This window comes from Ranitomeya imitator, chromosome 2, assembly GCF_032444005.1.
Source record: "Ranitomeya imitator isolate aRanImi1 chromosome 2, aRanImi1.pri, whole genome shotgun sequence".
In the NCBI taxonomy this organism is placed as follows: domain Eukaryota; kingdom Metazoa; phylum Chordata; class Amphibia; order Anura; family Dendrobatidae; genus Ranitomeya; species Ranitomeya imitator.
The window spans coordinates 642,604,521-642,748,699 of NC_091283.1; the positions used below are offsets into that span (position 1 = coordinate 642,604,521).

A 144,179-nucleotide genomic window follows, 5' to 3' on the forward strand; every position below is an offset into this window, starting at 1 on the left:
ACCTGCGTTTTCTGCCAAGAGCTGCGGTTTTTAGTCCTGAAAAAAAGGAGGGAAATCAGGAACGTGTGAACATAGCCTTCGACAATTATATAGTAGATATACAGTACAGACCTTGGACGCACCTCATTTAAAGATTTTTCTGTATTTTCATGACTATGAAAATTGTACATTCACACTAAAGGCATCAAAGCTATGAACTAACACGTGGAATTATATACTTACCAAAAAAAAAGTGAAACAACTGAAAATGTCTTGTATTCTAGGTTCTTCAAAGTAGCCACCTTTTGCTTTGATGACTGCTTTGCACACTCATGGCATTCTCTTGATGAGCTTCAAGTGGTAGTCACCGGGAATGGTTTTCACTTCACAGGTGTGCCCTGTCAGGTTTAATAAGTGGGATTTCTTTCTTTATAAATGGGGTTGGGACCATCAGTTGTGTTGTGAAGAAGTCTGGTGGATACACAGCTGATAGTCCTACTGTATAGACTTTTAGAATTTGTATTATGGCAAGAAAAAAAGCAGCTAAGTGAAGAAAAACAAGTGGCCATCATTACTTTAAGACTAGGTTCAGATTGCGTTAGTGCAATCCGTTTAGCGCCTAGCGCTAGCGGATTGCGCTAACGCAATGTTTTGTAAAGGGGTCGCGTTAAACGTCCTCGTTCTCGCAGATCTCTGATCTACAAGAGCAGGGAACGGACCTCGGGCGCGCCTGCAAGCAGCGTCCGCGGCGCGCCACAAAACATCGGCACATCGCTAGCGTGTGCCGAAAATGGCACGCGATACTGATGCGCGTCCCCATTGCTGTGAATGGGCGCGCTAACGGACGCGTTGCACGGCGTTAATTTTGCCGTGCAACGCTGTCCGTTAGCGCGGTCCCATTAACGCAATGGGAACCTAGCCTAAGAAATGAAGGTCAGTCAGTCCTAAAAATTGTGAAATCTTTGAAAGTGTCCACAAGTGCAGTTGCAAAAACCATCAAGCGCTACAACGAAACTGGCTCACATGAGGACCGCCCCAGGAAAGGAATACCAAGAGTCACCTTTGCTTCTGAAGATAAGTTTATCCAAGTCACCAGCCTCAGAAATCGCAGGTTAACAGCAGCTCAGATTAGAGACCAGGTCAATGCCACACAGAGTTTTAGCAGCAGACACATCTCTACAACAACTGTTAGGGCTTGTTTCCACTTGCGAGAAACACGTCCGTGTCTCGCATGTGGAAACGAAGCTCTGGCGCCGGCACTTCGGAGCGGAGCGTGCGGCTCCATGTGTTGCTATGCAGCTGCACGCTCCGCCCTTAAGAGGAGACTTTGTGCAGCAGGCCTTCATGGTAAAATAGCTGCTAGGACAGGCAACAAACAGAAGAGACTTGCTTGGGCAAAAGAACACAAAGAATGGACATTAGACCAGTGGAAATCTGTGCTTTGGTCTGATGAGTCCAAATTTGAGATCTTTGGTTCCAACCACCGTGTCATTGTGCGACGCAGAGAAGGTGAAACGAAGATAGACTCTACATGCATGGTTCCCACCGTGAAGCATGGAGGAGGTGTGATGGTGTGGGGGTTCTTTGTTGGTGACACTGTTGGGGATTTATTAAAAATTGAACCAGCATGGCTACCACAGCATCTTGCAGCGGCATGCTATTTCATCCGGTTTGCGTTTAGTTGGACCATCATTCATTTTTTAACAGGACATTGACCCCAAACACACATCCAGGCTGTGTAAGGGCTATTTTACTAAGAAAGAGAGTGATGGGGTGCTACGCCAGATGACCTGGCCTCCACAGTCACCAGACCTGAACCCAATCGAGATGGTTTGGGGTGAGCTGGACTGCAGAGTGAAGGCAAAAGGGCCAACAAGTACTAAGCATCTCTGGGAACTCCTTCAAGATTGTTGGAAGACCATTTCCGGTGACTACCTCTTGAAGCTCATCAAGAGAATGCCAAGAGTGTGCAAAGCAGTCATCAATGCAAAAGGTGGCTACTTAGAAGAACCTAGAATATAAGACACATTTTCAGTTGTTTCACACTTTTTTGTTAAGTATATAATTTCACATGTGTTAATTCATAGCTTTGATGCCTTCAGTGTGAATGTAAAATTTTCATAGTCCTGAAAATAAAGAAAAATCTGTAAATGAGAGGGTGCGTCCAAACTTTTGGTCTGTACTGTGTGAATATATATATATATATATATATATATATATACACATGTATATATATATATATATATATATATACACACGTGTATATATATATATATATGTCAGTGAAACACATATATATAAGTATATTTCATATAGAGCTAGATAGCAGAAAAGCCGGTAATTCAATTGCCGGCTTTTGCTATCCTTCCCAAACCCGACAGGATATGAGACATGGTTTACATACAGTAAACCATTTCATATCCCTTATTTTTTAACATATTCCTCACTAATAATGTTCCAAGTGTCTGTGTGCAAAATGTGGGGGCTCTAGCTGTTAAAATAAAGGGTTAAATCATGGAAAAAATTGGCGTGGGCTCCCGCACAATTTTCTTCGCCAGAGTGGGAAAGCCAGTGACTAAGGGCAGATATTAATAGCCTGGAGAGGGACCATGGTTATAGGACCCCCCCCTAGCTAAAAACAGCCCCAGCCACCCCAGAAAAGGCACATCTGTAAGATGCGCCTATTCTGGCAAAAATCCAGCGTTGCCTCCACACTCTGCAGCTTTCCAGGTTCAGAGGAGGCAAACCAGCTAGGGCATCACCAAGCCACCACCATACTTCATTGTAATAAGGGTGTTCTTTTAAGCATATGCTTCATTCTTCCCCTTCCTGACATGCTGCTGATCCATATGCCCAAAGAGAGCTCCAGCTTTGTTTCATCGCTCCACAGAACAGAATCCTAAAACGTCAATGGATTATATGGTTTTGAGTATATTGGAGCTCTTGTGGATCTGAGTCTGCAGAGATGTACGTCCTGGACTTCTGGCATTCAGATCTTCAGTGTTTATCATGCGCCTTCCCGTGCAAACTAAAACCTTAGTGCATGGTGCCACCAAATCTTGTTGCATGTCTTTTGTAGTCAATTAATATGTAGTCAATCACTGCTATAGGTGGTGACTGTAGCCACCTCTATGACTGAAAGTCGGCAGCTCTTGTAAGGGATAAAGATAATTTTCTCCCAGGCTGCCACTCAGCGTGGGAACGCTAGTAACCTGCTGTTTAAACCTATATTTGCAGGTTAATAATGTTTTGAGACATGATGGATTCATGTTAATGTTTTGGACCACTCTCTTAACATACCAAGAATATGAATAAAATGGAGGTCATTGTTCATGAGAAATGGGCTGATTCCTCAAGAATGTGGCCAGAAGCTGTTGTCTTACCTTACATCATTTTTGCAACTGGTCATAATGGCTAAAATGGCTCTACTAACTAGTGACCAGTGAGCAAAGGTGAACAGTTTGTATAAGTATATTAATTCATAAGGTTTAGTATATTTGTATTTAAAAATATAGGACTATTGTAGGGGTCAAGCACTAAAGATGGTTCAAGGACCATATAACAAAAAAGTGCAATAAATAAAAAAAACAAACTGAAGGTAAGTATTAAAGATTAATCTTTATTGGATCATATTAAAATGTAAATACATAATTGCACTATTAATTAAAATGGCAACAACCCCAGCCATTGGTAGAGTAAAATGGTATATGAATCCACAAAATGTACAAGATAGAAAGATTATTCCTTAAGCACTTATGTCAGAGAAGAAAATCAATTGTAATAGTACCTGTATAATGGCAGTATAGTGACCAGTTGAACTCCTTCATAACATGAAAGTAAGAATATAGAACTTATAGCAACATGAGCAATAACGGCTGGGATTGTTGCCATTTTATTTCATGGTCTAAATATTTGTATAAGTAGTTGCCAGTAAAATGCAGGAATCGAGGAAAGCGACACTCTACAACAGCCTATCAGTAAAAGGCAATTTATTTCAGATAAAGGATAGCCTACAGAGACATCAATGAAACGAGTACCCGCTGTTTCGCAAGAGTACATGCTTCTTCAGGCTCACACATCACTGGTAACACTTCCCCATTTTTTATACAGGATATCCTATCCAGAATGTTATGCTTTTATTAAGATCAACACCAAACTCTTTACAAAGGGGATATATAAAAACACAGACAAAACATCAAATAAAAACATGAGTCACTAATATACCGGTAATTGTCCGGGATTTGTGAGAAAAATGTACAAAGACTAGTGAATAATGAAAAATTATTACTTATCGTATAAATAACCCATGGTTCTAATGCTGTCACACCGGTAATACCATTAGCCTTTGTTCAGTGGCCTGCAGCAGTAATGATCTGTACAGAAATTATTGATACATTTTAAGCTGTTTAAGATTTTTAAGAAATGGACACAGAGAAGGGAATACTCAAAATGATTGCTTATCCTGTAAATCCCAATGAAAATTTCAGTGCTTCCAGCTCAGTTGTCCTGCTGGTCCTTGTTACAGTGGCCTGCAGATATTAGGTCCCAACAATATCCTTGGGACAGATATAAATAGTCAATGGCCAATGCAGTCATGTACCGTAGTATCATCAGCGGTGCAGCCAGGAATTGACAGTAGCTGTAACCTGTGTAGGGTCAGCTCAAAAGACCTGCAAAACTGTTTCCAACTATGAGCAGGACTATTATATCAGCAGTATGCTAGCGGCAAGGAGTTTTCGGGTAAATACTAGATATTTTGTGAGTTTGACAAATTCCCTGCTTCAAGTTCAGTTTTTAGAAAGTGTTAACAACATCTTTAAAAACAATAGATTTAATATATACTCTTACCAGTATTCAGTGCAAGGCTGGATGAGTTAATTTAGCGAAGTTTACATTAATATGATCTTTCCCAAATTATGAGCAAATGGATTAACCATTTTTGTCTAAGATGGAAAAACATACATCTCTCTTGGTGATGGAAAGGACAGCTATAGGGGTTATGGAGGAGGCTGTTATTTTTTAGATTTTTTTCTAAGTGTACCTAATCTATTTGCTCACAATTTAGGAAATGTAGCTGAGAACTAAAGTTAATACATGCCTTTTTATAAAGCAGTGTAATGGGTGAAAATAAAATAAGAAATGTAGTGAAATGTAATATTCAAGGTATATTCAGTAAACTTTTTTAAGCTTTTAAGTCCGATGTAGGTCTACATGTTCTAATCATGAATATCTAAAGCTGATATGTTAACCATTTTTTTTACTCATATAATATTATTGTGTTATTGAATGTGATATGCCTGACCAATGTTCTGTACATAAGTTATAGTTACATTTTTTAATTCATTGTCCGGGATTTGTGAGAAAAATGTACAAAGACTAGTGAGTAATGAAAAATTATTACTTGTCTCATAAATAACCCATGATTCTAATGCTGCCACACCGGTAATACCATCTGTTAGGGGTCGAGTTCCCGCCTCTGCACAGGGGGAATCTCGGGCCATCTCCGCTGCGGTCTCCCATTCCTCTCCTGCTGCAGTTGTGCCTGCTCAGCGGAGACATCAGTCCAAGCGTCTTGCTCAGTCCCACTCTGTACAAAGAGTTACTGCTGCCTTTCCTGCTTCTGCCATTGAAGTCAGTGCTGGGCAGCGGCGAGCAGACGCTTCTGCGACTACAGTTAGGGCCAGAAATATTTGGACAGTGACACAAGTTTTGTTATTTTAGCTGTTTACAAAAACATGTTCAGAAATACAATTATATATATAATATGGGCTGAAAGTGCACACTCCCAGCTGCAATATGATAGTTTCCACATCCAAATCGGAGAAAGGGTTTAGGAATCATAGCTCTGTAATGCATAGCGTCCTCTTTTTCAAGGGACCAAAAGTAATTGGACAATGGACTCTAAGGGCTGCAATTAACTCTGAAGGCGTCTCCCTCGTTAACCTGTAATCAATGAAGTAGTTAAATGGTCAGGGGTGGATTCCAGGTGTGTGGTTTTGCATTTGGAAGCTGTTGCTGTGAGCAGACAACATGCGGTCAAAGGAACTCTCAATTGAGGTGAAGCAGAACATCCTGAGGCTGAAAAAAAAGAAAAAATCCATCAGAGAGATAGCAGACATGCTTGGAGTAGCAAAATCAACAGTTGGGTACATTCTGAGAAAAAAGGAATTGACTGGTGAGCTTGGGAACTCAAAAAGGCCTGGGCGTCCACGGATGACAACAGTGGTGGATGATCGCCGCATACTTAATTTGGTGAAGAAGAACCCGTTCACAACATCAACTGAAGTCCAGAAGACTCTCAGTGAAGTAGGTGTATCTGTCTCTAAGTCAACAGTAAAGAGAAGACTCCATGACAGTAAATACAAAGGGTTCACATCTAGATGCAAACCATTCATCAATACCAAAAATAGACAGGCCAGAGTTAAATTTGCAGAAAAACACCTCAAGAAGCCAGCTCAGTTCTGGAAAAGTATTCTATGGACAGATGAGACAAAGATCAACCTGTACCAGAATGATGGGAATAAAAAAGTTTGGAGAAGAAAGGGAACGGCACATGATCCAAGGCACACCACATCCTCTGTAAAACATGGTGGAGGCAACGTGATGGCATGGGCATGCATGGCTTTCAATGGCACTGGGTCACTTGTGTTTATTGATGACATAAGAGCAGACAAGAGTAGCCGGATGAATTCTGAAGTGTACCGGGATATACTTTCAGCCCAGATTCAGCCAAATGCTGCAAAGTTGATTGGACGGCGCTTCATAGTACAGATGGACAATGACCCCAAGCATACAGCCAAAGCTATCCAGGAGTTCATGAGTGCCAAAAAGTGGAACATTCTGCAATGGCCAAGTCAATCTCCAGATCTAAACCCAATTGAGCATGCATTTCACTTGCTCAAATCCAGACTTAAGACGGAAAGACCCACAAACAAGCAAGACCTGAAGGCTGCGGCTGTAAAGGCCTGGCAAAGCATTAAGAAGGAGGAAACCCAGCGTTTGGTGATGTCCATGGGTTCCAGACTTAAGGCAGTGATTGCCTCCAAAGGATTTGCAACAAAATATTGAAAATAAAAATATTTTGTTTGGGTTATGTTTATTTGTCCAATTACTTTAGACCTCCTAAAATGTGGAGTGTTTGTAAAGAAATGTGTACAATTCCTACATTTTCTATCAGATATTTTTGTTCAACCCTTCAAATTAAACGTTACAATCTGCACTTGAATTCTATTGTAGAGGTTTCATTTCAAATCCAATGTGGTGGCATGCAGAGCCCAAATCGCGAAAATTGTGTCACTGTCCAAATATTTCTGGCCCTAACTGTAAGTCCTGCTTGTCTCATTCTGAGCATGCCCTGAGTAAGATCTCTCAGTGGAGATCGAGGGTCACATGGTAGGAAGGTCCTATTGCTGCTAGGACTAACTCCTGCTTTTCACACACTGAGCATGCCCAGGGTAAGATCTCTCAGTGGAGATCTAGGGTCACATGCTCAGTTATGGCAGTCTCTCATTGGTCCTTCTAGGAAGGTCTTTTTCTTGCAGCTATATAAGGCTCGCATGGCCGCACAGCCATGCGCTAGTATCAATGCATGACATGAGTTTTGCGCCACTGTGGTCACGCTTGTGTGTATTCAGGGACCCGGCTGAAATAAGCCACTAGAATACCGGCACCTCCGGTGAGGAGATTGTGTGTTTGGTTACAGGGCCCCGGCTGAAATAAGCCACTAGAATACCGGCTTCACCGGTGAGGAGATTGTATGTTTGCCTCCTGGACTGCGTGACCACAAGCTGCTATCTGCTCAGCAGTTACTGTGTAGTTTAACAGGACACAGTCCTTTCCTTATAGCGACTCTGTGAAGCAACAGAGTTCGCTTCTACCGCCATATCGTGCCGCTGTTTGCGAGCAGGAGGTTCTATTCCTGCACGGTGGACCCCGGGCTGCAAACGCACCAAATAAAATCTCTATATTTACTCGGTGCGTTCCGCCAGCCCTAAAGGCCCCTTCACATTAAGCGAAGCTGCAGCGATCCAGACAACGATCCGGATCGCTGCAGCGTCGCTGTTTGGTCGCTGGAGAGCTGTCACACAGACCGCTCTCCAGCGACCAACGATGCCGGTAACCAGGGTAAACATCGGGTAACTAAGCGCAGGGCCGCACTTAGTAACCCGATGTTTACCCTGGTTACCATCCTAAAAGTAAAAAAAAACAAACACTACATACTTACCTACAGCCGTCTGTTCTCCAGCGCTGTGCTCTGCACTCCTCCTGTACTGGCTGTGAGCACAGCGGCCGGAAAGCAGAGCGGTGACGTCACCGCTCTGCTTTCCGGCTGACCGACGCTCACAGCCAGTAGAGGAGGAGAGCAGAGCACAGCGCCGGGGACAGACAGCGGTAGGTAAGTATGTAGTGTTTGTTTTTTTACTTTTAGGATGGTAACCAGGGTAAACATCGGGTTACTAAGCGTGGCCCTGCGCTTAGTTACCCTATGTTTACCCTGGTTACCAGTGAAGACATCGCTGGATCGGTGTCACACACGCCGATCCAGCGATGTCCACGGGAGATCCAGCGACGAAATAAAGTTCTGGACTTTGTTCAGCGACCAACGATGGCACAGCAGGGGCCTGATCGTTGGTCGCTGTCACACATAACGATTTCCTTAACGATATCGTTGCAACGTCACCAAAAGCAACGATATCGTTAACGATATCGTTATGTGTGAAGGTACCTTAACACCATCAGCCTTTGTATAGTGGCCTGCAGCTGTAATGTTCTGTGCAGAAATTATTGATACATTTTAAGTTGTTTAAGATTTTTAAGAATTGGACACAGAGAAGGGAATACTCAAAATGATTACTTATTCTGTAAATCCCAATGAAAATTCCAGTGCTTCCAGCTCAGTTGTCCTGCTGGTCCTTGTTAGAGTGGCCTGCAGATATTAGGTCCCAACAATATCCTTGGGACAGATATAAATAGTCAATGGCCAATGCAGTCATGTAACTGTAGTATCATCAGCGGTGCAGCCAGGAATTGACGGTAGCTGTAACCTGTGCATGGTCAGCTCAAAAGACCAGCAAAACTGTTTCCAACTATGAGCAGGAATATTAGATCAGCAGTATGCTAGCGGCAAGGAGTTTTCAGGTAAATACTAGATATTTTGTGAGTTTGACAAATTCCCTGCTTCAAGTTCAGTTTTTAAAAAGTGTTAACTACATCTTTAAAAACAATAGATTTAATATATACTCTTACCAGTATTCAGTGCAAGGCTGGATGAGTCAATTTAGCAAAGTTTATATTAATTTGATCTTTCCCAAATTATGAGCAAATGGATTAACCATTTTTGTCTAAGATGGCAAAAACACACATCTCTCTTGGTGATAGAAAGGACAGCTAGAGGGGTTATGGAGGAGGCTGTTATTTTTTAGATTTTTTTCTAAGTGTACCTAATCTATTTGCTCACAATTTAGGAAATGTAGCTGAGAACTAAAGTTAATACATGCCTTTTTATAAAGCAGTATAATGGGTGAAAATAAAATAAGAAATGTAGTGAAATGTAATATTCAAGGTATATTCAGTAAACTTTTTTAAGCTTTTAAGTCCGATGTAGGTCTACATGTTTTAATCATGAATGTCTAAAGCTGATATGTTAACCATGTTTTTTACTCATATAATAGTATTGTGTTATTGAATGTGATATGCCTGACCAATGTTCTGTACATAAGTTATAGGTACATTTTTTAAGTAATTGTCCGGGATTTGTGAAAAAAATGTACAAAGACTAGTGAATAATGAAAAATTATTACTTATCTTATGAGTAACCCATGATTCTAATGCTGCCACACCGGTAATACAATCAGCCTTTGTTCAGTGGCATGCAGCAATAATGTTCTGTGCAGAAATTATAGATATATTTTAAGCTTTTTAAGATTTTTAAGAAATGGACACAGAGAAGGGAATACTCAAAATGATTAACTGCTGCCACTTCTTTCTACTTGTATGTACCCCAAAATAGCTAAAGTTTGCATGACATAGGTCCTGATTCATTAAGATTGGTGTTTCGTATTTGACTGGAGTGCTGGAAAACTGGAATGAAAACACATAGTCTAAACAAACCCTTGGCCCATGATGTATGCACTTTGTGGATGTGATTGGCCCATTTTTTTAAACCTCCCCGACCTGACTCTAATGTGATGTGTGGCGGCGCCTTTTGTCAGGAGCGTCTGAATCACAGAGTCAGAGACCAAGTGTCAGCACACATCATCTGCACTCACTGTCCTTTATAAAAGCTCTTTGCTCAATATTAATAACTAGATGGTGGCCCGATTCTAACGCATCGGGTATTCTAGAATATGTATGTAGTTTATTTATGAAGATTTCAGAATAATGAAATGAATACACAGGATTCGGCCGGCCGGACGCGACCAATTAGCGAAGCGTGGTTCAAAATCCTCACCAATTCACAGCCAGACTGCGCCTGTCGCTGATTGTTTGCGGCCGGCTGGGCATGACCAATCAGTGAAGCCAGGGCCTGCTCCAGGTTTTTAAGGACCCCAGGCGAAAGAGTCTCAGTGAGCCCCCCTCTTTAACACATACCACTATTCATGATGCACAAATACAACAGAGAAATATAGCACAGCCCCGTAGCATATAACACAGCTCACGTAGCCTTAGCATAGCCATGTAGCATATAACACTGGCCACATAGTATGTAACACAGCCCACGTAGCATATAGCACAGCCCTTGTGGCATATAGCACAGTCACGTAGCTTATAACACAGCCCACGTACTATATAACACAGCCATATAGGCAGCATCAATAGTAAAAAGTTGGTCACACAGGGATAATAGCAGCGTTAACGGATTGCGTTACACCGCGTTATGCCGCGGTGTAACGCAGTCCATTTAACGGACTACTAAAATGCTATGGGGGTACTGACTGGAGGGGAGTAGGGAGGGGCAACTATGCCCGTCGCTGATTGGTCGCAGCCAGCTGGCCGTGACCAATCAGCAACGCTTGATTTCCGTGACAGACAAACACGAAGAAGGAAAAGAAGGAAATGACCCTTAGACGATTATATAGATAGATGGAAGCTCTGGTTAATGATAATAGAGCTATTCATTCCATATCATACTTATGAATAGGTGATAAACTATACAAGACGTCCATCTTTACTGATAATTTATTACTATATGTTACATCCACTACAATATCCCTTTTGGTTTGCTAGCAGAGTTCCAGCGTTTTTCCTTTTTCTCTAATTTTAAAGTAAACCTATAAAAATCAAAGATACTTAATGTAAATATTCCAGAGCATAGGCTTAACATCTCAGATCTTCATTCCCCTTTAAGTGGAAAAGAGAATATCCCACCAGATACAGCCCAGATATACTTTTTCATAAACTAAAATCCCTATCCTCAAAGTTTATCTGGGGCATCTCAAGACCTAGACTGTCCCATTCAATCCCAACATGGTCCAAATCATATTGGGGGTTCAGGTGTACTTGACGTTTTGATATTTTGTAAATCCTTAGCTGTATTGTAAACATTTTTCAAGACCCTTCTATCAAGATATAGACTGAACTAGAGGAATCCATCAACCCTACTTCTCTTATTATCCACCTCTAATCTTTACATGTGGTACGGTCTAGGGTATGTCTTCCATCTCCTTGTTCCACACCATGCTATCCATCTGGGACTCCTCAATGACTAAATATTGTTTATCTTCAATTCCAGGATCCTGTGTTCCCTTTTTAGTTAAATCCACATGACTCTACAAATTTCAGTTCCTGGGATCCCTAGATGCCTCAGTCTAATAGATCAGACTTGTTAAACAATTACCTCAAGCGTGAGACCTATAGAGAGCCTTATTTCTCTTACATATGGACAAACCTGGATGAGTTTGACCCCCTCTATGAGAGGTTTGGATGAGACCCCTAATTGAATTTCAACGTTTATGTAATGGCCACGAAGTCACCCTATCTAGGTGCTATAAAACCCCTGACCGAATCCATCACGTTTTTGGAAGCATCGGACAAATGTTAGAGGTGTGAGGATACCATGATTCATATTTGGTGGTCTTTTCCTTGAATTACCAAGTTATGGGGTGACAAATTTCATGCTCTATTGTTCTTCTTTCTATCACATGCCTGGAGCATATTTGCTCTCTATATTCCCAAATTCAATTTCATCTATTAAAAAAAGCTTATTTGGAATATTATTAATGGCGACCAGTAAAATCATCCCTAGGAGCTGGAGGTCTCTTACAGCACCCACCAGACTAAAATTTGTTGAATCTACTAATTTCTTAATCTGTATGGAGTAATTGATGGTTTTAGACAGTTGGTTTGTCTCAAAAGTCAGGCAAGATAACCGATAAAGATAAATTATGGCTGCCATTCTTGTTCATGGTGTCTTCAAACCAAGAAAAATAGTCTTTAATGTCGGCCATTTATGTTATACAATAATAAAGAAAATCACAGGACATCAAATTGCAAGAAAATGTATTCTACTTTTATTAGAAGCTATGTAGCAAAAGAGGAGGAAGCACATATGGAATAATTGGGGAAAACTCGGGACTTTTGTGTCCCAAGACTCTGCGACTAATCCAACGCCAAAGCATGGTAAACCATTTTTCAGCACATCTTCAGATGCTTCTGAAGATTACTTAAGTTTTCCAATAGCACAGACAAATGGCAATTCGGTTTCGCAGCTGAGAGAGTACCACTTGCCAGCTGAAAGATAACAAAAAAAATTAGATGAAAGTGATTGTCTCATCTTGTTAAAGGGATTGTCTAGGTTTTTCCATGAAAGTCTGCATTCCCCAAATTAAGAGAAATTAGCCTCTCTGTACATCATCTAACATTGCATTCAATATCTAATGTGGTCAAAGCACAGTGACCGAGCAGAACTTCACGTATTCAAAACAGAAAGGTTTAGAATAACCATGGTGAAATAAATCTAATGATAAAGTATGGTCAAAGTAATTTTTACTGTACTTACAGTTTATATTCATGGCCACACACCATTGTCCGCTGGATTTGCGTTGGTTAGCATCGAAGTTGGTATAACTCAATATGGTTCCATCAATATTCTGGTATGCGTTATACTAGAAACAAAGTGATGTTATTACTTCCAAATGCTTCCAATGTATCTGGGAGTTAGAGGCTCATTCACAATCATCTGGGCCCAGGGGCCGGAAGGGTCAGGGGCTTCTTACCAGATAGAATGCAAGTTTCTTGTTTTATAATCAGTTTTGAAATTAATGGAAGCTGAAGGAATCTACATACATATTACCCATCTCTAAGTGGTGACTGCAGACAGGTAAGACTATAAAACTCTGTGTAAATAAAATGGAACCACAGGCCCCACAGAGAAATATGCTTTGCTTCCACTGTGGGCGCCATAATGATGTAAGCGATGCCATACTGACAAAGCTGCAAGTCTACCTCTAAGCCTTAGAGTCTAAGGGTAGCCTGCTTTTCATGGGCAGGTGCAAAACAGTTGAGTTGCCCACCAGGGCCGTGGGGTACTCTGTATCGGGTCTGGTACTTAAAGGGGATGTCACGGTGGCTGCGACCTGATCCGTTGCCCTGGGCGCCCAAGTAAAGGGAAAGGTCTTTAAAGGGGTTTTGGGAATAAAGTTTGTTCGTGACATCACCTGTGGTATTCGGTCAGTAGGGACCGACGCTTCTTAAAGGGGTCCTCTGGGATGATAGTATGGCAGCTGGATGGTATAACTTCCCACAGGTGAAGTAGGTCCCCAGGGCTCCCGGAATGTAGGAAAAGATGGTGAATGGTGCAATAAGAAACGGAGGACACAGGTGTGCAGTCTCTTTACCTGGTTTACTGTAGCTTCAGGCGACCGCAGTCCAGGGCACCAGATCATGGGTACAGGCAGGGTCAGGCCGGCTTGGAAGCAATTTGGGAGTCTCCTTTACCAGGTGGAGTTAGAAGCCTTCCTCTTAGCACGGTGAGGTTGTAGTCCCTCACTGCCTATGGCTTCTGGTAAGGTCCTCACAGTTCTTCTCTGTCCTCCATGAAGGTTAGGACACAAACCCATGTGACAGGTGGCTCAAACCTTTTTATAGGGTCTCTATCACGACCCAGGCTCTATGCCACTGTGTCTCCTGGGTATTAGGGTGGACAGGTGGTGTATAATCCAACTGTCCTGACGGTTTCTGCTGGGCCTCTTAGAGTCAGACACAGCCACGGTCTTCCGGCCACCGGAATCTTTGCTCAGCCAGGGAGACAGTCCAAATGCTGCTGTGCTCCCCTGGTATCACTCTCCTGTTCTTTGTCCTCCTGCACGCTCATTCAACACTGTTCTTCTTTCTTTATATCTCTATCCAGGAGCTGCAGCATCTCTGGCTGCATGGCCCCTTCAGTCTTCCGGACTGCTCTCTTCTTTCCTCTTTCTTCCAGGAGCTGCAGACCCCCACGTCTGCTCATCTATCCTCCTGTCGTACCAGCTCTGCCTTAGCTGAAGTTCCCCAACTAGCTCCTCTCTGGCTTTCTCCAACTCTATTCTCTGTTCTCTGCCTCAGACTGCTCCAGTCTGCTGTCGGCACCATCTGTCTCCTCTCACCAACTAACTACTTTCTCTCCAAACCAGAATGTATTTATAGGGAAACTCCCATTAACCCGGGTTCAGAGCTCCCTCTTCTGGCCTGGAGTGTGAATGTGTTGTGTGCTTTATGGTTACCTGGTGAAAGATATCCTACCTTGCTTCCAAGCGTGACATCACTCTCCCTGTGAGGAACGCAATGCCACTGTGACGACCAGGATCCTGGGGCATCACACAGTCAGATCTGGGTTCTGCTCTGCCCAATTATATTTTGACATTTGCTGACACATAGTGAGGTGAACTACAAGACTTAGGGTCCATTCCAATTGGGTACATCTTGTCATGGTGGGATGGCTTTTACACTCTTTTGATCAAAATTATGTCAAGTAAGTTTAAGTACCCTAGGTTTATTACATGTACTATGACTATCTGTTTACTTACAGCAGGATTAACAGATGATTAATTCTGCTGCACATCCCAGGGATGTAGCACTGCTCTATGTAGCACAAATGATCAGTAGATCGCAGCTTCTGGTCTCCTAAGGAGACTATTTGGAAGTGCATTGAGCTGTTGGTTGGGTTAGTGCTAAAGGGAAGAAAAAAAAATCTCTTTAAATCTTCTTTCTTAGCGAGTGTGTCTGGAGCGTAAGTGCAAATGGAAGTAAGTGTGTGACTTGTGATTCAGTGACTTTGGATTCAGGGAGTTTGCAAGGGAGGAATCACTGAATTGCTGTTTGCATTTTATTAATACTTTATATTTATATTTACTTATCTTTCTGTCTGGTGCAATCCCCATTAGGAAATGAGCTCCGTATTTGACAATGCCATCCAGTGCACATCTTGCCACATGTATGCAATCCTTGAGCAGACAGTCGAGGGTGCATATTGCTGTGCGAGACGTGAGCACATTGTGCATTTGGAAGCCCAGATTCTGGATCTAAATGTGCAGCTGGCAACACTGAGATCCATAGACAATATGGAAAGGAGTTTGCTGCTCACTGAGCAGATGCTCAATGGGATAGATGAGGGGGGGATGGTAGTATGGAGCAGCAGGAAAGTGAGGCAGCAAGCTGGGGGACAGTAAGAAGGCGGGTACCTCCAAGGTGGTATTTTCCGAAATACTGTCTGTACCATGTGCCACGCCAGAGAGGCAATGGGAGATTAGGGAGGTTAATAAGTTGCTCAGGAATTGGTGTAGGAAGGAGGAGTTTGGGTTCCTGGAGAACTGGGCCGACTTCTAAGTTGGCTACAGGTTATACGCTAGGGACGGGCTGCACCTCAATGGGGAGGGTGCAGCTGTGCTGGAGGAGAAAATGGCTAGAAGGTTGGAGGAGTGTTTAAACTAAGGATGGGGGCAGGTATTCATTTTATAGGAGGGGACGATAGTGCAAATAGTGACCTGGTCACACATAAAGAAATTGGGGGTGGCATGGAAGGTGGGGTTAGAACAGTTAATAATTTAAGAAAGAATTGAGGTACAGTGAGATACATAAAGTGCATGTATACTAATACCAGGAGCCTTGCCAACAAAATGGAGGCATTAAAATTAATTTGGTTGGAAAATAATTATGACATGGAGGGGATATCTGAGACTTGGCTGGACAAGAGCCATTACTGGGCTGTTAATTTACAGGGCTATAGACTATTCAGAAATGACCATATAAATAAGTGAGGGGAGGTGTGTGTTTAAATGTAAAATCATCCTTACAACCCATCCTGCGTGATAATATGGGTGAACCTAATGAAAATGTAGAGTCCTTGTGGGTGGAGATAAGGGGAGGGGAAAAAAAATAATAAATTACTGATAGGGGTTTGTTATAAGTCCCCAAAAATAATGGAAGCAACAGAGAATATCCTCGTAAAGCAAATAGATGAAGCTGCAACTCAAGGAGAAGTCATTATTATGGGGAACGTCAACTATCCTGAGATGCATTGGGGAACAGAAATCTGCAGTTCCAGCAAAGGTAATCGGTTTTTGACAACTATGAAAGACAATTACCTTTCACACCTGGTTCAGTACCCAACAAGAAGGGGGGCACTGCTAGACCTAATATTAACCAACAGGCCAGACCGCATAGCAAATATAAGGGTTGGGGGTCACTTGGGTAATATTAATCACAAAATAATAAGTTTTCTTGTATCCTTTAATAAGATGTGTAGTAGAGGGGTTACAAGGACACTAAACTTCAGGAAGGCAAATTTCCAACGGTTGAGAGATGATCTTAGTGCAATTAACTAGGACGATATCCTGAGACATAAAAATACACAAAGAAAATGGGAGACATTTATTAGCATCCTGGATAGGACCTGTGCACAGTATATTCCCTATGGGAATAAACATGCTAGAAATAGGAGAAAACCAATATGGCTAAATAGAGCTGTAAGGGGTGCAATAAGTGACAAAAAGAAAGCATTTAGAGAACTAAAGCAAGTAGGTAGTGATGAGGCATTAAATAAATACAGAAAATTAAATAAATTCTGTAAAAAGCAAATCAAGGCAGCAAAGATTGAGACACAGAGACTCATTGCCAGAGAGAGTAAAAATAATCCCAAAATATTCTTTAACTACATAAATAGTAAGAAACTAAAAAATGATAGCGTTGGCCCCCTTAAAAATAGTCTGGGTGAAATGGTGGATGAGGATGAGGAAAAAGCCAATATGCTAAATGACTTTTTTTCAACAGTATTTATTTCCACAAGAAAATCCCATGGCTGACAATATGATCAGTGATAACAAAAATTCCCCATTAAATGTCACCAGTTTAACCCAGCAGGAAGTACAGGGGGTTCTAAAAATCACTACAGTTGGGTACCCCACCCAGCTTGCTTCATGGGTGGGGTACTCTGCTGAGTAGCAGAAATTGCTACTAGGCCCAAAAGGATTTCCTGGGCCAAATGCTGATAAAAAATAGTACTTAGGTAAACAGGCAGTGTAGCTTCCTTCATGGGTGGGGTACGCTGCTGAGTAGCACCAAATTCTACTAAGCCCAAAAGGATTTCCTGGGCTAGATGCCGTTACAAAATAGTAGTTAGGTAAACAGGCGGTGTAGCTTGCTTCATGGGTGGGGTATGCTGCTGAGTAGCACCAAATTCTACTAGGCCCAAAAGGATTTCCTGGGCTACATGCCATTACAAAATAGTAGTTAGGTAAACAGGCGGTGTAGCTTGCTTCATGGGTGAAGTACGCTGCTGAGTTGCACCAAATTCTACTAGGCCCAAAAGGATTTCCTGGGCTAGATGCCGTTAAAAAATAGTAGGTAGGTAAACAGGCGGTGTAGCTTGCTTCATGGGTGGGGTACGCTGCTGAGTAGCACTAAATTCTACTAGGCCCAAAAGGATTTCCTGGGCCAGATGCCGTTAAAAATAGTACTTAGATAAACAGCGGTGGGTGGCTGGGCTACTCTGCTGACTAGCAGACACTGAGCTTTGGAGCAGACCTCTGAATCCCAGGCCATAGTATGAGTAAACAACTCTGCAGACGACCCCACCCACCTGGAATTGACGATGGCAACGTCATGTAAAACTCAGCAAGGGGACTAAATAAAGAGTCTCCATTTTTTCCAAAATTTCGGCCACAGACACCACTTAAGTGGCATCAATTTCGCCAGAGTTTTTGTAGCGATGGTCGTAAGAAAGGGATCATATCAGATTGTCCACGAAAAGAAGTAGACATCTTACTTTGGCTGGAAGATGGTCTTTCTTCTGCAGATATTAATGTTGCTTGACCACCTACCCTATGGACACAACCTTTTTTCCCTTTCCAACACGCCTATTCCTCTTTCCACCAGCAGCAGGCCTTTTGCCACTCATTTTAGTGCTTAACTAATTGGTAACTCTGTATCTGTAGTTGTTGGCACAACAACCGATGGATGAAAACCGAGCAGAACTGAGTGGCCAAACTGTGGTACTAGGCCCCAAACTATTAACTGGATTAGATGCAGTGAAAATTGAGATACACAGGCGGTGTAGTTAGTTTCACAGGCGAGCTACTCTGCTGACGTGCAGACACTGCTCCTAGGCCCTAAACTATTAACTGGATTAGATGCAGTGAAAATTGAGATACACAGGCGGTATAGTTTGTTTCACAGGCGGGCTACTCTGCTGACGTGCAGACACTGCTCCTAGGCCCTAAACTAATAACTGGATTAGATGCAGTGAAAATTGAGATACACAGGCGGTATAGTTAGTTTCACAGGCAGGCTACTCTGCTGACGTGCAGACACTGCTCCTAAGCCCTAAACTATTAATTGGATTCGATGCAGTGAAAATTGAGATACACAAGCGGTATAGTTTGTTTCACGGACATCCTACTCTGCTGACGTGCAGAAACTGCTCCTAGGCCCTAAACTATTAACTGGATTAGATGCAGTAAAAATTGAGATACACAGGCGGTGTAGCTAGCTTCACAGGCAGGCTACTCACATGACTATCAGACAATGCTACTAGCCCAAAAGGATTGGCTGAGCTAGATTACACCAAATGCTGTGACAAACACTTGCACAGCACTGTGTTGTGGGTTCCGCTCTTGGGCTCCCTCCGGTGGTTGTAGGTGGCACTTTTGTGAGTTCTGCTCTTGGGCTCCCTCTTGTGGTTTCTAGTGGTATGGCTGCTCCTTGGAGTTAGCTGTCATTAGCTGCCTCCACTTATCGTCTCTTCTGCACCGCTATTTAAGTCTGGCTCTTTCTTCAGTCTGTGCCACTTGTCTATGTTTCCTGGCTGGATTCACATCTCTGCTTGGATTCTCCTGGTTTCCTGACCAGTTCTGCAAAGATAAGTTCTGGCTTTGCTCATTTCAGTCCACATGTTGTGGACTTATTGTTCTGTGCATTCTATATTTGTCCAGCTTGTCAGTATGGATTTTTTCTGTTAGCTGGAAGCTCTGGGAAGCAGATTTACCCTCCACACCTTTAGTCAGGTGTGGAGATTTTGTAAACTCCGTGTGGATTGTTTTGTAGTTTTTATACTGACCGCACAGTATCCTTTCCTGTCCTATCTATCAAGCTAGACTGGCCTCCTATGCTAAAATCTGATTTCATTTCTGCGTATGTTATTTTCCCCTCCTCTCACCGTCAATATTTGTGGGGGGCTATCTTTCCTTTGGGGATTTTCTCTGAGGCAAGATAGGTTTCCTGTTTCCATCTTTAGGGGAAGTTAGATCTTAGGCTGTGCCGAGGGGTCTAGGGAGCGTCAGGTACCCCCCACGGCTATTTTTAGTTGCGCTGCTAGGTTCAGGGTTTGCGGTCAGTACAGATACCACCTCCTTTAGAGCTTGTCTCATGTTGTTCCTAAACCACCAGTTCATAACAGTACTGGCACAGACCTGCCTGGCAAGCAGTGCTATGAACTGCTGAAACCTACCCTGAAAAGGGCTGATATTACAACTAGTCCCGACTCCTTAAACCTATCTCTCTGACAATTCGCTCCAAAAAAACACTCTTAGTCTGTATAGCGCCCACAGCAGCAGCGGTGCCGTCTAACACTAAGCTGCAGCAGTGAGGAAATGGTGGCGACGTGGCAAATGGCTGGTTCTTATAGGGCAAGGACATGTGACATACAGAGCCAATGACACATGCCCTTGCTTGTTTGCATCACATGCACATTGCTGTGTGTGTGTGCACTGCTGATTGGCTGAGAGACTGCACCGCCCCACTGAAAATGCAGGAAAGAAAAAAAAATGGAGATTGGCGTTATTTCAGCACAGATCTATCCCCCGCCCCCCACCCACTATACACTGAAACAGTCTATTAGCAATGATAAACAGTTTTAATGTGCAAATCAAGTGAGGCTTTTGGTGAACGAACAGTTATCGAACAGAAACTCGAACAGCCGAATTTGAAGCAAATTGTTCGGGTTCTTCGAACGACTCGAACACTGCCCAAAACAGCTCGAATTTGAAATTGGCAAACAGTTCGACTCGAACACCGCTCATCTCTAGTTAAGAGCTGGCTCAGGGATAGGAAACAAAGGGTGGTTATTAATGGAGCACACTCGGACTCGGTCGCGGTTAGCAGTGGGGTACCACAGGGGTCAGTATTGGACCCTCTTCTTTTTAACATATTTATGTAGGGGGCATGCAGGGTAGAATTTCAATATTTGCAGATGACACTAAACTCTGCAGGGTAATCAATACAGAGGAGGACAATTTAATATTACATGAGGATTTATGTAAACTAGAAGCTTGGGCTGATAAATGGCAAATGAGCTTTAATGAGGACAAACGTAAGGTCATGCACTTGGGCAGAAGAAATAAGATGTATAATTATGTGCTTAATTGCAAAATACTGGGCAAAACTGTCACTGAAAAAGACCTGGGAGTATGGATGCTCATGAGGAGAACATAATTTTACCTTTATACAGGTCCTTCTCAAAAAATTAGCATATAGTGTTAAATTTCATTATTTACCATAATGTAATGATTACAATTAAACTTTCATATATTATAGATTCATTATCCACCAACTGAAATTTGTCAGGTCTTTTATTGTTTTAATACTGATGATTTTGGCATACACCTCCTGATAACCCAAAAAACCTGTCTCAATAAATTAGCATATTTCACCCATCCAATCAAATAAAAGTGTTTTTTAATAACAAACAAAAAAACCAACAAATAATAATGTTCAGTTATGCACTCAATACTTGGTCGGGAATCCTTTGGCAGAAATGACTGCTTCAATGCGGCGTGGCATGGAGGCAATCAGCCTGTGACACTGCTGAGATGTTATGGAGGCCCAGGATGCTTCAATAGCGGCCTTAAGCTCATCCAGAGTGTTGGGCCTTGCGTCTCTCAACTTTCTCTTCACAATATCCCACAGATTCTCTATGGGGTTCAGGTCAGGAGAGTTGGCAGGCCAATTGAGCACAGTAATACCATGGTCAGTAAACCATTTACCAGTGGTTTTGGCACTGTGAGCAGGTGCCAGGTCGTGCTGAAAAATGAAATCTTCATCTCCATAAAGCATTTCAGCCGATGGAAGCATGAAGTGCTCCAAAATCTCCTGATAGCTAGCTGCATTGACCCTGCCCTTGATGAAACACAGTGGACCAACACCAGCAGCTGACATGGCACCCCACACCATCACTGACTGTGGGTACTTGACACTGGACTTCAGGCATTTTGGCATTTCCTTCTCCCCAGTCTTCCTCCAGACTCTGGCACCTTGATTTCCGAATGACATGCAAAATTTGCTTTCATCAGAAAAAAGTACTTGGGACCACTTAGCAACAGTCCAGTGCTGCTTCTCTGTAGCCCAGGTCAGGCGCCTCTGCCGCTGTTTATGGTTCAAAAGTGGCTTTACCTGGGGAATGCGGCACCTGTAGCCCATTTCCTGCACACGCCTGTGCACGGTGGCTCTGGATGTTTCCACACCAGACTCAGTCCACTGCTTCCTCAGGTTCCCCAAGGTCTGGAATCGGTCCTTCTCCACAATCTTCCTCAGGGTCCGGTCTCCTCTTCTCGTTGTACAGCGTTTTCTGCCACATTGTTTCCTTCCAACAGACTTACCATTGAGGTGCCTTGATACAGCACTCTGGGAACAGCCTATTTGTTGAGAAATTTCTTTCTGGGTCTTACCCTCTTGCTTGAGGGTGTCAATGATGGCCTTCTTGACATCTGTCAGGTCGCTAGTCTTACCCATGATGGGGGTTTTGAGTAATGAACCAGGCAGGGAGTTTATAAAAGCCTCAGGTATCTTTTGCATGTGTTTAGAGTTAATTAGTTGATTCAGAAGATTAGGGTAATAGGTCGTTTAGAGAACCTTTTCTTGATATGCTAATTTATTGAGACAGGTTTTTTGGGTTATCAGGAGTTGTATGCCAAAATCATCAGTATTAAAACAATAAAAGACCTGACAAATTTCAGTTGGTGGATAATGAATCTATAATATATGAAAGTTTAATTGTAATCATTACATTATGGTAAATAATGAAATTTAACACTATATGCTAATTTTTTGAGAAGGACCTGTACAAGTCCCTAGTTCGACCAGACTTAGAATACTGTGTACAGTTCTGGTCTCCAGTGTACAAGAAAGACATAGCTGAACTAGAGCGGGTGCAGAGAAGAGCGGCCAAGGTTATTAGAGGACTGGGGGGTCTGCAATACCAAGATAGGTTATTACACTTGGTGTCATTTACTTTGGAAAAACGAAGTCTAAGGGGTGATCTTATTACAATGTATAAATACATGAGGGGACAGTACAAAGACCTTTCTAATGATTTTTACTTGTAGGCCTGAGACGGGGACAAGGGGGCATCCTCTATGTCTGGAGGAAAGAAGGTTTAAGCATAATCACAGACGTGGATTCTTTACTGTAAGAGCAGTGAGACTATGGAACTCTCTGCCGTATGATGTTGTAATGAGTGATTCCCTACTAAAATTTAAGAAGGGACTGGATGCCTTTCTTGAAAAGTATAATGTTACAGGTTACATATACTTGAGATCTTGATAGGGTGTTGATCCGGGGAACTAGTCTGATTGCCGTATGTGGAAGCAATTAAAAAGTAGAAAAAAATGTTTGAAAAATATTTGAAAAATATAACAGTTCAAATCCCGCCCTTTTGCCCAATTAAAAATAAAACCATAAAAAAGTTCAAAAATACACACATTTGGTATAACTAAGTTCAGAAACACCCACTCTATGAAAATAAAAAAATATTTAATCTAATCGGTAAACGGCATAGCGAGAAAAAAAAAAAGAGAGAATTGCGTTTTTTGGTTGCCACAACATTGCAATAAAATGCAATAATGGGCGATCAAAACATCATTCCTACCCCAAAATGGTATCGATAAAAACGTCAGCTCGACGCACAAAAAATAAGCCATCACCCAGCCCCAGATCACGAAAAATTGAGACACTATACTGAAGCCGGTAAAATTCCTGCGTTCCACCCTGTGGAACGCAACTGGAAGTGGCCGCGTGCATCACTTCCGGTATAGTCATGCCACCATAATGCGTCATAGCAGTGAGACGCAGAGCAAGTCTGGGCCGCGGTTACTCAAGTACCACCAAGGACAACATCTGCAAGGAGTTTGTATGTTCTCTCCGTGTTTGCGTGGGTTTCCTCCCACATTCCAAAAACATACTGATAGCGATTCTAGATTCTGAGCCACATGGGGGACAGCGATGATAATGTGTGCAAAATGTAAAGCGCTGCAGAATATGTTAGAGCTATATAAAAGTAAAGATTATTATTTTTATTATTAACCATAGAGATCATTTGGGCCCCTAAACCCAAGGCCTGATTGAGAATGCAACCCCTGCACCTATTATAGTTTGGCCATTGATGTTCCATATTAAATCTTTCTATGCAACCCAAGGAAATAAACGACTCATTGCCATAAGTGTAGAAATTTGCTGTACTTACTGTTTCTGATTTCCAAACACCAATCCAAACATAGTAGAATTTTTTTACAATTTCTTTGAAGAATGTTTGCAGATATCTATTTACTTTACTGCAATGGATGGAGGTCAGATCACCTCTCCAGTTACGACAGACACGCTAAGAAAGAAAAGTGAATAGAAAAGATTAATCTTGTATTATCATACTGATATATAGGGTGTGCCATTTATATGAATACACCTGGGTGGGCCATTTATAAAGTTGCATTAAAATATGGCCGACTTCAAAATGGCCATCACGGTCACCACCCATCGTGAACAGTTTTCCCCCTCCCATATACTAATGTGCCACAAACAGGAAGTTGATATCACCAACCATTCCCATTTTATTTAGGTGTATCCATATACATGGCCCACCAAGGTGTATCCATATTAATGGCCCACCCTGTAGTTATATTATGGTGTACTTGTGGGGAATAGCATGTCGGAATACAAAATAAAACTAATAAACTTTATTTGAATTACATTAAAAATATGACCAATAAAGTGCAAGTGCAAAGACAAATAGAAATACTGGTGGTACTATACACCAATCTAAATAGCCTCCTAGGAACCCATAGTACACTCGTACTATATATGCAACCATTGCTGACAATGGCAATTTGACTCAGCGACATGGTCGCATATATCACTGGACACTCCCCTGATGAGTGGCGACGAAATGCATCAGGAGAGGGGACACTACAAGAAAATGGGCAGAAATTAAGTCATTTAATTGCTGTAAGATATTATTGATAACTGATCACTGTCCCATGACTCTCGTCTCTATTGTTTTTGGCATGAGCTGCATAATGACCAGGTGGGATTGGCTCCACTCTTTAGCGGACACCATGTCACGTTTGGAGAGCCCCCGTGTGCCTAAAAATTGGAGCTCCCCCACAAGTGACCCCATTTTGGAAACTAGACGCCCCAAAGAACTTATCTAGATGCATAGTGAGCACTTTAAACCCCCAGGTGCTTCACAAATTGATCCGTAAAAATGAAAAAGTACTTTTTTTTCACAAAAAAATCCTTTTAGCCTCAATTTTTTCATTTTCACATGGGCAACAGGATAAAATGGATCCTAAAATGTGTTGGGCAATTTCTCCTGAGTACACGATACCTCACATGTGGGGGTAAACCACTGTTTGGGCACATGGTAAGGCTCGGAAGGGAAGGAGCGCCATTTGACTTTTTGAATGAAAAATTATCTCCATCGTTAGCGGACACCATGTTGCGTTTGGAGAGCCCCTGTGTGCCTAAACATTGGAGCTCCCCCACAAGTGACCCCATTTTGGAAACTAGACCCCCCAAGGAACTTATCTAGATGCATATTGAGCACTTTAAACCCCCAGGTGCTTCACAGAAGTTTATAACGCAGAGCCATGAAAATAAAAAATAATTTTTCTTTCCTCAAAAATGATTTTTTTAGCCTGGAATTTCCTATTTTGCCAAGGGTAATAGGAGAAATTGGACCACAAATGTTGTTGTCCAGTTTGTCCTGAGTACGCGGATACTCCATATGTGGGGGTAAACCACTGTTTGGACGCACGGCAGGGCTCGGAAGGGAAGGCATGCCATTTGGCTTTTTAAATGGAAAATTAGCTCCAATCATTAGCGGACACCATGTCGCGTTTGGAGAGCCCCTGTGTGCCTAAACTTTGGAGATCCCCCACAAATGACCCCATTTTGGAAACTAGACCCCCAAAGGAACTAATCTTGATGTGTGGTGAGCACTTTGAACCCCCAAGTGCTTCACAGAAGTTTATAACGCAGAGCCATGAAAATAAAAAAATGTTTTTCTTTTCTCAAAAATGATTTTTTAGCCCGCAATTTTTTATTTTCCAAGGGTAACAGGAAAAATTTGACCCCAAAAGTTGTTGCCAAGTTTCTCCTGAGTATGCTGATACCCCATATGTGGGGGTAAACTACTGTTTGGGCACATGCCGGGGCTCGGAAGTGAAGTAGTGACGTTTTGAAATGCAGACTTTGATGGAATGCTCTGCAGGCGTCACATTGCGTTTGCAGAGCCCCTGATGTGGCTAAACAGTAGAAACCCCCACAAGTGACCCCATTTTGGAAACTAGACCCCGAAAGGAACTTATCTAGATATGTGGTGAGCACTTTGAACCCCCAAGTGCTTCACAGACGTTTATAACGCAGAGCCGTGAAAATAAAAAATCATTTTTCTTTGCTCAAAAATGATGTTTTAGCAAGCAATTTTTTATTTTCACAAGGGTAACAGGAGAAATTGGACTCCAGTAATTGTTGCGCAGTTTCTCCTGAGTATGCTGGTACCCCATATGTGGGGGTAAACCACTGATTGGGCGCACGTCGGGGCTCGGAAGTGAGGGAGCACCATTTGACTTTTTGAATACAAGATTGGCTGGAATCAATGGTGGCGCCATGTTGCGTTTGGAGACCCCTGATGTGCCTAAACAGTGGAAACCCTTCAATTCTAACTCCAACACACCCCCAACCCTTACCCCAACACCCATAACCCTAATCACAACCCTAACCCCAACACACCCCTAACCACAACCCTAACCCCAACACACCCCTAACCCTAACCACAACCCTAATTCCAACCCTAACCCTAAGGCTTTGTTCCCACGTTGCAGATTCATGTGAGATTTTTCCGCACCATTTTTGAAAAATCCGTGGGTAAAAGGCACTGCGTTTTACCTGCGGATTTACCGCGGATTTCCAGTGTTTTTTGTGCGGATTTCACCTGCGGATTCCTATTGAGGAACAGGTGTAAAACGCTGCGGAATCTGCACAAAGAATTGACATGCTGCGGAAAATACAACGCAGCGTTTCCGCGCGGTATTTTCCGCACCATGGGCACAGCGGATTTGATTTTCCATATGTTTACATGGTACTGTAAAGCTGATGGAAAACTGCTACGAATCCGCAGCTGCCAATCCGCTGCGGATCCGCAGCCAAATCTGCTGCAGATCCACAGCCAAATCTGCACCGTGTGCACATAGCCTAATTCTAAAGGTATGTGCACACGCTGCGGAAAACGCTGCGGATCCGCATCAGTTTCCCATGAGTTTACAGTTCAATGTAAACCTATGGGAAACAAAAATCGCTGTACACATGCTGCAGAAAAACTGCACGGAAACGCAGCGGTTTACATTCCGCAGCATGTCCCTTCTTTCTGCGGATTCCGCAGCGGTTTTACAACTGCTCCAATATAAAATCGCAGTTGTAAAACCGCAGTGAAATGCGCAGAAAAACCGCGGTAAATCCGCGATAAATCCACAGCGGTTTAGCACTGCAGATTTATCAAATCCGCTGCGGAAAAATCCACAGAGGACCAGAATACGTGTGCACATACTGTACCCTAACCCTAACCCTAGTTCTAACCACTAGGGTTGAGCGACTTTTACTTTTTTAGGGTCGAGCCAGGTTTCGCGAAACCCGACTATCTCTAAAGTCGAGTCGAGTGAAATCGGCCGATTATGGCGTTAAGTCGGGGATCGACCGAAACACGAAACCCAATGCAAAGTCAATGGGAATTTTTTTTTCTCTCTCTCTCTCTCTCTCTCTCTCTCTCTCTCAAGATGACGATAAGCGTTCACGCCCCTAAGACCTATGTCATCACTCTGCCCACGCTCCTCCATTGGCTGAAAAAATGGCGCCAAGCGCATCATACGAAACGCGACTTTGGCGCGAAAGTCGCGTACCGCATGGCCGACCCCACACAGGGGTCGGATCGGGTTTCATGAAACCCGACTTTGCCAAAAGTTGGCGACTTTTGAAAATGAACGACCTGTTTCGCTCAACCCTACTAACCACAGTTCTAACCCCAACCTTAGTGAAAAAAAAAAAATTCTTTATTTTATTATTGTCCCTACCTATGGGGGTGACAAAGGGGAGGGTCATTTACTGTTTTTTTTTATTTTGATCACTGTGATAGGTTTTATCACAGTGATCAAAATGCACATTGGAACGAATCTGCCGGCCGGCAGATTCGGTGGGCGCACTGCGCATGCGCCCGCCATTTTGGAAGATGGCGGCACCCATGGAGAAGACGGACGGACCCCGGGAGGCTCGGTAAGTATGATGGGGTGGGGAGCACGGGGGGGGGGGGGTGTGGATCGGAGCTTGGGGGTTGGATCGGAGCGCGGGGGGGTGGATTGGAGCACCGGGGGTGGATCGAAGCATGGGGGGGTGGATTGGAGCATGGGGGGTGGATCGGAGTGCGGGGGGTGGATCGGAGTGCAGGGGGGTTGGATTGGAGCTAGGAGGCTATTTAGATTGGTGTATAGTACCACCAGTATTTCTGTTTGGCTTTGCACTTGCACTTTATTGGTCATATTTTTAATGCAATTCAAATAAAGTTTATTAGTTTTATTTTGTATTCTGCTACTCTAGTCCCTACTTATTTTGACTTGTAGTACGATCTGCTACAAATTTTTAATGGTGTACGTGTGTGTATGACATGGAGTGTAAATATTATTATTTATTTATATGGCACCATTGATTCCATGAAGAAGGGGTTACATCAAAATACAAATATCACTTACAGTAAAACAAATTAACAATGACAGACTGGTACAGAGGGAAGAGAACCCTACCCTTACAGGCTTACATTTTACAGGATTATGGGGAAGGAGACAGTAGGTCGGGGGTTGCAGTAGCTCCGATGGTGTTGAGTTGGCTGTACTGTCATTGCAGGTTGTAAGCTGTTTTGAAGATATGGGTTTTCAGGTTCCGTCTGAAGGATCCAATTGTGGTGGATGACCTCATGTGTTGGGGCACAGAATTCCAGAGGATGGGGGACATTTGGGAGAAATCTTGGAGGCGATTGGGTGAGGAGCGAATAAGCGTGGAGGAGAGAAGGAGGTCTTGGGAGGACCAGAGATTACATAAGGGAAGATATTGGGAGATTAGTTTGGAAATATTCGAAGGAGAAAGGTTATGGTTGGCTTTGTAGGTCAGTGTGAGTAGTTTAAATTGGATACACTGGAACATTGTGAGCCAATGAAGGGATTTGCAAAGAGGAGAAGCAGGAGTGAGGAGCGAGGAGAGAGATTAGTCGGGCAGCAGAGTTAAGGACGGACTGGAGGGGTGTGAGAGTGTTAGAAGGTAGCCACAGAGGAGGATGTTGCAGTAGTCTAGGCGGGAGATGATTAGGGCATGCACAAGCATTTTGGTAGAGTGAGGGTTGAGGAAAGGACGGATCCTGGAAATATTTTTGAGCTGGAGGCGACAGGAGGTGGCGAGAGCTCTTCTGCTACTTGTAGAGACACTTGATGGGAATGTGTCATAAAAAAATAACAGGTTTTGAAGAGTTTTTAACAGTTTAAAGAGTGTCACCTGGGTTTTTGCTTCCCCATCTGAGAGCAGAATAATGTAGAGGCAGAAACCCAGATTCTAAAATTGGGTCTCCTACTAGGCTTCTTACTGTAGTTTTGAGTCCTCGGTAGTTTTGTAGTCCTCGGTAATTATGATCTCCTCCCACCAGTGATTGACAGCTTTCTTCTAATGCACTGTATACTCAGAAAGCTGTTAGTCAATGTCATTGGTGGTGTTAGACAGAGCATTTAACTGAGAAGACTAGCAGACCTGCAGAACAGATTTTATCAACACTACAGCAAGGAGCCAAGTAAGTGCCATACAACTGCAGTTACAGTCTTTCTGCCTAATTTATGTTGACCTTAAGTCGAGAAGTATACATTTGGTCACATACAGTGTTTCAGAGTAAATCGTACCTGGCTGCTATTGCACAACCAGTGACGGATTCATTTTGCCCATGGTTTAGACAGCATGAATCTGATGACGGGTCTTGTTCAAATATATATACTGTAAATATATCTTTTTTATTTTTTAGCTCACTATCACTGTTTTGAAAAACATATTCTAAAATCTTGCAACACTTTTACTGGAGCCATTAAGCTTAATATAAGGTGCTTGTTAAATGCTGCTGTCAGAGAATCCACCTGCAATTGTTAGAGGCAGGTGCTGGCTGTAACAGCTGTTATCTGCTGGGTATGGCGCGGGCTCACCCTGGGAGCCTGCTCCATACAATTGCTTCCGACTTGTGCTGTACATGTACGGCAGATGTTGTGAAGGGGTTAAAGAGGACCCTTCACTTGACATAGACATGTACTTTTTTGTATACATGTCACTGTTCTCATCCTGAACCTGGTGTTGTTTTTCTTTTGTTCCTGTGCCTCTCCAAACCTGAGATATAGTCCATGCATCCTTTTATTGAATTCTATTTATTCAGGTTGGAATCATTCTCATGAAGATGCCCATAAAGAAGAGTTGATGACCATGCCCACTTGAGTATAAATACCAGATTTACATACAGGGGAGAGGTGCCCATATTTTAGTAATAGAGAGGTATGAAAACAAAAGCAAAACAATGCCAGATTAAGGAGAAAAGGAACAGTTACAGTAGGATGAAAAAATAAATTACATATTTATGGCAAGTGACACATCCTCTTTAAAGGGAATTTGTCAGCAGATTATTGCTGCCTTATCTGCAGCATAGTGTAGGAAGATAGACCCCGAATCAAACCCTGTATCACTTAGATTAGTGGGTGTAGCCATTCTGACACAATCAGAGCTTTTAGATTTAGAATGAAGCTGAGCTAAGCATGCTAACCCCGCCCACACCAGGCTCTTTATATACAACTAGATGGTGGCCCGATTCTAAAGCATCGGGTATTCTAGAATCTGTATGCAGTTTATTTATGAAGTTTTCAGAATAATGCAATCTACACACAGGATTCGGCCGGCCGGGCGCAACCAATTAGTGAAGCGTGGTTCAAATTGCCACGTAGTATATTGCCCAGCCACGTAGTATATTGCCCAGCCACGTAGTATATAGCACAGACACATAGTATATAGCACAGATACGTAGTATATTGCCCAGCCACATAATATATAGCACAGCCATGTAGTATATAGCACAGAGATGTAGTATATAACACTGCCCATGCAGTATATAACACAGGCCACATAGTATATAGCACAGCGATGTAGTATATTGCCCAGCCACGTAATATATACCACAGCCACGTAGTATATAGCAAAGACGTAGTATATAACACAGCTCATGCAGTATATAACACAGGCCACGTAGTATATAGCACAGCGATGTAGTATATAGCACAGACATGTAGTATATAGCACAGACACGTAGTATATTGCACAGACACGTAGTATATAGCACAGACACGTAGTATATAGCGCAGACACGTACTATCTTGCCCAGCCACGTAATATATTGCACAGCCACGTAGTATATAGCACAGCCACGTAGTATATAGCACAGAGATGTAGTATATAACACTGCCCATGCAGTATATAAGCCAGGCCACGTATTATAGAGTGCAGCAATGTATTATATTGCCCAGCCACATAATCTATACCACAGCCACGTAGTATATAGCACAGCCACTTAATATATTGCACAGTCACGTAGTATATAGCAGAGACGTAGCATATAACACAGGCCATGTAGTATATAGCACAGCGATGTAGTATATAGCACAGACACGTAGTATATAGCACAGATACATAGTATATTGCTCAGCCACGTAATATATTGCACAACCACTTAGTATATAGCACAGCCACATAGTATATAGCACAGAAACATAGTATATAACACTGCCAATGCAGTATATAACACAGGCCATGTTGTATAGAGCACAGCGATGTAGTATATTGCCCAGCCACGTAATATATATCACAGCCACGTAGTATATAGCACAGCCCACATAGTATATAGCACAGAGATGTAGTATATACCACAGCCCATGAAGTATCTAACACAGCCCACGTAGTATATAGCAATGTGGGCACCATATCCCTGTGTAAAAAAGAATCAAAATAAAAAATAGTTATATACTCACCCTCCGTCGCCCCCCCGGATCCAGCCGAGGCGTTTACCGATGCTCCTCGCGACGTTCCGGTCCCAAGAGTGCATTGCGGTCTCGCGAGATGATGACGTAGCGGTCTCGCAAGATCGCTACGTCATCATCTCGCGAGACCGCAATGCATGGACCGGTCACCAGAGCGTCGTGAGGAGCGGGAAAGGCCTCGGCTGGATGCGTGGGGCCAACGGAGGGTGAGTATATAATGATTTTTTATTTTTTTAATTATTTTTACCATTAGATCTTTTTACTATTGATGCTGCATAGGCAGCATCAATAGTAAAAAGTTGGTCACATAGGGTTAGTAGCAGCATTAACGGAGTGCGTTACACCGCGGCATAATGCGGTCCGTTAACGCTGCCATTAACCTTTTGTGAGCACTGACTGCGGGGAGTAAGGAACGGCCATTTTGCCGCCGGACTGTGGCCGTCGCTGATTGGTCGTGGCCGTTTTGCCGCGACCAATCAGCAACTTGGGATTTCCATGACAGACAGACAGAAAGACAGACAGAAAGATGGAAGTGACCCTTAGACAATTATATAGTAAACTAGATTGTGGCCCGATTCTAACGCATCGGGTATTCTAGAATATGCATGTCCCCGTTGTATATGGACAATGATGATTCCAGAATTCGCGCCAGATTGTGCCCGTCGCTGATTGGTCGAGGCAACCTTTATGACATCATCGTCGCCATGGCAACCATTATGACATCTACGTCGATACTGTGCCCGTTGCTGATTGGTCGAGACCGCCACGCGGGATGTCTACGTCCTTTATGACATCATCGTCGCTGTGCCGGTCGCTGATTGGTCGAGGCCTGGCGGCCTCGACCAATCAGAGAGGCGGGATTTCCAGGACAGACAGAAAGACAGACAGACAGACAGACAGACAGATGGAAAAACCCTTAGACAATTATATATATAGACTAGATTGTGGCCCGATTCTAACGCATCAGGTATTCTAAAATATGCATGTCCCCGTAGTATATGGACAATGATGATTCCAGAATTCGCGGCACACTGTGCCCGTCGCTGATTGGTCGAGGCAACCTTTATGACATCATCGTCGCCATGGCAACCATTATGACATCTATGTCGATACTGTGCCCGTCGCTGAATCAGAAACGTGAGATGTCTACGTCCTTTATGACATCATCGTTGCTGTGCCCGTTGCTGATTGGTCAATCAGTGACGCGGAATTTCTACGTCGATGCTGTGCCGGTCTCTGATTGGTGTCATATATATGTCATAAAGGACGTAGACATTTCACGTTTCTGATTCAGCGACGGGCACAGTATTGACGTAGATGTCATAATGGTTGCCATGGCGACGATGATGTCATAAAGGTTGCCTCGACCAATCAGCGACGGGCACAGTGTGCCGCGAATTCTGGAATCATCATTGTCCATATACTACGGGGACATGCATATTCTAGAATACCCGATGCGTTAGAATCGGGCCACAATCTAGTCTATATATATAATTGTCTAAGGGTTTTTCCGTCTTTCTGTCTGTCTGTCTGTCTGTCTGTCTTTCTGTCTGGCATCGGGTATTCTAGAATATGCATGTCCCCGTAGTATATGGACAATGATGATTACAGAATTCGCGTCAGACTGTGCCCGTCGCTGATTGGTCGAGGCAACCTTTATGACATCATCGTCGCCATGGCAACCATTATGACATCATTGTCGCTGTGCCCGTCTCTGATTGGTCGAGGCCTGGCGGCCTCGACCAATCAGACGCGGGATGTCTACGTCCTTTATGACATCATCGTCGCTGTGCCCGTCGCTGATTGGTCGAGGCCGCCAGGCCTCGACCAATCACAGACGCGGGATTTCTACGTCGATACTGTGCCCGTCTCTGATTGGTCGAGGCCTGGCGGCATCGACCAATCAGGGACGTGGGATTTCCAGGACAGACAGACAGACAGACGGAAAAACCCTTAGACAATTATATATATAGATGTCTATAGACAATGTGCTGCTGATCACAGGAGGGCGCGGAGTCAGACCTGGAGGTACTGTCATATCAATGATAGGCCCCTGATGCAAAAACTTTCATTGCAAGTAAACAAAACCACAGAGATTGATAAAAGATCCATTGCTGAAATCTGTGTTTTATCCCCTCCCACATGCTGTCTTCAGATTACATTTCAAAAACCTGCTGACAGATTCCCTTTAAATGGGTGGTCCAGTACCTATAATGCCCTTTTAGAAATATCTATCTTTAACCCCTAACCACCTTTGTAATTTGCTTCATTATAAGACTCCCTACCATTCTCACTATACAGCTAATCCCTTTTACTTTTCTGCCTGTGAAACTTCATTTGAGTGGAATCTGAAACGGGACATGAGGAGGAAAGCCCTGCAATCACTTTCCCATGGCTTCTATCACTCTGCCTGAAACGGGACGTCATCGGGAACCAACACTGAGATCAATTACAACAGCTTTGTCACTGCTATATCCTGATGATGTCCTGTTTCATTAGCGATGGAGAAGCGACTGCAGCTTCAGTTGAAACCTCCACAATTCACTTGTGCCCACTGACCACATCTTCAGTCCATATATTTTTCTTTCTTCTATTCATTGTCTCATTTAAGAAACCATAATTTATTTTATTAAACATAGATTTATTTTTTTTGGGGGGTGGGTTTGAGGGGTGGCAAGCTGTAGCACCCCCCCAGTTGAAGAAGTAAGCTCGAAACACGTGTCAGGGTCTGAGGTGGGACTTGATAAACAGTGATTTCTCTATCATTTTTTCTTATTTCTCTCATACCCAATATTCCACTAATTTGAATGTATTCTGCCATCTAGTGACTACAATTGGTAAAATACTATATTTAATTGTATGGCACTGTCTGCATCAACCTCCTCCCTTCTGTTTTTTTATACACTTTTTTATCTAATTTTTGTTATATGTCTTTTCTAATTATCATAAATAAATGATTAATAAATTATATATTTCTATTTTTTTGTTTAATTTATTGGAGTAAATTCTATATGAGTAGTGATGAGCGAGTATACTCATTGCTCGGGTTTTCCGATTCCCTAGCAACCAGGCAACCCTCACATGTACTCAGGCGGGCTAATAGCTGTAAATCATTCAGCTGCGGCGATGAAAACTTAATCTCCGAACACTAACAAATACTCGGAGATCACCCGAGCGGGCTCGGGAAAACCCGAGCAACGAGTATACTCGCTCATCACTATATATGAGTTTATTATATCATTTTGTTTACTTCTTTCTCTGATTTGGGTTTAGTTTTTAGCACATAGGCTCAAATAAAAGTACTGGTTGTGTACTGCATGTGACCACAATCTCCAGTATTCTTCATATGTCTGGCCTGTGGGGTAGAGTGACATGTTGAAACACTTTTCTTGCAAAGAAAAACATTCAAGCTTGGCTATGTTTTCCCAAATCATAGTTCAAGTCTACTAAAAGCATGTGGGAAAATGTCTTATGATCTGAAGAGATTGATATTAAACTTGTTGGCCATAATTCCAAAAAGGTAAGTTTGGTGAAAAGTCATCACTGCCCATCACCAAAAGAACGTCGTACCCACAATAAAGGATAGTGGAGGCAGCATTTTACTTTGGAGCTGTTTTTCAGCAGCTGGAACTGAGGCTTTAGTCAAGATGGAGGGAATTATGAACAGTTCCAAATGTCAGTCAATATTGGAACAAAACCGGCAGGCCTCTGCTAAAAAGCTGAAGATGAAGGGGAACTTCACCTTTCAGCACAATGACCCTAAGCATACCTCCAAATTAAAAAAAGGATGGTTTTGTGAGAAGAAGATTAAAGTATTAGAATGAGCTGAGACCTGAATTTAACTGAAAATATTTGGTTAGACCTGAAGAAGGCTCTGTACACAGCAAATGTCCTTGCAATCTAACAGATTTGGAGCTACTGAAAAGAAGAGTGGGCAAAGATTGCTAATTCTAGATTTGCCATGCTGATATACTCCTACCCAAGAAGGTGAATGATTTCTTAAATTCAAAGGGTTCTTCTACAAAGTATTAATTTATGTATATTTTTTCAAACACATTATTTTTGTTTTTTAACCCCTTTTAATAGCAAGCCTATGTCAGAATCTCTCCCTTTCATCTGGGCTCCGGGCCGAGCCCACATCTTTCCCGTTTTGAACAGCTGACAAGTGCCTCTAACAGCCCCGCGTGGAATCGCGATCCACCCATGGCTGTTATCCTGTTAAATGCCGCCGTCAATCTTTGACAGCAGCATTTAACTCACGCTTCCGGGAAGCGTGTCGGAAATCCCTCCCATCGGTGACCCCGTCACAGGATCAAGGGTCACCTATGGCTTGGCATGACAACCAGAAGTCTTCAGCAGATCTCTATGGTTGCATAGTTGGATTGCCCTGTGATCGGCACTCATAGCAAGTGAGCAATTCTGCTACATACAGGCTATCTTATCATCACCTGTATGTAGGAGAGCTGATTGGACAACTTCAGCTTCTAGTCTACCATGGAGAATATTGAAACATGCAAAAAGTAAAAATAAAAAAAAAAAAAAACACCAAAATTGTATAATGAAAAAAACGTCGGCTCGATGAAAGTTTGGATTTTTTTTCACCACTTAAATAAAAAAGAACCTAGACATGTTTGGTGTCTATGAACTCGTAATGACCTGGAGAATCATAATGGCAGGTTAGTTTTAGCATTTAGTGAACATGGTAAACAAATCAAAAAACAACTGTTGAATTGCACTTTCTTTGCAATTTCACCACACTTGGAATTTGTTTCCAGTTTTCCAGTACACAATATGTTAAAACCAATGGTGATGTTCAAAAGTAAAACCTGTCTCGCAAAAAACAAGCCCTCAGATGGCTATATTGAGTGAAAAAAAAAAAAAAAGTTATGGCTCTGGGAAGAAGGGGAGCAAAAAACTGAACAGCAAAAGCAGAAAATGGCCTGGGGGTTAAGCGGTTAATTTTCTTTTTTTCACCCCAAAAATATTTTTTTTTTCAATATATATCTATATGTAATATTGTTCTGGGATACAGGATCTGTGTCTTTAAATTTTTATTTTCAATATTAGTCAACAAGTGGATTTGAACATGTTATTTTTTTTGCATTGATAATACCACGCACCACTCATAGTGTAGAGCATTATCAAGTTTGTCATCATTAATCTGTAAGTCAGCTGGCGCAACCATTGGATCCTCTCGATCACACTGAGAGGAGTCGATGGAGCGACAAAAGGAGTGAACCCCCTTTGTCAAACTCCTTTCATGCAGTGGCATGCAGAGAGTTAAATGAGCCACACAAACACTCAATTCCTTCTGATTCATATTCCTAGGGTGAATAATCATTGCTTTTTAAAATCATCAAATGGAAAATGGCGCGTCTATTAAGACTTGAAAAACCAATGAGCAGTAGAGAAAAACTGTCGGGCACTCGGTAATGAGAATGACAGAAAATGCCCCAAAATGACCCCATTCTAAAAACTTCACCCCTCAAGGTACTCAAAACCACATTCAATAAGTTTATTAACCCTTCATGTGATACACAGGAATTTTCGAAATGTGGATGGAAAAAATAAACATTTACTTTTCCATCACAAACATTTTCCTTTAGATCTATTTTTTTTTTTACTTTTGCAAGGGTAACAGGAGAAAATGGACAATGTATTTTGTTGCGCAATTTTTCCTGAGTATGCCGATACCCCATATGTGGGGGGAATCTACTGTTTGGGTGCACGGCAGAGTTCGGAAGTGAAGGTGCGCCATTTCACTTTTTGAACCTAAAATATGCTGGCATAATTAGCGGACGCAATGTCATGTTTGGAAAGCCACTGATGTGCCTAAACAGTGGAAACCCCATCAAGTGACACCATTTTGGAAACTAGACCCCTTAGGAACCTTATCTAGATGTGTGGTGAACACTTTGAACCCACATGTGCTACATAGAAGTTTATAACGTAGAGTGTTATGATACGGTGGTCTAGGAGCAACATGGAACAAGCTCTGAAGGACGTGGTAACTGCACTGACCGCAGTCCCTAAGCTCAACACAACACTAGAAGTAGCCGTGGAATGCTCCTAACACTCCCTAGGCATCTCGTCACAGCCTAAGAGCTAACTACCCCTAAAGAAAGAAGCAGGAAAACTATCTTGCCTCAGAGAAAATCCCCAAAAGATAGATTAGCCCCACCACAAATAATGACTGTGAGTGGAGAGGGAAAAGACATACACAGAATGAAACCAGGATGAGCACAGGAGGCCAGTCTAGCTAAATAGATAGGACAGGATGGAATACTGTGCGGTCAGTATAAAACACTACAAAAATCCACGGAGTTTACAAAAAAAAAAACTCCACACCTGACTAAAGGTGTGGAGGGCAAATCTGCCTCCCAGAGCTTCCAGCAAGACAGAATTAATACACACTGATAAGCTGGACAAACATAGAAAGCACAGAATGGATAAGTCCACAATCTATGGACAGAAAAGAGCAAGCAAAAACTTAGCTTAGCTGAACTGGTCAGGATAACAGGGAACTCCAAATAGATGTGAATCCAACCAGGAACCATTTACAAGTGGCACTGGCTGAAGACAGAGCCAGACCTAAATAGCCGAGCAGAAGAGAAGATAAGTGGAGGCAGCTGATGACAGCTAACTCCAAGGAGCAGCCATACCACTAGAAACCACAAGAGGGAGCCCAAGAGCAGAACTCACAAAAGAGCCACTTACAACCACCGGAGGGAGCCCAAGAGCGGAATTCACAACAGTACCCCCCCTTGAGGAGGGGTCACCGAACCCTCACCAGAGCCCCCAGGCCGATCAGGACGAGCCAAGTGAAAAGCACGAACCAAATCGGTGGCATGGACATCGGAGGCAACAACCCAAGAATTATCCTCCTGGCCATAACCCTTCCACTTGACAAGATACTGAAGCCTCCGCCTCGAAAAATGAGAATCCAAAATCTTCTCAACCTCATATTCCAACTCTCCCTCAACCAACACCGGGGCAGGAGGGTCAACCGAGGGAACAACGGGCACCACATATCTCCGCAACAAAGATCTATGGAAAACATTATGAATGGCAAAAGAGGCAGGAAGAGCCAAACGAAAAGACATCGGATTAATAATTTCAGAAATTTTATAAGGACCAATAAACCGAGGCTTAAACTTAGGAGAAGAAACCTTCATACGAACATGACGAGAAGACAACCAAACCAAATCCCCCACACGAAGCCGGGGACCAACACACCGATGGCGGTTAGCAAAACGTTGAGCCCTATCCTGAGACAACGTCAAATTGTCCACCACATGAGTAACACCAGGACAATCAGAAGGCTCAACCTGCCCAGAAGAAAAACGAGGATGAAAACCAAAATTACAAAAGAAAGATGAAACCAAAGTAGCCGAACTAGCCCGATTATTAAGGGCAAACTCGGCCAACGGCAAGAAAGACACCCAATCATTCTGATCAGCAGACACAAAGCATCTCAAATAGGTCTCCAAGGTCTGATTAGTTCGCTCAGTTTGGCCATTAGTCTGAGGATGAAACGCCGAAGAAAAAGACAAATCAATGCCCATCCTAGCAAACGAACCACATGCTGAAAAAATAATGGAACCAGATCTGAGGAGGAAGGCAACTTAGGCAAAGGTACCAGATGGACCATTTTAGAGAACCGGTCACAAACAACCCAGATAACAGACATCTTCTGGGAAACAGGAAGATCCGAAATAAAATCCATGGAAATATGCGTCCAGGGCCTCTCAGGGACCGGCAAAGGCAAAAGCAACCCACTAGCGCGGGAACAGCAAGGCTTGGCCCGGGAGCAAGTCCCACAGGACTGCACAAAAGCACGCACATCGCGCGACAAGGAAGGCCACCAAAAGGACCTAGCAACCAAATCTCTGGTACCAAAAATCCCAGGATGACCAGCCAACACTGAACAATGAACCTCAGAAATTACCTTACTTGTCCATCTATCAGGAACAAACAGCTTCCCCACTGGACAGCGGCCAGGCCTATCAGACTGAAATTCCTGAAGCACCCCTGCAAATCAGGGGAGATAGCAGAAAGAATCACCCCCTCCTTAAGAATGCCAACCGGCTCAAGGACTCCAGGAGAATCAGGCGAAAAACTCCTAGAGAGGGCATCAGCCTTAACATTCTTAGATCCCGGAAGATACGAGACCACAAAAACAAAACGGGAGAAAAACAGGGACCATCGAGCCTGTCTAGGATTCAGCCGCTTGGCCGACTTGAGGTAAATCAGATTCTTATGATCGGTCAGGACCACAACACGGTGTTTAGCTCCCTCAAGCCAATGTTGCCACTCCTCAAACGCCCACTTCATAGCCAACAACTCCCGATTGCCGACATCATAATTGCGTTCCGCAGGCGAAAACTTTCTGGAAAAAAAAGCACACGGTTTCATCAAAGAACCATCAGACTCCCTCTGAGACAAAACGGCCCCTGCCCCAATCTCAGAAGCGTCGACCTCAACCTGAAAAGGAAGAGAAACATCCGGTTGATGCAACACAGGGGCAGAAGTAAATCGGCGTTTAAGCTCCTGAAAGGCCTCAACAGCCTCAGAGGACCAGTTAGTCACATCAGCGCCTTTCTTCGTCAAATCAGTAAGGGGCTTAACCACACTGGAAAAATTGGCAATGAAATGAGAAAAGCCCAAAAATTTTTGAAGACCCTTCACAGATGTGGGTTGGATCCAGTCATGAATAGCTTGGACCTTAACAGGATCCATTTCTATAGACGAGGGAGAAAAAATAAAACCCAAAAAAGAGACCTTCTGAACTCCGAATAGGCACTTAGACCCCTTCACAAATAAAGCATTATCATGAAGGATCTGGAACACCATCCTGACCTGCTTCACATGAGACTCCCAATCATCGGAAAAAATCAAAATATCATCCAAATATACGACCATGAATTTATCAAGATAATTGCGGAAAATATCATGCATAAAAGACTGGAACACAGATGGAGCATTAGAGACCCCAAATGGCATCACAAGGCAATTCAAAATGGCCTTCGGGCGTATTAAATGCAGTTTTCCATTCGTCACCCTGTTTAATACGAACAAAATTATATGCCCCTCGGAGGTCAATCTTAGTAAACCAACTAGCCCCCTTAATCTGAGCAAACAAATCAGTAAGCAAAGGCAAGGGGTATTGGAATTTGACCGTGATCTTATTAAGAAGACGATAATCAATACAGGGTCTCAAGGAGCCATCCTTCTTAGCAACAAAAAAGAAACCTGCTCCCAATGGTGACGAAGAGGGCCGAATATGCCCTTTCTCCAAAGATTCCTTAACATAGCTCCGCCTGGCGGCATGCTCTGGCACAGACAGATTGAAAAGTCGGCCCTTAGGGAACTTACAACCAGGAATCAAGTTAATAGCACAATCACAGTCCCTATGTGGAGGAAGGGAACTGGACTTGGGCTCATCAAATACATCCTGGAAATCCGACAAAAACTCAGGGACCTCAGAAGAGGGGGAAGAGGAAATTGACATCAAAGGAACGTCACTATGTACTCCTCGACAACCCCAACTAGTCACCGACATAGTTTTCCAATCCAGCACCGGATTATGTTCCTGTAACCATGGAAATCCCAGTACAACAACATCATGCAGGTTATGCAACACCAGAAAACGTCAATCTTCCTGATGTGCAGGAGCCATGTACATAGTCATCTGTGTCCAGTACTGAGGTTTATCCTTGGCCAAGGGTGTAGCATCAATGCCCCTCAAAGGAATAGGGCTCTGCAAAGGCTGCAAGGAAAAACCACAGCGCCTGGCGAATTCTAAGTCCATTAAGTTCAGGGCAGCGCCTGAATCCACAAATGCCATGACAGAAAAGGATGACAATGAGCAAATCAGGGTCACAGATAAGAGAAATTTAGGCTGTATAGTACTAATGGTAACAGACCTAGCGACTCTCTTAGTACGCTTAGGGCAATCAGAGATAACATGAGCCGAATCACCACAGTAAAAACACAGCCTATTCTGACGTCTGAATTCCTGCCGTTCTATTCTAGTCAAAATCCTATCACATTGCATAGGTTCAGGACTTTGCTCAGAGGATACTGCCATATGGTGCACAGTAGGGTTGAGCGAAACGGGTCGGTAATTTTCAGAAGTCGCCGACTTTTGGCAAGGTCGGGTTTCATGAAACCCGACCCGACCCCTGTGTGGGGTCGGCCATGAGGTCGGCGATCTTCTGAATCTGGTATCGGAATTCCGATACCGAGTTCCGATTTGTTTGCAATATCGGAAATCGGTATCGGAATCCATATTTAAGTGTAAAAGAAAGAATTAAAATAAAAAATATTGCTATACTCACCCTCTGACGCGCCCTGGTACTAACCGGCAGTCTTCCTTCCTTAGAATCAGCGCTTGAAAGACCTTCGGTGACGTTGCGGCTTGTGATTGGTCGCGCGACGGCCCACGTGACCGCTCATGCGACCAATCACAAGCCGCAATGTCACCGAAGGTCCTTCAAGCGCTGATTCTTGGGAAGGAAGGCTGCCAAAAAGAAGCAGGGCGCGTCCGAGGGTGAGTATATACCTAATAAGAATATCCTCTCCTTCAGACCCTGGGAACCATAGTAACCCATTGCAATGCATTGGGTTTCGGGTTTCGGCCGACCCCGACCCCGACTTTTTTATAGGATCGGCCGATTTCACTCGACCCGACTTTTGAGAAAGTCGGGTTTCGTGAAACCCGACCCGATCCTATAAAAGTAAAAATCGCTCAACCCTAGTGCACAGCTTTGCGCTCGTGCAGACGCCGATCAATCTGAATGGCTAGAGACATAGATTCGCTCAAACCGGCAGGCGTAGGAAAGCCCACCATAACATCTTTAAGGGTTTCAGAAAGACCTTTTCTGAAAATAGCAGCCAGAGCCTCTTCATTCCATTTAGTGAGCACAGACCATTTTCTAAATGTCTGGCAGTATAACTCTGCCGCTTCCTGACCTTGACACAAGGCCAACAGGGTTTTTTCTGTATGATCCACAGAATTAGGTTCGTCATACAATAATCCGAGCGCTTGAAAAAATGCATCTACATTCAATAATGCCAGATCCCCTGTTTCAAGAGAAAAGGCCTAGTCTTGAGGGTCACCACGCAGCAAGGATATGATGATTTTTACTTGCTGAATGGGATCACCAGAAGAACGGGGTTTCAAAGCAAAAAACAATTTGCAGTTATTTTTAAAGTTCAAAAACTTGGATCTGTCCCCAAAAAACAAATCAGGAGTAGGAATTCTGGGCTCTAAAGCCGGAGTCTGGACAACATAGTCCTGAATACTCTGTACTCTTGCAGCAAGTTGATCCACACGAGAAAACAGACCCTGAAGATCCATGCCAAAGCATATATCCTGAACCACCCAGATATCAAGAGGAAAAAAAAAGACAAACCAAAGCACAGAAAAAAAAATGGTTCAGAACTTTCTTTTCCTTCTTTTGAGATGCATTTAATTCATTTTTGGCCACTTGTACTGTTATGATACGGTGGTCTAGGAGCAACATGGAACAAGCTCTGAAGGACGTGGTATGTTGTGAATTCTGTGGCTGAATTCACTCCTGTGGTCACAAGTGGTACTGCAGCTTCTGAGCTTCCTCCCTCAGGTGTTCTGGTGAGCTCGTTAACTGCTTCATTACTTAACTCCGCCTGATGCTGCTATCCTTGCTCCTTGTCAATGTTTCAGTGTTGGATCTGAGCTTCTCCTGATTGTTCCTGTGACCTGCTGCTCTGTATAGCTAAGTGCCTTTTGCTTTTTGTTGCTTTTTTTCTGTCCAGCTTGTCTTTTGTTTTGCTGGAAGCTCTGAGACGCAAAGGGTGTACCGCCGTGCCGTTAGTTCGGCACGGTGGTTTTTTTTTACCCCCTTTGCGTGGTTTTGCTTTAGGGTTTTTTGTAGACTGCAAAGTTCGCTTTACTGTCCTCGCTCTGTCCTAGAATATCGGGCCCCACTTTGCTGAATCTATTTCATCCCTACGTTTTGTCTTTTCATCTTACTCACAGTCATTATATGTGGGGGGCTGCCTTTTCCTTTGGGGAATTTCTCTGGGGCAAGTCAGGCCTATTTTTCTATCTTCAGGCTAGCTAGTTTCTTAGGCTGTGCCGAGTTGCCTAGGTAGTTGTTAGGCGCAATCCACAGCCGCTTTTAGTTGTGTTTAGGATAGGATCAGGTGTGCAGTCTACAGAGTTTCCACGTCTCAGAGCTCGTTCTTGTATTTTTGGGTATTTGTCAGATCACTGTGTGCGCTCTGATCGCTAAGCACACTGTGTTTCTGGATTGCCTTCATAACACCTGTCATTAGCAAACATAACAGTACAAGGAGCCCAACTAATGATTCTCAATAGAGGGAAAGAAAAAGTTCTGACATCTTTTTTTTTTTTTTTTCTGCTCTGTGTTCACTTTTTTTTTTCCCCCTAGACATTTGGGTGATCCTGGACACAGGTGTGGACATGGATATTCAGGGTCTGTGCTCTTCAATGGATAATCTCGTTATAAATGTACAAAAAATTCAAGATACTATTGATCAGAAATCTATGTTAGAACCAAGAATTCCTATTCCTGATTTGTTTTTTGGAGATAGAACTAAGTTTCTAAGTTTCAAAAATAATTGTAAGCTATTTCTGGCCTTGAAACCTCATTCTTCTGGTAATCCTATTCAACAGGTTTTGATTATTATTTCTTTTTTGCGCGGCGACCCTCAAGACTGGGCATTTTCTCTTGCGCCAGGAGACCCTGCATTGAGTAGTGTCGATGCGTTTTTCCTGGCGCTCGGATTGCTGTACGATGAGCCTAATTCAGTGGATCAGGCTGAGAAAAATTTGCTGGCTTTGTGCCAGGGTCAGGATGATATAGAAGTATATTGTCAGAAATTTAGGAAATGGTCAGTACTCACTCAGTGGAATGAATCTGCGCTGGCAGCTTTGTTCAGAAAGGGTCTCTCTGAGGCTCTTAAGGATGTCATGGTGGGATTTCCTATGCCTGCTGGTTTGAATGAGTCTTTGTCTTTGGCCATTCAGATCGGTCGACGCTTGCGCGAGCGTAAATCTGTGCACCATTTGGCGGTACTGCCTGAGGTTAAACCTGAGCCTATGCAGTGCGATAGGACTATGACTAGAGTTGAACGGCAGGAATACAGACGTCTGAATGGTCTGTGTTTCTACTGTGGTGATTCCACTCATGCTATTTCTGATTGTCCTAAGCGCACTAAGCGGTCCGCTAGGTCTGCCGTCATTGGTACTGTACAGTCCAAATTCCTTCTGTCCATTACCTTGATATGCTCTTTGTCGTCGTTTTCTGTCATGGCGTTTGTGGATTCGGGCGCTGCCCTGAATCTGATGGATTTGGATTATGCTAAACGTTGTGGGTTTTTCTTGGAGCGTTTGCGGTGTCCTATTCCATTGAGAGGAATTGATGCTACACCTTTGGCCAAGAATAAACCTCAATACTGGGCCCAGCTGACCATGTGCATGGCTCCTGCACATCAGGAAGTTATTCGCTTTCTGGTGTTGCATAATCTGCATGATGTGGTCGTGTTGGGGTTGCCATGGCTACAAACCCATAATCCAGTATTGGATTGGAATTCCATGTCGGTATCCAGCTGGGGTTGTCAGGGGGTACATGGTGATGTTCCATTTTTGTCGATTTCGTCATCCACCCCTTCTGAGGTCCCAGAGTTCTTGTCTGATTATCAGGATGTATTTGAAGAGCCCAAGTCCGATGCTCTACCTCCGCATAGGGATTGTGATTGTGCTATCAATTTGATTCCTGGTAGTAAATTCCCTAAAGGTCGATTATTTAATTTATCCGTGCCCGAACACGCCGCTATGCGCAGTTATGTGAAGGAATCCCTGGAGAAGGGACATATTCGCCCATCGTCATCACCACTGGGAGCAGGGTTCTTCTTTGTAGCCAAGAAGGATGGTTCGCTGAGACCGTGTATTGATTACCGCCTTCTTAATAAGATCACTGTTAAATTTCAGTATCCCTTGCCATTGTTATCTGACTTGTTTGCTCGGATTAAGGGGGCTAGTTGGTTCACTAAGATAGATCTTCGTGGTGCGTATAATCTGGTGAGAATCAGGCAAGGAGATGAATGGAAAACTGCATTCAATACGCCCGAGGGTCATTTTGAGTATCTAGTGATGCCGTTCGGACTTGCCAATGCTCCATCTGTGTTTCAGTCTTTTATGCATGACATCTTCCGTGAGCATCTGGATAAATTCCTGATTGTTTACTTGGATGACATTTTGATCTTCTCAGATGATTGGGAGTCTCATGTGAAGCAGGTCAGAATGGTTTTTCAGGTCCTGCGTGCTAACTCTTTGTTTGTGAAGGGATCAAAGTGTCTCTTCGGTGTGCAGAAAGTTTCATTTTTAGGGTTCATCTTTACCCCTTCTACTATCGAGATGGATCCAGTTAAGGTCCAAGCCATCCAGGATTGGATTCAGCCGACATCTCTGAAAAGTCTGCAAAAGTTCCTGGGCTTTGCTAATTTTTATCGTCGCTTCATCTGTAATTTTTCTAGCATTGCCAAACCATTGACCGATTTGACCAAGAAGGGTGCTGATTTGGTTAATTGGTCTTCTGCTGCTGTGGAAGCTTTTCAGGAGTTGAAGCGTCGTTTTTGTTCTGCCCCTGTGTTGTGTCAGCCAGATGTTTCTCTTCCGTTCCAGGTCGAGGTTGATGCTTCTGAGATTGGAGCAGGGGCAGTTTTGTCACAGAGAGGTTCTGATGGCTCGGTGATGAAACCATGTGCTTTCTTTTCCAGGAAGTTTTCGCCCGCTGAGCGTAATTATGATGTGGGCAATCGAGAGTTGCTGGCCATGAAGTGGGCATTCGAGGAGTGGCGTCATTGGCTTGAAGGAGCTAAGCATCGCGTGGTGGTATTGACTGATCATAAGAACTTGACTTATCTCGAGTCTGCCAAGCGCTTGAATCCTAGACAGGCCCGTTGGTCGTTATTTTTTGCCCGCTTCGACTTTGTGATTTCGTACCTTCCGGGCTCTAAAAATGTGAAGGCGGATGCTCTGTCTAGAAGTTTTGTGCCCGACTCTCCGGGTTTATCTGAGCCAGCGGGTATCCTCAAGGAAGGAGTCATTGTGTCTGCCATCTCCCCTGATTTGCGGCGGGTGCTGCAAAAATTTCAGGCGAATAAACCTGATCGTTGTCCAGCAGAGAAACTGTTCGTCCCTGATAGGTGGACTAATAAACTTATCTCTGAACTTCATTGTTCGGTGTTGGCTGGTCATCCTGGAATCTTTGGTACCAGAGAGTTAGTGGCTAGATCCTTCTGGTGGCCATCTCTGTCACGGGATGTACGTACTTTTGTGCAGTCCTGTGGGATTTGTGCTAGGGCTAAGCCCTGCTGTTCTCGTGCCAGTGGGTTGCTTTTGCCCTTGCCGGTCCCAAAGAGGCCTTGGACACATATTTCGATGGATTTCATTTCTGACCTTCCCGTTTCTCAAAAGATGTCAGTCATTTGGGTGGTCTGTGATCGCTTTTCTAAAATGGTCCATCTGGTGCCCTTGGCTAAATTGCCTTCCTCCTCTGATTTGGTACCTTTGTTCTTTCAGCATGTGGTTCGGTTGCATGGCATTCCTGAGAATATTGTTTCTGACAGAGGTTCCCAGTTTGTTTCAAGGTTTTGGCGAGCCTTTTGTGGTAGGATGGGCATTGACCTATCCTTTTCCTCGGCTTTCCATCCTCATACTAATGGCCAGACCGAACGAACCAATCAGACCTTGGAAACATATCTGAGATGTTTTGTTTCTGCAGACCAGGATGATTGGGTGTCCTTTTTGCCGTTGGCTGAGTTCGCCCTTAATAATCGGGCCAGCTCGGCTACCTTGGTTTCTCCATTTTTTTGCAATTCTGGGTTCCATCCTCGTTTCTCTTCAGGACAGGTTGAGTCTTCGGACTGTCCTGGTGTGGATTCTGTGGTGGATAGGTTGCAGCAGATCTGGACTCAGGTAGTGGACAATTTGATCTTGTCCCAGGAGAAAGCTCAACTTTTCGCTAATCGCAGACGCCGTGTGGGTCCCCGACTTCGTGTTGGGGATCTGGTTTGGTTATCTTCTCGTCATATTCCTATGAAGGTTTCCTCTCCTAAATTTAAACCTCGTTTTATTGGTCCGTATAGGATTTCTGAGGTTCTCAATCCTGTGTCTTTTCGTTTGACCCTCCCAGACTCCTTTTCCATACATAATGTATTCCATAGGTCGTTGTTGCGGAGATACGTGGCACCTATGGTTCCATCTGTTGAGCCTCCTGCCCCGGTTTTGGTGGAGGGGGAATTGGAGTATATTGTGGAGAAGATTTTGGATTCTCGTGTTTCTAGACGGAAACTCCAGTATCTGGTTAAATGGAAGGGTTATGCTCAGGAAGATAATTCCTGGGTTTTTGCCTCTGATGTTCATGCTTCCGATCTTGTTCGTGCCTTTCATGCGGCTCATCCTGGTCGGCCTGGGGGCTCTGGTGAGGGTTCGGTGACCCCTCCTCAAGGGGGGGGGTACTGTTGTGAATTCTGTGGCTGAATTCACTCCTGTGGTCACAAGTGGTACTGCAGCTTCTGAGCTTCCTCCCTCAGGTGTTCTGGTGAGCTCGTTAACTGCTTCATTACTTAACTCCGCCTGATGCTGCTATCCTTGCTCCTTGTCAATGTTTCAGTGTTGGATCTGAGCTTCTCCTGATTGTTCCTGTGACCTGCTGCTCTGTATAGCTAAGTGCCTTTTGCTTTTTGTTGCTTTTTTTCTGTCCAGCTTGTCTTTTGTTTTGCTGGAAGCTCTGAGACGCAAAGGGTGTACCGCCGTGCCGTTAGTTCGGCACGGTGGTTTTTTTTTGCCCCCTTTGCGTGGTTTTTCTTTAGGGTTTTTTGTAGACTGCAAAGTTCGCTTTACTGTCCTCGCTCTGTCCTAGAATATCGGGCCCCACTTTGCTGAATCTATTTCATCCCTACGTTTTGTCTTTTCATCTTACTCACAGTCATTATATGTGGGGGGCTGCCTTTTCCTTTGGGGAATTTCTCTGGGGCAAGTCAGGCCTATTTTTCTATCTTCAGGCTAGCTAGTTTCTTAGGCTGTGCCGAGTTGCCTAGGTAGTTGTTAGGCGCAATCCACAGCCGCTTTTAGTTGTGTTTAGGATAGGATCAGGTGTGCAGTCTACAGAGTTTCCACGTCTCAGAGCTCGTTCTTGTATTTTTGGGTATTTGTCAGATCACTGTGTGCGCTCTGATCGCTAAGCACACTGTGTTTCTGGATTGCCTTCATAACACCTGTCATTAGCAAACATAACAGTGGTAACTGCACTGACCGCAGTCCCTAAGCTCAACACAACACTAGAAGTAGCCGTGGAATGCTCCTAACTCTCCCTAGGCATCTCGTCACAGCCTAAGAGCTAACTACCCCTAAAGAAAGAAGCAGGAAAACTATCTTGCCTCAGAGAAAATCCCCAAAGGATAGATTAGCCCCCCACAAATAATGACTGTGAGTGGAGAGGGAAAAGACATACACAGAATGAAACCAGGATGAGCACAGGAGGCCAGTCTAGCTAAATAGATAGGACAGGATGGAATACTGTGCGGTCAGTATAAAACACTACAAAAATCCACGCAGAGTTTACAAAAAAAAAAACTCCACACCTGACTAAAGGTGTGGAGGGCAAATCTGCTTCCCAGAGCTTCCAGCAAGACAGAATTAATACACACTGATAAGCTGGACAAACATAGAAAGCACAGAATGGATAAGTCCACAATCTATGGACAGAAAAGAGCAAGCAAAAACTTAGCTTAGCTGAACTGGTCAGGATAACAGGGAACTCCAAAGAGATGTGAATCCAACCAGGAACCATTTACAAGTGGCACTGGCTGAAGACAGAGCCAGACCTAAATAGCCGAGCAGAAGAGACGATAAGTGGAGGCAGCTGATGACAGCTAACTCCAAGGAGCAGCCATACCACTAGAAACCACAAGAGGGAGCCCAAGAGCAGAACTCACAAAAGTGCCACTTACAACCACCGGAGGGAGCCCAAGAGCGGAATTCACAACAGTAGAGCCATGGAAATGAAAAAAATCACATTTTTCCCAAATAAATCTTTTTTAGCTCCATATTTTTCATTTTCATAAGGGCAAAAGGAGAAAATTAAACTCCTATACAGAAAAGAATTCCAGAATAATAATCTTATATAGTCAATGAATACAACCAAAATATATAACCTTCCAAAAAATATTCACCAGACCAATTTTAAATAATAAATAATATTTTATTTAGACATAATCACCAAAATATCACCATATTACTTCATAAAAATGGAAACTTTATAGATGTTGATAATTATTAAAATATTAAAAAAACTTTTTATTAAAAAATAAAATATATATATATACACGAAACAAAACCTGTGTATGCACAGGGCAGGGCATACTGAAACTGATTGGCACAAGATAAATTTAATGGCAATCCGTGCACTTAATCAATGTGCATAATATACATATATATACAAATTATACTATAAATAACATTTAATTTATTAGCAAAAATTATTTTATAACCATAATCAAAGTGCAAGGTGCTAATAAATATACATAAAATCGACAATTTCATACAATCTAGTGAGAATATATATATAAAAAAACTAGTAAAATATTAGTGCAAAAAGACAACATATTTAGTGCAAGGTGCATACATGTGTAACTAATAAATATTAGTGCCTAAAGCCACAATAATTTATACCCGAGCCAAAATAATTTGTGCCATATATAAAATATATAGACCAAGTGCCACAGAAAAGTAACCACAATACCAACCAGTATCAGGACGCCACTGCCCCACACACACCACTCCAACGCACGTTTTGCTTTCCGCTTCGTCAGGGACGAAGCCATACAGAGAGACTCGGGAGGGAGCTGTTTGCCTACAGATTTTCCTAGAAGAGTTTGCGGATTCCATATAAAGAGCCCCTAAGTGCTAGAAAAGCAGAATCCCCCCTCTAGTGACCACACTTTGGAAATTATAACCCTTTGGGAATTTATCTACAGGTGTAGTGATGATTTTGATCCCATGGGTGGTTTCCAGAAACAAGCAGCACTGGATGTTGCTGAGAGAAAATTGCAAACTGCCGTTGTAGTGAGCAGTGCGCTGTAATGACCAGTATGTTGCAGTCACCAGTACATTATGCCCAGCTCATTCTTCTGGAGACACACACCTGTAAATTAGGCGGGCTCTCATGACTACAGAAATGCCAAACATGTGGGTGCTAAATGTGGTTTAGGCATATTGGGGCTCAGAAGGGAGGGGGCATTTGGTTTTGGGAACGGAGAATTTCCTGAATTTCATTCGGGGAGCGAGGAGCCATTTCAATTTTCCAGAGAATTGTGCTACCAATAACGTGGAAGCCCCTATATTTCCATTAAGAGATGACAGACCTGAGTGGGGACTTGCTTTTTTGTGGATTGAGTTGAAGCTTTTATTGGGAACATTTTACATAACGTTTGGCATCACATTTATACGGCTCTCTACGCGGACCGCTTACTGTGGGGTTCAATCTAAATCTCTGAGTGACGTAATTCAAATGAAACCCCTGAGGGATCCATTCACTATAATGAGGCAGTAGATTTACTCTGGACTCCGTCTGGCCTCTGTTCAGCTTTGTCCTTTTCAGAAGTGCACAAAACTGTGGCCGATGGCACTTTTATGCAATCCTAAAAAGATGGACACCGCCGGATCACAGGTCAGATGGCGTCCACAGTGTCATCTCACTCATTATAGGGAATCTTCCGCCAGGGGTTCTGTCTGAATCATGTTTTCAGAGATTTACATGGAAACTCCGGTGTAAGCGCTCAGTGTAGAGTGTAGGACAAATGTGCGCAGAGCTTTACTGTGATCTTTGGGAGGCAGAATGAAAAAATCAACAGCATGTGAAGAATTGGTTTTATTTATTTTTTACGCTGTTCCTTGTGCGGTATAAGTGATTAGGCAACTCTATTCTTCTTCGGTGCGATTGCAGCAATACCAGATTAATATTTTTTATGTTTGGCTGCTGTTACACACTAAAAGACATGTTTTATTGTGAAAACCAGTTTTTCCATCACCACATTTTAAGAGCTATAATATTTTTATATTTTGACCGACAGAGTCATGTGAGGTCCGTTTTTTGCAGGACGAGTTGATGTTTTTATTAGTACCATTTTCGGGCACATGGCATTTTTTGATCGCTTTCTATTCTGATTTTTGGGAGACAGAATGAACAAAAACCTACAATTCAGGAATTGCTTTTTGTTTGCTTTTTTACACCATTCCGTGTGTGGTAAAATTAATAAAGCAGCTTTATTCTTCGGGTCAGTATGATTACAGCGATACCTCATTTATATAGTTTTTTTTTATGTTTTGGTGCTTTTACACCATAAAAACTATTTTATAGAAAAAATAATTATTTTTGCATTGCTTTATTCTGACAACTATAACTTTGTTATTTTTCTGCTGATGGAGCTGTATGGTGGCTTGTTTTTGCGGGACAAGATGACCTTTTCAGCGGTATCATTTTTATTCACATCCGTCTTTTTGATCGCATTTTATTGCACTTTTTGTTTGGCCTGTCCCACACGTCCAGATAATTCCGGTACCGGAAAAATCGGTACCGGAGTTATCCGTGTCTGTGTGTCCGTGTGCTTACGTGGCACATCAGTGTTGCACACGTGCAGCAGCCATGTGCCATCCATGTGCCGACTGGGTACCACACACACCGTGCAGGAGAGACAGCGCTACAGTAAGCGCTGTCCCCCCAGCTTGTGGTGCTGAAGCCCCATTCATTTCTTCTCTCCAGCAGCGTTCGCTGGAGCGAAGGAATGAAAAATCTTTTTTTTTTTGTTGTTAAAATAAAGTTCCCGGTAATCTTCCCCCTCCATCCCCCTGTGCGCCTGCCCGCTGGCATTAAAATACTTACCCAGCTCCCTCGATGCTTCCTCAGTGTCACAGCTCTTCCTGTATGAGCGGTCACGTGGTGCCGCACATTACAGTGATGAATATGCGGCTCCACCCCTATGGGAGGTGGAGCCGCATATTCATCACTGTAATAAGCGGCACCACGTGACCGCTCATACAAGAAGAGCTGCGACGCTGAGAGGAAGCATCGAGGGAGCTGGGTAAGAATTTTAATGCCAGCGGGCGGGCGCACAGGGGAAGGGAGGGGGGAGATTACCGGGAACTTTATTTTAAGAACAAAAAAATTTTTTTTTTAATTATTTTTCATTCCTTCGCTCCAGCGAACGCTGCTGGAGAGAAGAAATGAATGGGGCTTCAGCACCACAAGCTGGGGGGACAGCGCTTACTGTAGCGCTGTCTCCTGCACGGCACACGGACAGCATCCGTGTGCGGTACGTGTTTTACACCGACCCATTGACTTTAATGGGTCCGTGTGATCCGTGCGCTCCCACGAACACTGACATGTCTCCGTGTTTTCCAAACAGACACACGGTCCGTGAAAACACGCTGACATGTGCAGAGACACATTGATTTTAATGTGTCTACGTGAGTCAGTGTCTCCGGTACGTGAGGAAACTGTCACCTCACGTACCGGAGCCACTGACGTGTGAAACCGGCCTTTGGTGGTATGATGATAACGCATTGTTTTTTTGCCTCGTTTTTTTTTACGGTGTTCACTGAAGGGGTTAACTAGTGGGACAGTTTTATATGTCAGGTCATTACGGACGCCGCAATACCAAATATGTGTACTTTTATTTATTTTTTATTTACATAAATAAAAGTATTTATTGGTAAAATATTTATTTTATTTTTTTTCTTTATTTAGGGATATTTAAAAATATATTTTTACACATTCTAATATTTATATATTTTTAACTTTTTAAATTACTATATTACATCAGATCGCTGATCTGACACTCTGCACTGCAGAGTATCAGATCAGAATCTGACAGGCAGGGAAGGAGGCATGTCAGTTCCTGCTCTCAGCAGGCGCTCACAAGCCACCTTAAATGCAGGACCTGGAAGGACCCCGCGGCCATCTTGGTGCTAGAGGTCTCCATGGAGATCATCAGGACAAAGCGATCGCATCGCGTTGTCATGATGGAAGCGCGCAGGGAGCCCTCTCCCTGCATGATGCTCCTCTATGCCGCTGCCACCGTGTCCACAAAAGTCTGATCTATGAAAATATAAAAATAATTAACCCATTAGTAAACACTATAAATGCAAAAAATTAAAAAATGCCAAAATTACGGGTTTTTTTGGTCGCTGTAATTATGCTTTGAGAATCAATCAAAACGTTATCCATCCCAAATTGTATCAATAAAATGTTGTCTCACCTTGCAAAAAATAAGCTATCACACAGCTACGCTGACAGAAACATGAAAATGTTATGGGTCTCGGAAAATGGTGACATAATAAAAAAAAAATTAAATCATTTTTTTTACCATTAAAAGAATAAGAAAACAAATGTGCTATCACCGTAATCATACCGATGATGAGAATCATGCTGGCAGTTAATTTTTACCACACAATGAACGCCTCAAAAACAAGTCCCAAAATACAATGTCAAAATTGCGTTTTTGTTTCAGTTTCTCCACACTCGGATTTTTTTTCCTATTTGCAGTACGTTATGTGGTAAAATGAATGGTGTCACTCAAAGGTACAACTCTTCCTGCACACAATTATGTGGACAGAAACACACAAAGAAGTCATAGTTCTGGGATAAAAAGGAGGAATATACTTAAACAAAAAATGGAAATTGGTCTTGGCAGGAAGGGGTTAAGTCATTAGTTATATGAACATACCATGGCTCTGTAGAAGCGCCTAGGACTGAGGAAAACATGGTAGCTACATGTTGCTTTATTAGGACAGGCAGCATCTGCTTTTCGAGTAAAATCTGGCTTAATATGGTCACTTTCCTCATTTCGAGACAAGTCTTCTTCATCCAACTCATTCTCACAATGGAATTCATTGTTTCCAACTGTAAGTAGCTGATCATCGGCTTTCTGAGGATAAGCTCCTGAAAGAAAAAAGACAACAAAAACAAAAAACAGCAAATACATGAGCTGAACTTCTTCTGTAGGCTTCATCTCTCCCAAGGTCCATGTTTGGTTGGTGTCTCTAGTCACTTCTGCTAGAAGTTTGCTGTTGGTCTATGCTGTCTAGAATGGTCTAAAAATGGCTACATATATTTTTCAGAAGTCATATGTTAATTTTAGAGGGTGGCGCTCACGTCTGACATAATTTATGAGAAATCCCAGATACATTGGAAATTGTACCAATAGTAATAATAGCGTGCTTCTTGTAATCATTATTGGAATACAACTGGCCACAGCCACACAAGAAGGATGGGGCCTTTTTGGGAGCAGTGCACAATATCAATCAGATGAAATGTCACGTGATACATCAGGTACCTGGGGGGCGGCCACACCTTCTAAACTTCCCAGGGACCTGGCTACTCTTAATCTGTCCCTGGTAGGTTCAGAGACCCTGATTCCAGCAAAGTGTCACTTACAGAGCTGTGTGCTGTAGTTTTGATAAAATAACTGTTTTTATCAACAGAAGATTATCACTAGAGGACCTGTAAGCGTGCTGCCATGTAGTCCTCCATATTCATGAGCTCTGTATAGCCCCCCTCACTACGAATTGGCAGCTTTCTGTTTACACTGTACATGGGCAGAAAGCTGACAATCATTGGTGTGTGTGTGTGTGTGTGTGTGGGGGGGGGGGGTTATACACAGCTAAGCATTCCGAGAAATGCTAGATCTGCAGCAGACAAAACAGTGATTTTATCGAAATGTCAGAAGGCAATCATGGTCTCTGCCCCTACATTATGCTGCACTCAGATGGTGTAGTAAAAACCTGATGACATATTCCTTTTAACGGATTATTCTCCAAAATATACAAGTTGTCCTCTATTTATAGGATTGAAGATAACTGGCTGATTGCTGGGGGACCGACCATTGGGATCCTCAGTGATTCTGAGATTGGAGCTCTGGTTCCCTGAGAGCCAGGCTTTGGAGCACCATCCTGAATACGCAACCTCTGCTCCATTGCTTGTTAATTGGGCTGCCAGAGAAAGTAGATTACCCTGTTTGTGTTTCTCATTATGCAAATTGTCTCTTCAGAGAGGGAGAGAACTAGAACTCTAGTGCCACATATTGGAAGTAGCAATCCTACAAGTCAATGTCAACCCTTTAACGAGCCTTGTCACATGACTTAGGATAATAGCCAAACCAGTATCTTAATTTGCAGACACTGTAAGTGTTCCACTTTGCACTGCCCCTTGTCAGTGCAAAGTGGAGATCTGGTTTGGCTGTGTGAGAGGAGTCCCACCGATATCCAAGAAGTATCATTTCTCCTTGCGGAGATTGACATGCTAAGTACGTTGAGATGAGGAGACTTAAAGCCGCAATGCTCCTCTGGGCTCCTCTGTGTTTCTCAGGCACTTCTCTAGACAATGAATAGAGGAGAGGTTGAGCATAAGCATCTCCACTCCATTCATGAGGGGGCACAGAGCCTCATTCTCGGTGTTCCAGAACCCTGATCTTGGGATCACTGATCAGCTGTAGCCTTCAATATTCTGTCAGAGTGGACACCCTATAACTCACCAGATTCTTGAGCTAGGGTGGTCCCCACCACAAGGAGCAGTAGAAGCTTCCACATGTCTTCGTATCTTCTTAACAGTCTGATGATCTGCAGGTTTGTTCTGATGTTTTAGGTCTTCTCTTTTATAACTGGTATTGAGGAACTTGAAAGCCAATATACATTACTCCATGAGGCTGATAAGGAAAAATGCAAAATGGTGTAAAAATCTGATAAAATTAGACAGAAATGATTGCTTAAGTTTAATTCTCTAAACAGCTACTGAATGTGTCATGATAATATAAATACAGTATGCCATATTTTGAGTATAGGGGAGAAAAATTGGTGTGCACTAGGAATAAGATGACGAGGTGCTGGTGTAGAGGACTGATCGTCCTAATACACTAGAAATGAATTTAATACACCGCACACTCTAGGGATATATATTGTGACAAACTCATAATTTATTAAAGTGCTACAATGGAATATTCAACAATGCAGTAGGCGGCCAGAAGTCAAACCACAAGTCAAACTGACAATGTTTCGGCTCCTTCTGAGTCTTTATCATGTGGTCGCTTAGCAAGGTGAATACAAATATACCATAGATAGTGTCCTTGAAGTGTATGGAATATCTTATACAATATGATAATAGTATACGGGTTGCCTTGTCTTGTTGTACCGCAGATGAGATCTGGTAGTGCTGGAGAGCAGGTGGCCTTTCCGTATCGGGAATATATAGAGAATTTCTGATAAGTGTGGGGTGTAAGCGGCGCTCCTGCGCCTTGCTGGGTTGGCATATTTTGAGTATACACCTAGAAGGTTCCATGGCTTTTCAGACACACGCTGTGGGCTTTCTAACCCCCCTCTTCACACTGCCTAGAAAGCTCTTCTTTTCACTGCTCCCTCCCCCTGCATGCAGCTGTAATGTGAAACGAGTGTGCTGTGAGCAGGCCTAGTCAGCTTTATGTAAAGAGCATGGACCTGGGGGCATCCCCTTTGTTCTCTTAAACTGGTATATAATCGCGCAGCTTAGGTCTGGAAGCAGGACAAATACATTTTTGGCCTCTACATCGGCAAGGCCATCACCCAGTGCAATTTCTAATTTCCCATACCATTGGTATCTGAGAAACGAATTACTGCTTACCCGCGTTGCATAACCAGGTCATGTTTGGTCTTAATAGAATGCTAATCCCAAAACAAGATCAATAGTAATGCCGCCATCGCTATACGAGGTTATATCATGGAGCTATGGCGGATATAAATGTTCCGTAACTCTGAGTCCCTCTGAGAAAGAATGTGTGCATTCCATAACTCAGCCCACTCAGTGATTTCACGACCAGAGGGTATAAGTGAGTGGGAGCTCATTTTTCAGTAGCTTTTGTCCGAGGAACTAGCTGAGAGACACTCTGTGATGCTGTAATAGCATGCAGGTACTGAGTATGTCACCACGGAACAGACAGACCAACTATTGAAGGGGATTTATTAACAGGGGTAAAATTCTCCTCGCAGGGAGGAAGCAATGGAAAATATCTAGCAATAAAACAGTGCAAAAATATGGGAGTCAAACAGTGTAACAGAATTAAGCAGGATTTTCTTGAGAAAAGAACACTTATCAGTCTGATGAGGACTTGCTTGAAGGGTCGTCTTCTCCAACGTAGGCGCCGAGAAACAGCGGCACTTGTCTTCCCTCTGTTGTCCGTGGGTTGAGTAGTCTCTAGGAGCCTGCTGCTTGGGGTTTTAGGAGTTAATGTGATATGCACAGGCTCTGAGTCTTTAGCTTTTACAGCACAGCAGGAATCAGGGGCTCTGCACTGTTAAGTCTCTGTACCAGGAATCAGGGGCTCTGCACTGTCGAATCTCTCACCAGGAATCACAGTCTCGATACGGGCCAATGTCTCTACATGGGTCTCAAAGCGCCCCTCACTAGTCACAGCAGAGTCCGCTTTCAGGTACTCACAAGATGCAGTCTTTCCTGTCTTCTGAGAACTGCAAACTCTGGGGTTAAACCTGTGCAGTCTTTTCTCTGCAAAGTGAAACTGGAACCAGGAATGTTATGATGCGGTGGCCTAGGAGCAACATGGAACGAGCTCTGAAGGAAGTGGTAACTGTACTGACCGCAGTCCCTAAGCTCAACACAACACTAGAAGTAGCCGTGGAATGCTCCTAACTCTCCCTAGGCATCTCGTCACAGCCTAAGAGCTAACTACCCCTAAAGACAGAAGCAGGAAAACTATCTTGCCTCAGAGAAAATCCCCAAAGGATAGATTAGCCCCCCACAAATAATGACTGTGAGTGGAGAGGAAAAAGACATACACAGAATGAAACCAGGATGAGCACAGGAGGCCAGTCTAGCTTGATAGATAGGACAGGATGGAATACTGTGCGGTCAGTATAAAATACTAAAAAAATCCACGCAGAGTTTACAAAAAATCTCCACACCTGACTAAAGGTGTGGAGGGTAAATCTGCTTCCCACAGCTTCCAGCAAGACAGAATTAATTCATACTGATAACGCTGGACAAACAAAGAAAGCACTGAACGGATAAGTCCACAATCTGTGAACAGAAAAGCGCAAGCAAAAACTTAGCTTTGCTGAACTGGTCAGGATAACAGGGAAGTCCAAAGAGATGTGAATCCAACCAGGAACCATTTACAAGTGGCACTGGCTGAAGGAACAGCCAGGCCTAAATAGCAGAGCAGAAGAGACGATAAGTGGAGGCAGCTGATGACAGCTAACTCCAAGGAGCAGCCATACCACTTGAAACCACAAGAGGGAGCCCAAGAGCAGAACTCACAAAAGTGCCACTTACAACCACCGGAGGGAGCCCAAGAGCGGAATTCACAACACAGGAAGTAGCACAGTCTTGGTCACTGCTGCAGGAGTCTCTGTCAGCCTGGCAGCTTCTCTGTAGTAACGATGTCACACACACACTGGGCAGTTACTTATCACACTCAGGGATCTTTGCTTATCACTGCGGTCACCAGGGCTGCAGTCACCAAGGCTGCTCTCGAGTCACTGTCTCTGCACTGTCAGGGGAAGAGTCTTCTCAGATAATGGAGGCTTCCACGTCCCCACTCTCACTCCAGCCTTAGTGCCCTCCCGGGGAGCACTCAGTCATGGGGAGCGCGACGCTGCAGCCTGCCCTCTCTCTGTTCAGCTGTCCCCTCTCTCTGGCGCACTCTGCTCTCCCGCACTTTTCTGACCACACCTCCGTCTCTTCCTCCCTGCCCCAGCCGTCACATGGTCCCCAGTGTCCAGAGCAGAAAGTCTTCCCCCCGTCAACCCAGCTGTCTGACTAAGTGGTTCCAGGTAAGGAGCAGGGACAGCAACCTTCTTACATTTCCCCTCTCTTAAAGCTTGCCATTCCATGGGCGAGGACTCTTCGTGCTTCTCTTTGTTCATTTGAGGGGAGTCAGATACCTGCTATTCTCGCATCTCCTTCTGCCTTTCTTCTTGTACATACTCCCAAACTAAATGGTTTAGGAGCTGCTCATCAGTCAGGTTGAGATATGCTTTCTCTGCTTCATCAACAACTGCTGACCTCTTCTTCTTTTTCTTCTTCTTCTTAGCCTTGCCAGTAGCAGGTGTTTGCGTAGGGGCTTCTTGCTCGGGTTCCTCAGTCTGGGGGCTTAGTACAAGCAATTCTTCTCCATAGCTCCCCCTCTCTTTGACAGGAGCATTCCCATCGAAACTTGAGTCAGATGAATTAAGACCATGCAGGCCGGAGTCTTTGTCATCTGCGTTGGGCTCTGCGGGCATCACTTCCCAGGGCTTCTCAGCCATATGCCCTGTCACACAGCTGTTCCATTTCCCCTGTCCGATCAGGAACTGGTGAGCTGACAGCCAGCACATTCTTCACCTCAGGGGACGACATCAGTGGTTCCTCCTTCTCATCGGCTAGGGCCTTGAAAACGAGTGTCGCAGGAACTCTTGGCACTTTCTCTCCTTCTTCGGGAACTCGTGCTGGGCAAGGTAGTAAAGCACTTCGGTAGTCTTCTCGAGTGAAGGTCCCTTCCTTTCATCCGGGCTGAGTCTCACAAGCAGAACCTTCAGACCCAGGCTGGAGATCCACCAGGCTCGCCTTCACGCCTTGGGACAGCGCAGTCATTCCACCAGAGATGCTCAACACCTTCTCCACCTCTCCTTGGAGTCCAAAATTGTGGTACTGCCTTGCCTTAGGTGGAACTCTTCTCTTCCGGCCGTACCATTCTCTCCAGGGGCGACGTTCCCTCCAGTTAGCAGAACCCTCAGAGGGGTGAGCGGATCTCTGCCACCGCTCTTCTCGGGTAGGGCAATTTCTGGACATGTGTCCCACCTTTCTGCACGACCAGCACTCACGTCTGCGTCTGTCTGGAGGGCGCTTCAGTCTGGATCGTCGACCTCGGCGGGGGACATCTCTCATCTGTGGTTGCTCTTCACCCCAGGATACGGAGTTACACTCTGGGGCCACCACCGAAGCATTCTTCATGCTGCGCACTTCTCCTCGATTTCTTTCTGGCGGCTTCCGCATGTTACCTTGGGGTATGCCGCTGGTCTCCAAAACGGCAGTAAGGGCTTTCCCCAGACTCTCAATCTCCTCCCAGATTCTTCTTATCTTCAGCTGGGAATCTCGGGTCCACATCGCCTCCTCTTCATTTTGACTGGGTGCTCCGCAGTTGTAGCATGTAGGCAGTCTTCTTCGCCGAGCAGCACTAGTCTCACTGTGGGGGCCGGTCTCTCGTTCTCGCACCAGAGGGCTGTACTCTGCAGCAGGGGTCTTCTTATATTCAACTACTTCCTCATGGGCTCGCTTAACCTCCTTCTTCAAGTCTTCTACCCATTGAAGGGCTGTTACCTCCCCGCTCCATACCTGTCCCACTGGCACTACCACCCCTTGCTCTTGCTCGCGCGTGCGTGCTTCACTCCCGACCTCAGAGAAAGTCATATCTAGCTTTACGCGCATGCGCTCTCGCAGGGCCTGTTTCACCAACACATCTCGCAAGCCTGTCACCGGTTGGTCCCACAGCACAACGTCAATTGACCCCACACCTACACCGTCCTTCCATATAATGGCAGTATGAAGCTCCTGCAGTGCGTTCATATATTGCGTCACGGTCTCCCTCTCTCTTTGTACCCGGGGGAACAGTCGCATGCGCAGTTCCCCTATGTCAGTGGGGTCCCCATGCGTCTCCTCAAGTATACGTAATACTTTGTCCAAGGTATCTCTCGCCTGGGGGGGGTCTGAGCATAACAGAGTCCCGTGCATCCCCCTCTAGGGCCATCACCGCTATTTCCGCCTGCAGAGCCGGTGTCATAGGATGCATCCGCATCATCCCTCGGATGCGTTCCGTCCAACTCCACAACATGACATCACTCCCTGAGAATTTTGGCAAGTTAACTAACATGGCTCCCAGGGAAATGCTAGACCTGGGGCCTCCCCCAACTGCTTGGTCTGCCCCTTCCGCGCTACCGTGTGACATCCTGCCGACTACGCCAAATGTAATAGCATGCAGGTACTGAGTATGTCACCACGGAACAGACAGACCAACTGTTGAAGGGGATTTATTAACAGGGGTAAAATTCTCCTCGCAGGAAGGAAGCAATGGAAAATAACTAGCAATAAAACAGTGCAAAAATATGGGAGTCAAACAGTGTAACAGAATTAAGCAGGATTTTCTTGAGAAAAGAACACTTATCAGTCTGATGAGGACTTGCTTGAAGGGTCGTCTTCTTCAACGTAGGCACCGAGAAACAGCGGCACTTGTCGTCCCTCTGTTGTCCGTGGGTTGAGTAGTCTCTGGAGCCTGATGCCTGGGGTTTTGGGAGTTAATGTGATATGCACAGGCTCTGAGTCTTTAGCTTTTACAGCACAGCAGGAATCAGGGGCTCTGCACTGTTAAGTCTCTGTACCAGGAATCAGGGGCTCTGCACTGTCGAATCTCTCACCAGGAATCACAGTCTCTATATGGGCCAATGTCTCTACATGGGTCTCAAAGCGCCCCTCACCAGTCACAGCAGAGTCCGCTTTCAGGTACTCACAAGATGCAGTCTTTCCTGTCTTCTGAGAACTGGAAACTCTGGGGTTAAACCTGTGCAGTCTTTTCTCTGCAAAGTGAAACTGGAACCAGGAAGTAGCACAGTCTTGGTCACTGCTGCAGGAGTCTCTGTAAGCCTGTCACACACACACGATGTCACACACACACTGGGCAGTTACTTATCACACTCAGGGATCTTTGCTTGTCACTGCGGTCACCAGGGCTGTGGTCACCAGGGCTGCACTCGAGTCACTGTCTCTGCACTGTCAGGGGAAGTCTTCTCAGATTATGGAGGCTTCCAAGTCCCCACTCTCACTCCAGCCTTAGTGCCCTCCCGGGGAGCACTCAGTCATGGGGAGCGCAATGCTGCAGCCTGCCCTCCCTCTGTGCAGCTGTCCCCTCTCTCTGGTGCGCTCTGCTCTCCCGCACTTTTCTGACCACACCTCCGTCTCTTCCTCCCTGCCCCAGCCGTCACATGGTCCCTAGTGTCCAGAGCAAAAAGTCTTCCTTCCGTCAACCCAGCTGTCTGACTAAGTGGTTCCAGGTAAGGAGCAGGGACAGCAACTTCCTTACAATGCATTGGGACATATTCTCCTGAGTCACCCACCAGGGCCATGGAGTACCCTGTACCGGGTCCGGTGTTCACAGGGGAATGTCACGGTGGCGACCCGGTCCGTGGCCCTCGGCGCCCATGTAAAAGGGAAATTGAATAAAGTTTATGTTCGTGACGCCACCCGTGATATTCGGCCAGTGTGGACCGACACTACTTTAAGGGGTCCTCTGGGGTGATGTTATGGCAGCTAGATGGTATAACTTCCCACAGGTGAAGTATATCCCCAGGCAGGGCTGCCACTAGAAATTTCGGGGCCCCATACTGGCAAAATTTTCGGGGCCCCCTTGAGACTCCGCCCAGGCTCCACCCCAGCCTCGCCTCTAGGCTCCACCCCTCGAACTGTCCACAGTCCCACCGCTCTCTCTTGGAAAAACTCCACTTCTCACCTATCACACATTGACAGTTCCCATCACCAGATCACACATATAGCCGGCAGCTTTTGTTTTGGCCAAAAGATTTTTTAAGCCGCCACCATAACACGGTAGACACTTTTGGCCGGGCCTTACTCTACTGTAACCTATTAAATATTTGTTAAAATATGCAATACAATTTAGGTATATTTTTATTTATTTTTCAATTTTTAAAATGACCAATAATGTCACATACAAGGAACAAATACCGCTGCACCATGACCAGATGACATATTACCACCACAGTGATCGAATAATATCACATACAAAGAACAAATACCGCTACACCATGACCAGACCGCATATTACCACCACAGTGATCGAATAATATCACATACAAGGAACAAATACCGCAACACCATGTCCAGACCGCATATTACCACCACAGTGATCGAATAATATCACATACATACAAGGAACAAATACCGCAACACCATGTCCAGACCACATATTACCACCACATAGTGACTGAATACTACAATTCTGATCAGTAATTTAAAAAAAAGCACCATACTATCACCATAAGTGCCATTATACACAGGAAATCTGTACTTAGTATGCAGTGTCTGTGTACAGATAATACAGTGATCACTAGTGAAATTATACACAGGAGCTCTGTATACAGTGTATAGTGTCAGTGTATAGGTAACACACTGACTCACCAGTCACGTCTCTAGGTGAAGTCCTTCATCTTTCATCCAGCCCAGACCGCCATCACTTCATCCAGCCAGGACTCGTCTCTGCAGGAAATAACAGTTATCTCGAGCTCTGCTTGTAGAATACATTACTTAATTTTTCCCAACTTCTACATTACACCACATGAAGAAAAAGAGGCGACATAGTGTCACTCTACACAGTAACAGGACCACCCCCACCCCCCCCATTTAAAACCGTGTCTTTAAAAAATAAAATAAATACATCACTGCAGTAATAACATCCCTAAATTAGCCCCTATGGTAATAATATTCCCCATCCTGGCCACCGTGTGTCTCATTCCTGGCGTCAGCCATATGTTCTCCCATCCTGCCCTCATGAGTATCCATTCTGTCCCATATGATCTCCCCATCCTGCCCCATATGATCGCCCCATGTGATCTCTCCATCCTGCCCCATCTGTCTCCATCGTATCCATCCTGCCCCATGATCCTGCACGATCTGTCTCCAATTCTGCCCCCAGTGTCTCCAATCATGCCCCATGTCTCCATTCTGCCCCCTATGTCTCCAACCATGCCCCCATGTCTGAAATCCTGCCACTTGTCTCCAATCATGCCCCATGTCTCCATTCTGCCCTCTATGTCTCCAACCATGCCCCCATGTCCAGCATTCTGCCCCCGGGTCTCACAGTCTGCCCCTGTGTCCAGCATTCTGCCCCCACTCTGTCCAGCATTCTGCCCCACTGTGTCCAGCATTCTGCCCCCACTGTGTCCAGCATTCTGCCCCCACTGTGTCCAGCATTCTGCCCCCACTGTGTCCAGCATTCTGCCCCCACTGTGTCCAGCTTTCTGCCCTCCCTGTGTCCAGCATTCTGCCCCCACTGTGTCTAGCATTCTGCCCCCACTGTGTCCAGCATTCTGCCCCCACTGTGTCCAGCATTCTGCCCCCACTGTGTCCAACATTCTGCCCCCACTGTGTCCAGCTTTCTGCCCCCACTGTGTCCAGCTTTACTGCCCTCCCTGTGTCCAGCTTTCTACCCCCACTGTGTCCAACATTCTGCCCCCACTGTGTCCAGCTTTCTGCCCCCACTGTGTCCAGCTTTCTGCCCCCACTGTGTCCAGCTTTCTGCCCCCACTGAGTCCAGCATTCTGCCCCCACTGTGTCCAGCATTCTGCCCCCACTGTGTCCAGCTTTCTGCCCCCACTGTGTCCAGCATTCTGCCCCCACTGTGTCCAGCATTCTGCCCCCACTGTGTCCAGCATTCTGCCCCCACTGTGTCCAGCTTTCTGCCCCCACTGTGTCCAGCTTTCTGCCCCCACTGTGTCCAGCATTCTGCCCCCACTGTGTCCAGCTTTCTGCCCCCACTATGTCCAGCTTTCTGCCCCCACTGTGTCCAGCTTTCTGCCCCCACTGTGTCCAGCTTTCTGCCCCCCTGTGTCCAGCTTTCTGCCCCCGTGTCCAGCTTTCTGCCCCCACTGTGTCCAGCTTTCTGCCCCCACTGAGTCCAACAGGACTGGAGTGACAGTTCTCCGTGACTAAGAGCACAGAGCTGCACAACTGCCAGACAGGGGGGAGGAGGAGAGACCTGAATTAGCGCCAGCAGATGCAGCCACCCGAAGCCTCTTCTCACTGGCTGCAGTCTCCTCACTTCTCCTGCTCTCTGCCTCAGCCCGCCCGACGACAACACAGCCACACTCCTCCAGAATGAGGAAGTGCTCAGTGTGTAACGTGACGTCGGGACCATGATGCACCAGGGCCCGCAAATTAAAGGTATAGTGCCCATTTCTCTCTGCCAGATACATTAACGACGCTGTAGGTGTAACTTTAAATCACCACAGCGTTGTTATGTATCTGGTCTGCGGCAGCTTTAAACAAAATATCCCAGGGGCCCGATGAGCATTAGCAAAGAGAGGGGGGCCCGCCCAGACCGGGCTGCCAGCGTGTGCGGGCCCCCCTTTTTGCTTCAGCTCATCGGGTCGCATACTGTAGTGATGGCTGTAATGCCCTGATGGCGGCCCTGTCCCCAGGGCTCCTGGTGTGTAGATGGAAGATGGTGAATGGTGCAGTAAAGAATGAGGACACAGGTTTGCAGTCTCTTTTCCTGGTTTACTGTAGCTTCAGGCAACCGCAGGCCAGGGTACAGGCAGGGTCCGGCCGGCTTAGACGCAAATTGGGAGTCCCCTTTTCCAGGTGGAGATTAGAGCTGTCCTTCTAGCATGGTGGTAATGTAGTGGCGTACTGCCTATGGCTTCTGATAAGGTCCTCACAGTTCTTCTCTCTGTCCCCCATAAAGGTTAGGACTAGTGATGAGCGAATATACTCGCTACTCGAGATTTCCAGAGCATGCTCGGGTGACCTTCGAGTATTTTTTAGTGATCAGAGAATTAGTTTTCTTCACTGTAGCTGAATGATTTACATCTCTTAGCCAGCATAATTACATGTGGGGATTCCCTAGCAACCAGGCAACCCCCACATGTACTTATGCTGGCTAACAGATGTAAATCATTCAGCTGCGGCGATGAAAACTAAATCTCCGAGCACTAAAAAATACTCGGAGGTCACCCGAGTGTGCTCAGGAAATTTCGAGTAACGAGTATATTCGCTCATCACTAGTTAGTTGTTGTGAATTCCACTCTTGGGCTCCCTCCGGTGGTTGTAAGTGGCACTTTTGTGAGTTCTGCTCTTGGGCTCCCTCTTGTGGTTTCTAGTGGTATGGCTGCTCCTTGGAGTTAGCTGTCATCAGCTGCCTCCACTTATCGTCTCTTCTGCTCGGCTATTTAGGCCTGGCTCTTTCTTCAGCCAGTGCCACTTGTAAATGGTTCCTGGTTGGATTCACATCTCTTTGGAGTTCCCTGTTATCCTGACCAGTTCAGCAAAGCTAAGTTTTTGCTTGCTCTTTTCTGTCCATAGATTGTGGACTTATCCATTCTGTGCTTTCTTTGTTTGTCCAGCTTATCAGTGTGAATTTATTCTGTCTTGCTGGAAGCTCTGGGAGGCAGATTTGCCCTCCACACCTTTAGTCAGGTGTGGAGATTTTTTGTAAACTCTGCGTGGATTTTTGTAGTGTTTTATACTGACCGCACAGTATTCCATCCTGTCCTATCTATTTAGCTAGACTGGCCTCCTGTGCTCATCCTGGTTTCATTCTGTGTATGTCTTTTCCCTCTCCACTCACAGTCATTATTTGTGGGTGGCTAATCTATCCTTTGGGGATTTTCTCTGAGGCAAGATAGCTTTTCTGCTTCTTTCTTTAGGGGTAGTTAGCTCTTAGGCTGTGACAAGATGCCTAGGGAGAGTTAGAAGCATTCAACGGCTACTTCTAGTGTTGTGTTGAGTTTAGGGACTGCGGTCAGTACAGTTACCACTTCCTTCAGAGCTCGTTCCATGTTGCTCCTAGACCACCGTATCATAACAGTACAAGTGGCCAAATGAATTAAATGCATCTCAAAAGAAGGAAAAGAAAGTTCTGAACCATTTTTTTTTCTGTGCTCTGGTTTGTCTTTTTTTTTTCCTCTTGATATCTGGGTGGTTCAGGATATATGCTTTGGCATGGATCTTCAGGGCTTGTTTTCTCGTGTGGATCAACTTGCTGCAAGAGTACAGAGTATCCAGGACTTTGTTGTCCAGACTCCGGCTTTAGAGCCTAGAATTCCTACTCCTGATTTGTTTTTGGGGACAGATCCAAGTTTTTGAACTTTAAAAATAACTGCAAATTGTTTTTTGCTTTGAAACCCCGTTCTTCTGGTGATCCCATTCAGCAAATAAAAATCATCATATCCTTGCTGCGTGATGACCCTCAAGACTGGGCTTTTTCTCTTGAAACAGGGGATCCGGCATTATTGAATGTAGATGCATTTTTTCAAGCGCTCGGATTATTGTATGACGAACCTAATTCTGTGGATCATGCAGAAAAAACCCTGTTGGCCTTGTGTCAAGGTCAGGAAGCACCTCTGCTCGTCCTTTGTCGGCCCTTTATTCCAGACGTCTCCTGCTCCCTGCGCGTGCGCACTGTCTTCTGCGCTCCAGCGTGCGTTCCTGGCCTCTCTCTCGCACCTCTCCGTGCGCGCTTCTTTCAGCTCCCCAGCGTGCGTTCCTGGCCTCCCTTTCGCACCTCCACGCCACCACACTTCCTGTCTGGCTGGTATTTATCCCCAGACAGTACACTATGCCGGACACTACCGCCTCCTTCCTCCCTGCTGGACCCACAGGTACCTTTTCCCTCTGGTTTAGCTCCCTGCTTTCTTTTCACATTATCAGCATCCTCACTCCTGGTCTCCCATCCACAGTGCTTCTAGGGACACTGCGCCCTGTCCGTGCCGTACCGGACCTTCGTACTCCTGTTCTCTGGACCTTTTGTGGTATGTGTTCATTTGACTCTGCCTCTGGCCCCCACCATAGCATTTGTGCCTTGCCTCATTCTTTGTTATTTTCTATAGGAGCCTCTGTCTCCATCTATCGGACAAGTATCGTCCTCCCCCCCTTTTCTCCATCTCTATTCACTAAGGTCAGTTTTGCTCTACCCCTTGCTTACAATGTGTATTTTTATATATATCTATATGTTTTCAGTTGTCTATGAAGCCTACTGCCCTCCTTTTGTCTGCCTGCCTGAAAGCTGTTCTAGTATTCATATTACGTGTATACTCCTCTGGGCCTCGTTCACGTATTTTGTAAGATCTGTACATATGTATATAATTTTCTCACATAATATGGTCATTTATTTTATTTTGTTTTGTCTGGTATTAGGTCTCCCTCACCCCCTTTCCCCCCCCCCCTTGCTTTACCCTTTAGGCATATACAGCATCCCTCTATACATCTGGCAACACAGTGGCATCCATCATGTTTACCATACTATGCATGTATTGGCCCCTTTTAGCTGATGTTAACTGTATCCACTGTGTTTATTACTTCTTGTGATACTCTATATGTAGCTATGCTGTATTTTGTCTGGATTGTTTTGGTTACACCATCTTTAATATAATCTATTTCATGTTTTTACAGTGAGGTTTGAGAAAGACCTTTCGGGTCGAAACGTTACCTCAGAACTTTATTGACCACTGTGGTGTTACTCAATAAATACTTCACATCTCTGATGCAAAAAAAATTGTCTGAGTGCGGTTGTTTGCCCGAATTTATGATTGAACTGGATCCAGTCCAGGTTCAGCCAGCACCAGCTCCACTCTACAGAGTGCACGCCTTTTTCCTCTAACTAAGGTCAGGAAGCGGCAGAGTTATACTGCCAGAAATTTAGAAAATGGTCTGTGCTCACTAAATGGAATGAAGAGGCTCTGGCTGCTGTTTTCAGAAAAGGTCTTTCTGAAACCCTTAAAGATGTTATGGTGGGCTTTCCTACGCCTGCCGGTTTGAGCGAATCTATGTCTCTAGCCATTCAGATTGATCGGCGTCTGCGCGAGCGCAAAGCTGTGCACCATATGGCAGTATCCTCTGAGCAAAGTCCTGAACCTATGCAATGTGATAGGATTTTGACTAGAATAGAACGGCAGGAATTCATACGTCAGAATAGGCTGTGTTTTTACTGTGGTGATTCGGCTCATGTTATCTCTGATTGCCCTAAGCGTACTTAGAGAGTCGCTAGGTCTGTTACCATTAGTACTATACAGCCTAAATTTCTCTTATCTGTGACCCTGATTTGCTCATTGTCGTCCTTTTCTGTCATGGCATTTGTGGATTCAGGCGCTGCCCTGAACTTAATGGACTTAGAATTCGCCAGGCGCTGTGGTTTTTCCTTGCAGCCTTTGCAGAGTCCTATTCCTTTGAGGGGTATTGATGCTACACCCTTGGCCAAGGATAAACCTCAGTACTGGACACAGATGACTATGTACATGGCTCCTGCACATCAGGAAGATTGCCGTTTTCTGGTGTTGCATAACCTGCATGATGTTGTTGTACTGGGATTTCCATGGTTACAGGAACATAATCCGGTGCTGGATTGGAAAACTATGTCGGTGACTAGTTGTGGTTGTCGAGGAGTACATAGTGACGTTCCTTTGATGTCAATTTCCTCTTCCCCCTCTTCTGAGGTCCCTGAGTTTTTGTCGGATTTCCAGGATGTATTTGATGAGCCCAAGTCCAGTTCCCTTCCTCCGCACAGGGACTGTGATTGTGCTATTAACTTGATTTCTGGTTGCAAGTTCCCTAAGGGCCGACTTTTCAATCTGTCTGTGCCAGAGCATGCCGCCATGCGGAGTTATGTTAAGGAGTCTTTGGAGAAGGGGCATATTCGGCCCTCTTCGTCACCATTGGGAGCGGGTTTCTTTTTTGTTGCTAAGAAGGATGGCTCCTTGAGACCCTGTATTGATTATCGTCTTCTTAATAAGATCACGGTCAAATTCCAATACCCCTTGCCTTTGCTTACTGATTTGTTTGCTCAGATTAAGGGGGCTAGTTGGTTTACTAAGATTGACCTCCGAGGGGCATATAATCTTGTTCGTATTAAACAGGGTGACGAATGGAAAACTGCATTTAATACACCCGAAGGCCATTTTGAATACCTTGTGATGCCATTTGGGCTCTCTAATGCTCCATCTGTGTTCCAGTCTTTCATGCATGATATTTTCCGCAATTATCTTGATAAATTCATGGTCGTATATTTGGATGATATTTTGATTTTTTCCGATGATTGGGAGTCTCATGTGAAGCAGGTCAGGATGGTGTTCCAGATCCTTCATGATAATGCTTTATTTGTGAAGGGGTCTCAGTGCCTATTCAGAGTTCAGAAGGTCTCTTTTTTGGGTTTTATTTTTTCTCCCTCGTCTATAGAAATGGATCCTGTTAAGGTCCGAGCTATTCATGACTGGATCCAACCCACATCTGTGAAGGGTCTTCAAAAATTTTTGGGCTTTGCTAATTTCTATCGCCGTTTCATTGCCAACTTTTCCAGTGTGGTTAAGCCCCTTACTGATTTGACGAAGAAAGGCGCTGATGTGACGAATTGGTCCTCTGAGGCTGTTGAGGCCTTTCAGGAGCTTAAACGCCGATTTACTTCTGCCCCTGTGTTGCGTCAGCCGGATGTTTCTCTTCATTTTCAGGTTGAGGTCGACGCTTCTGAGATTGGGGCAGGGGCCGTTTTGTCTCAGAGGGAGTCTGATGGTTCTTTGATGAAACCGTGTGCTTTTTTTTCCAGAAAGTTTTCGCCTGCGGAACGCAATTATGATGTCGGCAATCGGGAGTTGTTGGCTATGAAGTGGGCGTTTGAGGAGTGGCGACATTGGCTTGAGGGAGCTAAACACCGTGTTGTGGTCCTGACCGATCATAAGAATCTGATTTACCTCGAGTCGGCCAAGCGGCTGAATCCTAGACAGGCTCGATGGTCCCTGTTTTTCTCCCGTTTTGATTTTGTGGTCTTGTATCTTCCGGGATCTAAGAATGTTAAGGCTGATGCCCTCTCTAGGAGTTTTTCGCCTGATTCTCCTGGAGTCCTTGAGCCGGTTGGCATTCTTAAGGAGGGGGTGATTCTTTCTGCTATCTCCCCTGATTTGCAGCGGGTGCTTCAGGAATTTCAGGCTGATAGGCCTGACCGCTGTCCAGTGGGGAAGCTGTTTGTTCCTGATAGATGGACAAGTAAGGTTATTTCTGAGGTTCATTGTTCAGTGTTGGCTGGTCATCCTGGGATTTTTGGTACCAGAGATATGGTTGCTAGGTCCTTTTGGTGGCCTTCCTTGTCGCGCGATGTGCGTGCTTTTGTGCAGTCCTGTGGGACTTGCGCCGGGGCCAAGCCTTGCTGTTCCCGCGCTAGTGGGTTTCTTTTGCCTTTGCAGGTCCCTGAGAGGCCCTGGACGCATATTTCCATGGATTTTATTTCGGATCTTCCTGTTTCCCAGAAGATGTCTGCTATCTGGGTTGTTTGTGACCAGTTCTCTAAAATGGTCCATCTGGTACCTTTGCCAAAGTTGCCTTCCTCCTCAGATCTGGTTCCATTATTTTTTCAGCATGTGGTTCGTTTGCATGGCATTCCGGAGAATATTGTGTCTGACAGAGGTTCTCAGTTTGTCTCTAGATTTTGGCAGGCCTTTTGTGCTAGGATGGGCATTGATTTGTCTTTTTATTCAGCGTTTCATCCTCAGACTAATGGCCAAACTGAGCGAACTAATCAGACCTTGGAGACCTATTTGAGATGCTTTGTGTCTGCTGATCAGGATGATTGGGTGTCTTTCTTGCCGTTGGCCGAGTTTGCCCTTAATAATCGGGCTAGTTCGGCTACTTTGGTTTCACCTTTCTTTTGTAATTTTGGTTTTCATCCTCGTTTTTCTTCTGGGCAGGTTGAGCCTTCTGATTGTCCTGGTGTTGATTCTGTGGTGGACAGGCTGCAGCAGATTTGGACTCATGTGGTGGACAATTTGACGTTGTCTCAGGAAAGGGCTCAACGTTTTGCTAACCGCCGTCGGTGTGTTGGTCCCCGGCTTCATGTGGGGGATTTGGTTTGTTGTCTTCTCGTCATGTTCCTATGAAGGTTTCTTCTCCTAAGTTTAAGCCTCGGTTTATTGGTCCTTATAAAATTTCTGAAATTATTAATCCGGTGTCTTTTCGTTTGGCTCTTCCAGCCTCTTTTGCCATTCATAATGTTTTCCATAGATCTTTGTTGCGGAGATATGTGGTGCCCGTTGTTCCCTCGGTTGACCCTCCTGCCCCGGTGTTGGTTGAGGGAGAGTTGGAATATGAGGTTGAGAAGGTTTTGGATTCTCGTTTTTCGAGGCAGAGGCTTCAGTATCTTGTCAAGTGGAAGGGTTATGGCCAGGAGGATAATTCTTGGGTTGTTGCCTCCGATGTCCATGCCACCGATTTGGTTCGTGCTTTTCACTTGGCTCATCCTGATTGGCTCTGGTGAGGGTTCGGTGACCCCTCCTCAAGGGGGGTACTGTTGTGAATTCCGCTCTTGGGCTCCCTCCGGTGGTTGTAAGTGGCACTTTTGTGAGTTCTGCTCTTGGGCTCCCTCTTGTGGTTTCTAGTGGTATGGCTGCTCCTTGGAGTTAGCTGTCATCAGCTGCCTCCACTTATCGTCTCTTCTGCTCGGCTATTTAGGCCTGGCTCTTTCTTCAGCCAGTGCCACTTGTAAATGGTTCCTGGTTGGATTCACATCTCTTTGGAGTTCCCTGTTATCCTGACCAGTTCAGCAAAGCTAAGTTTTTGCTTGCTCTTTTCTGTCCATAGATTGTGGACTTATCCAATCTGTGCTTTCTTTGTTTGTCCAGCTTATCAGTGTGAATTTATTCTGTCTTGCTGGAAGCTCTGGGAGGCAGATTTGCCCTCCACACCTTTAGTCAGGTGTGGAGATTTTTTGTAAACTCTGCGTGGATTTTTGTAGTGTTTTATACTGACCGCACAGTATTCCATCCTGTCCTATCTATTTAGCTAGACTGGCCTCCTGTGCTCATCCTGGTTTCATTCTGTGTATGTCTTTTCCCTCTCCACTCACAGTCATTATTTGTGGGTGGCTAATCTATCCTTTGGGGATTTTCTCTGAGGCAAGATAGCTTTTCTGCTTCTTTCTTTAGGGGTAGTTAGCTCTTAGGCTGTGACGAGATGCCTAGGGAGAGTTAGGAGCATTCCACGGCTACTTCTAGTGTTGTGTTGAGTTTAGGGACTGCGGTCAGTACAGTTACCACTTCCTTCAGAGCTCGTTCCATGTTGCTCCTAGACCACCGTATCATAACAGTTAGTACACAAACCCATATGACAGGTGACTCAAGCCTTTTTACATGGTCTCTATCAAGACCCGGGCTCAATGTGTCACTGTGTCTCCTGGGTGTTAGGACGAACAGGTAATATATAATCTGTCTGTCCTGCCGGTTTCTGCTATGTGTCTTAGAGTCCCACAAAAGCCTTGGTCTTCTGGCTACCGGTGTCTTCACTTTGCCAGGGAGACAGTCTGTTCGCTGCTGTCCTCCCCCTGGTGTCCTCGCCTGTGCTTCTCTTTCCTACACACTCTTTACAATCTGTTCTGCTTTCGGTGTTATCTCTGTCCAGGAGCAGCAGCACTTTCTCGTGGCTGCACGGCTCCTCTGCTTCCTTCCCCTCTGTCTCTCTGACAGGAACTAACTAACTTCCCCTCCAAACCACAATACAGTGCCTACAAGTAGTATTCAACCCCCTGCAGATTTAGCAGGTTTACACATTTGGAATTAAATTGGCATTGTGACATTTGGACTGTAGATCAGCCTGGAAGTGTGAAATGCTCTGCAGCAAAAAAGAATGTTATTTCTTTGTTTATTTTTTTTTTTTAAATTGTGAAAAGTCTTTTCAGAGGGTCATTTATTATTCAACCCCTGAACCCACCAGAATTCTGTTTGGTTCCCCTAAAGTATTAAGAAGTAGTTCAGGCACAAAGAACAATGAGCTTCACATGTTTGGATTAATTATCTCTTTTTCCAGCCTTTTCTGACTATTTAAGACCCTCCCCAAACTTGTGAACAGCACTCATACATGGTCAACATGGGAAAGACAAAGGAGCATTCCAAGGCCATCAGAGACAAGATCGTGGAGGGTTACAAGGCTGGCAAGGGGTACAAAACCCTTTCCAAGGAGTTGGGCCTACTTGTCTCCACTGTTGGGAGCATCATCCGGAAGTGGAAGGCTTATGGAACTACTGTTAGCCTTCCACGGCCTGGACAGCCTTTGAAAGTTTCCTCCCGTGCCGAGGCCAGGCTTGTCCGAAGAGTCAAGGCTAACCCAAGGACAACAAGGAAGGAGCTCCGGGAAGATCTCATGGCAGCAGGGACATTGGTTTCAGTCAATACCATAAGTAACGTACTCCACCGCAATGGTCTCCGTTCCAGACGAGCCCGTAAGGTACCTTTACTTTCAAAGCGTCATGTCAAGGCTCGTCTACAGTTTGCTCATGATCACTTGGAGGACTCTGAGACTGACTGGTTCAAGGTTCTCTGGTCTGATGAGACCAAGATCGAGATCTTTGGTGCCAACCACACACGTGACGTTTGGAGACTGGATGGCACTGCATACGACCCCAAGAATACCATCCCTACAGTCAAGCATGGTGGTGGCAACATCATGCTGTGGGGCTGTTTCTCAGCCAAGGGGCCTGGCCATCTGGTCTGCATCCATGGGAAGATGGATAGCACGGCCTACCTGGAGATTTTGGCCAAGAACCTCCGCTCCTCCATCATGGATCTTAAGATGGGTCGTCATGTCATCTTCCAACAAGACAACGACCCAAAGCACACAGCCAAGAAAACCAAGGCCTGGTTCAAGAGGCAAAAAAATCAAGGTGTTGCAGTGGCCTAGTCAGTCTCCTGACCTTAACCCAATTGAAAACTTGTGGAAGGAGCTCAAGATTAAAGTCCACATGAGACACCCAAAGAACCTAGATAACTTGGAGAAGATCTGCATGGAGGAGTGGGCCAAGATAACTCCAGAGACCTGTGCCGGCCTGATCAGGTCTTATAAATGATGATTATTAGCTGTAATTGCAAACAAAGGTTATTCCACAAAATATTAAACCTAGGGGTTGAATAATAATTGACCCACACTTTTATGTTTAAAATTTATAAAAATTTAACTGAGCAACAAAACTTTTTGGTTTGTAAGATTTATGCATCTGTTAATAAATCCTGCTCTTGTTTGAAGTTTGAAGGCTCTAACTTATTTGCATCTTATTAAACCTGCTAAATCTGCAGGGGGTTGAATACTACTTGTAGGCACTGTATATATATAGGGGAGTCACCTAGGAATAGGATCAAAAGCTCTCCCTTGTGGCCTGGAGTGTGAACATGTTGCATGTTTGTGTTTACCTGGTGAAAGTTATCCTTCCTTGCCTCCAAGCGTGACATCACTCTCCCCGTGAGGAAAGCAATGCCACTGTGACGACCAGGACCCTAGGGCGCCACACTCCCCTCCCCGCAGCCGCATTGTCAGCCTTGATATGAGAGAACTGTAACTCTATTTTCTTCCTTTAATCCTTATTTATTTTGTAATTGTCTGTATATACATAATTGTCTCATTTTATAATATCTAGTAGTGTATCACCCATATGTTTCGTCAAACTCAAACTGACAGGTGCCCCGCCCCTATCAAAGTGTATCAAAGTGTGTAACCCCTCCCCTCCCCTTGTCTGACGGCTGGTAGCCAGCTGTCCCTCCTTGTTTGATTTCCCCTTTTGATATAGTTTGATATAGTTTTATATTAGCTTTTTGATAATACCTATTAGATGGCAGTGGTATATAATTATATCCTAGGATCTGTACGATTACATACTGCATTCGGTAATCAGGGCAGTGTGTTTTATTCATGTTTTTATAACACACCATGTTCGATATTGTTAATTTGATTCTGGGATAACACATGTTTATAATTATATCCTAGTCGTGTATTTATTTTACACGTGGTTTATAACACCTCTCTCATGCGATTCTCACTTTCTATCATATCAATTAGATTCTCATTTTATATGAAGTTGTTATGAGTTTACTGCAGTTATCAGAGCAATGTATTTTATTTGACAGCCACAACAGTCACACAGGTCATAATGATAGTGTATCTGCAGCATGTTATTTTGGAAATAAAGAACACATTTCAAGTTAGCAATGTCTCAGAGATCTAAACCACTAACCCGGACGTGCCCTGGTTCTATATTCGCTTTCTCTTTGTGCCTGTAGCTGTTATCTGAGGGTCATCTGCCCGGAGGTGTTATGGGTGTTTTTTTGCTTATAATGCATATTTATTTACATGGTTTACTGATAGTACTATACTGCTACTGGTTTATTTTTGTACAAATCCATGCTGCTTGGTGATCTTTGTGCCTGTAGGTGTTATCTGAGGGTCAGCTGCCCGGAGGTGTTATGGCATATAATTATATCCTAGGATCTGTACGATTACATACGGCATTCTGTACAGCGTGTTATGTTCTGTGAAGCAAACCCTAGGAAACACACAGATCAGCTTAAAATGTTTTATTGGCAGAACTAATTGGAAATAAAGAACACATTTTAAGCTAGCCGCACTCATTTTACACAATCAGAAAAAAAAAAAAAAAAAAGGAAACACACTTTAAGTTAGCTAACAGCATGATGCTGACAAATGCATCTTTGCGGAATCTGATAACAACACGCTGAACAAAGGGTTGAGCCTGAAAATCTCGATGTCACAAAATCTGATACGATTCGATCATTATTCTGCAAGTCAGATGTGAAATGTTGTAAAACCTTCTTAAATGGAAAGCCTCGTGCTAAATGGTATAATACATATATGCAATAATGACCGCATACACGGCTATACAAATCTTGAATTTGCGCGCTCTGATAACAATAAGAATAACAATTCTTGTTCAGGAATGTCACAAAAGCACGTGGAAAGATAATATTGTCCGCACGGAAGCCGTAACTGTCAAAAAATATGCCCGTCTTATCATCGCAGAGTACGATTAATATCCAGTGGCGTCCAGCTTGATTCGCCGGGTCTGTATTCACAATATATGCCGCGGGTCTCTGAGTCACTCTTTCTTCCGGAAGCAAATCACACGGAAACACACCGGCGAATATGCGGTCTGTATAATTATCGGCCCGCGCTACAACTGTAAGCTGCAGACTGTCCATCGTTGCTTAATTAAAATCGTACAAGATCTCTCGCCTGTTATTAATTTCCAGAATGGTGTGGTTGACTGCAAAGACAATCATGTTTATCATGTGGGGTGTCGCTAGCGCAAAGCGGACTTCAGCACGCAGGTTACCTGTTTTAATGAGCGAGAAATGGCCTCCAGGCTCTTGATCAGGCGATAAATCAAAAGCAAATAGCGTGAATCCAGCCATAAATTCTTCACGATCTATCGCCATGGCACAATCAGCCTTTTGCTTGCCCGATATATGGGCAAGCGCCATATATTCTCTGATGGCTAAATCATCATTAAAATTAGGATTATAAGGTCTCGCGGGTATCTGCTGACCATCCAGATATAATGCCGCGTGGTTGACGTGGTAGTGGTGAAAGTCCAGCGGGTTTTTTGTATAAGAACCGCTGAAGGCCTCATTATCTACAAACCCCAATATAACAGTTTTTGGTATCTGTCCTAGGAAGAGGTTTTCGTGGTTCGTGATCCGTGTCCCTGCGGCGATGCTGTACACTTTCAGGCATGTTCGGTCAACAGCGTACTTGGCCGTTGCAGCTAGGAGGGCCTGGCTGTGGCCGATTCGGACAGCCGGAGATACATGCACTCTTTTCACATAGAGAGCCGCCTGCGAGATTTGCACCTTCAGCGGCTCGGCTTCTGCGGACATGAGGCAGAAAGTATCCTTATTTCTTGACAGCTTAACCTTAAGGTCAAGGCCGTTCAATATTAACTTTGGCTGGTTAAATATATCCCCAAAAATGGGCCCCAAAAGGTCGATGGGTTTTGAGCGAGAAGCGGCACTGGCTCTTTTGATAAATCCCGCATTTGCGCCATCCATGCGCCTGTCATTATGATGCCCCACAGTGTCTTTATAGAACAAACCGGCTGTAAATTGTGATGCCAGCGTCTGTGAACTGTAATTTAAAAGGGTCTCTATGTACGCTCTATAACTGTAGAGATTGTCCGATTGTGAGATAAGCCGGTCTCCCAGAGTAATATCGACCTGGTTAAAAAGAGTGGCTAGAGGGTAGTTTATGAGCGCCACACGCGCACCATCGGCGATGGCCGTATTATCCTGCTTCACGATGCGACAGCTTATGTACAGCAGCGTGTTGTTCAGATCATAATAATAATCCCCGCTACCAGATATGTAAAACTCCAACGGGCCATTGTCTGACAAAGCCGCAACCGGCTGTACTTCTACAAATAGAGATTTCTCGATACTTGTTTGAGTCGGTGGTACGGCAAAAATATCCAGTTCAGATTTTGCGCACTCTACAGAAGCGTCATGCAGGAAAGCCATGATAACTGATTAGAAGATGTCGTCCGCAGAGCGTCTTACTCGTTTCTGATGGGGGCGTCTCTTGGATGTAGTTTTATTCATGAGCATCGGCGGTAAAGGCGGGCAAACGCACCTCTTTCTTTTTTGGGCTTTTTTAGCGACATAGATTATCCCAGAGCCATCTTGCTGGGTTGGTGTATTTATCCTTTTCATAAGGGCCGTCGATGCTGATGTCACGGCATCTGCCGCGATGTTCCGGGCAGCCGTCCGAACGTGTGGTTTTACCAATTGTAAGCCTTTTCTGAAAAGCAGCACGGCGCGGCGAAATAAGCCTTTAAATAGCCCGGCCAGGCCAGAACCATACATGTACTCGCTCCCGCGGAACCCCTCTAGCCCGTGCCCCGACTGGGCAGTATAGTAGCGGGCATAAACAGCAGGATCTCCATACACCCTTTGAGACACCATTTTACCGTGTCAATGCTGTCGAGGTCTAAAATGTAATCGCACTATACACTTGCCGTATCTGAATTTAACAGGCGTGCCCTGGTCCGACATGACTGTAATGTTTATGGAGTCAAAGTGTTGCTTGCACAGCGGTATGTAATCGGGCCGTGAGTAGCGCACCGTGACAATATCATTATCATCGCCGCTAACTTCTACGGTTCGTAACAGTTGAACGTAACTGTCACCTACAAGCTGATGTTGAATTATATCAGTGTATACAAAAAGCGAATAAAAACCAGCCTTTGAATCGGGGTAAAAGCGACGATTCCACGGCATTAAAGCAACGGGGGAGTCATCGACGGTCTGCAGGCCGAAAATAAATTTTAGCTTAGTACCCAGAGCAAACTGTATAGGGGACGGGTCGGGCAGGATCACCTCTCGGCGTAGCTCATCATACCGTATTCTGTAGGCAGGCGTAGATAAATACAGCGCTTCTATTTGGGCATTGACAGCGCCAACTAGCTTAGGAATGGTCGAGTAAAATCCTGATTTTATGTGATACTGTACTAACGGCTCGTCATGTTTAGCCGCGTAGAAGCTCCCTTCAAAAGCATCAAACGTGTTCCATGTATGGGGGTACTGTATTTCCGTTAACGCCACCTCATAATCTGCTGAAAGATGAACGGCCCTCGCTAACTTGGTATTGTAGTCCGATATGGTGTTTTCGGGGTACATTTTAATTGAAGAATTACTGGGTAATGTCACGAAAAACGAGCCCGCTTCCATGGTTATATATCTGTCAACTCCGAGGCCGGGATCCAACTATTGAATTTTTCGGGGTAGCCCAGCCATTTGACAAAGCAGTGACTCACACCCCTGAAACGTTTTTTTCTCAAAATCTTTTCTACTCTGTAGACACGATCCTCACCCATAGGTATTTTTTGCAGCTCTTCCTTATAAAATGACCCCTCTACAGCCTCTCCGGCTAAATCACTGATTTTATAAAGGGGCTTATGAAATTTATTGGAGACGGCTGTAATTAAAAAAATCTCTTCGCTGTACGTTTTCTCATAGCCCTTACAGAAGGGCCCCTTATAGCGTGATATTCTGACATGAGACCCAACCTTTAAAGACGGTTTAATCGGTTTATTAGTAATAGTAGAACTGTAAATATTGCGCCAGATTTGCATCACGTTTCTCTCTGACACAGACGCGGGACTACAGCGGATCGTTGAGTGGTACGTATGGTTGTAGCTATGCAGCAAATCCGGTAAAATATCAATATACCTAAAGGTATTATGCTGCGTAAGATAGCGCCACATACGGGTTTTTAATGTGCGATTAAAACGCTCGACCATAGCGGCTTTTACATCATTGTTTGTAAAAAAGTGATGAATATTATGCATATAAGTGGTGAATTTATAAATTCTTTGCCGCGATCCGTCTGCAGTTTCTTCGGTATGCGCTTATCATTTTGAAATATTAATTCGAACGATCTGGCGACACTAGCGCCTGTCTTGTTTGTCAAGGCCACGCACCATGCGTATCTCGATAGAACATCAATCACCGTCAGGATGTATTTGACATTATCATTTTCCCTTGAATAGTCAATTAAACTTACGAGATCCGCCTGCCACTGCGCATCAATGTCCTAGACGTAAATTTTATTTGTCAAAAAGCGTTTTCTAGCAGGCTTGTGTAGCGTGTAGGCGTCTTGCTTATTCAGCCAAGCAATCACATCAGATTTCTTTATTCCGCGCTCTCTCGTCGCTCTAAATAATTTGTCAATTCCGTAGAATGATCCGGGAGCCACTGTTGTAAAATATTGTTTTTCTAATATGTCATCATACGATTTAGACGTCATGATTGATTAAAATGATTGTGTCTCGTTAATCAACAGCCTGCTTCTTTCAGAAATTCAGCTGTATAAAAATTCCGGTTTTAATCCGACTATATCATGCGTGAGTTAATACATGCATTAACTGCATGTATGGTTGTGTTCTGGGTGTTAACAGAAGGCGTGTGATGGGGCGTAACTGGGTGTGTTTCTGGGTGTTAACAGCTGGCTTGTTTTCTGACACTCAGGATAAATACAGCTGGCTGTACCACTACAGTACAGCAGACATCCACCAGAAGCCAGACTAGACTAAAAGCAGAACTATTCTAAATGTAAGTATATAAGACAGTTGTCTTATTATTCGCAAATGCTTAATTATATTTAACTATGCATCTCTAAAACCATAATTAAGGATGTTATTTGTTTAATAAGTTAGTGTTATACTGGAAGCTAGCTGCATATTTAGTAGCGCTGTATAATATAGTTTTACTGCATAAACCATATTTGTGGTACATAATTAATATAGAAAGACTTATCCGCGGGCAGCTATTATAACATAATTTGTGTAATACAGTAGTTAATAACTGTTAATACAGCCTAACTAGCGTATTCATCGCTTACTTACTACCTATGTTTTGTTTAACATAGACATATTTATAGTCATATTTATACAGTAGCGGCATATTTAGTTGCGCTGTATAATATAGTTTTACTGCATAAACCATATTTGTGGTACATAATTAATATAGAAAGACTTAGCCGTATTACCCATGATTTGCTTAGTATAAGCATATTTATACACGGGGCGCAGTTTTATTTGTTGGGGTATATAAATGAGTTTGACGAGTGGTGGTGTGTGGTTAATATAGATTGCACAAAAAATTTACACAGATAATTTATTTTAGATGGAATCCCAAAATTTTTCGACTTTTTCCAGTCAAGTTGAGGATTCGGTATTAGGTATGTTTCAAGATTTATATACATGTATCTGTTAGTGTCCCATTCTAAGTAAGGACTGTTTTATATATTATCTTTATATTGTTTATTCTTTCTTGTTTAACCCCTTCCCGACCTGTGACACAGCGTATGCGTCATGAAAGTCGGTGCCAATCCGACCTGTGACGCATATGCTGTGTCACAGAAAGATCGCGTCCCTGCAGATCGGGTGAAAGGGTTAACTCCCATTTCACCCGATCTGCAGGGACAGGGGGAGTGGTAGTTTAGCCCAGGGGGGGTGGCTTCACCCCCCCGTGGCTACGATCGCTCTGATTGGCTGTTGAAAGTGAAACTGCCAATCAGAGCGATTTGTAATATTTCACCTAAAAAACTGGTGAAATATTACAATCCAGCCATGGCCGATGCTGCAATATCATCGGCCATGGCTGGAAATACTAATGTGCCCCCACCCCACCCCACCGATCGCCCCCCCAGCCCCCGATCTGTGCAGCGCTCCCCTCCGTCCTGTGCTCCGCTCCCCCGTCCTCCTGTCCGCTCCCCCCGTGCTCCAGTCAACCCCCCCGCACTCCGATCACCCCCCCGCACAGCGATCCCCCCCCGTGCTCCGATCACCCCCCCTGCACAGCGATCCCCCACCCCGTGCTCCAATCCACCCGCACTCACACCGATCCTCATCCGTGCTCCGACGCCTCCCCCTCCCGTGCTCCAACGCCCCCCCCGTGCTCCGACGCCCCCCCGTGCCCTGATCTCCCCCCCCTTATACTTACCGAGCCTGCCGGTGTCCGTCTTCTTTCCTGGGCGCCGCCATCTTCCAAAATGGCGGGCGCATGTGCAGTGCGCCCGCCGAATCTGCCGGCCGGCAGATTCGTTCCAGAGTGAATTTTGATCACTGAGATATAACCTATCTCAGTGATCAAAATAAAAAAATTGTAAATGACCCCCCCCCCCTTTGTCACCCCCATAGGTAGGGACAATAAAAAAAATAAAGAATTTTTTTTTTCCACTAAGGTTGGAGTTAGAACTAGGGGTAGGGTTAGGGTTAGGGTTAGGGGTAGGGTTAGGGGTAGGGTTAGGGTTAGGGGTAGGGTTAGGGGTAGGGTTAGGGCTAGGGGTAGGGTTAGGGTTAGGGTTAGGGCTAGGGGTAGGGTTAGGGTTCAGGATATGCACACGTATTCTGGTCCTCTGCGGATTTTTCCGCAGAGGATTTGATAAATCCGCAGTGCTAAACCGCTGTGGATTTACCGCGGTTTTTCTGCGCATTTCACTGCGGTTTTACAACTGCGATTTTCTATTGGAGCAGTTGTAAAACCGCTGCGGAATCCGCAGAAAGAAGTGACATGCTGCAGAATGTAAACCGCTGCGTTTCCGTGCTGTTTTTCTGCAGCATGTGTACAGCGATTTTTGTTTCCCATAGGTTTACATTGAACTGTAAACTCATGGGAAACTGCTGCGGATCCGCAGCGTTTTCCGCAGCGTGTGCACATACCTTTAGAATTAGGCTATGTGCACACGGTGGCTGAGGATTCACAGCGGATTGGCCGCTGCGGATTCGCAGCAGTGTTCCATCAGGTTTACAGTACCATGTAAACATATGGAAAACCAAATCCGCTGTGCCCATGGTGCGGAAAATACCGCGCGGAAACGCTGTGTTGTATTTTCCGCAGCATGTCAATTCTTTGTGCGGATTCCGCAGCGTTTTACACCTGTTCCTCAATAGGAATCCACAGGTGAAATCCGCACAAAAAACACTGGCAATCCGCGGTAAATCCGCAGGTAAAACGCAGTGCCTTTTACCCGCGCATTTTTCAAAAATGGTGCTGAAAAATCTCATACGAATCCGCAACGTTGGCACATAGCCTTAGGGTTGGGTTGGAATTAGGGTTGTGGTTAGGGTTGTGATTAGGGTTACGGCTACAGTTGGGATAAGGTTTAGGGGTGTGTTGGAGTTAGAATTGAGGGGTTTCCACTGTTTAGGCACATCAGGGGGTCTCCAAACGCAACATGGCGCCACCATTGATTCCAGCCAATCTTGTATTCAAAAAGTCAAATGGTGCTCCCTCACTTCCGAGCCCCGACGTGTGCCCAAACAGTGGTTTACCCCCACATATGGGGTACCAGCATACTCAGGACAAACTGCGCAACAATTACTGGGGTCCAATTTCTCCTTTTACCCTTGAGAAAATAAAAAATTGCTTGCTAAAACATAATTTTTGAGGAAAGAAAAATGATTTTTTATTTTCACGGCTCTGCGTTGTAAACGTCTGTGAAGCACTTGGGGGTTCAAAGTGCTCAGCACATATCTAGATAAGTTCCTTGGGGGGGTCTAGTTTCCAAAATGGGGTCACTTGTGGGGGGTTTCTACTGTTTAGGCACACCAGGGGCTCTGCAAACGCAACGTGACGTCCGCAGACCATTCCATCAAAGTCTGCATTTCAAAAGTCACTACTTCCCTTCTGAGCCCCGACGTGTGCCCAAACAGTGGTTTACCCCCACACAAGGGGTATCGGCGTACTCAGGAGAAACTGGACAACAACTTTTGTGGTCCAATTTCTCCTGTAACCCTTGGGAAAATAAAAAATTCTGGGCTAAAAAATTATTTTTGAGGAGAGAAAACGTATTTATTATTTTCACGGCTCTGTGTTATGAACTTCTGTGAAGCACTTGGGGGTTGAAAGTGCTCACCACATATCTAGATAATTTCATTTCGGGGTCTAGTTTCCGAAATGGGGTGACTTGTGGGGGGTTTCTACTGTTTAGTCACATCAGGGGCTCTGCAAACGCAACGTGACGCCTGTTGAAGTCGAGATTTTCTCTCAATTGGAAACCAACCTCAGGTATTGTTGATAGGTACCTATAGTTAGGAGAAATAAATCAGAGAGACAGACAGCAGTTGTCTTTCCAATATAATCTGTTTTAATCCCGCCCCAGCCTTCTTTTATAACCCAAAAGTCACAAGGTTACAAGGAGTATAGGTTACACAAGATTTGGCAAAAACAAACTTATTTACTTGATGGCTTGTCACCCATTCCCAAGATAGAATGCGGGAATGCTTTTTACATATTTCTTGTCAACAAGGGATTTGACTAAACTATGTAGGTTATTCTGTAAAAAGGGCATAACAGATGTACATCCTGGAAAGGATATCAACTCCCAACCTATTGACGTTCCTCCGAGAATAACTGACCTTCTACTGAAATGGAATGTCCGGGAGACTGGACGCAAGGAGACTTAGATGATAATACTTGACTCCTTGCATAGAAATACATTTTATTTATTTCAGATTAACCATTTCTTTCACAATTCCCCTCTTTTTATCATCTAATTTACCTTGCCCTATCTGATCCCTTCCTACCACTAGGTCTGCAGGATAGCCCTACTTCACGAGATACACAGCTGGTCTATTGTATGTCATGGGATGCCAGTCCTGCTGCGCATCCATTCAGACTATACCTGGGAATCAGACCCACTTTCCCTTGGTTGCCCTGGTTATTACAGGAGGTACTAAATATGGGGAATTGCTATAGGATGCATATATATATTGGGTTATTACTATATTAACGCGTATATGAGTATATAGAAATTGGATAAATAAATGTATATAGTTTTCAAAGCATAAATGCAAAGTTCATATTTGAAGAAAGTTCATTTGATAAAGAATTCTTGTTGAAATCTTGTGAGCTTCTTTCTTCCCGTTAGACCAACGGCTTTCCACATTGCATACAGTCCGATAGGTCCACGGAAGTTTGCTTGTTGCAGAAGATGCATTCACGCTGGAGTGAAGTTATGAAGGTAGTCATCATTACTTGAGTGGACTTTACTTCTGAATCAGTATCGATTTTTACTTCACGTTTACCTGGAAAACAGTTGCATTTAGAATTGAGAATTTTCTTAACCAATAGTACAAACAACTTTACAGCTATTGCCAGGATCAAAATAACGAACACAACTTGAATAAGAAAATGCATTATTCCTGACAGCCATCCGCCTATTCCCTTGAACCAATTTAAAGGATTTAGCCAGGAGAGCCACTCAGGGAAGGGCAAATTTTCCAGTGAATTAGCTTTTCGTACTCCTTCCTTGATTAACCTTGCTTGCTCTATGTCATGGCTAATTCTCATAAGTCCAGTAGGATCTATATAGTGACAGCATGCAGGTCCCACCACCTGACAGAATCCTCCCTGTGAGGCAGTGAGATAGTCAAGGACCATAGAGTGCTGGTTGGTAATTACTATGAGCTGTTTAGTATATGCGGATTCAACATTAAGAGCGTCAAACAAATATTCAGTTACATTATCAAAGATATCTCCCAGTTCTTCTATCATTTGAGCATTTCTTACGGTTCCAAACATAAGTCCAAGGGGACCAGTCATTATCATCCCTGTTTTAAGGTACCAGGGGGTCTGCATTAGATGGCCTTTTTGTTTTTGTGTGGATGGCACACTTCGTTTTATTATCATGTGTCTGGAATATTATTATATGGAAAATCTTTTTCTTCCCATACCCATGTGGCTGGCTCTAGTCTGGCCAGAGTACAGGCGCCTTCTGCTCCCCGGGGAATCCACCTATATGCGTTACTCCCACATACTATGTATATTCCTTTGGGCAACTCAAACTGATATTCACTTGTGAGAGCCACTGCTATCGAAACCAGGAGTGTAGTATCAGAATATAGGCACCAGGAATCATCTAAATCGGTGGTGACTGACCTATAGTATTGTAGTGGCTGGCATTGGGGAGTAGTATTAATGCTTATGGACATTTCAGCTGCCCCATCTCCAAGCTGGCCCTCCCTGGTTTCTTCATCTATATGGACAGCTTCTCTTTTCTTACATAAGTTAGTGTCTCCTCCCATAAAGAAATAATTTCTTGACCAGTTGGTGTTATGCAGCATCCGTTCTAGACAGACACCCCTATAACATTGGAGTTTATCTTCCTTGGGGAAAGGGACCTTGGCAGCAAAGCTAACTTTCAGCTCCTGATCTGGAACCTTTCCTATATAATTCCTGTCTACCTCTCTGTTTCCCCAAGTGCCATCATTATCCTTGAATTCAAATAGATTATTTGGACGCTTACTCAAGGGGTCTTTGTTTCCAGTAAGATTAAATTGGAACCATGTTTGTCTAGTCCATCCTGTGATGGGTAAAGCAGCAGCAGTCTTACTCTGCTGCTCAGACAGGTCTAAAGGTCGCATGTCCCAACACCCCCTTACGAACAGGTCTTCTTCAGATAATGGAGTTACAAAATAAGGCATAGTCTTAGCCGCAATGGGGGCATGGGAACAAATCCAACAATTTGACAAGTTTCGGGCCTGTACAATATAATTATGATACTGGACAAATTTATTAGTCCACTGTTTGGACAGATCACTATCCCAAATCTCAGGTATTTCATTGCTTAGTTTACCATATACCAAGGAAACAAGCATGAGAAGTGTAAAGGAATAGTACTTTCCTAGTATCATTTTTTTTAGTTCTTGTGGAATCTTTTGCAGTGAGATGCGTGGATCCAGGCAGGCTTTCCTTCCAGCTTGACTGAAGTTGGTGTAGTCAGCTGGACTTGATATGGTCCCTCAAATCGGGGGTCAAGGCTTTTTCTCAGATGCTTTCGTGTCACCACCCAGTCTCCAGGCTTGAGGTCATGCGAACCTGGCAGGGAGGAGGGATCTGGAATGGAACTAAAAACACGGGTGTGAATTTGTTGCAATATTTGTTGCAATGCGCCAACATAAGCTGTCATATTTGAATGAGAAACTTGCATCTGCTGAGGGAAATACAACCCTGTTTTTGGAGGTCCCCCAAAAAGAATCTCATATGGACTCAAACTGGTCTTTTTGGTTGGTGTAACCCTTACTGTATATAATGCAATGGGAAGACACTCAGTCCATGGTTTACCTGTTTCGGCCATTGCTTTCTGAATTTTCATTTTTAGAGTACCATTCAACCTTTCCACCTTACCGCTGCTTTGTGGATGGTACGGAGTGTGGAATGATTGCTCAATCCCAAGGGCTTGAGTGATTTCTTGACACACCTGTGAAGTGAAGTGACTACCTCTGTCACTTTCAATGACCTCGGGTACTCCAAATCTGCAGACTACCTCTGATAACAGTTTCTTTGCGACAGTGCGTGCATTAGCACAAGCACAGGGCCAAGCTTCTGGCCAGTTGGAAAACAAATCAATGCACACTAGCACATACTCATAGGTGCCTACCCTTGGAAGCTGTATGAAATCAATTTGTACTCGCTGAAAAGGATACAATGGTCTGGCGGTGCACTTTGGCGGCACCTTCACCGTTTTTCCTATGTTATGGCAGGCACAGATTACGCATCCCTGTATGAATTTGGCAGCAGCATAGTGGAAACCTGGAGCGACCCAACTTGCTTTTACCTGACTTACCATTGCATCCTTGGACTGATGCGTTTTGCCATGAGAGAGAGAGCACATCATGGGGAACAATGCCCTTGGAAGGCAGTACTTACTGTCGACTCCCCACAGACCATCTTTTTCCTTCACACATAGGTGCCTTTGCCAGTCTTCTTTCTCCGGTGTAGAGGCCTGTTCTTGCAGGCTCTGAAGTAGTTGCAGGTCCATCCCCCCGGACACCTGTACAGTGTATATCTCTGCGGGGAGAGGAAAAAGTGCAGCAGCTTTTGCTGCAATGTCAGCTCTGTTATTGCCTTCGGCTTCTCTAGTGCGCTCTTTAGTATGAGCCTGCACTTTAATTATTGCAACTCTCTTTGGCAGTTCCAGTGCTCTCAGGAGTTGAGCTACCAACTCTGCATTTTTAATGGGTTTACCAGAGGAACCAACAAACTGTCTGCTTTTCCATATGGGACCGTAATCATGGCAAATGCCAAAAGCATAGCGACTATCCGTAAAAATGTTAGCTATCAGATGTTCAGCCATTATACACGCCTCAGCAAGTGCCCTTAATTCAGCCTCCTGAGCAGACATCCCAGGTGGCAGTGCTTCACTTTTGACTACACCATGTTGGTCAACTACAGCATACCCCGTGTGGGGTACGCCATCCTGATAAAATCGTGACCCATCTACATAGAGCTCTAGATCTGCATTTGGAATTGGTGTCTCTTGCACATTGGCAAGCGGTTGTGTTTCTGCATCCATAAGCTCAAAGCAATTATGCTGAGCTTCAACTTCTTGGTCATCATCTGTTTCTGGCAGCAAAGTGGCTGGGTTCAAAACAGTACACCTTTTTATTGTCACATTTGGAGGTGTCAGCAAAGCCACTTCATATTTTGTCAGCCTGTTCATTGACAAATGTTTTGTTCTGGCTTGGAGCAATAACTCCTGTACAGAGTGTGGTACTAGAATCTCCAAAGGATTGTCCAGCACCAAATCTGCAACTTTTTCTTTTAGTACTGCACATGCAGCAACTGCTCTGATACATGTGGGTGCTCCCTTGGCCACTATATCCAGTTGGGCGGAATAGTATCCCAAAGGGCGATGTTTTCCTCCATGTTCCTGTGTTAATACACCTTTAGCATGTCCTCCCGATTCATGACAGTACAAACGAAAAGGGAGGTCATAATTTGGTATTCCCAGTGCTGGGGCAGAGAGAATGGCTCCCTTCAGGTCCCTGAACCCCTCTTTGGCTTCAGGGGTCAGCTGGTAAGGCTGCCCCTTGTTGCATGTGGATAGTACATCAAAGAGGGGCTGCATCAATTGAGATGCAGCAGGAATCCATTCTCGACAATAGCACTCTCACACCCAGCAAGCAGTCTACAGGGTGGTCTAGAAGAAAGGAGGGCAATGAGATCCAGTACTTGGATCTGTGACAAGTGTCATAAACAAAATAACAAGGGAAAACCCCAATGTGACTTCTGTACTGGGATAGAGAAAAGTGACATGGCAACAGCCCTCCCAGTTATTACACAAACCACCAGCAGACCACCAGAAGTGGGAGAGGATGCAAAGGTAGATACCACTACTTGGTATAAGCCATGGAGTAGATCCGAGCAACTTACTATGGCCAATAGTTTCCCAGACCCATACAAAAATCCTCTTGGGTTTTACAAAGCTATGGAAAGTGCAGCTGATCCGCAGGTAAAACGCAGTGCCTTTTACCCGCGCATTTTTCAAAAATGGTGCTGAAAAATCTCATATGAATCCGCAACGTTGGCACATAGCCTTAGGGTTGGGTTGGAATTAGGGTTGTGGTTAGGGTTGTGATTAGGGTTACGGCTACAGTTGGGATAAGGTTTAGGGGTGTGTTGGAGTTAGAATTGAGGGGTTTCCACTGTTTAGGCACATCAGGGGGTCTCCAAACGCAACATGGCGCCACCATTGATTCCAGCCAATCTTGTATTCAAAAAGTCAAATGGTGCTCCCTCACTTCCGAGCCCCGACGTGTGCCCAAACAGTGGTTTACCCCCACATATGGGGTACCAGCATACTCAGGACAAACTGCGCAACAATTACTGGGGTCCAATTTCTCCTTTTACCCTTGAGAAAATAAAAAATTGCTTGCTAAAACATAATTTTTGAGGAAAGAAAAATGATTTTTTATTTTCACGGCTCTGCGTTGTAAACGTCTGTGAAGCACTTGGGGGTTCAAAGTGCTCAGCACATATCTAGATAAGTTCCTTGGGGGGGTCTAGTTTCCAAAATGGGGTCACTTGTGGGGGGTTTCTACTGTTTAGGCACACCAGGGGCTCTGCAAACGCAACGTGACGTCCGCAGACCATTCCATCAAAGTCTGCATTTCAAAAGTCACTACTTCCCTTCTGAGCCCCGACGTGTGCCCAAACAGTGGTTTACCCCCACACAAGGGGTATCGGCGTACTCAGGAGAAACTGGACAACAACTTTTGTGGTCCAATTTCTCCTGTAACCCTTGGGAAAATAAAAAATTCTGGGCTAAAAAATTATTTTTGAGGAGAGAAAACGTATTTATTATTTTCACGGCTCTGTGTTATGAACTTCTGTGAAGCACTTGGGGGTTGAAAGTGCTCACCACATATCTAGATAATTTCATTTCGGGGTCTAGTTTCCGAAATGGGGTGACTTGTGGGGGGTTTCTACTGTTTAGTCACATCAGGGGCTCTGCAAACGCAACGTGACGCCCGTAGAGCATTCCATCAAAGTCTGTATTTCAAAACGTCACTACTTCACTTCCGAGCCCCGGCAAGTGCCCAAATAGTAGTTTACCCCCACATGTGGGGTATCACCGTACTCAGGAGAAACTGGACAACAAATATTGTGGTCAAATTTCTCCTGTTACCCTTGGGAAAATTAAAAAATTCTGGGCTAAAAAATTATTTTTGAGGAAAGAAAACGTATTTATTATTTTCACTGCTCTGTGTTATGAACTTCTGTGAAGCACTTGGGGGTTCAAAGTGCTCACCTCACATCTAGATAAGTTCCTTTCGGGGTCTAGTTTCCAAAATGGGGTCACTTGTGGGGGGTTTCTACTGTTTAGCCACATCAGGGGCTCTGCAAACGCAACGTGACGCCCGCAGAGCATTCCATCAAAGTCTGCATTTCAAAACGTCACTACTTCACTTCCGAGCCCCAGCATGTGCCTAAACAGTGGTTTACCCCCACATATGGGGTATCAGCGTACTCAGGAGAAACTGGACAACAACTTTTGGGGTCAAATTTCTCCTGTTACCCTTGGGAAAATAAAAAATTGCGGGCTAAAAAATCATTTTTGAGAAAAGAAATTTTTTATTTTATTTTCATGGCTCTGCGTTATAAACTTCTGTGAAGCACTTGAGGGTTCAAAGTGCTCACCACACATCTAGATTAGTTCCTTTGGGGGTCTAGTATCCAAAATGGGGTCATTTGTGGGGGATCTCCAATGTTTAGGCACATAGGGGCTCTCCAAACGTGACATGGTGTCCGCTAATGATTGGAGCTAAATTTCCATTTAAAAAGCCAAATGGCGTGCCTTCCCTTCTGAGCCCTGCCGTGCGCCCAAACAGTGGTTTACCCCCACATATGGGGTATCTGCGTACTCAGGACAAACTGGACAACAACATTTGGGGTCCAATTTCTCCTATTACCATTGGCAAAATAGGAAATTCCAGGCTAAAAAATCATTTTTGAGAAAAGAAAAATTATTTTTTATTTTCATGGCTCTGCATTATAAACTTCTGTGAAGCACCTGGGGGTTCAAAGTGCTCAGTATGCATCTAGATAAGTTCCTTGGGGGGTCTAGTTTCCAAAATGGGGTCACTTGTGGGGGAGCTTCAATGCATAGGCACACAGGGGCTCTCCAAATGCGACATGGTGTCCGCTAACAATTGGAGCTAATTTTCCATTCAAAAAGTCAAAAGGTGCGCCTTCCCTTCCGAGCCCTGCCGTGTGCCCAAACAGTGGTTTACCCCCACATATGAGGTATCGGCGTACTCGGGAGAAATTGCTCAACAAATGTTATGATCCATTTTATCCTATTGCCCATGTAAAAATAAAAAAATTGAGGCGAAAAGAAATTTTTTGTGAAAAAAAAGTACTTTTTCATTTTTACGGATCAATTTGTGAAGCACCTGAGGGTTTAAAGTGCTCACTAGGCATCTAGATAAGTTCCTTGGGGGGTCCAGTTTCCAAAATGGGGTCACTTGTGGGGGAGCTCCAATGTTTAGGCACACAGGGTCTCTCCAAACGCGACATGGTGTCCGCTAACGATGGAGATAATTTTTTATTCAAAAAGTCAAATGGCGCTCCTTCCCCTCCGAGCCTTACCATGTGCCCAAACAGTGGTTTACCCCCACATGTGAGGTATAGGTGTACTCAGGAGAAATTTCCCAACAAATTTTAGGATCCATTTTATCCTGTTGTCCATCTGAAAATGAAAAAATTGAGGCGAAAATAATTTTTTTGTGAAAAAAAAGTACTTTTTAATTTTTACAGATCAATTTGTGAAGCACCTGGGGGTTTAAAGGGCTCACTATGCATCTAGATAAGTTCCTTGGGGCGTCTAGTTTCCAAAATGGGGTCACTTGTGGGGGAGCTCCAATTTTTAGGCACACGGGGGCTCTCCAAACGTGACATGGTGTCCGCTAAAGAGTACAGCCAATTTTTCATTCAAAAAGTCAAATGGCGCTCCTTCCCTTCCAAGCCCTGCCGTGCGCCCAAACAGTGGTTTACCCCCACATATGAGGTATCAGCGTACTCAGGACAAATTGGACAACAACTTTCGTTGTTCAGTTTCTCCTTTTACCATTGGGAAAATAATAAAATTGTTGCTGAAAAATCATTTTTGTGACTAAAAAGTTAAATGTTAATTTTTTCCTTCCATGTTGCTTCTGCTGCTGTGAAGCACCTGAAGGGTTAATAAACTTCTTGAATGTGGTTTTGTGCACCTTGAGGGGTGCAGTTTTTAGAATGGTGTCACTTTTGGGTATTTTCAGCCATATAGACCCCTCAAACTGACTTCAAATGTGAGGTGGTCCCTAAAAAAAATGGTTTTGTAAATTTCGTTGTAAAAATGAGAAATCGCTGGTCAAATTTTAACCCTTATAACTTCCTAGCAAAAAAAAATTTTGTTTCCAAAATTGTGCTGATGTAAAGTAGACGTGTGGGAAATGTTATTTATTAACTATTTTGTGTCACATAACTCTCTGGTTTAACAGAATAAAATTTCAAAATGTGAAAATTGCGAAATTTTCAAAATTTTCGCCAAATTTCCGTTTTTATCACAAATAAACACAGAATTTATTGACCTAAATTTACCACTAACATGAAGCCCAATATGTCACGAAAAAACAATCTCAGAACCGCTAGGATCCATTGAAGCGTTCCTGAGTTATTACCTCATAAAGGGACACTGGTCAGAATTGCAAAAAAACGGCAAGGTCTTTAAGGTCAAAATAGGCTGGGTCATGAAGGGGTTAAGATGAATTTATCAGGGACATCCCCGATAATGTAGATGAATTTACCAGGAACATTCTCGATGATGTAGATGAATTTATCAGGAACATTCCCGATGATTTTTTAAACAACTTCAGCGTACCTGCTCTGGGCTGTGATACACCTGAAGCTGAGTATAGTACCACTAATGCAGGTGACGCTGCTGTGTGGGATTTGACTCAGGACATCATAGGTGCGTTGTGTGTCTGCGTGTATGTGTGTGTGTGTGTGTGTGTGTGTATATAGCTTTTAAGTATTTAGACGTGTAAATATATATATATATATATATTAATTCTTTACAGATGTCGACATGTTTCCAGAACCAATCACCTCGGAACACAATCAGATGCCTGTTGAGGAACTGATGTACCAGACCCCCACACCGAGAAACAGTCCTGTTTCTAGAGCCCCTAAAAATCAGCTCGGACTGGGGTGCCGGAAAGGAAAAGGTGACAATCATATGAAAAGTTTTTGCACAACCGCTCTGAGAAAATCCACCACGCCTCTACTAAGGCCTGTATCTTTATTTATAGCTTGTAAACTGAAGCCTAGAAGAATTTTCACAAAAGAGAATATACCGCAGCTAATGGAGAGCCTCACAGACACTACAGAAGACGCCACGGCAATCATTCAGCACACACCGCTAGCCCGTAAGTGTATATTTTGATATACATGCACAGTCTCTGTACAATCAATGATACACGTGCTTCACCATTGAGATCCAGGGCCAACACATATCTGACACATGTATAATCTTTCCTGCAGCTAAGCGCAGCGACCTGCGGCAGTCTCACACATATCTGACCCATGTATAATCTTTCCTGCAGCTAAACGCAAAGTCATGAGAAAAACACCTCCAGCACCTCTACAGCCGCTACAGCTCTCCGAGATTGGTGCAGTACCAGTGTGGCCGGCAATACAGACGGCTAATGGCGCTGTTAGAACATCTCCGCTATCACCGATCTGCGTGGTGCAGGGCGCAGGAAACCCTGTACCGTCATACCATCGTGAAATACTCCATTCAAGTACCGGACAGCCATCGACCAACCGTGTGAATGACCCCGCGCTACTATATCCAGAAGTGGTCGAGGCACCCCGAAAACATAAGTGAAAAACAACGCATATTACAGAGCCACCAACCACATCCTGCGCCGTGGGTGCCACAGCCACGATGACTCGTGAAGAGCATGATCGTGAGATTGATCAGCTCGCTGATGGTAAGCAATCATCCGTAGAACCGCTCATTATACGTATGCCCCACACTATGCAACCGGCAGCGACATGTCTAACTGTACCTACTAATGCCCCTGGGTCCGGTCCCTCAGGAGCCTCTAATTTGGGCGGCCCATCTCATGTTTGTGTATCTAACTCTGTTAATGTTAAGAAACGGTCAAAGAGGGCGCTACCAGTGGATGTTAAGGTGTGTAAAGAGCTTAAGGTGTGTAAAAAGCCACGGATTCATGCGCCAGCTACAGATCTGCCGCATGAATCCCGCAGCTGGGGCCCCGCTGAAATGCTTGTGTTTCAGGAACACTTCGCCCGCTACTTACGCTACAAACTCTGGGTCCCCAAAATAATGTTTTTTTGTGATACTTTTGAAAAATTATTATCAACACAAAGCCCAACACAGGCTAATAAGGCCGAACTATACGCACTCCGGAGCCTGCTACTGGATGGCGAGATAACAACTACAGCGACCCCATTATGACTAAATATGGTCGGCTACGGCATGCATAAACCACCTAAACTAACACTACCCAGGTATAATAGGGCTAGAGTTATAAAGAGGGCTCTAAAATTGTTGGTCAGCGCTAGACGGGCGCTATGCTCTAGGAGGCGTCGTGGTGGCATGTGTCCTGCAGTACCTCTACAGACACCCCTGCCGTCGTCACAAGAGCCAGAACAGCATTCACATAGCCCAGGCAGCTCTGCAGATGCCACGCATGCATCTACACAAAATTCACAAGCCGCAGACGCGGGTGCTGCTGGTACTGTGCGGAGTCCCGATCATACAGTATTTTTGCAACACATCCATCATCATGAAAGGGCCCTCCGCAATTTCAACGGCCATATACATACAGATCATTTTAGATTTGTAAACTTGGAGCGTGTACAATAATTTGAAGAGGGCATGAATATTGTTCATGAAGGCATTCAGGCATTACTGGATAGAATCATCAGGGACATTGAACCTGGCGACTTTGTACAGTTAAGGTTTGATGCCGGTGATACTTTAGACCCTATTTTCACTACAAAACAAACCCGTGAAGATTTTAATTCTGAATCTTTTTTAAATGCTGTTGCCCGCGCACTTCAAAGTAAGAATGAATGCATATCATCCAATTCGCTAAAGCTAGTCGTCACCATCATTAAAAACCGACGCGGTGGTGTAAAAAGGCGCTTGAAATCTATAGCGAGCAGTCAGATCATTAAACAAAAGAGACAATGGCTGTATGATTTTAACAATTACACGACAAATCTGTGTTTGGCTGCTAGTGTGTGCGCCCTGATGGACGACACGAATGTCGCTGATGCTGTTTTACTGAGCCGCTCTAAAAACATACACGCCGCACTGGGCATCCCTGATGCTCAATTAGTGAGTTTTAGCGACATCCCGGCATTTGAAAAATATTTGGGGGTCACCATTAAAATACTGTACTATAGTCAGGGTGATTGGCGCTACTTTCAGAGTGCCAATACAGCTAGTGGTAAAACCGTATTCATATTGTTCCATGATAATCACTACTACGGTATCAAAAATATGAAGGTTTTTTTCGGTGCTGATTACTTTTGTGAGCTCTGCAATTCAGTGTTTCACCACAAAAACAATCACTCATGCCAGTATTTTTGTAAAACCTGCCAGAGAGAGAATTGTGAAGAAAGCAGTGCCGACCAGCAGCCCAGATGTCCTGCTTGCAGAGTTTATTGCCGCTCGAGCGAGTGCTTAGATTATCACAAACAATTGGCTGTAGGCGACCCGGCATTCTGCAGACTTAAAACATTTTGTGATAAATGCAACCGTTTTGTTCCCAGAAATAGCGAAACAGAGCATAAATGTAATGGTTTGCGGTGTCCTGTATGTCGCAGACATATAAATAAATTTGATGCCCATCTTTGTTACATGCGGAAGTATGTAGCACAGGATGAGTCAGATTGTTATATCTTTTATGATTTTGAATGAATGCAGGAGACAGGCACGCACGTCCCGAATTACATTTATGCTACAACGCTGTATGGCCACCCCTCCTGGGAGTTTGAGGGTGATACCTGTACACATGACTTTGTACAGTTCTTTACAAGCGGTAAATTTTCAGATCATACATTTATTGCCCACAATGGTGGAAGATACGACGCATACTTTATTGTTAAGGAACTGATTTCTGAAAAACTACAAGTACAGTTGATAACCCAAGGTGGCCGTCTCTTGTGTGTGTCGCTACCCGATTTGTCTATAAGGTTCATAGACTTTCTAAATTTTATCCCCATGAAACTAAGTAAATTACCACAGGCCATGGGCTTTTCAGGCGGCAAAGAACATTTTCCACACTTTTTCAATACCAGAGAAAACCAAAACTATGTAGGTCCCATACCTGATGTAAAATATTATGGGGTGGAGTACATGTCACCTGGTGAGAAGGTAGAGTTCCTGGAGTGGTATGAGACACAGGTAAATACAACTTTTGACTTCAAGGCCGAGCTAAAATCTTATTGCAAACAAGATGTTGAAATTTTGAGACACGCCTGCGAGATCTATAGAGAGCGTATTATGCAGATGACGCAGAAAAATGTTAAAAAATACTGTAAGCGTCAAAAGCAAAGGATTGTAGTGAGCAGATGTGTTGATCCTTTCCAGCTCATCACCCTGGCATCGGTGTGTATGACAATGTACCGGTTTAAATTTCTTCCAAAAAAGACAATCGCCATTTTACCTGGTGATAATTATCACAAGGCAAAAAAGCGCTACTCGACACCCGCTATACAGTGGCTCATGTATGTAGCCCACTCCGAGAACATCGACATACAGCACGCTTTGAGAGGCGGTGAAAAACAGGTCGGGAAGTATTTTCTAGATGGTTATGCCTATGTTAGCGGCCAGCACATAGCCTTTGAATTTCAGGGGTGTTTTTACCACGGATGTCCCGTGTGCTATAATGAAAATGACACAAATAAGGTCACAAGTACGTCCTACGGCCAGTTATATTACACCTTTTTAGCTAAAAAGCGTTACTTACAGTGCTGCGGGTACACAGTAAGACTGATGTGGGAGCATGAGTGGAATGAAATGGTTGAAAATGATTCTAACCTTCAAGCATTTCTCCGCCAGATGGAATTCCCCGCTCCTTTAGACCCCCGTGATGCACTTTATGGCGGGCGAACTAACGCCATTAAGCTCTATCACCATCTGGAAGAAGGGGAGACTTTACACTACTACGACTTCACCAGTCTGTACCCCTTTGTAAACAAAACTAAAACATACCCTGTAGGCCATCCAGACATCATCTATGACAATTTTGGATTCATTAAAAAATACTTTGGCATTGCTAGAGTCAAGGTCTACCCGCCGAGAGATTTATTTTTTCCAGTTCTACCGGTAAAACTCAACAAAAAATTAATGTTTCCCCTTTGCTACACATGCGCTGCATATTCCCAGACAGATATTTGTGCCCACAGTGATGAAGAACGCGCGCTGACAGGCACCTGGTGCACTATAGAGCTCGAGATGGCTATAGAAAAAGGGTATCGGATCGCCCACATCTATGAAATATGGCATTTTCCTAAAACCACTGATGATCTGTTTGCGCCTTACATTAAATTACATCTTAGGGATAAGCAGGAAGCCTCTGGTTATCCTAGCTGGTGTACTGATGACGCCAAGAAACGGCAGTACATTGACTCTTTTCTTGAAAAAGAAAGTGTCCAATTACGGCCTGAAAATATAGCTGTCAATCCTGCTAAGCGACAGATCTCCAAGCTTTTCTTAAATTCTTTATGGGGAAAGTTTGCTCAGAGATCTAATCTATCATGTACCAGCATTGTTAGGGATCCAGATGAGCTTTTTAAGTATTTGTTCCTGCCTTACTATGACATTTCGATGTTACATTTCCTTGATGATGACACCGCAACCATTAACTGGAAATATGCAAAAGGCCATCACACACTCAACAAAAACACAAACATTTTTATAGCGTGTTTTACAACAGCGTATGCTCGGTTAGAGCTCTATTCGCTGCTGGACCGGCTGCAGGAGAGGTGCCTTTATCACGACACAGATTCGGTTATTTTTGTAAAGAGAGATGGTGAGTGGCAACCGCCTTTAGGCGATTACCTGGGGGAGCTGACCAGTAAAATACCCGATGGTACACACATCACAGAATTTGTATCCGCGGGCCCCAAAACTTACGGATACAAACTCAACACCGGTAAAACTGTCTTAAAAGTTAAGGGGATAACACTAAATGTTGGTAACTCTCAATCTATTAATTTCAACAGTCTGAAAGATCTAGTTCTGGACTACCCACGCAATTCTGCCACAGAAACTCAGAAACGTGTTGTCATACAGCAGGCGTCCATTGTGAGAAATAAAAAGTACTGGGATATTGAAACAAGGCCATTACGCAAAACACAAAAGTGCGTTTATACAAAGCGGCGACTATTAGACGATTTCACAACATTACCTTTTGGGTATTAGTCGAGTATTGTGATGGATACGCGTCTGCAGCACCCATTCTCATGCATTCTAGCAGGCCCGTCTAATTCTGGAAAGAGCTATTTTGTAAAACAGCTGCTATATAATATTGAAGCTAATTTTTCTCAGAAACCTGATAATATTGTATGGTTTTATTCGTGTTGGCAAAAACTATATGATGAAATCTCTCTCTCTTTTCCCCACACCAGATTTGTGGAGGGTCTGCCGAATACATTCGTAGATGACGAATTATTCCCACCGGAGAAGGTGAATTTGGCGATTGTTGATGATCTCATGGAGAGTGCTAGTGAAAATTGTGAGATAGAAAAAGCCTTTACCAAGTATGTGCACCACAGAAATCTCAGCATTTTCTACCTGGTGCAAAACATATTTTGTCAGGGTAAGAAAAGTCGTACGATAAATTTAAACACAAAGTACATGGTGCTTTTTAATAACCCCCGAGATAAATTACAAATTTTAACTCTAGCTCGTCAGATGTATCCCGGAAAAACATGTTTTTTCCTAGAAGCTTTTGAGGATGCCACGCAGGAGCCTTACGGGTATTTGCTTGTAGATTTGAGAGCTAATACCCCTGAGGATCTGCGCTTAAGAACTGGGTTGTTTCCACCCTCGTTGCCCGCTGTCTATGTTCAAAAGAAAAACACTTCTAAAAAGTGAATTTTACCCGGTATCAGACATTCTACGCTGTGTGCGTTGTGATGCAAAGATGTCTGAGAGGCTCCGGCGTAACTGGGCTCTCTTAAAAACCCTAGTGAGAGCAACCCCCGCTGTCAGAAAGTCTATTTTACGCAATGCAAGCAATGATTTAATTACAGCCATAGGCGAGATTGCTTTAAATATCTTAAAAGGCAGGATTCCGCTGAAAGAGCGCCAAAAAGGTATATTAAAGAAGTGGCGTAAAGCTATAAGAACCCTGAGCGACAGATCTCAGCCCATAAAGAAAAAGAAGCGACTACTAAAACAGGCCGGCGGGTTTATCGGCCCTCTTTTAGCTTTTGCAATTCCAATAATAACAAGCCTGATCGCCGGAAGATAATGGAGCATGCAGCGAAAATGTATCTAGTCCACAAACAGGAGCTAGACAAACTAAGACCCGGTACTACAGATAACATACGCGACAGTGTTATTCGATGCCTTGATGGTGAAATTAGCGACATTTTACAGCGTCGTGACATTCCCGATGATGTGAAAATTAAAATGTATAGCTCTGTGCTACAACGCTACTTGGTACATACGCGACACAGCTCAAAAGAAGTAACGGCTTTAAATCTCGTTAGCACTCCTGATCCTGGTCAGCAACAATTGCCAAATACCGACTCTGATAAAAATCATGAGATCGCTGAAATTGTCAGCCATATAAACCAAAGATATAAAAAGAATGCTGAATTTTTACTAAACAGTGTAAGGATTTCACTCACTCAGCTGCGACGGCTGACACTCAGGAGACGTGTTCCTTTAAAGTTCACTGGGTTTATTGCTTCATAAACCATGTGGCAAATAACAGAAAGCAAAATGGGCCTTTGGTTCAGGCAAAGAAAAGCAAGTGTCCAGTTCATCCGGCTCAGTCCTGAAGCCGTAACACACTCAGGAGGGTTTCACCTCCACACATATCTGCTGTGTAAAGGATTAGCCAGTCTTATAAAGAGCTAACCCCACCCAGTAACCCATCACATGATTAGCCATGTGGTCTGACATTACCACAGGTCCTGAAACACATATACAAGATTATGTGCAAGAAAGGAATACTCCGGGCTACATTACAGCAACCAGGCACTTATGTGGCACATACCTCCCATCGACTACAAACCCTTTAGCCATGCTACATACCTCCCCCCTCTGCCTAAAGCCGTGGGGCTTGGCACTTTCCCCCACTAAACAAGGGATTCTCGATAGGGCATCCGCATTACCGTGCAGCTTTCCGGCCCTATGTTCCACATGGAAACTGAAGTCCTGCAGGGCTAAGAACCAACGGGTGACTCTAGCATTTCTTCCTTTCGTTTCTCTCATCCACCTAAGCGGGGCATGGTCAGATACCAGTCTAAATTTACGTCCCAGCAGATAGTACCGCAATGTGTCCACTGCCCATTTTATGGCCAAGCACTCCTTCTCAACGACTGAGTAGTTCTTTTCAGATGAGGACAGCTTCCTACTCAGATAGAGAACAGGATGCTCCTCCCCATGTAGTTCTTGGGAAAGGACTGCTCCCACCCCAACATCTGAGGCATCTGTCTGAAGAATAAACTCTTTCTTGAAGTTTGGGGCCATCAGAACGGGTTGCTTACACAAAGCGTTTTTCATTTCTTGGAAGGCTGACTCTGTTTCTTCGGACCACTTAACCATTACTGATTTTGTCCCTTTTAGCAGGTCAGTCAGAGGCGCAGCCATCGTGGCGAAGTTTGGGATGAACCTCCTGTAATATCCCACGATTCCCAGGAAGGCTTTAACTTGTTTCTTGGAAACTGGTTTTGGCCATGTTTGGATTGCCTCCACTTTATTGATTTGGGGTTTTATTTCTCCATGACCCACTATGTATCCAAGGTACTTAGCTTCTTCTTTACCCAAGGCGCACTTCTTCGGGTTTATAGTAAATCCGGCCTCTCTTATAGCATCCAACACCGCTTGGACTTTCTCCAGATGACTCTCCCAGTCCGGGCTAAAGATGACGATATCATCTAGGTACGCAGCAGCGTAGGCCTTATGGGGTGCAAGGACTCTATCCATAGCCCTCTGGAAGGTCGCCGGAGCTCCCTGTAGGCCAAACGGCATCCGGGCATATTGGAAGCATCCATCAGGTGTCGAAAAGGCCGTCTTCTCCTTGGCTTCCTGTGCCATGGGGATCTGCCAATACCCCTTTGTCAAATCCAAGGTGAATATATATCTGGCGTGCCCAAGCCTTTCGATGAGCTCATCAATACGGGGCATGGGATAAGCGTCGAACTTGGAGACTTCATTCAACTTCCGATAGTCGTTGCAAAACCTCCACTCTCCATCAGGTTTTGGGACCAGGACAATTGGGCTCGACCAACCGCTCTTGGATTCCTCAATGACCCCAAGCCTCAACATACGCTCCACTTCCTTGGAGATAACTTCTCGACGAGCCTCAGGAATACGATAAGGTTTCACATTCACCCGCACATGTGGCTCTGTTAGGACCTCGTGCTCTATGACCTTCGTGTATCCTGGCAATTCTGAAAACAGGTCCCTGTTTTTCTGGAGTAACTCCCGGCACTGCTGTTTCTGGGTCTTTGATAGCGTCTCTGCTATAGTAACCGCTCCAACCTCACCTTCTGGGTTGCTTAACAATGATGGAGTTGCTGTCGGCTCTCTATCTTGCCATGGCTTGATGAGGTTGACATGGTAAACTTGGAATGGTTTCCGTCTTCCTGGTTGGTGAATTTTATAATTTACCTCACCAAGTTTCTCGACAACCTCATATGGCCCTTGCCATTTGGCCAAGAACTTGCTTTCCACCGTTGGAACTAACACAAGAACTCGGTCTCCCGGATTGAACTGCCTCACTCTTGCAGATCGGTTGTAGACCCTGGCTTGAGCTTCTTGTGCTTGGAGAAGGTGTTCTTTCACGATAGGCATCACCTTTGCAATCCTCTGCTGCATCAGGGCCACATGCTCAATGACGCTTCTGTGGGGTGTGACTTCGGCCTCCCAGGTTTCCTTGGCTATATCCAGGAGTCCTCGTGGATGTCGGCCATATAGAAGCTCAAACGGTGAGAACCCTGTGGAGGCCTGTGGAACTTCACGAATGGAAAACATCAGATAGGGTAAGAGACAATCCCAGTCTCTACCGTCTTTCTCTATAGCTTTTCTCAGCATGCTCTTTAGTGTCTTGTTAAACCTCTCAACAAGGCCATCTGACTGGGGATGGTACACCGAGGTCCTCAACTGGGAGATCTTCAGGGCTTTGCATAACTCCCTCATCACCTTGCTCATGAAAGGTGTACCCTGGTCAGTCAGGATCTCCTTTGGCAGACCTGTCCGGGAAAAGACATGGACCAACTCGCGGGCTATGCTTTTTGAGGAAGAATTTCTCAAGGGAATTGCCTCAGGATAGCGTGTGGCATAGTCCAGGATGACTAATATATACTGATGGCCCCGAGCTGATTTAACTAAGGGACCGACCAAGTCCATGGCAATTCTCTCGAACGGTACCTCAATAATGGGCAGTGGCACAAGGGGGTTCCGGAAATGAGGAGTAGGAGCAGTTAGCTGACATGTAGGGCAGGACCTGCAATAGTTCACTATTTCCCGGTGACACCCAGGCCAATAGAACCTCTGCACAACCCGTTCCTGCGTTTTTTCCACCCCCAGGTGTCCACCCAAGATGTGTGAATGGGCCATGTCCAACACTTTCCGTCTATACGGACCCGGCACTATCAACTGCTCTACCAACTCCTCCCGTATTTTCGTGACACGGTACAACAACTCCCCCCTCAACAGAAAATGGGGAAATCTTGTGTCTGCCCCCGGCTCCTGTACCACCCCGTCAATAACTGTGACATTATTAAAGGCTTCCCTCAGAGTGGGGTCCCTATGTTGGGCAGTCCCAAAATTTTCACCGATAACTTCTAACTCCAGAATGTCAGATGTAGGGGATACTTCCTCCTCATCCCCAACCAGAACACAAAAAGGAAAACTGTCTGCCTCTGGGTGTGGCGATACCCTTCCAGGGTTCACTGGTTCCCTGCCAGGGAGCTCAGAACCATTTCCCCACAAATCCCAAAACAAACAGAAATCCCGGCCAATAATTATAGGGTGCAACAAGTCCTGAACCACGCCGACTATGTGGGACTCAGTGCCACATGCCGTTTCAATGTCCACCCTGGCCATAGGGTAGTCCTTTGCATCACCATGTATGCACCACACTCCGACCTTCTTTCCTGGGAGCAGGTGGAGAGGAAAAGTGGCCCTCACCAGGGTCACTAGGCTCCCCGAGTCTAACAGTGCCGTTACTGCTCGACCGTTCACCTTTACAGGACACGCTTGAGGTCCCTCGTTGGATGGAGAGTTCACACTACAGGCTGGATACGCATAGTATGAACAACGGCGTCCCATGCTGCAGTCCATCCGCTCAGTGGTTTGGGAACAACGGGCAGCTATATGTCCTGGCTTGTGGCACCTCCAACAAATAATATCACCCGTGGGGACCTTGGGCACCACCTCCCCCGCCCTTTGTGACCTTGGACGCACCACCCCTTTTTGGGACTCAGCTGCCTTTTGGGACCCCCAGTACGGCATGGGCTGCCTCCCGAAGGAGCCTTCCAACCCTTGGTATCTCTCAACCAGTCCGATCAGCTCGTCGGCATTCTGGGGATCACCCTGGGCAACCCAAGACTGTATAGGCCTCGGGAGGGAATGGACAAACCGATCCATCATCACCCGTTCTACCATCTGTGCAGGCGCAGAGGATTCTGGCTGCAGCCATTTCTGGACCAGGTGCAACAGATCAAACATTTGGGAACGAGGTGGTTTGTCCCGGTGATAGCCCCAGGAGTGAACTCGCTGTGCCCTGACAGTCAGTGTCACCCCCAAACGTGCGAGAATCTCGGCTTTCAATTTGTGATACTCTTTGGCATCCTGCAAGGTCAAATCATAGTACGCCTTCTGGGGTTCTCCCGTCAGGTATGGCGCAAGTACCTCTGCCCACTGCTCTGGCGGAAGTTTTTCCCTCTCAGCGACCCTCTCAAACACCGTCAGGAAGGCCTCAACATCATCCCCGGGAGTCATTTTCTGCAATGCGCGTCTTACCGTCTTCCGGACGTGGGTGTCATCAGCCAAACCTGGGGTTGGGGCGCTCGCCTTGCCCTGGATGGCGGTTGTCAGAAGCTGCATCTGCTGCTGATGCTCCTGCTGGCTCTGCTGCATCTGCTGCCGTTGCTCCTGCTGACTCTGCCGTTGCTCCTGCTGGCTCTGTTGTATCTGCTGCATCAACAGCCTGTTGGTCTCTTGCTGCCTTTGCTCCTGCTGGCTCTGCCTTTTCTCCTGCTGTGACTGCATCTGGACCAAGTGTTTCAGCAGGTCCTCCATTTTGTCCGGCAATGCTTGCTGGCTTGCAACAGCCTTGACCCAGGACATTCAAAAATAAACTCACGTCTCCGCTGGGAACGCTGCTCGCACGTCTACCACCAATTGTAAGGATTTCACTCACTCAGCTGCGACGGCTGACACTCAGGAGACGTGTTCCTTTAAAGTTCACTGGGTTTATTGCTTCATAAACCATGTGGCAAATAACAGAAAGCAAAATAGGCCTTTGGTTCAGGCAAAGAAAAGCAAGTGTCCAGTTCATCCGGCTCAGTCCTGAAGCCGTAACACACTCAGGAGGGTTTCACCTCCACACATATCTGCTGTGTAAAGGATTAGCCAGTCTTATAAAGAGCTAACCCCACCCAGTAACCCATCACATGATTAGCCATGTGGTCTGACATTACCACAGGTCCTGAAACACATACACAAGATTATGTGCAAGAAAGGAATACTCCGGGCTACATTACAGCAACCAGGCACTTATGTGGCACATACCTCCCATCGACTACAAACCCTTTAGCCATGCTACAACAGGCTGCTGCAGAATAAAAATGTTACAGCATGGAATAATAATGCTGAATTTATTTTCAAAGGATCCGTAATACCAGGGTCTAACTTACTGGATTTGGTACGTAGTACAACGCAGAGCCATGCTCTGAACAGTAGAAATTTACCGCCGGGTTGGGATTCATTTATGCAGGCTATGGCCGAGCTAAATATGCCGTCTACAGTTGTGGGCAACACCGCTACTAGGAAGCTTTTAGATGAATTAAAAATTACCAACAGTGAGAAATGCTCTGTATCTACACCGCTGAAGTTAGCTCCGTCGCCCCGTACAATTCAATCTCTACATTCCCCGTCATTAGGTACCACACGCGGAACTCTGCTACCTAAAAAAAGGTCTCTACCGATGCTACAAACCATGTGGCTCACGATGTAAAGAATGTGCTGAATAAATGCTGTACTCGCCTTGTAACGCTATATTAATTATTTTGTAAGAAGTGTAATGATGTATGTTCATTGTACTATTTAATGTTTTTACTTTTTATATTCTGTAAGAATTTTTATAGTATTGAAATGTCTTTGAGATGTATTAATGTTTTTACTTTTTATATTCTGTAAGAATTTTTATAGTATTGAAATGTCTTTGAGATGTATTAATGTTTTTACTTTTTATATTCTGTAAGAATTTTTATAGTATTGAAATGTCTTTGAGATGTATTTATTTTGCAACAATAAAATCTTTTTAAATTTTTACAATATCGTGTCTTTGGTTTTATATTCATATAAAACACACCGCTTCTTACTTGCGTGTGTTGTAATATGGCCGCATACATAATGTGCCCATATAATGAGAAAGGTGTTATAAACCACGTGTAAAATAAATACACAACTAGGATATAATTATAAACATGTGTTATCCCAGAATCAAATTAACAATATCAAACATGGTGTGTTATAAAAACATGAATAAAACACACTGCCCTGATTACCGAATGCAGTATGTAATCGTACAGATCCTAGGATATAATTATATACCACTGCCATCTAATAGGTATTATCAAAAAGCTAATATAAAACTATATCAAACTATATCAAAAGGGGAAATCAAACAAGGAGGGACAGCTGGCTACCAGCCGTCAGACAAGGGGAGGGGAGGGGTTACACACTTTGATACACTTTGATAGGGGCGGGGCACCTGTCAGATTGAGTTTGACGAAACATGGATGATACACTACTATATCTTTTCACACTTTTGTAAACACTACCTACCTTTTGGGGTAAAATATCTAAAATTGCTAGTTTCATTTCTCTCTACTCTATAACGTATTTTCACATCCTCTGAAGTAAATTACGCTACTAATTGGGTTAGCTCCTGACCCATTATTAATTAAGAAACAGAAGCTGGTGACAGCGGAAGTGTCCTGCGCAGGTGGTAAAGTTGGGATTGACAGAACGGAGTTTTTATAGTGTATTGCCCGGCTGCGGCTGGCAATAATTATATCCCCCTCACTGCAGTGTGTGCCCCACAGCCAATACATAGCAGGCAGCCTTTCTGGGAAGTTCCCTAACTGACCTGAGGGTAAGGGGGCGCAGGGAGTTCCAAACCAGAACTGGGAAGTGGGATATAAATAAATCCCCTTCAGAAAAGAACCGGAGGCAGCCAAACAACCCCGGTTCATGACATATTGGTTGTAGAGCGGTGGGATAATAGAGCATTAGTGATCTTGTTTGAGCAATCACTCCTCTCACTAAAACCTTGCACAGTTCTTGCGAGGACTTTGCACAAAAAGTTTTGGAGAACGAGCTCAGTGTTTACTAGTCCTGAGACGATACCGTGTGTACTTCGATTACCCCCTCCCTTTCTCTTTTCTTTTTCTATCCTATCTTTTATTTGGCAGACTGGTATAAGCACCATAACAAGGACACTCTTATTGCCCTTTGCGGGTTGAGACGGATTGATGCCATGGGCAAAAACAAAAGCCAACTGGTCACGGCTCTGGTGCAACTGGAAATCGCTCAGAGCCCAGCGGGCGCAGAAGCCAGCCCAAGTAAAAATGGTGCTGCAGCAAAGGTCCAACCACTGAATGCTGGCCTTACTTTCAACCGGGGCAGATAGGACACCCACCTGCATGCGGCCTTGGAGCAACTCCCCGCCGATGACCGTGATGGACGACTGAGGCTGATCCAGCAATACAGCAGAAGACCCAAGCTGAGCGAGAGGCCCAGAGAAACCATGAACTGTGGCTGGCCGAACTCAGAGCCGTACCTTCTACCAAGCGGAGCAGTGAGTCCAGCAATGCTTTGTCCCCTAAACCCCGGCCATAGCACTTTCCTGTGATGGAAAAGGACGTGGATGGACACTTTTCTGAGGGCCTTTGAGAAGTTCTGCAGACAGTATCGGCTGCCTGATGACGAATGTGCCCAATATCTAAGAGCAAAGCTCTGGAGGTGTTTGCTGCTCTCCCCCAAGAGCAAGATGGTGACTATGAGGCCATCAAGCAGGCCCTGATAAAAAAAAAGTACCAACTAACTCATGAGGTTTACTGTAAAAAGTTCTGGAACCTGCAATGTGGCCCACACGACAGTTATAGCGATGTGGTGCATGGACTCAGGACCCACTTTGACCAGTGGATCCAAGGACTGTCAGCAACCACCTTTGCACATCTGTGAGACCTGATGATCAAAGACCAGTTCCTACATCTTTGCCCAGCTGATGTGTGACAGTTCGTGATGGACAGAGAGCCCAAAGACGCGAATAAAGCAGCGCAAATTGCCAACGCCTATGAGGCCAACCGTAGATCGGAAGTGCAGAAGCCAGTTACCGCCAGCTGGAGAGGGGCTAGCCTGCAACGAGCACCAGTACCCCTGCCAGCTGACTCACTGGAGGCCCTGCCCCTTTGCCAACGGCACCAGACCTGCCACCGACCTTCGCAAGTGTTTTGCCTGCAATAGGACTGGTCATATCAGTGCCAACTGGCCAGAGAAGCAGAAGAATCCCCCAGCCAAGGCCCCAGGGTCTAATGCAGCAGTTCTTTTGGTGGGTCGGGCAGTTGGGACGGTCTATGACAACGTGCAGCACGTCACCGTGGAGGGACAGGTTGCTACAGGCCTCAAGGACACCGGAGCTGAATGAACCCTCATCCGACCCGAACTGGCGGCCCCTGAAGAGATTATTCTGGGGAAAACCCTGGCTGTCACCTGGATTGAGGGCATCCATTGTCCCTTGCCGATGGCCCGGTGTTTATAGTTTGGGGTGTCGGAAGTGGGGTGAAGAAAGTGGGGTTGACTGAAAACTTGCCCACCGACGTTTTATTGGGGACTGATTTGGGGAAGATGGTTCCATATCATGTCCCTGACCCCCCTTCCCAATCTTATGCTGTTGATAATGATGGGAAATTGCATGTGTTACCCAACAATGCTTTACTGTTTAATGATTTACCTGATGCCGTGCAACTGACCAGTGCCACAGAGGAAGGTAACTGCCCCATAGGTAGCACTGCTCCTGAGATGATGGGGGTGGATGGGGGGTAGTACTCATAGCAGCACCGGCTGATGGGTCTGTGGAAATCCCCAAGGAGACAGTCTATGTAGCTGCTGTCATCCCCAGTCAGAGTGCCCGGAACGCACATAGCGTTCTGCCTTTCGGACCCTCCTCAGCTACACGGGTGACTAAACCAGAAATGGACCCAGAGCATGTTCCAGAGGGTTCCCGTGGAGAAGGGACCCTGACATTGCTTCTGGCTGCCTCCAGCCAGGAGTTCCAGGATGCCCTGCACTCAGATGTGAACCTGGAGAATTTGAGACAACTCATCGAGATGCCCACTTCCGTGACTGATAAGGAGAGAGTGTTCGGGGAACGAGGGAGGTTGTACCGGGAGACAGTACTCGGAAAATCCCAAAAGGAGTGCTAGAGGGAAAGACAGCTGGTCGTGCCATACCAATTCAGGGTTGAGTTGTTGCGGATTGCCATTGAGATCTCACTCGCTGGACACTTGGGGATCAGCAAAACTAAGGCCCAGCTGTTTCAACACTTCTATTGGCCAAAGATGGGGACAGATGTGACAAACTACTGCCACTCATGTATCACCTGCCAAAGAGTGGGGAAGTCAGGGCCTGTTCTTAAGGCTCCCCTGACCCCTTTGCCAGTGATAGAGGAGCCTCTCCGGAGGATCGCGGTGGACATTGTGGGCCCAAGCTCTGGAAAGCAATATGTCCTCACTATGGTAGACTGCACTACCCGGTACCCAGAGGCAGTGGCTCTGTCCTCAACTAGGGCAGATAAGGTGGTGGATGCACTGTTGGCCATCTTTTCACAGGTAGGATTTCCCAAGGAGATGCTTACCGACCAAGGGACCCAATTCATGTCTCGCCTAATGGATGCTCTCTGTAAGAAAATGCAGGTGAAGTGTCTGGTATCGAGTGCGTATCACCCCCAGACCAATGGTTTGTGTGAGAGCTTCAACAGTACCCTCAAACAGATGCTACACATGCTGGTTGAGAGTCTGAGACCCAAGGATGCGACTGGGAGCGTAGAGGTTCCGCAGGCCTTAACGGGGTTTTCCTCCTTCGAGCTCCTGTATGGTAGGTGAGTCCGGGAACCCCTTGGGTTGGTGAGGTAATCCTTGCAAAAGAGCCGAACCCTTCTGAAGTGTCCATCGTGGAGTATGTCATGCGCTTCCGTGACAAAATGCAGACCTTGACGCAGTTGGTGCATGACATGTCGCAGGCCCAGGCCAATCAGAAGCACTGGTACGACCAGAACGCCAGGGAGCGGACCTACCAGGTGGGTCAGAAGGTATAGGTGCTGGTCCCCTTACCAAGGAATAAGCTTCAGGTAGCCTGGGAAGGCCCCTACGTCATCCAACAAAAGCTCAACCCAGTCATCTGCGTGATCACGCTTGACCATGCTCGGGGTAGGCGAAAGGCCTTTCATGTCAATATGATGAAGGCTCATCACGAAAGTGAAGCCTGCATCCTACTGGTCTGCAGCCTGACCGAAGATGAGGAGGAAGACCCCCACCAGGACATGCTGGCCCAAGCCAAAGCTGGTGGGTCCAGCAAGGATGTGGAGGTAAGCACCTTGCTATCCAAATCCCAGCGGTTGCAGTTGTGGACAACACTGGAACACTTCTGGGCCGTGTTCACCAACAGACCTGGAAAGACTGAGTTAGCGGTCCATGAGGTGGACACCGGAAATCATGCCCCACTACGGAGAACACCCTATTGAATCTCCGGCGAGGTACAGCAGGTTATGCACCAGGAGATCGATGACATGTTACAGCTGGGGGTGATTCAATGGTCCAAAAGCACATGGGCCTCACCTGTAGTCCTTGTGCCGAAGAAGGATCGGACCACCCAGTTCTGCATGGACTACAGGGGGCTCAACGCCATCACAGCCTCGCAATGCTGCGCATCGAGGAGCTGCTTGAACAGTTAGCTGGCATGAAACATTTGTCCGTAATAGATTTGAGTCAGGGATATTGGCAAATTCCCCTGAGCCCCGAGGGCGCAGGATAAGTCCACCTTTATCACCCCCTTCAGACTGTATGAGTCTACGGTCATGCCATTCGGCATGAAGAATGCCTCGCCATTTTCCAGCGAATGGTCAACCACCTGCTTCACGGACTTGAGAGGTATACAGTGGCGTACCTGGATGACATTGCCGTCTTCAGTTCCTCCTGGGAGGAACACCTGCAGCATCTCCAGGAGGTGCTCAGGTAAATTCACCATGCTGGCTTGACAATCAAGCTGGGAAAGTGCCAGATGGGTATGAGCGAGGTTCACTACCTGGGGCAACTGGTAGGCGGGGGCTCCTTGAGGCCAGAGCCCAGGAAAGTGGACCCAATTGCATCCTGGCTCACCCCCAGGACCAAGAAGCAGGTGATGTCCTTCCTGAGCACTGCAGGGTTCTATAGGTGTGTCGTACAGAACTATAGTAGCCTGGCAAAACCATTGATGGACCTCACCAGAAAGAAGTTACCTGTTATGATCCGGTGACCTTGGAGCAGCATGAAAACTTTCACTGGAGTAGGTGGTAACTATACTGACTGCAAATCCTGATCTTAACACCGCAACTAGAAGTAGCCGTGGGGTGTACCTAACAAGGCCTAGACACCTCGACACAGCCGGAGGACTAAATACCCCTAAAGATGGAAACAGGAATACTACCTTGCCTCAGAGCAGAACCTCAAAGGATAGGCAACCCCCCACAAATATTGGCTGTGAGTATGAGAGGAAAGACACACACAGTCAGAAAACAGGATTTAGCACAAGATGCCACTCTAGCTAAAATAGGAAAGTATAGGACAGAGTTCTGTGCGGTCAGTATTAAAACCCTTCCAAAAATATCCACAGCAGATTATACAAAAAATTCCTCCATCTAACTAAAGACGTGGAACGTATATCTGCAACCCCAGAGACTACTAAACTCAGAGCAGGAATACAATCAAAAAACAAGCACACAGCTTGTGTGCCAAAGAAAAAGAAACAGACACTTATCTTTGCTGAATTGGCAGCTAAGCAGGAGAAGCCAGACAGAGATCCAACACTTCCCAATAAACATTGACAACTGGAAAGGACTAATGAGTCCTGCAAACCTAAATACCCCAGTCAGAATTGCAATCAGCAGATACACCTGTCCAGGACTGCAGCCCAGAGACAACTGCATTACCACCTACAACCAGCGGAGGGAGCCCAAAAGCAGAATTCACAACAGTTACCCCAAACAGTCGACTGGACAGACGGCTGTGAGGTGGCTTTCTGGGCTTTGAACACAGCCCTGAGCAGTTCTCCAGTGCTAAAAGCCATTGACAGCAGTCAGTTGTTCCTGGTACAGACCACCGCCAGCCAGTTTGGCCTCAGTGCTGTGCTCAGCCAGGTGGACTCGGGGAACCAAGAGCACCTCGTGTTGTACCTGATCTGGAAGCTTCTGCCGAGGGAAGTGGCCTATTCCACCATCGAGAAGGAGTGCCTGGCCATGGTTTGGGCCCTGCAATGTTTGCAGCCCTACCTGTACAGATGCGCCTTCACTGTGGTGACCGACCACAACCCCCTGAGCTGGCTGCACACCATGTCTGATACCAACGGAAGGTTGCTATGCTGGAGCCTTGCCCTCCAGCAGTACAACTTTACCATTAAGCACAGAAAGGGCAGCGAGCAAGGCAATGCAGATGGGTTGTCCCACCGGGGCGAACCTGCCGACGTGGCATGGAGGAGTACCGAAAGGTCCTGCCTCCATAGCACAATCCAAAAGGGGGAGGTGTCATGAATATACACAGCTCTGCTACATCCATTAGGTCTGTGTAAAGTATATGCACATTCAGGGCTGCTGTTTCTTCCTGGCTGTGTAAGGCAGGGTTTATATTGCGTTAGTGCAGTAGTTCAACGCATGCATTAAACGGACTGCGTTAACACAAGTGCCTTTAAAGATTGCATTATGCAATGGCGCTAGCGCAGATGCTCCATCTGCACTAGCGGTGGCGGACCCTGAAACACTGCAGACCGCGTCCGAGGGTCCATCACAGAATGATGGCACATGGCTAGCGCCTGCCAATTATGACATGCGTTAACGATGCGCTACATAATGGCAGTCAATGGGTGCGCTAACGCATCCGTTACATAGCATTGGTGCCACTATGTAATGAATCCATTAATGCAATGTGAACCTAGCCTTAGTGACATGCCAGCCCAGGCACACACAGCAGATTTGACTCCCCTCTTTTTCTCCCAGCTCCTTCTCCCTGCTGACAATACAGCTGAAACGTGAAACTCCAGTGTGCGACTCCTTCCCCCCCTCAAGAATCCGTGAGTGAACAGAAACCCGTTCTTTAGTTTGCAGCCATGTGCTTTCATTTGTGTATGAGATTTATTTAAGATGGAATAACTCATCCCCAAGTAGTGATATAGGTGTGAATCTTACATATTTGTGATGTGCAACAATAGAGCTACACACCAGTGCATTTCCTAATATCCAGTACCAGCGGTATACGAGAAACGGATTACTGCTTAACTGAGGCACATAGACAAGTCATGTTTGGACTTAAATGAGCTGCAATTTCATATTCGGAAAAATGACAGTTCTGTCGCCCGTCTACGAGCCTCTCAAACTGAGCTATGACGGCTATGAGCTTTTAGAAGGTTTTCCATAACTTTTCAAAGGGGCGTATCCAGTCTCTCAGTGATGTCACAAACAGAGGGTAGAAGAGATTAAATCTCATTTTAGGTCTTTGCCCAGGAAGTCACCTAGCAGATATTGTGCCTGATGCATTGGGACATATGCTCCTCCTCCTCCCTGCCGCATAGTTTACCACAGAATGACATAAGACAAATGTAAGTTTATTTTAAACTTTAATCCCTTTTATTTTGTAATCGTTCTGTACATACTATAATTGTCTTATCCTGTATTACCGTTTTTTATACCTTTTGTAAACACTGCCTAATCTTTTTTTAAGTACAAGTTACAATATTTACTAGCTTCATTTTCCTTGCTGTAAAACATACCCCCGTCCTCTGAAGGAAATTAGTCTACTGATTGGGTTGGAGCTGTAATAGGAGCTGGTGGCAGTGAAGCATTCTGAGCTGGTTTGGGCAAAACTGGCAGCGACGGACGGCGTTTGATAATTATAATTCCTGCCTGAGCGGGAGTAGTTATATCACCCTCGCTGCAGTGTACCCAATAGCCAGTACATAGCAAGGCATTCCTTTCTTGCAACTAATTATCCTAGGTGCAGTTCCCTGACTGACCTGAGGGTAAGGGGGGTGCCAGAGAGCTGCAAGTTCCAAACCGGAACTGGGAAGTGGGATATAAATAAATCACTGAGGAAACAACTGGGGGCAACCAAACACCCTCGGTTCATGACACATGTATACACATATAACACACTCTCATGTATACACACTGCACATATCTGTATACACACATAGCACATATGCATGTATGCATATGCATTTATACATACACATAGCACACACTCATGTATACACAGCACACACATGAATACACACATAGCACATACACATGTATGCATATACATAGCACACACTCATGTATGCACACAGCACATATGCATGTATACACACATAGCACACATTCCTGTATAAACAGTATTTACGTGTGTATACGCACATAGCACACACATATATATGCACACATAGAACATACACATGTATACAGTGTACACATAGCACACACTCATTTTTATACACAGCACACACATGTATACACACATACCACATACGCTTCTTTACACACAGCACACACATGTACACACACATAGCACACATTCATGTATAGACACAGTACATATGCATGTAAACACACATATAATAATAATAATCTTTATTTTTATATAGCGCTAACATATTCCGCAGTGCTTTACATTTTGCACATATTATCATCACACACTCATGTATACACACAGCACATACGCATGTATACACACAGCACACCGACATAGGTATGCACACATAGGACACATTCATTTACACATACATTAATCATAAAGAAGAAAGGAGGGCGCCATCATACTCATCAATGGGGTCAAACTGCGGCATGGCATAAAAGACCAATGAAACTAACCAAGAACAAGAAAACATGCATAAAAGCCGGGACCACCTTAAAAAAAAATTATTAATGTAAACAAAAAAACACACATAGAATAAAAACATTTAAAAACATGCAGTACACAAGTACAAGTGGTTCAAACTCATTTGGGGCAGGAGCCCTAGACAACCACCCAGCACCTATAGATAATATTGCCAAATACACTCTATAACAAAATAAATGACAGAGTCACTAATACATGGAGCAAATGATAGAATCTTAGTGGTTGGCACAGAATCTAATTTCTAATGCCTGAAGAAATGATACAGTGATTAGAGTGCTTTGCCTGTTAACTAATCCCAAAGAAAACTGAACCAAAGGTTTCCGTTACCAACGACCATGTGGCTGTGGTATCCGCTTGAACAATGATTCCAGGGCGTATGCTCATAGAACAGGACTCAGTGTTCAAAGGTAATGGTGTAGGCTGACAGGAGCTGGATTTTGCCTCTACACCTTTACCTTTTAACACTCAGTCCTATTGTATGAGCCATTTACCCCCCTAATGCCAGTCATGAGGACAACCCTTTCTCAGTCACCATGTTTTCTCTTGTAAAATAATAACAAGTATCTTCCAGCAGTGTTGGCGCTGACACCTCCGGTGTCCTGCGGCAAAGCGGAGGCCAATTCACTAACTCCTCCTTCGGACAAATGAGACATTCGGAGGAAGCGAGAGCAGCCACAGTTCTCAGGAAGGGAGAGTGAAGTGGCAGCTGATTGGAGTCAGAACTCCAGGAGAGTTAAGGTACCTTCACACATAACGATATTGTTAACGATATCGTTGCTATTTGTGACGTAGCAACGATATCATTAATGAAATCGTTATGTGTGACAGCGACCAACGATCAGGCCCCTGCTGGGAGATCGTTGGTCGCTGAATAAAGTCCAGAACTTTATTTTGTCGCTGGACTCCTGCTGACATTGCTGGATCGGCGTGTGTGACACCGATCCAGCGATGTCTTCACTGGTAACCAGGGTAAACATCGGGTTACTAAGCGCAGGGCCGCGCTTAGTAACCCGATGTTTACCCTGGTTACCATGCTAAAAGTAAAAAAAAACAAACACTAGATACTTACCTACCGCTGTCTGTCCCCGGCGCTGTGCTCTGCTCTCCTCCTGTACTGGCTGTGAGCCGGAAAGCAGAGCGGTGACGTCACCGCTCTGCTTTCCGGCTCACAGCCAGTACAGGAGGAGTGCAGAGAAGCAGAGCGCAGCGCTGGAGGACAGACGGCTGTAGGTAAGTATCTAGTGTTTGTTTTTTTTTTACTTTTAGCATGGTAACCAGGGTAAACATCGGGTTACTAAGCGCGGCCCTGCGCTTAGTTACCCGATGTTTACCCTGGTTACCGGCATCGTTGGTCGCTGGAGAGCGGTCTGTGTGACAGCTCTCCAGCGACCAAACAGCGACGCTGCAGCGATCCGGATCGTTGTCGGTATCGCTGCAGCGTCGCTTAATGTGAAGGGGCCTTTAGGCTGCCGTCACACTATCAGTATTTGGCCAGTATTTTACATCAGTATTTGTAAGCCAAAACCAGGAGTGGAACAAATAGAGGAAAAGTATAATAGAAACATATGCACCACTTCTGTATTTATCACCCACTCCTGGTTTTGGCTTACAAATACTGATGTAAAATACTGACCAAATACTGATAGTGTGACGGCAGTGCTGACCCTGCTGGAGAATACCTGTTATTATTTTACAAGGGAGAACGTGGTGATTGAGAAGGAGTTGTCCAAGTAGTGGAGCACCCCTTAAACCCCTTCACGACCTTGCGATTTTCCATTTTTGCACCTTTATTTTTTGCTCCCTTTCTTCCCAGAAACATTACTTTTTTATTTTTCCTTCAATATAGTCATATGAAGGATTGTTTTTTTGTGGGACGAGTTATAATTTTGAATGATTGATCCATTGATATTACAATATAGCGTTTTTGAAATGTTGCAGCAACCAAAAAAAATATAATTCTGGCTTTTTGATGTTTTTCTCATTTACCAATCTAATTAATCTACTTTATATTTTGATAGATCGGACATTTGTGAACACAGAGATACCAAACATGTGTTTATCTGTTTTTTACTCCCACAAAAAGGGGATGATTTGAACTTTTGTTTTTTTTTTCATTTCCTTTTTTTTTTTTTTACTTTTTACTTGCTTCTATAGTCTCTTTCATAGAGAGGGGTTACACTTGTGAGTGTGATGCGAGAATCTTGCGCGAGTCTCTCGCCTCAATACCCGATGCTGCCACCAGCACTCGGACTGGAGTGTGCAGTTGCATAGAAATACGTGCAGCCGCAAGCTCTGGTCCCGAGTGCCGGCGGTATTGATGCAAGAGACTCGCGCAAGTTTCTAACATCACACTCGCAAGTGTGACCCCGGCCATAGGCACATTATAATGATGGCAATTGGGGTACTCGAGGCTCCAGGTAGGTCTGGTTAGATTGCTTTCATTGTAATGTGTTCTGTGCTGCCCATGCGGCGCACATATCCCAGCAGGGAGCTTTCCTGGAGCTCTGCTGCCGACGATTACAAATAACAGCACAGCTCCATCATTTCTGCTGTGATGTGACGGGGTGAGGACATCATTATACAGCACGTGCAAGCATGTATGTGCCACAAATACATGTGGAGCCTCGGGGAATGGAGCCGAGCACCACGGCTACGGGAGTGAGGTGAGTTTTTTTTAAATTAATATGTGTATGGGATTTATGGGCTATATGTGGGCTCGTGCTGTTCATAGGTTGCTATATGGGGGGTTCATACTGTATATAGGCATTATGTGGGGACTCATACTATACATAGACAGCTACTGTATATGGGGTCTTATACTATATATAGGAGGTTATGTGAGATATCATACTGTATATAGGCAGCTATATGGGGTCTCGTACTGTATATAGGCAGCTATATGGTGGCTCATATTGTATTTAGGCAGCTATATGGGGGCTCATACTGTATATAGTCAGATATGTGCTGGCTCATACTGTATAAAGGAGTCTATAATGGGGCTCATACTGACTATAGGCAGCTCATGGGGATCATACTATATGTAGGAGGCTATATGGGGGTTCATACTGTACCTAAGGGGCTGTGTGGGCACTCATACCGTATATTAGGGCTGTGTGTGCGGATTCATACTGTATATAGGTGCTGTCCATGGGCTCATACTGTATATAGGAAGCTATGTGGAGGCTCATATTGTATATAGGGGGCTGTGTGGAGGCTCATATTGTACGTAGGGGTTATGTGGGGCATGTTACCTGGGCCTGTGAGCTGTTATCCCCATTGCAGTATGGCTTATGGTCTCCTTCCCTTGTCTTGATTGAAGGAATTCGCTGATGAATCCATGAATGACCAAAAGAGGGGGGGAACTTATTGAAAGAAGATGCCATTAAGATAAGTATGCAACTGTTCATAGGGTCTATATATAGGATAGTCCATGTCCATAGAAATGTGACTATGGAGTATATGTTTTTTTAAACTAACTAAATAAAGAGAGAATATTGCAAAAAAATTTTTGTGTAGGCTACGTTCACATTTGCGTTGTTGGGCGCAGCGTCGTCGACGCATACCAACGCATGCGTCATGCGCCCCTATCTTTAACATGAGGGGCGCATGGACATGCACCGGTATGCGTTGTAATGCGGTTTACGACGCATGCGTCACTTTGACGCACCAGACAGGGCGCGGCTGATGCTACTTGTAGCGTTTTCCCTGCGCCAAAATTCCAGAACTTTACAAGTTTATGACAACGCATGCGTCATAAAACGCTGCGTTGTGTACATGCGTTGTGGGTTGTGTCTACGACGCTGCGCCCAACAACGCAAATGTGAACGTGGCCTTACATGTATAAGCTTTATCTATTTGGTTATTGATTGAGGGAGCTGTGGGGCCTCATATTGTATGTAGAGGGCTATATCGGGGCTCAAACTGTATATAGGGGGATGTTGGAATACTTAATTCTGCTACGCGCTGCTATCTCTGTCATTTCTCATCTGCAGATGTGCACCAGAGCACCTGTGTGTTACTCACATGACCTATCACTTTGTCTATCAAACGGGATCACGTGACATGTCACCTGATACATCTTATACATGGGGGGTGGCCACACCTTCTAAACTGCCTGGTGCCCTGGGCCTGACTACTCTTAATCCGCCCCTGGTCTACTTAGGAGTCTTGAAGCTGCGATCAGCCGATCACTTGTCCTACACATAGCAGGGGTGAAGCCTGCTATGCTTAGCATAAATCCTGATCTCCTATGAATGCCGATCTCGAGAAGGTATTCATTCATAGAAGATTCACAATGACAGGCACGGGAGTCTTCTGCAGACCCCCAGATGTCATGACAACTTATCGCTCCCTGCGACCCCGTGACAGGGGCGCCAATGGGTGGAACATGTGATGTGCTTGTTAAATACCGCAGTATGTGACTTATACCGACATTAACACCTTCCCAACATGTGCCGTATTAGTACTGATCTGCAGGAATTGCGTTCCTGCAGACAGCAGTACTAGTACGGTGGCACGATGCAAGGTGACAGCAGGGTCCTGCAGGGAAGGTGGCCTCCTTCTCTGCCTGTCAGATCGCTGATCTGATACTCTGCAGCGTAGAGTGTCAGATCAGCGATCTGATGTAATATAGTAATACTAGATGGTGGCCCGATTCTAATGCATCTGGTATTCTAGAATATGTATGCAGTTTATTTATGAAGTTTTCAGAATAATGCAAGTTCTACACAGGATTCAGCTGACCAATTAGCGAAGCGTGGTTCAAATTCCGCGCCAATTCGCGGGCGGACTGCGCCCGTCGCTGATTGGTCACGCCCGGCCGCGAACAATCAGTGAAGCCAGGGTCCGTCTCCAGGTTTTTAGGTCCCCGGTGAAAGAGTCTTAGTGGACCCTCCTCTTTAACACATACCACGATTCATGATGCACAGATACAGCAGAGAAATATAGCACAGCCAAGTAGCATACAGCCCACGTAGTATATAACACAGCCCACGTAGTATATAACACAGCCACGTAGTATATAGCACAGCCCATGTAGTATATAGCAGAGCCTCGTGGTATGTTGCAGAGCCACGTAGTATATAGCACAGCCACGTAGTATATAGCACAGCCTTGTAGTATATAGCACAGCCATGTAGTAAATAACACAGCCACGTAGTATATTGCCCAGCCACGTAGTATATAGCACAGCCCAGGTTTTTGGGGGCCCCGGGCGAAAGAGTCTCAGTGGGCCCTCCTCTTTAACACATACCACGATTCATGATGCACAGATACAGCAGAGAAATATAGCACAGCCCAGTAGCGTATAACACAGCCCACGTAGTATATAACACAGCCCACGTAGTATATAACACAGCCCACGTAGTATATAACACAGCCACGTAGTATATAACACAGCCCATGTAGTATATAGCACAGCTAAGTAGTATATGGCACAGCCACGTAGTATATAGCTCAGCCACATAGCCTAAAACACAGCCACGTAGTATATTGCACAGCCACGTAGTATATTGCACAGCCCAGGTTTTTGAGGGCCCCGGACGAAAGAGTCTCAGTGGGCCCTCCTCTTTAACACATACCACGATTCATGATGCACAGATACAGCAGAGAAATATAGCACAGCCAAGTAGCGTATAACACAGCCCACATAGTATATAAGACAGCCAAATAGCGTATAACACAGCCCACGTAGTATATAACATAGCCCACATAGTATATAGCACAGCCACGTAGTATATAGCATAGACACGTAGTATATTGCCCAGCCATGTAGTATATTGCCCAGCCATGTAGTATATTGCCCAGCCATGTAGTATATTGCCCAGCCACATAGTATATTGCCCAGCCACGTAGTATATTGCCCAGTCACGTAGTATATTGCCAGCCACGTAGTATATAGCACAGACACGTAGTACCGTATATAGCACAGACATGTAGCATATTGCCCAGCCACGTAGTATATTGCCCAGCCACGTACTATATTGCCCAGCCACGTACTATATTGCCCAGCCACGTACTATATTGCAAAGCCACTTACTATATTGTACAGCCACGTAGTATATAGCACAGAGACTTAGTATATAACACTGACCATGCAGTATATAGCCCAGGCCACGTAGTATAGAGCACAGCAATGTAGTATATTGCCCAGCCACGTAATATATACCACAGCCCACGCAGTATCTAATACAGCCCATGTAGTATATAGCAATGTGGGCACCATACCCCTGTTAAAAAAAGAATGAAAATAAAAAATAGTTATATACTCACCCTCCTTCGGCCCCCCAGATCCAGGCGAGGCGTTTACCGATGTTCCTCGCGACGCTCCGGTCCCAAGAGTGCATTGCAGTCTCACGAGATGATGCCGCTACGTCATCATCTCACGAGACCGCAATGCATGGACCGGTCACCGGAGCATCGCGAGGAGCGGGAAAGGCAACGGAAGGTGAGTATATAATGATTATTATATTTTATTATTATTTTTAACATTAGATCTTTTTACTATTGATACTGCATAGGCAGCATCAATAGTAAAAAGTTGGTCACACAGGGTTAATAGCAGCGTTAACGGAGTGCGTTACACCGTGGCATAACGCGGTCCATTAAAGCTGCCATTAACCCTGTGTGAGCGCTGACTGGAGGGGAGTATGGAGCAGGCACTGACGGCAGAGGAGTAGGGAGCGGCCATTTTGCCGCCTGACTGTGCCCGTCGCTGATTGGTCGTGGCCGTTTTGCCGCAACCAATCAGTGACTTGGGATTTCCATTACAGACAGACAGACAGAAAGACAGACAGACAGAAAGAAGTGATCCTTAGACAATTATATAGTAGATCCCATCCTAGGACAATGTAAAAAAATTACACAGCGTAAAAATATATATTTTTAAATCCCTAAATAAATTAAAACTTTTTTTTTCCAATAACTAGATTTATTTCTGTAAATAAAAAACAATAAAAGTACACATATTTGATATTGCCACACCCGTAACGATAATCTCTAAAAAAAACTGTCCCACTAGTTCAGAGGTGTATGTAGGGTTTCTGGCACCCGGGGCAGGAATTCAGTTTGGCGACCCCCCCCCAGAACGTATGCGATTTGCACACTTAGGCCGGCCTCACACTAGCGTGTTTTACGGACGTAAGAGAGGTGCTGAAAATACGGATTGCATACGGTACAATGCTTCTCTATGACCAAGCTCCTATCAGCTGTATTTTACTGATCCGTATTATACGGTCTTCTACGGCCATAGAAAATTGCAGCATGCTGCGTTTGTCACCGTATTGCGCAAAAAATACGCCAATGAAAGTCTATGGGGGACAGGAAAATACGGATTACACACGGACCAGCAGTGTGACTTGCGAGAAATACGCAGCGGTGTTAGAGAGAAAAGCCGGCAATTCAGTGCGGTGTACAGTAAAACCATACTGACAGGTTACAATAGAATAGGTAGAATAAATGTGTACACATAGAATAGGTATGTATATATATATATATATATATATATATATATGTCATTGAGACACATATATGTATATATATTAATATTTTATACAGCGCTAGATAGCTTTAAAGCCGGTAATTCAATTGCCGGCTTTTGCTATCTCCTTCCTAAACCCGACATGATATGAGACATTGTTTACATACAGTAAACCATCTCATATCCCTATTTTTGGGTGCTCTAGCTATTAAATTAAAGGGTTAAATGGCAGAAAAAAATGACGTGGGCTCCCGTGCAATTTTCTCCGCCAGAGTAGTAAAGCCAGTGACTGAGGGCAGATATTAATAGCCTAGAGAGGGTCCATGGTTATTGCCCCCCCCGGCTAAAAACATCTGCCCCCAGCCACCCCAGAAAAGGCACATCTGGAAGATGCACCTATTCTGGCACTTGGCCACTCTCTTCCCATTCCCGTGTAGCGGTGGGATATGGAGTAATGAAGGGTTAATGTCACTTTGCTATTGTAAGGTGACATTAAGCCAGATTAATAATGGAGAGGCGTCAATTCTGACACCCATCCATTATTAATCCAATTGTATGAAAGTGTTAAAAACACACACACGCATTATTAAAAAGTATTTTAATGAAAAAAACACACAGGTTGTTTTAATATTTTATTGCTCTCTCAATCCATCTGAAGACCCTCGCTCTGTAACAAATGAAAAATAATAAACCAACAATATACATACCTTATGTTGATCTGTAACGTCCCACGATGTAAATCCATCTGAATGGGGTTAAAATATTTTACAGGCAGGAGCTCTGCTATAATGCAGCTGTGCTCGTGCCTGTAAAACCCCAGGGAATGAAGGTAATGTAGGTTAATGACCTATAGTTACCTTCATTCACGGTGATGCGCCCTCTGCTGGATGTCCTCAAATGACTTCGAGCGTGGGAACTTTTCTGGAAAGCTACCAAGATCGGACGCGATCGGCATACACACTCTGATCCTTAGCGGATCGGTTTGGGGATGACCGAAGTTTATGGGGTTGGTACAAGTTCCCTTTTTCGACTTAGTCCATCGGCATTACCGTTTTGTTTGCCAGGTCTGTAGTGGATGGTGAAGTCCAGAGGTTGTAGGGCTAAACTCCACCGCAGTAATCTGGCGTTGTCTCCGGAGACCCGATTAAGCCAGACTATGGTCTGTTAGGAGGGAAAACTGTCGTCCATACAAATATGGTTGTAACTTTTTGAGTGTCCATACTATTGCCAGGCACTCCTTCTCGATGGCCGCATAGCTCACTTCATGGGGCAGTAGTTTCCGACTCAGGTAAGCTACCAGGTGTTCTTGGCCGTCCGGCCCGACTTGGCTCAGTACTGCCCCCAATCCAAACATAGAAGCGTCTGTGTGAACAAGGAAACGTTTAGTTGGATCAGGTGCGGCCAATACAGGGGTATTGGTGAGGGCGTCCTTTAGCTGGCGGAAGGCTTCCTCACACTCTGGGGTCCAGGTTACCTGGCGGGGTTGGTTCTTACGGGTCAGATCAGTGAGGGGCTTGGCCACGCTGCTGTAATTGGGAACGAATTTCCTATAATACCCCGCTGTCCCTAGAAACGCCATGACCTGGGTTTTAGTGCGTGGGGTGGGCCATTTGGCTATGGCCTCAATCTTGACTTGTTCTGGTCTCTGTTTCCCACTTCCCACCCAATGCCCTAAATACTGAACCTCTGCTTTGCCCACGTGACACTTGTTTGGGTTCAGGGTGATTCCGGCCTTGTGGATCCTGTCTAATACTGTCTCTAGGTGATTTAGATGCTCTTCCCATGTCGCGCTGTAGATGGCGATGTCATCCAGGTAGGCACACGCATAGTCCTGGAGACCATCCAGAAGCTGGTCAGCCAGCCTCTGGAAGGTCGCCGGGGCAGTCTTCATCCCGAATGGCATAACTCGAAACTGGAATAAGCCAAATGGGGTGACAAATGCCGACTTGGGAATAGCATCAGGACTAAGGGGAATCTGCCAGTAGCCTTTGCATAGATCGATGGTGGTCAAATACTTTGCCCCTGCCAGCCGGTCTAACAAGTCATCCACACGCGGCATGGGATACGCATCCATCACTGTTTTCTCATTGAGCTTACGATAGTCTACACAAAACCGTGTAGTCCCATCCTTCTTGGGCACTAACACTATGGGGGATGCCCAGGGACTCTCTGACTCTTCAATGACCCCTAAACGCAACATCTCTTGTATCTCTTGTCGCATCCCTTCTCGTACAGACTCAGGGACGTAGAAGGGGGGTTGTTGCAGGGGGGTCTGATCCTGGGTCTCAACCTTGTGTTGTGCCAGGTGAGTGTACCCGGGTTTCCCCGAAAACATCCTCTGTCGCTGCCTCAACAACTCCTCCGCCTGCTGTCTCCCAGGGACCTAAGTCTTCACACCAGTGTACCTGGTCCCATGTTTTAGACTGAGTCCTCTCCCTAAAGACATCAGGCAAGGGAAGTCCGGCTAAATCCTCTGCTTCAGGTGCACAGATGGCCACTACCTCTTCAGGGCACTCCCGATAGGGCTTCAGCATATTCATGTAGAACATGCGGATAACCCTGGGGTCGTCACAATCGGCGACATTATAGGTGGTGTCGGCTATTTTCCCCACTACCTGGTAGGGCCCCTGCCATGCAGCTTGGAACTTGTTCTGCCTAGTGGGCTCTAACACCAGGACCTTCTGCCCTATTTCCAAGGTGCGCTCTCTGGCCCTCCGATCGTACCATACGCGCTGGCACCGCTGGGCCAGCTGCATGTTCCCACGTACAGCCTGGGTCAGCTCCTGTAGGCGGTCCCGGAATTCCAGCACATAGGGTACAATAGGTACCCCTTCTATGATGCCCTCCCCTTCCCAGTGTTCTAGCACTAAGTCTAGGGGTCCCCTTACCCATCTCCCGTATACCAGTTCGAATGGGGAGAACCCCGTGGATTCTTGGGGCACCTCTCGATAGGCAAACAGGAGGTGAGGCAAGAATTTCTCCCAGTCCCTGTAGGTCCTGGTAAAATTCCCAATGAATTGTTTTAACGTCCCATTAAAACGTTCACACAACCCATTGGTTTGTGGGTGGTACGGGGCACTTCTAATGGACTTTACGCCGCACAGCTTCCACAGTTGGTTGGTCACCTCTGCTGTAAACTGGGTACCCTGGTCTGAGATAATCTCCCGGGGAAATCCAACCCGTGAGAAAACCTGGAGCAGGGCAGCCGCCACCGTCTCTGCCAGTATGTTAGGTAACGCAACCGCCTCTGGATACCGTGTGGCATAATCTACCACTGTCAATATATACCTTTTCCCTGACGGACTGGGTTTGGCTAACGGCTCTATCAGATCGACCGCTACTCGGCTAAATGGTTCCTCCACAATAGGTAGGGGGCGTAATTTGGCCGTACATCGATCTCCCCTCTTGCCAATGCACTGGCAACTGTCACAGGTCTGGCAGTATTGACGAACATCATAGGTTACCCCCGGCCAAAAGAAGTTTTGTGTCAGATGATGCCTGGTGCGACTGACGCCGAAGTGCCCGGCCAAGGGTATGTCATGAGAGATTCGCAGTAACTCCTGCCTATACTTCTTGGGAACTACCAGCTGTCGTTTGATAGTGGGGCTCGTCCCTGTGTGGTGCTGCTCTGTGATCCAGTAGAGGAGTCCCTGCTTCCATATAAACTGTTCCCCTTCCAGTACCCCTCTCCCCTCCTGTGCCTTCCCACGATATCCCTCCAATGAAGGATCCTCAAGTAACTCCCTCTTAAATTCATCTGGGTGGCCCAAGAAATGTGTCTGGCTATGGGAATAGGTGTAAGGCTGGGATGTCTTACCTGGGCCTCCTCTGAGTGTGATTCCACCTCCGCAGCTCGAGCTTGTCTCCGGGTGGTCACAGGATATGTCTCAGCCAGAGGGGCAACCGAGAAGGTAGACAACATGGGCTCCAAGTCATTTCCCAGCAAAACGTCTGCAGGCAAATCCTCCATCAAGCCGACCTCAACAAGGCCATCCCCAACTCCCCAGTTCAGGTGAATCCTGGCAGTGGGCAGTCGATGTATGGCTCCTCCTGCTACACGGACTGCCACTGTCTGGTCCGTCTTCTCTTGGTCCCGGACGAGATGAGGCAAGGGTGAAAGTTGCTCCGGAATCTCTTAGTCCCTGCATGCGTTTCCCATTAACCCACACGACCAGTCGATGCTGTTGTCGATTATCTGCCCGGGCTGCCTGCACGGGGTCTACTTCATGCAGCACTTCCTCCATGTCTTCCACCCTTTGGTTAGTTGTAGCCCCCAATGCCGGGTCAGCTTCACCTTGGTAGCAGTGTACAGCGGCCCAGCGGAAGGTAGCTGTTCCCGCCTTTGGCCACTGGGTATGCTGAGTCCGGTTGGGACATTGTCTTTGCAGGTGGCCCAGCTGATGGCAGGTGTGGCATCGTGCCCCAGGAGAACTGTGGTAGACTGGGTTTCTAGCTGGTCCCCCTACAATCTTCGGTGGTTTGGGGCCCTCCAGGCCCATGGGCGGACCCCTAGTGACCATCTTTGATCCGGACAACTGAGGCCTCCTGGCGTCATGATGTTCATCGGCCAGACGAGCGGCTTCCTCAAGAGTCATTGGCCGCCTGTCCCGAAGCCATTCCTGTGTCTCGGGGTTTAGTCCATTAAAGAATCGTTCTAACAAGAAGAGCTGGAGGACGTCCTCCTTAGTGGTTGCTTGGCTCCCTTGTACCCACTGTAGCAGTGACCGCCGTAATTTACAGGCCCTTTCAGCGTGGGTATCGGTTACTCGTTTTATAAGTCCGCAGAACTTTTGGCGGTATGCCTCTGGTGTCAGGGCATACCGGGCCAAGATCACTTCTTTGAATTGCTCATAGTCCATACAGTCCTCATCAGGTACAGTGCGATAGGCGTCCGCTGCCTGGCCTGTCAGCTTGCTAGCCAGAATCTGAACCCGTTCCTCCGGCTTCACTTGATGAAGGGCACACTGCCGCTTAAAGTCCTGCAGAAAGCCATCAATGTCTTCCTCTGCCTCCCCCAACTGTCGGAAGGCATTATACTGGATCTTTTTGTGGCTTACTGTTGAAGGTACCTGGGCGGAGGCAAGAGCTCCCCCTGCTCGCTGACTCTCCTCTCTCCGCTCTGCCAGCTCCACTTTGGTCCGCTCTGCCATCTCCATCTTGGCTAGCTCTATCCTGGTCCGCTCTGCCATCTTTTCCTTCAGATCAGTACGCACATCAGCCATCACCTCTCGTATGATCTCTACTGCAGGGTTTGGGCCATAGAACGCCAGTCTGTTCTTTACCTCCCTCTGGAATTCTGTCTCCTCCACGTTCACATTGGGGGGCGCTGCACTGTCGTGTTCCATGATGGCTGCTATCAAATCCGCTTTTGTTTTGTTGCTGGCGATTAACCCTCGGGCTTCCACCAGATCTTTTAATGTAGTCCTCTTTAACTTCTGGTAGTTGTCTTCCATTCATTCCTTTCCTCCTGTAGAAGGGGTATCCCGCTGTCTGCCACCAGAGTAACGGGGTCTACCAAGCTGGGGTACCTCTTTCAGTACCACCCCGTGTTTCAGGAGGTCCACTCTGCTTTTGCTGGATTCTGAATGAAGGACGCTGGCTGGAATTCCTTGATTACGTGAGAGCATATAAAAGCTGACTGCTACTCCACGTATTTCCAGTCTAAAAGAACACACTTTATTTACAGCACACAGAATATATAACACAGATACACAGGGCAGGCCAATAGAAAAAGCAGGCCAGACATACATTACAATAGCCGCAGGGGGCCGGAGTCTGCTGATATTTACAGTGGAAATTACAAAGGTGGGGAAGGACAAAAGGGGAATATCATGTCCCCTCTGCCCAGGGGCGCAGCCTGTGGACTGATGCATTTCACATGGAACCTATTATACATAATATATACTGCATAACGTATTCTTGGTGCTGGGGGTTCTGTAACAATGCCCTTAAAGATACAAGTGTCATTATAATGCTCCTGAATGAAAAATTGCCCCTCACTATATTGTCTGCACAAAATATGACCCCACACTGTCCCTCTACATGTTCTTTACACGGACCTCCCCTTTCCATACCGGCCCCATTTTCACACTGTCCTTTCACACTGTGTCCCCCCTATAGGGCCGAGTATTTATACTGTACTCTCTCATCACACTCCCCCTCCTTGGTATACTGTCCCCTCCTGGCTGTGCCCTTACACTGTCCCCACATGCTACGCATGCACACATCCCAGCACCCTCACTCTCCGTACTCTGTCCACATACGTTTTTCACATCGCTACTCATACTGTGTCTGAATACATTCCCCCGTTTGCTCCCCAAACTGTCTGCACCCATCCCCCATACTGTTTCCTCATATATGCCCCCCATTCCCTGGTATTTTTTCCTCATACATGCCCCCCCATCTCCCCCTTTGCTCTTCATATTGTGTCCTCAAATCTCCCCCACACATTAAATCCCCTCATCCCCACTCCAAATATCACCCCACACATTAAATCCCCCATCCCCATGACAAATTTCCCCCCACACACATTCAATCCCCATCTCCACTCCAATTCTCCCCACACACAATAAATCCCCCATCTCCACTCAGATTAAATCCCTTCCCCACAATAAATCCCCCATCTCCACTCATATTAAATATCCTTCATCCAATAATAAATCCCCCCATTCCCACTCACATTAAATCCCCCCCATTCCCACTCACATTAAATCCCCCCCTGCACCTTCGGTGTCTTCAGCTCCACTGGAGCACTTACCACCGATCTGCCTCTTTGCCTCTGCTCTGTCCAGTGCCTCTGCTCTGCAGCGCAGGCGAGTGACGTCATGACCTGATCACGCTGCTGGCGTAGCTCTGACCCGGCAGTCAGAGCTTCAATTGTACTCGCATCTCAGACTCAGATGCAGTCCAATTGAACACTGGGAGCCGGCGCGCTGCAGCTTCTCTGTGCCGGCTGTCAGCTTGACAGTCGGCACAGAGAACAGCTGACTCCCAGTGTGGGGCCCGACTGCGCCCCCCTGCCGGCTGCGCATAAGGCACATGCCCCGGTTGCCCCCTCCCCCTAAATACGCCACGGCACAAGTTAACCCCTTCAGTGAACACCGTAAAAATAAAAATAAAAACAAGGCCCAAAAACAATGCTTTATCATCATACCGTCGAACAAATAGTGCAATAAAACTGGATAAAAAACAGCTATCATACAGCTTCATCAGCGGAAAAATAAATGAGTTATCGCTGTAGTCGTACTGACCCGAAGAATAAAGCAGTTTTACCAATTTTACTGTACCTCAAGTGGAATGGTATATAAAAAACAAACAAAAGGCAATTCCTGAATTGCTGGTTTTTATTCATTCTCTCTCAGAATAGAAAGCGATCAAAAAATGTCATGTGCCCAAAAATTGTACCAATAAAAATGTCATCTCGTCCCGCAAAAAAACAAGCCCTGACATGACTCTGTCAGCCAAAATGTGAAAAAATTATAGCTCTCAAAATATGTTAATGAAATAAAAAGCGTCTTTTAGTGTGTGACAGCAGCCAAACATAATAACCCGATATAAATCTGATATTGCTGAAAGCGCACCGACCCGAAAAATAAAGACGCTTAATCACTTATGGCGTAAAAATTAAATAAAACCTATTCTTCACCTGCTGTTGTTTTTTTTATTCTGCCTCCCTTAGATCGCAGTATGGCTCGATGCACATTTATCCTGTGCTCTCTGCTTAGAGCTTACATCAGGGTTTCCGTGCAAATCTCCAAAATACATGATTCAGACAGAACCCCCGGTGGAAGATTCCCTATAATGAGGGAGATGGAGGCCCTGTGGATGTCATCTGACCTGTGATCCGGGGGCAGGGGCGGATTATAAGAGGGTCAATCTGGGCAGTAGCCCAGGGCCCAGTGGTGTGGGGGGGCCCTGGGCTACCGCACAGATTGCCCGCCGCCATCAGGGCATTACTGCACGTGCCCCTGTCAGACTGGCGTATCATTTATGGGCCCCCGGACCCGGTGGGCAGAGAGAGGGGGCCCTCATCGGGCCCCGTCTCATCTGCTCACCGGGCCCCTACCGGCGCTGCGGCGGTTTCCTATTGACGCGCCCGCACGTCAATAGCTAACAACAACCGCCAGCCAATTGGAAGCTGGCAGGTGAAGTCGATTGCAGGCGCAGCGCACACGTTGCCGGCATCTGACGTCATTGTCAGTCGCTGGCGAGTGCGCGCTGCTGGAGGGAGCTCGCCGCCTGGAGCGCTGGTCAGGTGAGAACTCGTTTTTTTTGTTTTGTTTTGTTTTTTTGATAACCTAATGGCAATCCGGGTGGGCCAGAATGCTGGACACAGACTGGGGGCAATATCCTGGAGCCGGAGGACACACTGGGGCAGATTGCTGGACACACTGGGGCAATGCTGGAGACACTGGGGCAGATTGCTGGACACACTGGGGGCAATGCTGGAGGACACACTGGGGGAGATGATTGCTGGACACACTGGGGCAATGCTGGAGACACTGGGGCAATGCTGGAGACACTGGGGCAGATTGCTGGACACACTGGGGCAATGCTGGAGGACACACTGGGGCAGATGATTGCTGGACACTGGGGGCAATGCTGGAGGACACACTGGGGCAGATGATTGCTGGACACACTGGGGCAATGCTGGAGACACTGGGGCAGATTGCTGGACACACTAGGGGAAATGCTGGAGAACACACTGGGGCAGATGATTGCTGGACACACTGGGGCAATGCTAGAGACACTGGGGCAGATTGCTGGACACACTTGGGGCAATGCTGGAGGACACACTGTGGCAGATGATTGCTGGACACACTGGGGCAATGCTGGAGACACTGGGCAATGCTGGAGACACTGGGGCAGATTGCTGGACACACTGGGGGCAATGCTGGAGGACACACTGGGGCAGATGATTGCTGGACACACTGGAGCAATGCTAGAGACACTGGGGCAATGCTGGAGACACTGGGGCAGATTGCTGGACACACTGTCTGGGGGCAATGCTGGACACACTGGGGCAGATTGCTGGACACACTGGGGGCAATATGCTGGAGTCAGACACTGGGGCAGATTGCTGGACACACTGTCTGGAGGCAATGCTGGACACACTGGGGCAGATTTGCTGGACACTGGGGCAATATGGTGGACATACTGGGGCAGATTGCTGGACAAACTGGGGGTAATATGCTGGACACACTTGGGCAGATTGCTGGACACACTGGGGGCAGGACTGGAGGCATGGGCAGAATGTAGATACGGGGCATGATTGGAGACATGGGGCAGAATGAAAGACATGGGGCAGGATTGGATCATGGGGCAGCATGGATACGATGGAGACAGATGGGGCAGGATGGGGAGATCATATGGGGCAGGATGGATACTCATGAGGGCAGGATGCGAGAACATATGACTGGAGCCAGGAATGAGATAAACGGGGCCAGGATGGGGAATATTATTACCATAGGGGCTAATTAAGGGATATTATTACTGCAGTGATGTATTTATTTTATTTTTTGAGTATACTGTTTTAAATGGGGGGATGGTCCTGTTACTGTGCAGAGTGACACTATATCGCCTTTTTTTCTTCATGTGGTGTAATGTAGAAGTTGTGAAAAATTAAGTAATGTGTTGTGCAAGCGGAGCTCGAGATAACTGTGTTATTTCCTGCAGAAACGAGTCCTGGAGGAAGAAATGATGGCGGTCTGTGCTGGATGAAAGATGAAGGACTTCACCTAGCGACGTCACTGGTGAGTCAGTGTTACCTATGCACTGACACTATAAACTGTATACTATATACAGAGCTCCTGTGTATAATGTAACCAGTGATCTCTGTATTACCTCTACACAGACACTGCATACTAAGTACAGATCTCCTGTGAATACTGGCACTTATGGTGATAGTATTGCGTTTGTTTTTTGTTTTTGTTATTACTGATCAGTATTGTAGTATTCAGCCACTATGTGGTGGTAATATGTGGTCTGGAAATGGTGTTGTGGTATTTGTCCCTTGTATGTGCTATTTGATCACCAAGTTGTGGTAATATGTGGTCTTGACATGGTGCGGTGGTATTTGTTCCTTGTATGTGATATTATTCGATCACTGTGGTTCTAATTTGTGGTCTGGTCATGGTTCGGTGGTATTTGTTCCTTGTATGTGATATTGGTCAAAGTATACCTAAATTGTATTGCATATTTTAACAAATATTTAATAGGTTACAGTAGAGTAAGGACCGGCCATTTTTCTGGAATAATCTGGTTCAGGTATAACATGAACATGACCCCCCTCACATGACCCCTGTCACATGACCCCCGTCACATGACCGGGGGGCCCACAGTGTCTGAACAGCCCGGGGCCCTGGCTACCCTTAATCCACCCGTGTCCGGGGGTGTCCCTCTTTTTAGGATTGCATAAAAGTGCCATCGGCCACAGTTTTGTGCACTTCTGAAAAGGACACCACTGAACAGAGGCCAGGTGGAGTCCAGAGTAAATCTGATGCCTCATTATAGTGAACGGATCCCTTGGGGGTTTCATCTGAATCACGTCACTCAATAATTTAGATGGAAACCCCAAAGTAAGTGGTCCGCATAGAGGGCCGGATAAATGTGATCCCAAACGTTATGTAAAATGTTCCCAATAAAAACTTCAACTCAATCCACAAAGAAAGCAAGTCCTTATTCAGGTCTGTCATCTGTTAACAGAAATATAGGGGCTTCCACGTTACTGATAGCACAATGGCTCTGGAAAAGCTCATTGGCTCCTTGCTTCTCAAAAGGAATTCAGCAAATTCTCTGCTCCCAAATCCAAATGCCCCCCTCCCTTCTGAGCCCCAGTATGTCTAAACCATATTTAGCGCCCACATGTTTGGCATTTCTGTAGTGATGACTTGAGAGCCCGCCTAATTTACAGGTGCGTGTCTCCAGAAGCACGAACAAGGCATGTACTGGTGACTGCAACATACTGGTCACTACAACGTACTGGTCACTACAATGGCAGTTTGCAATTTTCACTCAGCAACATCCACTGCTGCTTGTTTCTGGAAAACACCCATGGAGTCAAAAAAATGGTCACTGCATCTGTAGATAAATTCCCAAAGGGTTATAATTTCCAAAATGTGGTCACTTGAGGAGGGTTTCTGCTTTTCTAGCACTTAGGGGCTCTTTATATGGAATCTGCAAACTAGTCTCGGAAACTCTGCAAATAGAACTCCATCCCAAGTCTCTCTGTATGGCAAAGTAGTACTTTACAGCCACATATTGGGTATTTCTACATTCAGCAGAAATTGTGGGACAGATTTTGGTGCCATTTTTACCTATTTCCCAGTGTGAAAATGTAATGCTTGGGGCTAACGCACAATCATGGTGGCTCAGTGGATAGCACTGCAGCCTTGCAGCCCAGGGGGCCTGGGTTCAAATCCTACCAAGGACAAGATCTGCAAGGAGTTTGTATGTTCTCCCTGTGTTTGCGTGGGTTTCCTTCTGGTACTCCAGTTTCCTCCCATATTCCAAAGACATACTGATAGGGAATTTAGATTATGAGCCCCATTGGGGACAGTGATGATAATGTGTGCAAACTATAAAGCACTGTGGAATAAGTTAGCGCTATATGAAAATAAAGATTACAAATCTTGGTGGTAAAAATGTAAATTATTTTTTCTTCACTGCCCAATGGTATAAAAGTCTATGACACACCAGTGGTGTTTAATTGGTAAAATGGGGTCACTTATGAGGGGTTCTGCTGTTCTGGCACCTCTACTTCCCTTCGGAGCTTTGCACTGTGCCTCAGAAGTAGTTTTCGACCACATATGGGGTATCAGTGAACTCAGGAGAAATTTCACAACAAATAGTGATGAGCAAACGTGCTCGCCACTACTCGGTACTCGCCCGAGTATCACTTTGCTCTGTGTACTCGGCCAGCACCGAGTATTTCCGAGATTATTCAGCGGGAGCTCGGGTCTCCATCCTGCAATTCTGGCGCTCATTAGAGCACCAACGACAGTGCAGGGATTGTCAGCCATACATTGTAATGCTGCAGCCATTTGTTGTGGTATTACAGTGATTGGCTAGCAGCACAGCGTCATCAGGTCCATAAGAGACCTCTCAACACATTGTGCTCCGGACTTAGCAAGTGTAGGGAGAGCTGCTGCTGAGATAGGGTCAGAATCGTGTTTTTAATAGTTAGTGTAGGTCTGCAGCTGTTCAGTCCACAACTCCTGAGAAACCAACAGTCCTTTTTAGGGCTAATTCGCTGGTCCTGAGATTGCAGTACTAGGTAGGCAGGTGAGTTTATGTGCGCATATCCACATCAGTGCAAGGCCTGCAGGCACTTTATGTAAGAATATAGATCTCACTGCATACCTCCTAAAGCTCCATTACTGTCTGCTACTGCTTATTTAATATATATCTAGCTGCAGTTTTCTGTGGCTTTTTTAATGTCTTCACCTGATACCTGCTCCTTTTATTCTAAAGCAATCCATAGCCCCCTTATTTTAACATCTATTTGTTTGCTCACACTGCCTACTACAGCCAGGTTATTGAAATCTAAGAACGTGCAAATCTAACTTTTTTGTCCCAGACACCAGATGTGACTGCACCAAAAAATCTTTTTCTTTTTTTTTTATGTCATAGCCAACTTGTTGACACAATTTAGTTGTGCCCAAAAAAATCAAGGCCACATTTAGATCAGTCTGTTATCTGAGGCTGACAGCTGGTGTATCGGTGGTGGAAAAATCGTAGTTTCGCAGGCATTCGTATCATAGTTCTGTGTGCTAGCCATGGTCTCCTTTTTTTTTTTTCAAAAATTCACCCCTCCCCCCAATTTTTTTTATACAGTCTGTTATGTCAGGCTGAGGCCTGGTGTATCTATGCTTGAAAAATCATAGCTTCGCAGGCATAAGTTCCATAGTTCTGTCTGCTAGTCTTGCTCTTTTTTTTTTCTTAATTATCTAAAAAACAAAAAAAAGTATACGGTCTGCTATGTCAGGCTGAGGCCTGTTGTATCTGTGATGAAAAAATCGTAGCTTTGAAGGCATACTGATCAGATATAATTTTGCTCCAAATAAATACATTTGTGTTGAGCTTTTGAAATAGTTCATAAGTCCATTTAAAATGAGCAAGGGGCAAGGGACAGGGAAGTGGACGCGTTGCTGATGTTGCATGCAGAGGACGAGGCAGTGGCCAAGGTGAAAGTGGACCACAACAAAGACCCACATTTTCTCGCTCGACCTTCCTGTCCCAGTTTCTAGGGGATCGCAGCACACCACTATTGAAGCCAGAGCAGTGTTAAACGGTTGTTGGTTGGATAGCGGATAATGCTTCCAGTCACTTAGCCACCACCACCACCACCACCACCATGTCCTCCACATGGTCAAGTCTGAGCAGCCGTGACTGTAGCCCGGATATTCCCCACCCTGATCCCCCTTCCTCCCACCATGCCGAAGGAGGCATATTACCCCAACAGGCAGGAAGAAGCAGTGTAGTGGCCACAGACAAAAGGCGTGCATCCGTTCCCCGTAACACCAACATGAGGGAAGTTGCCATTCCAACTAGATAGTTAGATCTTCATGAGTCTGGATGATAACCCCAAACAGGCCTTTTGCAGCACCTGCCATGCCCGCATCAGCAGGGGTAGCAAAACTACCAGACTGACCACCACCAGCATGTTCAGGCACATGGCAGCAAAGCAACCGAATTTGTGGGCCGAACCCCAGGCTCCAGGAACACTGTTTGCAGGTGACACCACTGCTTCTTCCACTGTTTTGAGTAGAAGCCAATCCCCAGTCCACTGTGCATGTGAAGATGCCTCTAGCCCTGCACCTGTTCTTGCCACAGTCAAGCAGCACCATGATCAAGCCTGTCCATGTCCTTGTCCCAGCACAGCCTTCAGTTGTCTATACTGCAGTCATTGGAATGCAAGTGGAAATACCCAGCCAATGCCCCACAAGCCACAGTACTAAATTCTAATATGTCTCTTCTGCTTGAATTGAAATGTTGCCTTTTAGGCTCATTGAGATGGAAGCTTTTTGCAACCTGATGGCGGTGGCCGTCACAAGGTACTCGGACCCAAGTCGCCACTATTTCTCCTGGTTTGCCGTACTGGCATTACACCAGCATGTGTCCCACAAAATTTCCCATGCCCTCAACAATGCTGTTACTGGGAAAGTCCACCTAACCACGGACACGTGGACAAGTGCTTGTTGGCAGGAATGGTACATCTCACTGATGACCCACTGGGTTAACATAGTGGAAGCCGGGACCCAGTCAGACCTTGGGATGGAACACATCCTCCCCATGCCGAGGATTGCGGGCCCTACGTCAATCAGGGCTGCCCCACAGTCTACAGCTCCTGCAGCTCCTCCTCTTCTGCCTCCATCTCTAAAATCAACACATCAGTCAGAAACTGGAAGCACTGCAGCACTGCCTCAGCCAAGCGGCAACAGGCTGTGCTGAGGCTAATCTGCATAGGTGACAAACCACACAATGCAGAAGAGTTGTGGACAGCGCTGAAAGAGCAGTCAGATATTTGAATGACACCGCTGAACCTACAGCCAGGCATGGTCGTGCATGACAATGGACGGAACCAGGTGGCGGCTCTGAGGCGTGGTGAGCTCACACACGTACCTTGCCTGGCCCAGGTGGTTAACCTCGTGGTTCAACATTTTCTGGAAAGCTACCCAAAGCTGCCGGATCTGCTAGTGAAAGTACGCCGTCTGTCTGCCCATTTTAGAAAGTCAGCTACAGCTTCAGCCACCCTTCCCGTGCTTCAGCAGTGCTTGCAGCTTCTGGCTCACCGCCTGGTGTGTGATGTTCCCACGCATTGGAACTCTACACTGCATATGTTGGAAAGGATTTGTGAGTAGAAGAGGGCAGTTTTTGACTACCAACATCAACAAAGCCATCAATATTCACTTCAGACTCCACACATAAGACCTCAGGAGTGGACATGGATATCAGACATATGTACCATCCTGCAAAACTTTGAGGACTGCACCAAGATGGTGAGCAGCGATGACGCCATAATTAGCATCACCATCCCACTTCTCAGCATTCTAGAAACCTCTCTGCTCACAATTAAAGCCTCATGTCTTCCCAACGTGGATTCGTAGGCAATGAGGAGGAGGAGGAGGAGGAGGAGGAAAAACAGGAGCTACTTTCATGCGCTATAGATGGTACTACAAGAACAGCTGTCATACCATCTGTTCAGCGGGGATGGCCTGAGGACAGGGAGGAGAAGGATGAGGAGGAGGACAGCATGGTCAGTCGTCCTGTTGGTGAGGACAAGGAAGTCTTGCCCGTTAGCAGTCTGGCATGCATGGCTGACTTTATGTTGTACTGCGTTTCACGTGACCCTCGCATTATAAAAATTTTTGGTGACAATCATTACTTGTTGGTGACACTTCTAGACCCACACTACAAGGGATCAGGCAGGGGAACAATGGCAAAGTTCTGGGAGAGTTTTTTAAGACCCTCCCATCGTTCCGGCACAGAGGTAAGGGGTGCTGTCACAAGAACTGCAATGTTTGGGAAGACACTGTGCATGCTGTTCACGATTCACTGCGGGACACCGGTGGCTAACTGCGCATGTGCATATTTTCCTTCACTTCGGCTTTCTCCGGAAAACTCACGAGTCTAGCACCGGATATGATATCACAGGTCTCACGGCATTTATACCCGGCTTCCTGTAACGCCGCACACTTCACCGCCTTGGGCCTCTGGACATACGCCGATACACCTTCTCTACAGGTAAATACTGTTCACCGTTTGGGGGCTAATAGTAGTTGCCGGGATCTTTATAATTATACATGTTTGTCCTTGTTATAATGGTTTTGGAGGACTCATTGGGTGTTGTTTGGTCACTGTTTATAGTGCTTTCCTATTTATATGCCTCTGGCATATGACACTACACACGCCAGCAACTTGATATAGGTATTTTGACCTATTCTTTTTGTATTAAATATATTGGATGCACGACCTGTCTTTCTATTTGTATAGTTCTTGCTATTGCTATTTTATCTCTTTCCCTTCCTTTTTTTCCTCTTCCGCTTTTCTATTTTTCTGGTCCTTTTTTCTATATAGTGGACCCGATATACTGGTTGGAGATGTTTGTTTCTTCTTGATAGTTTACATAAATCATTGTTCTGTTACTGGTTTTTGTGTTATTTTTGCACTTTCCTACCTTAAGGTACCGTCACATTAAGCGACGCTGCAGCGATCTAGACAACGATGCCGATCGCTGCAGCGTCGCTGTTTGGTCGCTGGAGAGCTGTCACACAGACAGCTCTCCAGCGACCAACGATCCCGAAGTCCCCGGGTAACCAGGGTAAACATCGGGTTACTAAGCGCAGGGCTGCGCTCAGTAACCCGATGTTTACCCTGGTTACCATTGTAAAAGTAAAAAAAAAACAAACAGTACATACTTACATTCCTGTCGCGTTCCCCGGCCTCAGCTTCCCTGCTCTGTGTAAGCGCGCTTGCCGGAAAGCAGAGTGGTGACATCACCGCTGTGCTTTGCTTTACGGCCGGCCGGCGCTGACACTGGGGGACGCAGGGAAGCTGACGCTGTGGAACGTGACAGGAATGTAAGTATGTACTGTTTTTTTTTTTTAACTTTTACATTGGTAACCAGGGTAAACATTGGGTTACTAAGCGTGGCCCTGCGCTTAGTAACCCGATGTTTACCCTGGTTACCAGTGAAGACATCGCTGAATCAGCGTCACACACGCCGATTCAGCGATGTCAGCGGGAGATCCAGCGACGAAATAAAGTCCTGGACTTTCCCCAGCGACCAACGATCTCCCAGCAGGGGCCTGATCGTTGGTCGCTGTCACACATAACGATTTTGTTAACGATATCGTTGCTACGTCACAAAAAGCAGCGATATCGTTAACGATATCGTTATGTGTGACGGTACCTTTACATGAAGGGATCTTTTCAGTCACATGGCATATGTTTTGCTATGATGTTATATTCATATGTACATATGGAAATTATTTTATTACCATAGACTTCCTTGAGAAAGGCATAGTTTGCCGAAACGTCGGATATGATGAAGTCTGTTATTCTTTAATGTCGGCTGAATGCTAATAAAATTTACCCTTCCAAAGAGCATCTATTGTGGATCAATCGAGTGCCAAAAGTCATCTTTATTGCTAGGGACAAACATATCACGTTGGACACAATCTCACAATCTGGCATCATATATATAGAAACCTGTGTTCGCCCCTCCCTTTTGTTATTTACTTTCATCGGTGGATTCACATCCTTTTTTTTTTATTTCAGTATGATTTATCTTTACATCTCCTCATTCACCACCACTAAATCACCAGGCTGAACGCATTCTGTGCTGCTACAGGCAGTCCAATTTTTGGCAAGGGTGTCTATGATGCCTATAATTATATTTTTTTAAAATGTATCCCCCTTGGGGACATGTTTGTCAGCCCATGCACTGTGTGTATGGGCATTACAAGTCTAAGAGACACACTCCTTTACATTGGGCCTAGTTTTTAATGAGGCCTTCAGCAATGTCTCCTCATTCTCCACCACTAGATCACCATTCACCACGCTTAATGTGTTCTAAGGTGCTATAGGCAGTCCAATATTTAGCAAGGGTGTCTATGATGGCCATAGTATATTTTTAAAAAATGTATCCCCCTTGGGAAAATGTTTGTTAGCCCATACACTGCGTGTATGGGCATTACAAGTCTAGGAGACACACTCCTTTACATTGTGCCTATTTTTTCATGAGGCCTTCAGCAATGTCTCCTCATTCTCAACCACTAGATCACCAGGCTTAACGTATTCTGTGCCGCTACAGGCAGTCCAATTTTTGGCAAAGGTGTCTATGATGCCCATTGTATATTTTTAAAAAATGTATTCCCCTTGGGAAAATGTTTGTTAGCCCATACACTGCGTGTATGGGCATTACAAGTCTAGGAGACACACTCCTTTACATTGGGCCTAGTTTTTAATGAGGCCTTCAGCAATGTCTCCTCATTCTCCCCCACTAGATCACCACGCTTAACGTGTTCTGTGATGCTACAGGCATTTCAATTTTTGTCAAGCCTGTCTATGATGTCCATAAAAGATTTTTAAAAAAGGTACCCCCCATGGTGAAATGTTTCTTAGCCCATGCACTTCGTGTGTGGTCGTTTCAAGCCTAGTAGACCCGCTCCTTATCTTTGGGCCTAGTTTTTAATTGTGCCAGTTGGGCAGGGGAGTCTATGTGCACATATCCCCATAACTGCAAGGCTTGCAGGCACTGTAGTGAGTGAGTGTATAGATCTCCCTGCATACATCAAAAGGCTCCATTACTGTCTGCTGCTGCATATTTTATATATACCTAGCTGCAGTTATCCGTGGCAATTTTTATTTTTTATTTTTAAACTTATACCTGCTCATTTTGTTATAAAGCAACCCATAGCCCCCTTTTTTGACATTTATTTGCTTGGTCACACTGCAGACTACAGCCAGGTCATTGCAATACAAGAGAGTGAAAATATAATTTTTTACCTATGTTTGGTGGGGCCCAGGCATCAGATGTGAGTGGGCCTAACAATCTGTCCTTTTTGGGGGGGTACTATCTAATATTTTGTAGTGTCTTATAACATTTTTGGACATCATTTTGCTGCCCCAAAAAACTTTAGCTGGCCCCCAAAAAATGAGCTACAGTTGTTATATTTATCACTGTGTGTTGCACACCACACGCATCGCATATCATTGTGCTAAATATCTTAAAATTTTAGTACTCCAGTTTTATTTTTGGGTGTCATAGCCAACTTTTTGACAAAATTTTTGTGTGCCAAAAAAAAGACCACATTTTGATCAGTCTGTTATCTCTGGCTGACACCTGGTGTATCAGTGGTGTCAAAATCCATGCTTTGCAGGCATACGTTTCATTCTTCTGTCTGCTACCTTTGATCTACTCAATATTTATTGTTTTTAAAAATGTAAAAAATAAATAAATTATACAGTCTGTTATCTCCGTCACACACCTGGTGTATCTGTGGTGTAAAAATCTTCTGTTTGCAGGCATACGTTGCATTGTTCTGTCTGCTAGCCTTGGTGTACTCAGTATTTATTGTTTTACAAAAAAAAAGTTAAAGCAAATTTATACAGTCTGTTATGTCAGGCTGAGGTCTGGTGTATCTGTGGTGGAAAAATCGTAGCTTCGCAGGCATATGTTGCATAGATCTGTCTGCTAGCCTTGTTCAACTCATTTTTTCTTTCAAAAAATCAGAAAACAACAAAAAAAATGTATACAGTCTGATATGTCACGCTGAGGCCTGGTTATCTGTGGTGGCAAAATCGTAGTTTCGCGAGCATAAGTTGCATAGATCTGTCTGCTAGCCTTGTTCAACTCATTTTTTTTTTTCAAAAAATCAGAAAACAACAAAAAAAAAATTATATAGTCTGTTATGTCAGGCTGAGGTCTGGTGTATCTGTGGTGGAAAAATCGTAGCTTCGCAGGCATATGTTGCATAGATCTGTCTGCTAGCCTTGTTAAACTCATTTTTTCTTTCAAAAAATCAGAAAACAACAACAAAAAAATTATACAGTCTGTTATGTCTGCCTCTGTACAAATCCCTAGTTAGACCGCACATGGAGTACTGTGTCCAGTTTTGGGCACCGGTGCTCAGGAAGGATATAATGGAACTAGAGAGAGTACAAAGGAGGGCAACAAAATTAATAAAGGGGATGGGAGAACTACAATACCCAGATAGATTAGCGAAATTAGGATTATTTAGTCTAGAAAAAAGACGACTGAGGGGCGATCTAATAACCATGTATAAGTATATAAGGGGACAATACAAATATCTTGCTGAGGATCTGTTTATACCAAGGAAGGTGACGGGCACAAGGGGGCATTCTTTGCGTCTGGAGGAGAGAAGGTTTTTCCACCAACATAGAAGAGGATTCTTTACTGTTAGGGCAGTGAGAATCTGGAATTGCTTGCCTGAGGAGGTGGTGATGGCGAACTCAGTCGAGGGGTTCAAGAGAGGCCTGGATGTCTTCCTGGAGCAGAACAATATTGTATCATACAATTATTAGGTTCTGTAGAAGGACGTAGATCTGGGGATTTATTATGATGGAATATAGGCTGAACTGGATGGACAAATGTCTTTTTTCGGCCTTACTAACTATGTTACTATGTTACTATGTTACTATGTCACACTGAGGTCTGGTTATCTGTGGTGGAAAAATCGTAGCTTCGCAGGCATAAGTTGCATAGTTCTGTCTGCTAGCCTTGTTCTACTCTTTTTTTCTTTTTTTTCAAAAATTCACCAACCCCCCCAAAAAAGTCCTCGACTTCAACCAACACTGCCCGGTTCATCTTGATGCGCATTTGCTATGTGATCTTGAACAGGTTCTGCAGAAGAGCGTTCATCGCGTCCTAATTTCTCTCATTGTAAAAGAGCAGCCAATTATTCATATCTCGGGGGCTGATCAGGATGGGACCCCTCTGCTCTCGCAACCAATCAGCAAACTGTGGATTATATTCAGCAGATTTGTCTTTCTGCATGATTTATTTCCAGAGGTGCGATTCTCCCTTCGAACTGTAGCAGTTCAGTATCGAAATTCAGCCCCCAGTCATGTAGCTCTTTCTGAACGCTATAGTAAGGTCAGGGGGATCTTAATCCAAGTGTAGCAGAGTTCTCAGAGAAAAGTACCATATATCAATAGACTAATCTGAGGACTCAAAAAGTAGTGAAACCAACATAGGATTTATTAAAGTCACAACCAGTCATACAGGATGCCAACGTTTCGGCCCAAAGCCTTTATCAAGGCACTTATCTACAAAATGATAAACAAAAAA

General features: G+C 45.1%; 1 protein-coding gene across 1 annotated transcript; it reads right to left on the reverse strand.

The window, feature by feature from the left end:
- Positions 1-12,465: 12,465 nt before the first annotated feature.
- On the reverse strand, positions 12,466-65,767 carry LOC138667660 (proteoglycan 3-like). The gene is made up of 6 exons (XM_069755785.1): positions 65,658-65,767; positions 56,409-56,579; positions 54,603-54,817; positions 23,906-24,040; positions 12,977-13,082; positions 12,466-12,708 (listed from the first exon to the last, which is right to left on the reverse strand). Exons 2-6 carry the CDS (start codon positions 56,461-56,463, stop codon positions 12,638-12,640), a joined length of 582 nt encoding a protein of 193 aa, XP_069611886.1. The 5' UTR covers positions 56,464-56,579; positions 65,658-65,767; the 3' UTR covers positions 12,466-12,637.
- Positions 65,768-144,179: the final 78,412 nt, after the last annotated feature.

What these genes read in the sequence shown, in the direction of transcription:
- LOC138667660 (XM_069755785.1), bottom strand. Translation starts at nt 56,463, where the DNA reads ATGTGGAAGCTTCTACTGCTCCTTGTGGTGGGGACCACCCTAGCTCAA. An exon ending in CACCCTAGCTCAAGAATCTG is followed by an intron (nt 54,818 to 56,408) that starts GTGAGTTATAGG and finishes TTTTTCTTTCAG; the next exon opens with GAGCTTATCCTCAGAAAGCC. An exon ending in TGTGGCCATGAATATAAACT is followed by an intron (nt 12,709 to 12,976) that starts GTAAGTACAGTA and finishes GTTATCTTTCAG; the next exon opens with CTGGCAAGTGGTACTCTCTC.